Source organism: Salvelinus fontinalis, chromosome 17, assembly GCF_029448725.1.
Source record: "Salvelinus fontinalis isolate EN_2023a chromosome 17, ASM2944872v1, whole genome shotgun sequence".
NCBI classification, from domain to species: Eukaryota; Metazoa; Chordata; class Actinopteri; order Salmoniformes; family Salmonidae; genus Salvelinus; species Salvelinus fontinalis.
Window position 1 is genome coordinate 40298939 of NC_074681.1, and position 144179 is coordinate 40443117.

Sequence of the window (144179 nt, forward strand, 5' to 3'; positions counted from 1 at the left end):
TTTTTTTTTTACACGAAAATGATCATAATCCATTGGATAATTTGTGAATGTTCACTTATATTTTTAGCTTATTTTTCACATTTTATTGGTCACATACACATGGTTATCAGATGTTATTGTGAGTGAAGCGAAATGCCTGTGCTTCTAGTTAGACAGTTGAAAGAGATTTGCGTCAGTTCAAATCTGGTATCAGGACAAAATGTGATTCAGAGTCACCGAATATACTTTAAGTATTTTAATTAAACTCATGCGATAAATGGTAAATGCAATTTCCGTATATACAGGTTCGCTGTATCACCGCGCAGCATAAAACAGGGAACTGTGGAATGTACTCAAATAGCAGTTCTTATACTATAACAAATTTAGTTCCAACTCGTCCGTTGGCCTATCATAGTAGAGGCTGAGCGCGGTTTAAACTTTGCTCGGCCTAATCTGGCACTCGGACTTGTCCAAGTCCCTTAGTGCTCTCCTCTGTCCACATCTGGTTGTTGGGTAGATTAGAGCCGTCTTGTGTCTCCCCCGATTCTACACTCAAACAGTCCCTTATTTGGTATTGATCAGTGCCCTAACCTCCCTGGTTGGCCTAGAGATATGCACCCCTCCCCTCTCCAGATTGACCACAGCTTTTATGGCCTGTCACTCTATGTTGGTCAGTCTTTACACATCTACACACACACATCTGTATTGTTTGTTTGTGTGTGTAACAAAACAATATTCATCTTCAAACAATATGCTAGCGGGCTATAGTGCATAAACATAAATCCTAACACAGTGCAGTAATGTCTAACAATTCCACCACACCTACCTAATACACACATCTATGTAAAGGGATGGAATAAGAATATATACATATAAATACATGGATGAGCGATGACCGAGCGGCAAAGGCAAGATGCAATAGATGGTATAAAATAAATAGTATATACATATGGGATGAGTAATGCAAGATATGTAAACGTTATTAAAGTGGCATTATAAAAGTGACCAGTGATCTATTTATTAAAGTGGCCAATGATTTCAAGTCTGTATGTAGGCAGCAGCCTCTCTGTGTTAGTGACGGCTGTTTAACAGTCTGATGGCCTTGAGATAGAAGCTATTTTTCAGTCTCTCTTCAGCCTCCTGAGGTTGAATCGGCGCTGTTGCGACTTCTTCACCACACTGTCTGTGTGGGTGGACCTTTTCAGTTTGTCTGTGATGTGTACGCCCAGGAATTAAAACGGTCCACCTTCTCTATTCCTGTTCTGTTGATGTGGATAGGGGAGTGCGCCCTCTGCTGTTTCCTGAAGTCCACGATCATCTCCTTTGTTTTGTTGACGTTGAGTGAGAGGTTGTTTTCCTGACACCACACTCCGAGTGCCCTCACCTCCTGCCTATAGGCTGTCTCGTCGTTGTTGGTGATCAAGCCCACTACTGCTGTGTCGTCTGCAAACTTGATGATTGAGTTGGAGGCGAGCATGGCCACGCATTCGTGGGTGAACATTTTATAAATGGTATAAATTGCGTGATATAATAGAGAGACATGAGTAAAAGAGACTTGAAGTAGTGTCTCCTCCTGTCTATCATGAATTGATCTATATTTTAAAGGATCTCTTACAATTCTGCGCTGATTTGCATCATTCTGCTACACTCACTGTCCTCTTCCAGTGGTTGGCATGCTAGTTTCAAGTGTCCTTTCACTAGGGTTTGAGTCCCAGCCATACAGGGATGGAACTCATACATTACATGGCTACTTTGCAGCCCATGTGAAAGTGACCCTTCACATGTGGCTTGTCTTCACAAGTGGCTTGTCCTTTCTATACTGAAATAGCAAATTCTCACACTGGCCTTGTTCGAATACCCATACTTGCGTCCTAAAAATTAGGCAACAGCTGATTAATTAGGTGCAGTGTATTCGGAACGTATTCAGACCCCTTCCCTTTTTCCACATTTTGTTACGTTACAGCCTTGTTCTAAAATGGATTAAATAAATAAATGTCCTCATCAATCTACACACAATACCCCATAATGACAAAGCGAAAACAGGTTTTTAGATATTTTTTACAAATGTATTAAAAATAAAAAACAGAAATACCTTATTTCCATAAGTATTCAGACCATTTGCTACGAAATTGAGCTCAGGTGCATCCTGTTTCCATTGATCGTCCTTGATGTTTCTACAACTTGATTGGAGTCCACCCGTGGTAAATTCAATTGATTGGACATGATTTGGAAAGACACACATCTGTCTATATAAGGTCCCACAGTTGACAATGTTAGAGCAAAAACCAAGCCATGAGGTCGAAGGCATTATCCGTAGAGCTCCGAGACAGGACTGTGTCGATGCACAAATCTGGGGAAGGGTACCAAAAAATGTGTGCAGCATTGAAGGTCCCCGAGAACACAGTGGCCTCCATCATTCTTAAATGGAAGAAGTTTGTAACTACCAAGACTCTTCCTAGAGCTGGCTGCCTGGCCAAACTGAGCAATTGGGGGAGAAGGGCCTTGGTCAGGGAGGTGGCCAAGAACCCGATGGCCACTCTGACAGAGCTCCAGAATTCCTCTGTGGAGATAGGAGAACCTTCCAGAAGGACAACCATCTCTGCAGCACTACACCAATCAGGCCTTTATGGTAGAGTGGCCAGACGATAGCCACTCCTCAGTAAAGGGCATATGACAGCCCGCTTGGAGTTTGCCAAAAGGCCCCTAAATGACTCTCAGACCATGAGAAACAAGATTCTCTGGCCTGAATGCCAAGCATCATGTCTGGAGGAAACCTGGCACTATCTATATGGTGAAGCATGGTGGTGGCAGCATCATGCTGTGGGGATGTTTTTTAGCGGCAGGGACTGTGAGACTAGTCAGGATCGAAGGAAAGATGAACGGAGCAAAGTACAGAGAGATCCTTGATGAAAACCTGCTCCAGAGCGCTCAGGACCACAGACTGGGGCGAAGGATCACCTTCCAACAGGACAACAACCCTAAGCACACAGCTAAGACAAGAGTGGGTTCGGGACAAGTCTCTGATTGTCCTTGAGTGGCCCAGCCAGAGCCCAGACTTGAACCCGATCAAACATCTCTGGAGAGACCTGAAAATAGCTGTGCAGCGATGCTCCTCATCCAACCAGACAGAGTTTGAGAGGATCTGCAGAGATGAATGGGAGAAACTCCCCAAATACAGGTGTGCCAAGCTTGTAGCGTCAAACCCAAGAAGACTCAAGGCTGTAATCGCTGCCAAAGATGCTTCAACAAAGTACCGAGTAATAGGTCTGAATACTTATGTACATTTAATATATGTGTATATATATTTTTATACATTTGCAAACATTTATAAAACCTGTTTTTGCTTTGTAATTCTGTGGTATTGTGTGTGTAGATTGATGAGGGGGAAAGAACAATTTAATCAATTTTAGAATAAGGCTGTAAGGTAACAAAATGTGGAAAAGTGAAGGGGTCCGAATACTTTCCGAATACGCTGTACATCAAAAGCTGCAAAGTTATGTGCACCGACACAAAACATCCACATCAAATTCATTATTTTTCTTGGTCAAATAACATGAAAAACAACCATTTTTTGTGCAGTATTATATTACCATCCTTACAAACCACTTAATGTAAATGCACATTACTGTATTGTACAAATGCTGGTCATCTAGGTTTGGTACCTGTAGACTTTCCATCATCATTACGAAAAACAGTGCAAGGTACAGTAATGTAGTACATTGTGACATCATGTGGTGATGTGGCTCAGTTGGTAGAGCATGGTGCTTGCAACACTAGGGTTATGGGTTTGATTCCCACACGGGACCAGAATGAAAAAGTATGAAAATGTATGTAATCACTACTGTCAGTTGCTCTGGATAAGAACATCTACTAAAATGTAAAAGGAAGGAATAGACCATTTCAGTTTACACATAGAAATAAGTTGCATTTGCAAAGTATTTCAAGAAACTGGAAAACATATCAAGCAAGTATTATTATATTCCACAAGTACTATCAGATTATCTTTTTTTTTTTTTTTACAGATAATTATCAGACTCAAGTTACAAATGCTGGTAAACACTCAAATACACTTTGGTTTTTCACCAAAGTAGTGCACTGGGCATTTACTAGTCCTGTATTAGTGGACCCCGCAGTGGCGAAAAAAATCCCAGCACCCCCACTGTCACGAACGTCGTAGTGAGGAGACCAAAGTGCAGCGTGATGTGAATACATATTTTTAATAGAAGACGACTGAACTCGAAGAACACAAAAAAACAACTAACAAAACGACCGTGAACACTATAAACAATGAGTGCAGACATGCAACTTCACATAGACAATAACCCACAAACGAAAACTGGAAAATGGCAACCTAAATAGGATCCCCAATCAGAGACAACGATAAACAGCTGCCTCTGATTGGGAACCAATCCAGGCCACCATAGACCTACTGTCACGATCATCGTAATGAGGCAGAGTGGACCAAGGAGCAGCGTGATAGAAAGACATCTTCTTTATTATGAAGACGAAACAAACGAACAAAAACAACAAACAGACGACCGTGAAGCTATTCAAACAAATAGTGCTGACACTAAACACTACACACAGACAATTACCCACAAAAGCCTACTGCCTATGGCTGCCTTAAATATGGCTCCCAATCAGAGACAATGAATGACAGCTGTCTCTGAGAACCATTCAGGCAACCATAGACTTACCTAGACACCTACACTCAACACAAACCCATACACTCTACCAAAACCCCCTATACCATACAACCACCCCAGAGGAGACAACTATACACAAACATCCCCCCTGTCACACCCTGACCTAACCAAAATATTACAGAAAACAAAGATAACTAAGGCCAGGGCGTGACACCTACATATGTCTAGACTAGACACACAAACCTAGACATACAAAACCCTAGACAAGACAAAAACAACACATACCACCCTAGTCACACCCTGACCTAACCAAAATAATAAAGAAAAGAAAGAATACTAAGGTCAGGGCGTGACACCCACCCTCAAACTACTTTTTGCACTGCACTTTTTTTAAACCAGAAAATTATCACGATCCATTGGGTAATTTGTCATTTTCAATGATTAGCAGTGTTTTGAGCTAGTATGTATTAAAATAGATATGTCATTTTTATTTACGATATATTCATTAACAGATTGCATCAAGATTAAGGGTTTTGACCACTCAGAAAGTTTTGCTTCACTCCCGCATACCCCATGGCGGGCTTAGGGATTTGCAGGCACCTGCATAGAGGCCAGTCTAAGCAGATTTAAGTAAAAACTATAACTCGGCCACTCAGGAACATTCCCTGTCTTTTAGGTTAGCAAATCCAGTGTACATTTGACTTTGTATCTGGGGTTATTGTCCTGCTGAAAGGTGAATTCCTCTCATAGTGTTTGGTGTAAAGCATACTGAAGCAGGTTTTCCTCTAGGATTTTATTTGTGCGTAGCTCCCGTTTCTTTTCATTTTGAAAAACTCCCTTTTCAGCCACACCCATGCTTGAAAATAAGGAGGCAGTTACTCAGTGATGTGTTGGATTTCCCAAAAATAAATGGCTTTGCATTTAGGCCAAAAACTATTAATTTTCCATGTTTTTTTGCAGTATTACTTTAGTGCCTTTTTGCATACAATGTTTTTTATTCTGTATATTTTTATTCTTCATTTGGTCATTATTATGGAGTCACTACAAGGGTGTTGATCCATCCTCAGTTTTCTCCCATCACAGCCATTTAACTCTGTACTTGTTTTAAAGCCTCCAGTGATGACCATAGAGAGGCTTTTATTCTCTATTTTGGTTAGGCCAGGGTGTGACTAGGGTGGGCATTCTAGTTTCTTTATTTCTATGTTTTGTATTTCTATGTTTTGGCCGGGTATGGTTCTCAATCAGGGACAGCTGTCTATCGTTGTCTCTGATTGGGAATCATACTTGGGCAGCCTTTTTTCCTTTGGTGTTTGTGGGTAGTTATCTTTGTTAGTGGCACTATAGCCCTGTTAAGCTTCACCTTTGTTTCTTGTTTTGTTGGCGACATTAAAATAAAAGGATAATGTACGCTCACCATGCTGCACCTTGGTCTCCTTCCGACGACGGCCGTGACATAAAGTAAATAGATGTTTCGCCAAAATTATTTAATTACTCCTGTCTAAATAAAGTAATTCAAAACATTTCACCAAGGAGCATAACATAGACACAGAGTATCATTACCTTCTTTTAAAAATATAACTGGATTGTTTCGAATCACAAGTGTGTAGACCCATGCCTATTTACAAAGCCCGCAATTTGGGAAGAGCTCTGGAGTGGGCAAACGCTGTGTGGAGAGAGGAAGACGCGGCGTTGGACCACTTCCCGGCTCCGGTGCGGGACGTAGACCCCTCCGCTTTGGTAACGGCCCTGGTGCTTAGACTTTCACTGGAGGAGACGGGCCGCAGATCATCGCCGGAGGAACCGGACCACCGATCATCGCTAGAGGCTCCGGACTGGGGACCGTCGCCACAGGCCCCGGACCTGGGACCGTCGCAGGAGGCTCCGGACCGGGGACCGTCGCCGGAGAACCCGGACCGGGACCGTCGCCGGAGGCCCCGGACCGGGGACCGTCGCCGGAGGCTCCGGACTGGGGACCGTCGCTGGAGGCTTCGTGCCATGACTCCTCACTGGAGGCTTCGTGCCATGCATCACCACTGGAGGTTTCGTGCCATGGATCAGGCTTCGTGTCCTGGCTGGATGGTTACCCTAGCCTGCGGGGCGCTGGTACAGGACACACTGGGCTGTGGAATGCGTACCGGCGACACAGTACGTGTAACCGCAAAGCATGGTGCCTGAAGGGTCACATGCTCCTCAAAGCGACTGTCTTGCTCCAGACTCCAACCCCTCCAAACTCTTTTGTCCCTCTCCACTGCCAACCACTCCCTGCTCAAACGGTCCAAGAATTCCTCCTCGGTCTCGGACTCACCCCTCAGCACCGACGCCATCTGCCCCCCCCCCCAAATTGTTTTTATTGGGGCTGCCTCTCGGGTTTCCGTCCTGTCCTCTCCTCCTGACCACGCTGCTTGGTCAGTTTGTGGTGGGTAGTTCTGTCACGGCTGTTGTAAGAAGAGGACCAAGGTGCAGCGTGGTGAGCGTACATGTTCTTTAATTAAGAAAAGACGCCGAACAAAACAATACACACTACAAAACAAAACCGTGAAGCTTAAGGCTAAGTGTCATAAAGAAAGTCAACTACCCACAAAGACAGGTGGGAAAAAGGACTGCCTAAGTATGGTTCCCAATCAGAGACAACGATAGACAGCTGTCTCTGATTGAGAACCATACCCGGCCAAAACATAGAACCACAAAACATAGAAATCAAAACATAGAATGCCCACCCCAGGGTGTGACATACATTCAGTAATCTTGCTCTGATTTGTCATCCTAAGGTTTCCAGAGATAAAATGTAGCACAGTTTTGTTTGATAAAATCTATTTTTATATTCAAATGTAGGAACTAGGTTCTACAGTTTGAACCCCTGCTGTCTCTGGCTCCACCCACCATCTAGATGTGTGAAAGTTAGTGTATAAGCTAATGATCCATCATGTATGACATTCCTGGGAGTGTGTAAACTTAAATTTTGTATTGCCATATTATTTTTGTATGTTCTCTATAGTTATGTACTTGAAAATGTATCAATTGACCAATTCGGCACATTTTGGCAGACTTGATACAAAATATTGTTCATTATTGCAATACTTCACTGGATCAATCTGAAACTTTGCACACACACTGCTCCCATCTATTGGCCAAAATCTAAATGGCAAAATTATATTATGGCCTGTCTCTTGCGTTTCAAAGATGATGAACAAATGATAAAATAAATAAAATAGAAAACATTTTTTTTGTTTGTAGGTGTTACGTCCGTCGTTAAATGAAGACCCAAGGTGGGCGCACATTTCTTTTTATTTTTTAATGTTCCACCAAAAACAATAAACAACTCAACGAACGTAAAGCTAGGAGTGCAACACATACAACACACAAAGACAAGATCCCACAACTGAAGGTGGGAAAAAGGGCTGCCTAAGTATGATCCCCAATCAGAGACAACGATAGACATCTGCCTCTGATTGGGAACCATACTTGGCCAACAAAGAAATATAAACATAGATTTCCCACCCTAGTCACACCCTGACCTACCAAATAGAGAGTTAAAAGGATCTCTAGGTCAGGTCGTGACAGTATGATCTTTTACCAGATCTAATGTGTTATATTCTCCTACATTCGTTTCACATTTCCACAAACTTCAAAGTGTTTCCTTTCAAATGGTATCAATAATATGCATATCCTTGCTTCAGGTCCTGAGCTACAGGCAGTTAGATTTGGGTATGTCATTTTAGGCAAAAATTGGGAAAAAAGGGTACGATCCTTAAGAGGTTTTAAGACAAAGACACATTCCTTTGTTGAACATTGGAAAGGGAAAGGGGGATACCTAGTGGAAAGGGAGATGCTGAATTTTCTTGTCCTTGATTTACAACAGGGTGTGAGCTGCCAACCCCCACCAGTCGTCCCCCCCCCCCCCTATTTGGATCCTCACAGGACAGTCATGACAGTGGTGTGACCACTATTTGCATCATGCAGCACGACACATCTCCTTATAGTTGATCAGGCTGTTGATTGTGGCCTGTGGAATGATGTCCCACTCCTCTTCAATGGCTGTGCGAAGTTGCTGGAAATTAGCAGGAACTGGAACACGCTGTTGTAAACGTCGATCCAGAGCATCCCATACATGCTCAATGGGTGACATGTCTAGTGAGTATGCAAGCCATGGAAGAACTGGGATATTTTCAGGTTCCAGGAATTGTGTACAGATCCTTGCGAGATGGGGTCGTTCATTATCATGCTGAAACATGAGGTAATGGCGGTGGATGAATGGCACGACTATAGGCCATCGATAAAATGCAATTGTGTTCATTGTCCATAGATTATATAGCATATCATAACCCCACCGCTACCATGGGGCACTCTACTCAAGTGTGCCAGCTAGAACCTTCAGTCAGAACGTCTGGGTCTGCTCTAGTCTCCCTCCCCAATGAGACTCTCGTCCCAGACGGCTTACTTCGCATGTGAGACTAGATCACTTCTATCAGGTAAAGCATAAAACAAAATTGTAATTAACTTGTAAATAAATAATCATATCAGTCATGGGAACCTGGGACCTGATAAACCGGACAATTACATCCAACAAGAGTCGAAGGACAGGGGGATACACTAGCTAGAACCTTCTCATCGGAGATCTGGTAGGACAACATTATTGTGCTTGTCCACCTACAGTATTGTAGCACCCCCACCTCCCATCTGTCCTAGCTTAAACATTGACCAATATAAAGAGGGGTTCCTGCAAATGCAGGCCGCAATTGCACCCTTCTCGTTTTCTCTCATTCACCCCTGTGCATTCTAATTCCAGCGTGTACATGCTCGTACACTTGCGTAAAAAAACCACCAGCTTTTCGTTTAAATTGGTCTTAACAGTCGAATCACTGCTAAAGACCATTGTCGCATCTGTGCTTGTTGCGTTTCCCTGTGCTTGTGCCACTGATGCACTCATGAGCTGGCTGCTCCTTCTAATCTAAATAGTTGGTAATCAAAACATTGGCAGCATGTGCAGCAGCAGTGATGATTCTGTTGTTGTGTTTTACATGTAAAAGTTAAATGGGTGTATTTATGTGGTTGTTCAAATGCACAGATGCACTTTATAGATATTCCCTAAGCAACAACCAATGATTTGAAAACTTGGCATAAAAATGAATGTAGCAGTCCATATTGCCCCTTTAAGGACATTTTAAACAAGGTCCTGCACAGTCATCCTATTTCCCAAGTAAAAATAGCTTTTTAATGACCAAAACATGAACCATAATATTTTTGGGCTATTAAAATGCTCAGAATTTAAGAAATGTAGAATTTCCTCTCATCTCTAACTTTCAGGAAACCTGAAAGAACAGGCTGAGTGGGCGGGGAGTTTATATATGACAGCTCTTTGAAACACCCTTGTGTCTGTTGCCAGGTAACAAGGAAAACAATGGATCACATGCCGTTCCAAGCCTAAATAGTATGCCTAATCCCATTTTCTCTGCAAAATGCTGTCATGGTCAACAGACCTGATATCAGACAAACAGCAGCAATACACAATTGCATTTCTTTTGTTTTGTAACTACACTGAAAAAAATATAAAACGCAACATTGTTTGTCCCATGTTTCAAGAGTTGAAATAAAAAGATCCCATAAATGTTCCATACGCACAAAAAGCGTATTCCTCTCAAATGATGTGTACAAATTTGTTGACATGTTAATGTTAGTTTCTCTAACGTAAACTGCCTCCAACGTTGTTTTAGAGAATTTGGCAGTACGTACAACCGGCCTCACAACCGCAGACCACGTACATGCCAGCCCAGGACCTCAACATCCGGCTTCTTCACCTGCAGGATCGTCTGAGACCAGCCACCCGGAGAGCTGGTGAAACTGTGGGTTTGCACAACCAAATCATTTCTGTGGGATTATGACTGAACACCTCTAAGTCATAATCCCCCCTAAACGTAACGATACCCCACCCACACATACAATTATCTGGAAGGTTCCTCAGTCGAGCAGTGAATTTCAAACACAAATTGGTAGATGGGTAAAAAAATAAGCAGACATTGAATTAACTTACACTTTGGATGGTGTATCAATACACCCAGTCACTACAAAGACACAGACGTCCTTCCTAACTCAGTTGCTGGAGAGTAAGGAAACCGCTCAAGGATTTCACCAGTAGGCCAATGGTGACTTTCAAACAATTACAGAGTTTAATGGCTGCGAGTGATAGGAGAAAACTGAGGATGTATCAATAACATTGTAGTTACTCCACAATACTAACCTAATTGACAGAGTGAAAAGAAGGAAGCCTGAACAGAATATAAATATTCCAAAACATGCATCATGTTTGCAACCACTCACTATATTGCAAAAAAATCTCCTGAATACAAAGTGTTATGTTTGCGGCAAATCCAATACAACACATTATTGAGCACCACTCTCCATATTTTCAAGAATAGGGGTGGCTGCATCATGTTATGGATATCAAATCAAATTTCAAATCAAATCAGATGTATTAATAAAGCCCTTTTTCATCAGCAGATGTCACAAAGTGCTATGCAGAAACCCAGCCTAAAACCCCAAACAGCAAGCAATGCAGATGTAGAAGCACGGTGGCTAGGAAAAACTCCATACAAAGGTAGGAACCTAGGAAGACACCTAGAGAGGAACCAGGCTCTGAAGGATGACCAGTCTTCTTCTGGCTGTGCCGGGTGGAGATTATAAGAGTGCATGGCCAATAAGGCCTGATTGTTCTTAAAGATGTTCAAACGTTCATAGATGACCAGCAGAGGCAAATAATCACAGTGGTTATAGAGGGTGCAACAGCTCAGTACCTCAGGAGTAAACGTCAGTTGGCTTTTCATAGCCGAGCATTCAGAGGTCGAGACAGCAGGTGCATTAGAGAGAGAGAGAGTCGAAAACAGCAGGTCTGGGACAAGGTAGCACGTCCGGTGACCAGATAAGACAGGAGAATTACACCAGATAAACAGACTGACCCTAGCCCCCGGGCACATAGACTATTGCAGCATAGATACTGGAGGCTGAGACGGGGGGGTCGGGGGACACTGTGGCCCCGTCCGACGATACCCCCGGACAGGGCCAAACAGGCAGGAAATAACCCCACCCACTTTGCCAAAGCACAGCCCCCCCACCACTAGGGGGATATCAACAGACCACAAACTTCCTACCTTGAGACAATGCCGAGTACCAACTATGAACAGGTTTCATTGAAATATCGAATTAGATGATAAACATGATTTTCACGGTTCATGACTTTTAACTTATTTTTAGCAACCAGAGAAATATGTCTTAATCTGGTTGTAATCTAACCAGAAAACAACCAAAATATGCGGTGTATCCACTTACGTCTTGATCTCACCATGAAAAAGACATCTTTACCTGGTTATAACCAACTTCACAGCCAGATAACCGGGTTACAACCAGAAAATGACAGCAATAAGAGTTCACGTGTCATATGTTTACCGCTTGGTTACTTGTGCAGGTTAGAAAAGCCCCACATACAGCATTAGAAGAATCAGACCGTAATTCAAATCATTGCATATAATGGAATTTCTGCACTGGGTTTCAGAAGTGAGTTTCAAAGACTTTAAAATGACGGTTCAAAAGCTCTGCAGAAAGTCTGGTGGGGCTAATGCATATAAAACAAACACTGAGAACAAACGGAAAACTGCCTCTACTGACGTAGGAATTACATTTTTATCTGATTTTCCCCCTCAGTCCAGGTGTTCTTGAGATCAGACTCAATAACCCCCAGCCAACCATAACTGCCCAGCATTTACTACAAAGTGTATTGGACAGCAATAAACAAACAAACTGTCGGTGTGAATAGCCAATCCACTATAAACGTGGGACCTTGAACATGTGAAGAGAAATGTTTTCTTTAGCTTTCGCCCAACATCTTTCCTCCCTGCCCTGGCCTCTCTCTCTATAACGTGTAAAATCAAACACAAATCTGACCCAATTAGGACTCTGCTCTCAAGCAATGTATAGGGCCGGGAAGCCATAGGAGAAGAACATAATTTTTGTCCAGGACATTGAGTATCCTTTTGAGTCGAAACGGCAGAAAAGGAGGCCAACTGCGTACGCGTTAAAATGAAAAAGACACCTCGAGGAGTTCGGAAATCGATGTTTATAACACAGTCAAATCTGTGTACTTTTTATTGCAAATGCACATCTTGCGAGTGATTCTTCTTGGGAAAGTATTTGTACTTTGTGTTTATTTATGTACAAGTACTTCACTCAGCAAACCTTTAAAATCCTTAAGAGTGTATTTGACACACAGTAATATAATAAAACATCCCCATCAAAATCTGTCAATTTAAGCTAGAGAAAGATCTGGTTTTGGCATGGGCTGCGTCTCAATCCACCGCATCCGTGTTAGAGCTGTCGCTCTCCTCATCCTCAGAAGAGGTGAGGAGAGAAGGATCTTCGGACCAAAATGCGGAGTTAGGGAAATAAGCCATTTTTATTACACATACGACGTAGACTAAACAAAACAAAACACTTTCAAAACTACAAAATAAGAAAACGACGTACGACGGAACCTGAACATAAACTTACATGGACAAACGTAAACTTACGAACAGGAACGAACATCAAAACGAACGAACAGCAAAACAGCTCCAAATGTGAAAAAAACATCGACAACACGATAGACATCACAGGAGACAATCACCCACAAACACACAGTGAATAATGCCCTACCTAAATATGACTCTTGATTAGAGGAAAATGCAAACCACCTGCCTCTAATCAAGAGCCATACCAGGCAAACCAAAACCAACATAGAAACGAATAACATAGACTGCCCACCCAAAACACATGCCCTGACCATAAACACATAAAAACAACATAAAACAGGTCAGGACTGTTACAGTACCCCCCCCTCAAGATGCGCACGCCGGGCGCACAAGCACAAAGTCCAGGGGAGGGTCCGGGTGGGCAGTTGACCACGGTGGTGGTTCCGGCTCAGGACGCTGTCCCCATACCACCATAGTCACTCCCCTCTTCTTTCTACCCCTTCTAATGCCCACCCTAACACTACCTTCCCCTAAATAAACAGCTAGCACCAGGACAAGGGGCAGCACCGGGACAAGGGGTAGCACCGGGACAAGGGGCAGCACCGGGACAAGGGGCAGCACCGGGACAAGGGGCAGCACCGGGATAAGGGGCAGCACCGGGACAAGGGGCAGCACCGGGACAAGGGGCAGCACCGGGACAAGGGGCAGCACCGGGACAAGGGGCAGCACCGGGACAAGGGGCAGCACCGGGACAAGGGGCAGCACCGGGACAAGGGGCAACACCGGGACAAGGGGCAACACCGGGACAAGGGGCAGATCCCGGCTGAAGGACTCTGGCAGGTCCTGTTTGGACGGCTCTGGCAGGTCCATGCTGGCTGACGGCTCTCTACGCTCATGGCAGGCTGACGGCTCTTGACGCTCATGGCAGGCTGACGGCTCTCGATGCTCATGGCAGGCTGACGGCTCTCGACGCTCATGGCGCTCTGACGGCTCTCGACGCTCATGGCGCTCTGACGGCTCTGGCTGCTCATGGCGCTCTGACGGCTCTGGCTGCTCATGGCTCACTGACGGCTCTGGCAGATCCTGTCTGGTTGGCGGCTCTGGCAGATCCTGTCTGGTTGGCGGCTCTGGCAGATCCTGTCTGGTTGGCGGCTCTGGCAGATCCTGTCTGGTTGGCGGCTCTGGCAGATCCTGTCTGGCTGACGGCTCTAGCGGCTCCTGTCTGGCTGACGGCTCTAGCGGCTCCTGTCTGGCGGATGGCTCTGTAGGCTCATGGCAGACGGGCGGCTTTGCAGGCTCATGGCAGACGGGCGGCTTTGCAGGCTCATGGCAGACGGATGGCTCAGACGGCGCTGGGGAGACGGATGGCTCAGATGGCGCTGGAGAGACGGATGGCTCAGATGGCGCTGGGGAGACGGATGGCTCAGATGGCGCTGGGGAGACGGATGGCTCAGATGGCGCTGGGGAGACGGATGGCTCAGATGGCGCTGGGGAGACGGATGGCTCAGATGGCGCTGGGGAGACGGATAGCTCTGTAGGGAGGAGAAGGAGAGACAGCCTGGTGCGTGGTCTAGGCACCGGCTGCGCTGGAGAGGAGGAAACAGCAGGAGAGAGAACCCGGAGAGACAGCCTGGTACGGGGGGCTGCCACCGGAGGACTGGTACATGGAGGTGGCACCGGATATACCGGACCGTGAAGGAGGACACGTGCTCTTGAGCACCGAGCCTCCCCAACCCTACCAGGTTGAATGAACCCCGTAGCCCTGCCAGTGCGGCGAGGTGGAATAGCCCGCACTGGGCTATGCAGGCGAACCGGGGACACCACCTGTAAGGCTGGTGCCATGTACACCGGCCCGAGGAGACGTACTGGAGACCAGCTACGTTGAGCCGGCTTCATGGCACCCGGCTCGATGCCCAACCTAGCCCTCCCAGTGCGGCAAGGTGGAATAGCCCGCACTGGGCTAAGCACGCGTACTGGGGACACCGTGCGCTTTACCGCATAACACGGTGTCTTACCAGTACGACGCCTTCTACCTCCACGGTAAGCACGGGGAGTTGGCTCGGGTATCCTACCCGGCTTTGCCACACTCCTCGTGTGCCCCCCCCCAAGAAATTTTTGGGTCTTACTCACGGGCTCCCAACCGCGTCGTCGCGCTGCCTCCTCATACCAGCGCTCCTGGGCTGTGGCTGCCCTCTTCTCCTCCTTAGGACGGCGATATTCCCCTGGTTGAGCCCAAGGTCCTCTACCGTCCAATATCTCCTCCCAAGTCCAGAAATCCTTATTGCTCCCTCGAGCATTCCCATACCGCTTGGTCTCTGTATTTTGGTGGGTGATTCTGTTAGAGCTGTCGCTCTCCTCATCCTCAGAAGAGGTGAGGAGAGAAGGATCTTCGGACCAAAATGCGGAGTTAGGGAAATAAGCCATTTTTATTACACATACGACGTAGACTAAACAAAACAAAACACTTTCAAAACTACAAAATAAGAAAACGACGTACGACGGAACCTGAACATAAACTTACATGGACAAACGTAAACTTACGAACAGGAACGAACATCAAAACGAACGAACAGCAAAACAGCTCCAAATGTGAAAAAACCATCGACAACACGATAGACATCACAGGAGACAATCACCCACAAACACACAGTGAATAATGCCCTACCTAAATATGACTCTTGATTAGAGGAAAATGCAAACCACCTGCCTCTAATCAAGAGCCATACCAGGCAAACCAAAACCAACATAGAAACGAATAACATAGACTGCCCACCCAAAACACATGCCCTGACCATAAACACATAAAAACAACATAAAACAGGTCAGGACTGTTACAATCCGCCTAAATCGACTTTCCGCATCTGTGGTGGAAGGTGGCCGAGCTACAGTGTTTGTCAGATCATGAGACATCCCAAAAATTGGTCTTCTCACTCTATGGAAAGGGGAGACTCACAAACACAATGGTGTTCTCCGTTTTGCTCTATGACCCCAACAAGTGTCACAGGACTCATCGGAAGGTAACCCATAGAAACAAAGGGAAGTATGGAGGTAGTTTTGTGTCAACAAAAATAAGGGGTTAAATACAAATATTTCCTGAGCATTCTTATATCCCCTAGACATAGAACAGACACTTGAAAAGCTTTTTCCTTGTGATACATTGTTTTACTTTTATGAATGTGTTATTCGATGCGTTTCTATGGCCTTTAGTAGCAAAGGCCAAATTCAATATTTTATAAAAAGAATAGTTTAATTTATTTTTTTATACCTATAGGGGTCCTAAAATCCTAAATCAAATAGCTAAATGACCCATGGTATGTGTCACGTTCTGACCTTTATTTCCTTTGTTTTGTCTTTATTTAGTATGGTCAGGGCGTGAGTTGGGGTGGGCAGTCTATGTTTGTATTTCTATGTTTTCCTATTTCTGTGTTTGGCCTGATATGGTTCTCAATCAGAGGCAAGTGTTTAGTGTTGTCTCTGATTGGGAACCATATTTAGGTAGCCTGTTTTGTGTTGGGTTTTGTGGGTAGTTGTCTTCAGTCTTTGTGTGTCTGCACCAGATAGAACTGTTTCGGTTTTCACTTTGTTGTTTTTGTATTTTGAGTTGTTCACTTCATTAAATAAGATGAACAATTACCACGCTGCGCATTGGTCCTCTGATCCTTCAAACTTCTCCTCAGATGAGGAGGAAGACGACAGCCATTACAGTATGACCATCTTAAAACAATTCCATATGTTAGCTTAGTACCACCCCAACGGCTTAGACTTTTAGAGGTTAATCAATCACACCCTTTCCCTTTTTCACCTCTCTCGGAGTAGTGTTTCCTATTCTTAAGCCCATGCTGAGACTTCATGGGAAGCATATGGAGCTTTAGCTATTTGTTAGATGGAACGATAATGAAACAGAATAATAGGAAAATGGAAAGAATACTAGGCAATGTTTCTCCATTATAATGTACTTTACCTATTTTATGCAAGTTAATTAAATGTACAATTTTTATGACCTAAAAAAAGCCTGTGGATTTGGCCTTGAATATGGACTATTCAGCATATAAGTGAGGTGCCCAATATTCCAGGCTATTTTGGCCTAAAATGCAATCCCCTGCGCTCCCTAGTGGCGCAGCGGTCTAAGACACTGTATCTCAGTGCTAGTGGCATCACTACAGACCCTGGATCGAGTCCAGGCTGTATAACAACCGGCCGTGATTGGCTCAGTGCCTTCTGGGGTTGGCCAGGGTACACCGTCATTGTAAAATAAGAATTTGTTCTTAACTGACTTGCCTAGTTAAATAAAGGTAAAAAATATATATTAAAAAAGTGCACTTAGTTCACAGAACCACGGTTACAAGAGTAACCTATGATATTCACTATTAGCAGTTGTGACAAACAAATTTCCTATAAATTTGGTTCTAACTTTTGAATGCTTGGAGCTATCATGACGCCATTCCATTCCTGAAAGCTAAGACTCTCAGGAACAAGAGCGTGTCTTTTGTTTCGTTGTACGACGCTCACAAGCTGTGCAGGACACAGTATACGCGCTGTGACAAAACACATTTCTCAAGCAATGCAGCTCTTCTTTTCCACACACACACACACACACACACACACACACACACACACACACACACACACACACACACACACACACACACACACACACACACACACACACACTTATTACCAGATGATCCCAATAACTGTCTGAGGCATTTTTTTTAATGGTTTAATCTTTTGTATAATCTTGGTTAACCAAGAACTAAAATCTCACATCATTTGGTCAAATGCTCAATTCAGTTCAGGGGGAAGTGTATTAGAAAAATAGATATTCCAATTTGCAAAGTCTCCATCCTCGTAAAAGGAAACTGTCATCCAAAGCCCCCTCCCCTTTCCAATACTTTCACCAGTGTTTATCATTCATCGAAGCAGTTTAAGCACTGCCTTCGCCACAATCCTCATACATCCAAATAACTAGTTATGAAAACCCAGACCCGGAACTAGAACTTCTCATTATCTGGGGGGGCAGGTAGCCTAGTGGTTAGAGCATTGGGCCAGTAACCGAAAGGTTGCTAGATTGAATCCCAGAGCTGACAATGTACAAATCTGTCGTTCTGCCCCTCAGCAAGGCAGTTAATGCACTGTTCCTAGGCTGTCATTGTAAACAATAATGTTTTCTAAACTGACTTGCCTAGTTAAAAAATACAAAAATCTCACACATCCCAAAACATGCCGACAGATCTACCAGTTATGTTTAGTCTGTCCACGAGAGATTATTATAAAGTGTAATATTGGGATGTAAACTCAAACACATTTCATTTCAATTCAATATCTAACATTGTACGCAACAGTTCAGCCTAGAGTTACCTGTCAGAAAGTGTGTTTACAGTACCACCTTGTGGTTAGGCAGGGGAAGTTACGTTATTTCCATTTGCCTACCGGTACCTTCTAGCTTCTGCACCCAGGCGTACGTAGGAGATGATGATCCTTTTGGCTAAAGAAAGAATTGAAGAACTAAAGTTTATTTCTTGATTTTTCGATTCATGTCACTTCAAGAGTTTGTGTTGTGTGTGTGTGTGACTCGATTAGAACACACGCGTTTTAAAAGATCGATCAAGTTTATTTGGATGGCTTTTTGCAGGGAGGTATGAACCTAAGTAAAGTACTACAGTACTTGGCTTTGTAGAAAATATATTGATGTAAAACAGCTAGAGAAAGATAAATATTGCGGCATATTTCCACTTGATAATTATACCGCACGGCATTAGATAAGAACAGAACAAGTGTCGGAAATCTAAAGGCCGCCTACCCATAGACAATGTAAACTCATGTCGGACTTCTTCTGCAGGGTCAAGAAGAACATGCCCCAATGCCGTGACTAATCATTTATATTTACTCTAGAATACTTTTATGGGACGCTGTTTTGAAGACACCGTGCCTGCATCTTGGCACTCGTTTTTGCCAAATGTATTATATTACAGACACCTTAATGCATTCTTTTAAAATATATTATGTGAGCGTAAAAAAAAAACATGTTCATAGATTTTTTGAGATGACTAATGTTACTGTCCCCACTACAACATTAACATATTTAAATACACGTAATTCTGTCCTTGAAACATGTCATTTAAATACTGTAGAATAACATTCATTCCCATGGAGGACTGCTAATACTGGGGAGTGCCAATTATGGCCGACCCGTTGCTTCAAAGGCTCGCAATGGCCAATGCATAGTATCAGCAATGCATTATATATACAGTACATCGTTGGCCGTGACCGCGTCGTTATCTAGCTTGCAAGCAAGCATGATTCATGCCGCGTTTAGATGCTAGTCGGAACAAGGAAACTCGGAAATGTCCGACTTGTTGATTCGTTGAACGCCGGCACGTGTATAACTACAACAAGTTAGCATGTCGGAAATGTCAGTTTCGCCTAGCTCGTGAACTCCGCATTAGTCGCCGTTTTTTTTTTTTTTTTTGGTGTGGTGAGGTTGTTGGACCGTAACGTTACTCGCTAGAGAGTTTGACACATTGACAGAGGTGGACAACCTGTACATTTTCTATCAACAATTCAAGTCACACATTTTTTGACGTCTACATTCATGGACACTGGCAGTGCGAGCGCATTTCATCAAGCCTGCGAGTCAAACGTCATAAAGGGAGGTGGCTATTTCACCTACTCTGAATGGAGAATTTATCAATCGATGCTCTGCTCTGTCACTCCACCAAGGGGTTTTTCATTTCTTCGGTAAACAGGAACCCCCAATTCCCCTTTCTCTTTTTAGGCAAAGGACAAGCCTTTCAAATAGTAACTTTTTCTAGGCTCACAATAATTATGGAGCAGCACCACATGGGCTCTGTGAACCTTTGTAGTGTCACGAGCACTCTACCGGTGATCCACTATCAAAAGCTGACGGACTTGCATTACCTGAGCAAAGGTGGGTTCGGAAGCGTGTTCAAGGCACAGCATTCCGATTGGCGGGCCACCGTTGCCATCAAGTGCCTGAAATTGGATTCTCCTGTTGGCGAAAGGTATTTTTGTTCAAATCATTCTACCAGATTAAGTAGGACTATGCCATTAGGTTTTATCTGGCTCATTGCCTACTCAAATTAGATGTTGATTGATGTATCCAGAGGCCCCTGTGATTGCCTTATAGAATGCTGCTGCTGTCTAAATTTTGGACTGACAATGACGCTATGTCAACAATCAGTAACAGCAACTGAGTGGTAGAAACCTTGATTTCTTCTCATGCATGCCCCTATGAATGGGAGACAGTGAAATAAATATTTTTTATGTCACTCGAATGTACTTTCTCTATATACATGAGAAAGCAATAGGAATGTTAATCCAAGTGCCATCATGACACCATGACAGTAAATGCCAAAAGGTTATCTAATCATGACTGTGTTTGCAGGGAGAGGAATTGCCTGCTGAAGGAGGCGGAAATGCTCCACAAGGCCAGATTCAACTACATCATCCAGATCTTTGGCGTGTGCAATGAGCCTGAGTTCTTCTGCATCGTCACAGAGTACATGAGCAATGGCTCTCTGGATCAGCTGCTTCACAAGGTAGGCCTACATACACTTAGTAAGAACAGTGTATAAACAAGGGAGCCGGGACTGAGTCTCTTGCCATATCAATCTATGGGGTGGAATTTGTTCTCCAACCGTTTCAAACAGTTCTAGTCTGAGTTCCACACTATCATTTTCAATGAAGAAGCAGCCACTGAAGCAGCCAGCAGCATACCACCCTGCATCCCACTGCTGGCTTGCTTCTGAAGCTAAGCAGGGTTGGTCCTGGTCCATCCCTGGATGGGAGGCCAGATGCTGCTGGAAGTGGTGTTGGAGGGCCAGTAGGAGGCACTCTTTTCTCAGGTCTAAAAAAAGATCCCAATGCCCCAGGGCATTGATTGGGGACACTGCCCTTTGTAGTGTGCCGTCTTTTGGATGGGATGTTAAACGGGTGTCCTGATTCTCTGTGGTCACTAAAGATCCCATGGCACGTATCGTAAGAGTTAACCCCGGTGTCCTGGCTAAATTCCCAACCTGTCCCTCCCGTTTAACTATTCCCCAGGTTGTTGCTGTAAATGAGAATGTGTTCTCAGTCAACTTACCTGGTAAAATCAACATTTTAAACTGACAATTCAGGCTTTGGTATCAGATTACTGCTATGCTCCTACTAGGACGGGAAATGCAAGTGCTGCAATGTTGGCACAATGCTATGTAAACACAAACCTCCGCTGCAGAGCTAAAGCTCCTCTGAGGTTGTGCATAGGCTGCTCTTTAGCCGTAATCAGGATATTTTTGACTAACCTTTTCTTGGCAATACTTTCTTCCTTCTCAATACAGAAGAAACCTGTCCGTTATAAGAGGCTGTGGTACTCCAAAAACCTGTGATTATTGTATATTGTGGCGACACGTCATTCAGGATAGGTGGGGCCATCTGTTTTGAGCCCCACATTTTTTGCAACCCCCCCCCCCCCCAAAACAAATAAATAAATATATATATATATATATATACTACCGTTCAAAAGTTTGGGGTCACTTAGAAATGTCCTTGTTTTTGAAAGAAAAGCACATTTTTGGTCCTTTAAAATAACATCAAATTGATCAGAAATACAATGTAGATATTGTTAATTAATTTTGTAAATTACTATTGTAGCTTGAAACGGTATATTTTTTAAATGGAATATCTACATAGGCGTACAGAGGCCCATTATCAGCAACCATCACTCCTGTGTTCCAATAGCACGTTGTGTTAGCTAATCCAAGTTAATTATTTTAAAAGGCTAATTGATCATTAGAAAACCCTTTTGCAATTATGTTAGCAAAGCTGTAAACTGTTGTGCTGATTTTAAAGAAGCAATAAAACTGGCCTTTAGACTAGTTGAGTATCTGGAGCATCAGCATTTGTGGGTTTGATTACAGGCTCAAAATGGCCAGAAACAATTAACTTTCTTCTGAAACTCGTCAGTCTATTCTTGTTCTGAGAAATAAAGGCCATTCCATGCAAGAAATTGCCAAGAAACTGAAGATCTTGTACAACGCTGTGTACTACTCCCTTCACAGAACAGAGTAAATTGGATCTAACCAGAACAGAAAGAGGAGTGGGAGGCCCCGGTGCACAATATTGTATATTGTGGCGACCCATCATTCAGGGTAGGTGGGGCCATCTGTTTTGAGCCCCACATTTTTTTGCAAGAGGACAAGTACATTAGAGTGTCTAGTTTGAGAAACAGACACCTCACAAATCCTCAACTGGCAGCTTCATTAAATAGTACCCCCAAAACACCAGTCTCAAGGTCAACAATGAAGAGGCCACTCCGGGATGCTGGCCTTCGAGGCAGAGTTCTTCTGTCCAGGGTCTGTGTTCTTTTGCCCATCTTATCTTTTCTTTTTATTGGCCAGTCTGAGATATGGCTTTTTCTTTGCAATTCTGCCTAGAAGACCAGCATCCCGGAGTCAACCTCTTCACTGTAGAATCAAAGCCAATGACGAATTTTTGAACCAATACATTCTGCTTCACTTTCTCTTCCTCACCCTACTATTTCCACTCTGCCTTCTGTGTAGACTTTTTTTCACATTTACTCTTTCCCCTTCTCTCCTCCCACACTCTGTAGAATAACCTTTACCCCCTGCTGGCCTGGTCGTTGAGGCTGCGTGTCCTGTACGAGATAGCTCTGGGGGTGAACTTTCTACACAACATGACCCCACCCCTCCTGCACCACGACCTCAAGACACAGAACATTCTGCTGGATGGAGAGTTTCATATCAAGGTGTGTGTGTGTGTGTGTGTGTGTGTGTGTGTGTGTGTGTGTGTGTGTGTGTGTGTGTGTGTGTGTGTGTGTGTGTGTGTGTGTGTGTGTGTGTGTGTCAACCTCAGTCTTACTAAGCTTGGACTCACATTATAAAGTCTTCTGAATCCCTGTTTGCGAAGGCAATTTGTTACATTTTAAATTACATTTAGTATGACAGTTGTCTTCATGGTTTCAATTAGTGATGCACCGACATTACATTTTTGGCCGATACCGATATCCAATATTTTCCTTGCCAAAAAAACTGATAACTGTTATTTTAAATTTTTGCAGCCTTTTAAGCATTCTAGTACAGTTAAATAGTTAACACACACACATGGACACAGCGGTCTAAGGCACTGCATCTCCGTGCAAGAGGTGTCACTACAGTCCCTAGTTTGAATCTAGGCTGTATCACATCCGGCCGTGATTGGGAATCCCATAGGGCAGCGCACAATTGGCCCAGTGTCGTCCGGGTTTGGCCCTGGGTAGGCCGTCATTGTAAATTAGAATTTGTTCTTAACTTCTTATGGCTGGGGGCAGTATTGAGTAGCTTGGATGAATAAGGTGCCCAGTGTAAACTGCCTGCTACTCAGTCCCAGTTGCTAATATATGCATATTATTAGTATATTTGGATAGAAAACACTCTCACGTTTCTAAAACTGTTTGAATCATGTCTGTGAGTATAACATAACTCATATGGCAGGCAAAAACCTGAGAAAAATCCAACCAGGAAGTGGGAAATCTGAGGTTGGTAGATTTTTTAAAACTCATTCCCTATTGAAGATACAGTGGGATATTGGTCATGTTGCACTTCCTAAGGCTTCCACTAGATGTCAACCGTCTTTAGAAACTTGTTTGAGGCTTCTACTGTAAAGGAGGGGCTCATAAGGCCTCAGTCAGGTCTGGCAGAGTGCCACAAACTCGTGAAGCTCGTTCACGTGAGAGGTAGCTCCCGTTCCAATGCTTTTCTACATTATTGAAGATTTATGTTGAAAACATCCTAAAGATTGATTCTATACATTGTTTGACATGTTTCTACGGACTGTAACGGAACTTTTTGACATTTTGTCTGCTCCTAGTGAACGCGCTTCATGACTTTGGATTTGTTTACAAAACGCACTAACAAAAGTAGCTATTTGGACATAAATGATGGAGATTATCGAACAAAACAAACATTTATTGTGGAACTGGGATTCCTGGGAGTGCATTCTGATGAAGATCATCAAAGGTAAGTGAATATTTATCATGTTATTTCTGACTTCTGTTGACTGTACAATATGGCGGATATCTTTTTGTCTTGTTGGGTCTCTGAGCGCCGTACTCAGATTATTGCATGGTTTGCTTTTTCCGTGGCCCAGATTTAATTTGGTTGTGTACCAACTCCACTTTCCAATGCCACTGACAAATACCCTAGGCCAGTGGTCTCCAACAGGTCGATCGCGAGCTTCCAGTAGCTTGCAGCCCCCTCCGGTATGAGTAGCTTGCCAAACAATTCTGAAAGTGAATATATTTTTTACATGTTCCACCGTAACTGTCATATTAATCTCACAAGTATCAGACACCTCAAGCTCCCGGGCTACTATTCAATCAAATTCACGTTGACATTGTTGCAGCCCTAGGTAGTCACAATTGGCTTAAAAGTCAAACGTAACACAATATCTGACCATTCATTTCTAGTAATATTGCCCCTGTACCATGCTGACCACACCGCATGCGCCGCGTGTGCATTTACACATACATGTTATTCAATCATTGCACCCACACTGCTCGCGCGCGTCAACGACCGTCTGCGTAGCCAGGCGCTACAATAGAAATTTCTTCTATTTGTGACACATGACGCGTTGCAAGTCCTGCCTCTCCCATCTCCTTGTTGGTTTTTAGGAGCATACAGTATACCCATGTGCCATCTCCTCATTGGTTTTTAGGAGCATACAGTATGATTTTAAAGATGAACTGAGGTCCACACTCCAGACCAGTTGGTAGGGGTAATGCACCTTAAAGTTGGTTGCCAACCACCATATAAAGTCCAAAGAAGAAGAAAAAGCCTGAAGGAGGAGAGTTTATTAGAAACAAACTTTTACCTTTTTATCTGTGGATTAATTGTCAGAGTAGATATAAACTCTGTTTATATCCCAGGACAAATTAGCTAGCAACAGCAAGCTAGCTAGCTAAATTGCCATAAATGTTTAATGCCTTTCGACCTGTCCCCAAAATAATATAGTTGGTTCAGAGTTTGTTTTGATATTTCAACCTGCGTGTCCTGATCGTGTCTGGTGTGGGTGGACAAAATCAACATGCGCGCAATCGCACGCACGCGAGTCAGCATGTAAGTCTGTGTGGTGCGCGTGTTTTGTCTATTATTCACGTTGTGTAGCCAGTTAGCGACAATGATGATTGTCTTCTGGGTAGACAGAAAGACTTAATCTCCTCAATGAAATGTTTACCTGGGCTTTTGTTTGCAAACTCTGTCATGACATATGCAGCAGGAAAAAACATTACTATACCAGCACATTCCTCTCTCGCAAAATGCGCAATTAAAGGGGTATTACACTCAAATCAAAATGTTATTCTTCCAGGCCTCAAAAATGGTCTTTTGATGTGATTTAAGCATTACATAGGCTCAGAATATTGAATTTCATTGTTTCTCAATAGACAATTGTAATTTTGAGAGGGAAAAGCGAAAAATACTAAGTAGCTCGCAACATTTTAAAAGTAGATCTCATTCTAGAAAATGTTGGAGACCCCTAACGTAGACCTACATATTTGGCTAGTCTGATTGTCAGTGACTTTTTGGAAGTCCAGGCTTGTGTTCTGTAGGGAGAAAACGTTGAGCGAAACGGGGAGGTACTACTTGGACTACATGTCCAATAAGAACATTGATTTTCACTTTTCGCTGTTTGTTTACGTGTGCCCTACTGCACACGACCCAGCTCTCCAACAGCTTGTTGTCATTGTTGTCTACACCCCAACCTGAGTACTCTTCTGCCACATCTGGTCTCTTGGCCCATCCACCCCTACAGGAGGGCAGCTCCCACTCAGCCCCGTCCAAGCTCTCCTCTGTCCTGGCATCCCAATGTTATAACCAGTTTCCACCCTGATGCTAGAACAGCAGAGTCCCTGCCCATCTTCTGGAAACGTCTGAAACCCTTCAAAGAGTATCTTTAAATAAGACATCGATCTTACACTTGTCTTTTCCTACCAGTACTGACTTTGTTGACAACATCTTTGAGGAAACGTGTACCTAGGGCTACGACTCTGATACGTGGTTGTCTCACCTAGCTATCTTAAGATGAATGCACTAACTGTAAGTCTCTCTGGGTAGGAGCATCTGCTAAATGACTCAAATGTAATGTACATGTCTGTCCAGATAGCAGACTTTGGCATGTCTAAGTGGCACCAGCTGTCGATCAGTAAAGGCTCGGGATCCAAGCCACCTGAGATGGGGGGCACCATCATCTACATGCCCCCAGAGGAGTACGAACCCTCCAAGAGCCGCTCTACCGTCGTCAAACACGACATCTACAGGTGAGCCTAAAGGCTAAACAGCCAACCAGAACCAGGTTGTGAGTTATAGCTATGTTGCCAGTTCTGTTTGTGCTTTATAGAGCATCTCTGGCATGACAATGAAAAACTGAGCACTAGGCTAAAGTACGAAGTGATATGACATCCGGGCTACCGAGGAAGAATATTAACATTTCTTCAGACCACTGTCTTAAAGGTGCCTTCATGATTCAATGTGTAATATAAAACCTAGATCCCAGATCTAGATCTACTCAATTATTTTTTTATTTTTTTTTGCACTAATAATGACTGACAATAACCAAAGCCTATGTGAGTGAAACACAATTTGAAATGTGGGTGAAATTTGAATAGAAAAGATGTTTCTCTGGAAGTTGAGCAGTCTTTCTGTGGTGATCCACCACTTTACAACACAACCACAACATTCTCAGCATATCTTTTTAAAGGGAGAGGAGCAGAAGTGTGTCAGCCAGCTAGGGATTTTTGACATAACTTTTTAAGAGAAGTCTCTGTACTTCAAGGCACATCTATTACTTAGCCTACGGTAAATCTTCAAGGCACGTCTATTACTTAGCCTACGGTAAATCTTCAAGGCACGTCTATTACTTAGCCTACGGTAAATCTTCAAGGCATGTCTATTACTTAGCCTACGGTAAATCGGACCACATTCCTCAAGGAGCAAACAGTGAGGTGCTTTGTGTTAAGCTCCAATTTCAATTTCATCTCAGTAATTGACTATAAGGAGCATGCCCTTTTCTAGATGAACACCCCCTTAAATGAATCCTTTGTTAGAGCGAACATGTCAAAAAGGAAATGTAGAGAACAGATATGACACTAGCCTTTCAACTTCCCCTAACCTCTGATTTACATTCACTGAGGCTTTTGGGACATGAACAGCTGTCATTTTGACTGAGTCATTTTGTCACTGGAAAATGTGTTGGTGTAAGACTGAGGAAATAAAATTTGTGACTTCCTCCCTTTTAAGGGAAATGCCAACTCATCTGACATAATGGTTTTTTTTGTCCCCAGAGGCTGCTATTCTAACTGTGGGCCAAATAAGACTGTTTTTCGTGAGGTTCCTGTTTTTCTTTATGTTCCTGTTTTTAGTTACGCTATCATTATGTGGGAGGTGCTGTCCAGGCGGATACCATTTGAAGGTAATTCATTGTGCAGATGCTTTCTTTACTGTTCGAATGCATTGCATTTGCCAACATTAGTTCTGTATAAGAATCATGGATGTTAATGACCTCACTTTTGTGGAAGCATATACTGTAGCTTCATTCAAAATGAATTTTGTCAGCTTTATGCTTCCATACATATAGATTAGCCACATGACCTCACTGTGTTTGTGGTCAGTGACGTATACCAAACTCATGAGTTGACGTTTCTGGTCCTCTGCATGCTCGAAAAAAAGGAAAAACAAAGACCAAATATAGTTGGTGGCAGTGGTGGGATTTCCATCCTCAAGTGATATTAAATCTTCATTCGGAACTAAAACACTGAGTGAGAATTGGTGTGTTTTCTGTACAGAGGTGACCAACCCCATGCAGGTCATGTTCAGCGTACTGCGTGGGATACGTCCCGACATAGGCCTGGACTACCTGCCAGGGGACATCCCCAGCAGGGAGTCACTCATCAACCTCATGATCTGCGGCTGGACCGCCAACCCTGACGAACGGCCCTGCTTTCTCAGTAAGAGACATAATAATAATAATATATTTATTTTATATAGCGTTTTTCATTACAAGTAGAAACTCAGTCACATATCCCTGTGGCGCTAGGCTAGGCTATGCTAGTCAGCGTTTCTGATGAGAATGATCCCAAATCCGGGATGGGTGGTCCGTAGAGGTTAAATCAAATAAGGGAATTCTTGGGCAATAGTCTTCCACAACTTCAGATGCAGTTTGGAAAAGTAGTATCTTGATGGGAGAGAGCATTGATGGTGCAGCAGGGAGGTAGAGATCATCTGACAGACAGGCCCCAGAGGTCTTCATCGGGCACCTCGTCGTCTTCGACGTTCACAGCTCTTCCTTTGTAGTTAGGCTGGATCGTCCACCACAAGAAGTGTAGCACCCACCTGGGTGATGCTTCGGCGGCAGTAAGACCACCACACCTCGGCAGTAGTCCGGAGAAGCCCCCTATGAGGCGAGCCTCTCCATCCCCTCACACCCAGTCCACTTCCCTCCAGGAACCTGGGCAGGCCAACAAGCTGATGCTGCTGATCGGTGTTGCTGCATCGTTCAAATCATATTTTAGCTTGCAAGCGCTAACCTTTGACCTCAATTAATTTGTAAGAGCCATGACCTCCAACTCATTACCTTAACATAGGATGAAGTTGCCCCTAGACACAGATCTCAGATCAGTTTGGTGCTTTCCTTACCCAAATGGTTAGTTAAGGTTCTGTCTGATTCTGGATCTGCCACTGTCACCTTACCTTGTTACTTGGAGCTGAAACCTTCCTTGGTCAACATGTCTAATGCAATGTTTCAATGTATTATCAATGTATTATCTATGTAGGTGTTGCAAGTATACATTTGACCCTGAAAGCTACAGAGCCATAACCACCTCTCCCTGTCTTGTGTAGTGTGTGTGATAGAGCTGGAGCCAATGCTGAGGAGGTTTGATGAAATCGACATCCTGGAGGCCGTGCTGGAGGTCAAGAAGTCAAAGGTCAGTCAGTGCGAGACTGCACAGGACACAGGTCACGAGGAAAACAGTTTGGCAGTGCAAATACGCTTGCCAATATACATACAGAGTTCCAAGTCATTCAGTATGACTCAAGTAACACTGTATGTGTGTATTGCGAAAGGTTTTCGTTGCACAAAATTTGATGACATCAGACCTGACCGGGGTTTGCAGCGTCGTGATTCGTGATATGGCTTGAAATAGATGACTCGACAAATGACGAACAGAGAGACAAATGGATGACTTGACGTTTAGGTAGAAATAATCCGTCACCACTTTTACTTTATTCTTCAACATTAGAGGTGGAAGAAAATGCACACAGTGATTTGCATCTGTTTGTGGCATCATATATCATATTCTCTCTCTTTCTCATCCCCCTCTCTCTCTAGCTGATGAGGAGGGCGGGCTGTTACTCTGCCACACCCGTGGCGGGTGAGAAGGGGAGGGAGGAGAAGTCTTTAAACATTCTGAAGGACAACCCCAGTCCCTGGCAAGTGAGTACATTGACCTTTAAAACGGCACCATTCACAGGGATAATGTTCTGTCACTGCAATGGATTTCCGTCATATAGATTCTGGAGAGGTCGTTTTTGAGAACGGTGTAGATCAATAAAAATCTCTTGGAGGGGGGGGGGGGCTGGTTTGGTTTGGAGATGACACAGCTTAATGCAGACAGAATACAAATGTATTCTCAAATATTCGATTTTCTCAGTTATGAAGTGTGCACAGAACTGACATGCATGAGTGTTGCTGAAACTCCAATGTTCAGGTGAAGGGAATTAAATAGTTTATAATGTACTTCACAGCAGCGCTCAACTCAGACAGCTGTATGTAGCGAACTCTAGCTGCTGGATAAGTAATTCAAAGCCTCTACTTTATCACTCAGGATATATCTTTCCAGTGCTACTATTTTTGCCATGTAACATTGTTAAAAGAACAGACAACACCATAGTAGAATAGTTTACCTAGTCGGCTTGAGGTTGTGTGTTTTATGCGAGATACATATTCCTCTCGAGGCGCGTTCAAGTTGTGAGAGCCATAGGAGGGAAACTTATTCTGAAAGCAGTCAATGCACTACAAAGCACCCCCACACCTCCTCCTCCATGCTTCACGGTGGGAAACACACATGCAGAGATCATCCGTTCACCTACTCTGCGTCTCACAAAGACACGGCGATTGGAACCAAAAATCGCAAATTTGGACTCATCAGAGCAAAGGACAGATTTCCACCGGTCTAATGTCCATTGCTTGTGTTTCTTGGCCCAAGCTTCTTATTGGTGTCCTTTAGTAGTGTTTTTTTTTGCAGCAGTTTGACCATGAAGGCCTGATTTCAAGCAGTCTCCTCTGAACAGTTGATGTTGAGATGTCTGTTACTTGAACTCTGAGGTGCCGTTAAAGCTACTGAACTTATCCTCTGCAGCAGAGGTAACTCTATGTCACGGCCGTTGTAAGGAGGAGACCAAGGCACAGCGTGGTAAGCGTACATTCTTCTTTATTATAAAAACGAACACTGAACAAACGAACAAAATAACAAAACAAACCGTGAAGCTAATATGAGTAGTGCAGACAGACAACTAAACATAGAACAAGATCCCACAACAGAACGTGGGAAACAGGGCTGCCTAAATATGATCCCCAATCAGAGACAACGATAAACAGCTGTCTCTGATTGGGAACCATAACAGGCCAACATAGAAATACAAAACCCCTAGACCTACAACAACCCTAGACATACAAAACCCTAGACATATAACACTAGAGTACCCACCCTAGTCACACCCTGACCTAACCGAAATATATAGACAACAGAGATATCAAAGGTCAGGGCGTGACACTCTAGGTCTTCCTTTCCTGTGGCGGTCCTCATGAGAGCCAGTTTCATCATAGCGCTTGATGGTTTTTGTGACTGCACTTGAAGAGACTTTCAAAGTTCTCGAAATTTTCCGAATTGACTGACCTTCATGTCTTAAAGTAATGATGGACTGTCGTGTCTCTTTGCTTATTTGAGCTTTTCTTGCCATAATATGGACTTAGCCCTATTTGGTAAAAGACCATCTTCTGTATACCCCCATACCTTGTCACAACACAACTGATTGCCTCTAACGCATTAAGAAGGAAAGAAATTCCACAAATTAACTTTTAACAAGGCACACCTGTTAATTGAAATGCATTCCAGGTGACTACCTCATGGAAGCTGGTTGAGAGAATGCCAAGAGTGTGCAAAGCTGTCATGAAGGCAAAGGGTGGCTACTTTGAAGAATCTCAAATATAAAATATATTTTGATTTGTTTAACACTTTTTTTGGTTACTACATGATTCCATATGTGTTACGATGTAGAAAATAGTAAAAATAAAGAAAAAACCTGTAATGAGTAGCTTTTGACGGGTACTGTGTATATTATACTGAACAAAAATATTAAACGCAACAATTTAAACGATTTTACAGAGTTTACATTTTATATTAGGAAATCAGTCAATTGAATTAAATTCATATGGCCCTAATCTATGAATTTCACATGGCTAGGCAGGGGTGTTGGTTCCGTGTGGCTCAGTTGGTAGAGCATGGCACTTGCAACAACAGGGTTGTGGGTTTGATTCCCACACGGGACCAGTATGAAAATGTAGGCACTCGCTACTGTACATCGCTCTGGAAATGGGCATCTTGTAAATGACAACAAAAAACAAAAAAAATGAGTGGTCCTTGGAGGGCATGAGTGGCCTTTTATTGTCCCTAGCACAATGTGCACCTGTGTAATGATCATGGCGTTTAATCAGCTTCTTGATTTGCCACACCTATCAGGTGGATGGATTATCTTGGCAAAGGCGAAATGCTCACTAATAGGGATGTAAAATACATTTCTGCACAAAATTTGAGAGAAAGAAGCTAATTTTAGCAAATGTATACAAATATAAAATCTGAAATACCTTATTTACATAAGTATTCAGAACCTTTGCTATGAGACTCGAAATTGAGTTCAGGTGCATCTTGTGGTAAATTCAATTGATTGAACATGATTTGGAAAGACACACACCTGTCTATATGAGGTCCCACAGTTGACAGTGCATGTCAGAGCCAAAGCCAAGGCATGAGATCAAAGGAATTGTCCGTAGAGCTGCGAGACAGGATTCTGTCGAGGCACAGATCTGGTGAAGGGTTCCAAAAAATGTCTTCAGCATTGAAGGTTCCCAAGAACACAGTGGCCTCCATCATTCTAAAAAAGAAGAAGTTTGGAACCACCAAGACTCTTCCTAGAGCTGGCCACCCGGCCAAACTGAGCAATCACGGGAGCAGGGCCTTGGTCAGGGAGGTGACCAAGAACCCGTTGGTCACTCTGACAGAGCTCCAGAGTTCCTTTGTGGAGATGGGAGAACCTTCCAGAAAGACAACCATCTCTGCAGATCCCACCAATCAGGCATTTATGGTAGTGTGGCCAGACGGAAGCCACTCTTCAGTAAAAGGCACATGACTGCCCGCTTGGTGTTTGCCAAAAGGCACCTAAAGACTCTCAGACCAAGATTCTCTGGTCTGATGAAACCAAGCCTGAATGCCAAGCGTCACGCCTGGAGGAAACATGGCATCATCCCTAAAGCATGGTGGTGACAGCATCATGCTGTGATGATGTTTTTCAGTGGCAGGGACTGGGAGACTAGTCAGGATAGAGGGAAAGATGAAATTAGCAAAGTACAGAGAGATCCTTGATGAAAACCTGCTCAGCACCTCAGACTGGGGTGAAGGTTCACCTTCCAATAGTACCACAACCCTAAGCACAGAGCCAAGACAACGCTGGAGTTTCTTTGGGACATGTCTCTGAATGTCCTTGAGTGGGCCAGCCAGAGCCGGGACTTGAACCCGATCGAACATCTGGAGAGACCTGAAAATAGCTGTGCAGCGACGCTCCACATCCAAACTGACAGAGCTTGAGAGGATCTGCAGAGAAGAATGGGAGAAACTCAACATACAGGTGTGCCAAGGTTGTAGTGTCATACCCAAGAAGAGTCGAGGCTGTAATCGCTGCCAACGGTGCTTCAACAAAGTACTGAGTAAAGCGTCTGATGTAAATGTAAATATGTAAATGTGATATTTCCATTTTTAATACATTTGCACACAAAAAAAACAATTTCATCCATTTTAGAATAAGGCTGTAATGTAACAAAATGTACTAAATGGCACTAAATCAAACTTTCAATGCACTTCAAATTAAGTTTGATTTGATATATTCATATTCTTCAACTTCATTTTTTTGATGGAAATGTGAATCCAACATATTAATAACTTGCAGATAAAATGTGAAATCAACTAACATCCTTCATATACAAGACAATATCAAAAGATAAAAGTGTATTATAAATATAATGAATTTGGCATCCTATTTATAAGGCTAATAGTAACTACTTCTAAACTCCCAAAGATCCAGTCAACCATGGATGAATGACAGTATACCTAGCTACTCGATAAAATGATGGTGTCCTTTGTTGGACAAATCCGATGTCAATGTAGCCTACATAAACCCAAACTCACTCTGAATTTACATACAGCTTGTGTAAGAAAAGTGTGTTACTTTCAACTAGTCAATGCTATTTAGGTAGAATACGCAAATGAATATGGAAGCTGATCAATGTCAGAATGTGTTGACATGATAACTGAAACATACACAGCTTGTTTGTTACCAAAGCTAATCAGGTTTTTATAGCGGTAGGCATCTGTATGGTACACTCCTGGATGGTAGACCAATTCTAACTTAAGTGCATTACCCCTCATAACAGGAGTCACTGTTCAGGCAGGAGTCGTTGGACTGTGCCTTCTCCTTATATTTCAAGATACATATTTATTTAGGTTGATGGCATGACGTTGAAACAATGACATTGATTTCAACATTCCATTGCACTATCAACATTGAAACAAGGCCAAATAGCATGTGTCTAAATCAAATCTTAAATTCAACATAATTTCAACCAATAATACAAGCATTTCGAACACCTGCTCTTTCCATGACATAGATTGACAAGGTGAATCCAGGTGAAACCTATGATTCCTTATTGATGTCACTTGTTAAATCCACTTCAATCAGTGTAGATGAAGGGGCGGAGACAGGATAAAAAATAATTTTTAAGCCTTGAGACAATTCAGAAATGGATTGTGTATGTGTGCCATTCAGAGGGTGAATAGGCAAGACAAAATATTTAAGTGCCTTTGAACGGGACATGGTAGTAGGTGCCAGACTCACCGGTTTGAGTGTGTCAAGAACTACAACGCTGCTGGTTTTTCACGCTCAACAGTTTCCCGTGTGTATCAAGAATGGTCCACCATCAAAAGGACATCCAGACAACTTGACACAACTGTGAGCATTTGAGTCAACTTGGGCCAGCATCCCTATGGAACGCTTTCAACACCTTGTAGAGTCAATGCCAAAACCAATTGAGTCTGTTCTGAGGTCAAAAGAGGGAACAACTCAATATTAGGAAGGTGTAGTAGATTGGAGTGGTAACCAGATTTTCATACCGTCCTTCTCTCACTGCCATAGGGAAGCTCTGGCTCTGGGTCTTGCTCCTCCCAGGACACGGACATCTTCCGACCGAGCTCCCTCACTAGCACCAATGCCCCACCTTTTAAAGGTAAGCCTACCTCCTTTCCTGTACTGTGATTGACAGCTGCAAATGACTGCTGAAGAGTTTCCTGAGTACCAGTCTGTTGCTGAGTTGTATACTCTTTTGAAAAGACTTTGAATAGATACATCTTTCCTCAAGTTAATGAGGAGAATATCCTCCTCTTCTTCCCTGGAGGAGCCTCCTCTGATTGATGCCCATCTCTCCTCATCTCCCATTCCCCCCCAACCCCTCTTTCTCATCCCTCCTAGAAGTATCCCCCACGTCGTTCATGTCCCACAACCTGGAGCCCCTCAGAAAGCAGACCCCAGAGGACTACAACCTCAACGACTACCCCCAGAGTGCCAGGCCCCTGAATAACCTCAATATTCCCCTCAAACCAGGCCTGCCTGAGACGGAGTGTGTGACGCACCTGGACAACCTCACCCTGAAGTCACAGCCATACCAACCACAGCTAGGTAATAGAAGTTCACAACCAAATTACAACATGACTAACATTACGCCCTCCTAGTCTCACTACCTACAGTGCCTACAGAAAGTATTCATATCCCTTGAGTTATTCACCATTTTGTTGTTACAGCCTGAGTCCAAAGTGGATTAAATAGATTTAATCCACAATACCCCATAATGACAACGTGAAAACAACATGTCTTTCAACATTTTTGCAAATTTATTGAAACTAAAATACTGATATCTCGCTAACATAAGTATTCACACCCCTGAGTCAATACTTTGTAGAAAATCTTAATCAAAGATTTACCTTTTTTTGTTGCATACACATTTTGTAGATGTTATTGCGGGTGTAGCGAAATGCTTGTGTTTCTAGCTCCAACAGTACAGTAATATCTAACAATTCAGAACAACACACACAAATCTAAAAGTAGAAGACTGGAATTAAGAAATACACTGAACAAAAATATAAACGCAACATGTAAAGTGTTGGTCCCATGTTTCATGAGCTTAAATAAAAAATCTACGCACAAAAAGCTTATTTCTTTCAAATGTTGTGCACATATTTGTTTATATCCCTATCAGTGAGCATTTCCATCCACTTGACAGGTGTGATATATCAAGAAGCTGATTAAATCGCATGATCATTACACAGGTGCACCTTGTGCTGGGGACAATAAAATTACACTTTAATTTGTGTAGTTTCGTCACACAACACAATGCCACAGATGTCTCAAGTTTTGAGGGAGCATGCAATTGGCATGCAGGAATTGGCATAACTGCAGGAATGTCCACCAGAGCTGTTTCCAGAGAATAGAATTTTCTGCCTCCAACGTCGTTTTAGAGAATTTGGCAGTACTTCCTACCGGCCTCACAACCACAGACCACATGTAACCACGCCAGCCCAGGACCTCCACATCCGGCTTCTTCACCTGTGGGATCATCTGAGGAGGGTGGGTGGGTGCTGAGGAGAATTTCTGTCTGTAATAAAAGCCTTTTGTGAAGAAAATAATTCTGATTGGCTGGGAGGGCATAGGCCCACCCACTAGGGAGCCAGGCCCACCCATGGCTGCACCCCTTCACAGTCACGTAAAATCCATAGAATAGAGCCTAATGCATTTATTTCAATTGACTGATTTCCTTCTATGAAGTGTAATTGTAATTGTTGCATGTTGCGTTTATATTTTTGTTCAGTATATATGTATGTAAACTCATCAAAAAAAGAAACGTCCTCTGTCAACTGCGTTTATTTTCAGCAAACTTAACATCTGTAAATATTTGTATGAACATAACAAGATTCAACAACTGAGACATAAACTAAACAAGTTCCACAGACATGTGACTAACATAAATGTTATAATGTGTCCCTGAACAAAGGGCGGGGGGGGTCAAAATCAAAAGTAACAGTCAGTATCTGGTGTGGCCACCAGCTGCATTAAGTACTGCAGTGCATCTCCTCCTCATGGACTGTACCAGATTTGCCAGTTCTTGCTGTGAGATGTTACCCCACTCTTCCACCAACTCACCTGCAAGTTCCCAGACATTTCTGGGGGGAATGGCCCTAGCCCTCACCCTCCGATCCAACGGGTCCCAGACGTGCTCAATGGGATTGAGATCCGGGCTCTTTGCTGGCCATGGCCACATTTCTTGCAGGAAATCACGCACAGAACGAGCAGTATGGCTGGTGGCATTGTCATGCTGGAGGGTGATGTCAGGATGAGCCTGCAGGAAGGGTACCACATGAGGAAGGAGGATGTCTTCCCTGTAATGCACAGCGTTGAGATTGCCTGCAATGACAACAAGCTCAGTCCGATGATGCTGTGACACACCGCCCCAGACCATGACGGACCCTCCACCTCCAAACCGATCCTGCTCCAGATTACAGGCCTCGGTGTAATGCTCATTCCTTCGACGATAAACGCGAATCCGACCATCACCCCTGGTGAGACATCTGTGAATCGTCAGTGAAGAGCTCTTTTTGTCAGTACTGTCTGGTCCAGCAACTGTGGGTTTGTGCCCATAGGTGAGGTTGTTGCCGGTGATGTCTGGTGAGGACCTGCCTTACAACAGGCCTACAAGCCCTCAGTCCAGCCTCTCTCAGCCTATTGCGGACAGTCTGAGAACTGCTGGAGGGATTGGGCGCTCCTGGTGTAACTCGGGCAGTTGTTGTTGCCCTCCTGTACCTGTCCCGCAGGTGTGACGTTCGGCCGTACCGATCCTGTGCAGATGTTGTTAGACGTGGTCTGCCACTGCGAGGACGATCAGCTGTCCATCTTGTCTCCCTGTAGCACTGTCTTAGGCGTCTCACAGTACGGACATTGCAATTTATTGCCCTGGCCACATCTGCAGTCCTCATTCCTCCTTGCAGCATGCCTAAAGCACGTTCACGCAGATGAGCAGTGACCCTGGGCATCTTTCTTTTGGTGTTTTTCAGAGTCAGTAGAAAGGCCTCTTTAGTGTCTTAAGTTTTCATAACTGTGATTGCCTACGGTCTATAAGCTGTTAGTGCCTTAAAGACCGTTCCACAGGTGCATGTTCATTAATTGTTTATGGTTCATTGAACAAGCATGAGAAACAGTGTTTCTACCCTTTACAATGAAGATCTGTGAAGTTATTTGTATTTTTACAAATTATCTTTGAAAGACAGGGTCCTGAAAAAGGGCTGTTTCTTTTTTTGATGAATTTATGTACAGTGCATTCAGAAATGTTTCAGACCCCTTGAGTTTTTCCACGTTTTGTTACGTTACAGCCTTATTCTAAAATGTATTAAATCAATCTGCACACGATACCCCAAAATGACAAAGCATAAAAAAAGAAATTTTTGCAAATGTATTAAAAATAAATAACTGAAATATCACATTTACATAAGTATTCTGACCCTTTAATCAGTACTTTGTTAAAACACCTTTGGCAGCGATTACAGCCTCAAATCATGTGACGCTACAAGCTTGATACACCTGTATTTGGGAAGTTTCTCCCATTTCTTCTATGCAGATCCTCTCAAGCTCAGGTTGGATGGGGAGTGTCACTGCAAAGCTATTTCCAGGTCACTCCAGGTATGTTAGATTGGGTTCAAGTCCGGGCTCTGGACCGCTCAAGAACATTGAGACTTGTCCAGAAGCCACTCCTGCATTGACTTGGCTATGTGCTTAGGGTTGTGGTCCTGTTGGAAGGTGAACCTTCAACCCAGTCTGAGGTCCTGAGCACTCTGGAAAAGGTTTTCATCAAGGATTTCTCTGTACTTTGCTCCGTTCATCTTTCCCTCGATCATGACTAGTCTCCAAGTCCCTACCGTGACCATTGGGTTCTTGGTCACCTCCCTGACCAAGGCCCTTTTCCCCAGATTGCTCAGTTTGGCCGACCAACCAGATCTAGGAAAACTCTTGGTGGTTCCTAACTTCTTCCATTTCAGAATGATGGAGGTTCTTGGGGACTGAGTTCTGAGTTCTTGGGGACCTTAAATGCTGCACACATTTTTTGGTATCCTTCCCCAGATCTGTGCCTTGACACAATCCTGTCTCTGAGCTTTAAAGACAATTTCTTCAACCTCATGGCTCGATTTTTGCTCTTGCAGGCAATGTCAACTGTGGGACCTTTTTATATAGACAGGTGTGTGCCTTTCCAAATCATGTCCAATCAATTGAATTTACCACAGTTGGACTCCAATCAAGTTGTAGAAACATCTCAAGAATGATCAATGGAAACAGGATCCACCTGAGCTCAATTTTGAGTCTCATCGCAAAGGATCGGAATACTTATGTAAATCAGGTATTTCTGTACATTATACATTTGCAAAAAATATATATTTTTTTGCTTTGTCATTATGGGGTATTGTGTGTAGATTGAGGGGGGGAAAATATGTAATCAATTTTAGAATACTTTCCGAATGCACTTGTATTGACCTCGCCTTCTGGATGGTAGCGGGGTGAACAGGCCATGGCTCGGGTGGTTGATGTCCTTGATGATCTTTTTGGCCTTCCTGTGACATTGGCCTTCATGTGCTGTAGATGTCCTGGAGGGCAGGCAGTGTGCCCCCGGTGATTCGTTGGGCAGACTGCACCACCCTCTGGTGAGCCCTGCAGTTGCGGGTGGTGCAGTTGCTGTATCAGGCGGTGATACAGCCCAACAGGATGCTCTCAATGATGCAGCTGTAAAGGTTTGTGAGGATCTTAGAGGCCAAGCCACATTTTTCTCTGCCTCCTGAGATTGAAGAGGCGCTATTCCGCCTTTTCACCACATTCTGTTTGGGTGGACCATTTCAGATTGTCAGTGATGTGTACGCAGAGGAACTTGAAGCTTTTCACCTTCTCTACTGCGGCCCCGTCGATGTGGATAGGGGCGTGCTCCCTCTGCTGTCTCCTGAAGTCCATGATCAGTTCCTTCATTTTGTTGATGTTTCAGGGGGAGGATATTTTCTTTGCTCCGCCGCCAGGGCCCTCACCCTCTCCCTGTAGGCTGTCTTGTCATTGTTGGTAATCAGGCCTACTACTGTTGTGTCGTCTGCAAACTTGATGATTGAGTTGGAGGCCTGTGTGGTCATGCAGTCATGGGTGAACAGAGAGTACAGGAGGGGGCTGAGCACGCACCCTTGTGGGGCCCGTGTGTTGAGAATCAGCGACGTGGAGGTGTTGTTTCCTACCTTCACCACCTAGGGGTGGCCCGTCAGGAAGTCCAGGACCCAGTTGCACAGGGTGGGATTTAGCACCTTTGGCAGCGATTACAGCTGTGAGTTTTTCTGGGTAAGTCTCTAAGAGCTTTCCACACCTGGATTGTGCAACGTTTACCCATTATTCTTCAAGCTCTGATAAATTGGTTGTTGATCATTGCCAAACAACCATGTTCAGTTCTTGCCGTAGATTTAATTCAAACCTGTAACTCGCCCACTCAGGAACATTCACTGTCTACTTGGTAATCAACGACAGTGTAGATTTGGCCTTGTGTTTTAGGTTATTGTCCTGATGAAAGGTGAATTAATCTTCCAGTGTCTGGTGGAAAGCAGACTGAACCAGGTTTTCCTCTAGGATTTTGCCTGTGTTTTGCCTGTGTTTTTCATTTATTTTTGTTATCCTGAAAAAAATCCCCAGTCCTTAACGATTACAAGGATACCCATAACATGATGCAGCCATCACTGTGCTTGAAAATGTATATGGAGAGTGGTACTCAGTAATGTGTTGTATTGGATTTGCCCCAAACATAGCACTTTAAATTCAGGACAAAAATAAAATTGCTTTGCCACATTTTTTGCAGTATTACATTAGTGCCTTGTTGCAAACAGGATGCATGTTTTGGAATATTTGTATTCTGTACAGGCTTCCTTTTCACTCTGTCAATTAAGTTAGAATTGTGAAGTAAATACAATGTTGCTGATCCATTCTCCAATCACAGCCATTATACTGTAACTGACTTCAAATCACCATTGGCTTCATGGTGAAATCACTGCGCGATTTCCTTCCTCTCTGGCAACTGAGTTAGGAAGGACGCCTGAATCTTTGTAGAGACTCGGTGTTTTGATACACCATCCAAAGTGTAATTAATAACTTCACCATGATCAAAGGGATATTCAGTGTCTGCTTTGTTATTTTTTTACCCCTCTACCAATAGGTAACTTTCCTGGTCTTTGTGGTTGAATCTGTGCTTGAAATTCACTACTCAACTGAGGGACCTTACAGATAATTGTGTGTGAGGTACAGAGATTGGGTAGTCATTCAAGTCATGTTAATAACTATTACTGAACACGAGTGAGTCCATGCAACTTATTATGTGATTTGTTAAGCACATTAGGCTCCCGAGTGGCACAGCGGTTTAAGGCACTGCATCTCAGTGCTAGATGCGTCACTACAGACCCTGGTTCGATCCATGGTTAGATCCCGGGCTGTATTCCAACCGGCAGTGATCGGGAGTTCCATAGGGCGGCGCACAATTGGCCCAACGTTGTGCGGGTTAGGAGAGGGTTTGGTCAGGTTAGGCTGTCATTGTAAAATAAGAATTTGTTCTTAACTGACTTGCCTAGTAAAATAAAGGTTACATTTTTAAAAAGCTAATGTTTACTCCAGAACGTATTTATGCATGCCATAACAAAGGGATTGAATACTTATTGACTCAAGAAATTTAAGCATTTCATTTATTTTGTAAAAATGTAAAACGAAATTCCAATTTGACATTATGGGGTATTGTGTGTAGATCTGTGACACAATATCTAAATTGTCGAATAAGTCTTGGTGTGAATACTTTCTTTAGGCACTGTATATTACCTCTCATATAATACCTACTTTGCCCCCACCTTCCCCAGGTTTCATCCTGCCATCGAACCCCCTCGGCCCCAGGCTGGGCCCCATGGCCTGCTGGATCACGGCACGGCGCGAGGAAATTGTCTCCAAGATGACAGAGGCCTGCCTGAACCAGAGCCTGGACGCCCTGCTTGCGTGCTCGCTCCTGATGCGTGAGGACTACGAGCTGGTGGTGAACCGGGCCACGCACACTGCCAAGGTCCGCCAGCTCCTTGACACCTGCCACCGTCACAGCGAGGACTTCTGCTGCGTGGTGGTCCGCAAACTCAAGGACAACAAGCAACTGGGCCTGCAGTCATACGCCCCAGAGCTCAGCTCCCTTGTGGCCACGCCAAACACCAGCGCACCCCCACTCTCGGTCTCCTACAACAACCCAAGGAATTACCAGGACAGAACTAGTCCAGAGAAGACCAGAGACCAGGAAGACTATAAACTGTAAAAGACTTAGCTCATTGAGCTACTGTAGATGGTGGAAAAATACCCTACTGTCTTTTAGTCGTGGGTCATTTTCATTGGGTAACAAATGGAAGAAAAACTAACTTAAACGGGAATGTACACCCTGATGGTTTTCCTTAGCACAATTTGTTTTTAAACTTTTTGCTACAGTGTGCCCTAATGAATATGACCCTGGGTTTTGACTGTGAACTTTGACCTTAGTGAGGGATGGTAAAGCCCAGCTGTGTCTCACATTGCTCATGATGGTACCTACTTTCCTGCCCACTCATACAGAGCAATACTGTATGTTGCTACTGTTCATCAAACTGTTGAGCAAAAAACGACCTTTTGAAAAACAAAACCAATCTTCACAAAAATTCCCGTTCTCTAAAAAGCAGAGGATGGGTTGGGATTAACAATCAAAATCCCTTAGTATTTAATCCAGGCTTTGAATAATTTATATTATGGATTGTATGTCTTTTGTCTGGTAAATAATTTGGTTCTCTCAAAACATTCCCTTTGTTCTGAGTGATTGGGGTACAGGCCCTGAGTTTGAGTTCTGCTTCTATGCATCTTTCTGTTCTTTCCCCTCGGCACTGTTTTATCCAGAGAAATATATCCAGACAGACTGTGACATCATACTCACCTACAGTATGGCTCTGCTTTTACTCTTATTTTGAGTGGACAGTTTAGACTCATCTGTAGCTCTCCAGGTCCGATAAGACACTCGACTGGAGTTCTGCCGTGTTGAGGTTAATGTAGTCTCACAACTGGATCAACCCCCATTCCCTTTTGTTTGTCAAAAGAATTGCACTTATAGAATTGTATTTTGGGTATTTCTTTACCACTGCCTTTCCAAGCCATTTTTTTTATTTCTCTTATAGACTGTGCACTTTCTGTTCATAGGAGCTTTAGTTGACATAGGATGGGCCAAAGCTGTTGAGGCCTTATCATTTATATAATATGTACATCCCCATACCATTTATTTAGAATGTAGTCAGTGGATTAATCCTTGACGTTTGTCTTGGCACGTTTACATATGGGGACAGACGAATGACACTGAATGAAGAAAATAAGATAAGGTAATTAATGTAGATCAGAATTTACCAGGCAATTTACATGTAACTGCCAAAATAAAGGAAACACTTTAGTAAATGAGGGATACAAAGTATATTGAAATAAGGTGCTTCCGCACAGGTGTGGTTCCTGAGTTAATTAAGCAATTGACATCCCATCATGCTTAGGGAAATGTAAAAAAAAAAGTGCAGTTGTCCATTATTTTTGGCTACCATGGCTAGAAGATGGCACAGTGACTTTGAAGGGACTACTCCATAGCACAGTGACTTTTAAAGAGGGGTCTCAAAGGAGCATAGGGATTTTAAAGTGTGTGTGTGTGTTTTGAATATTTATGGTAGATTCTGGAGTGGCGCCTGAGAGTGTTTTCCACCATCAACAACGCACCCTATTATGGAATTTCTCATGGAAGAATGGTGTCGCATCCCTCCAATAGAATTCCGGACACTTGTAGAATCTATGCCAATGTGCATTGGAGCTGATCTGGCAGCTCGCAGTGGCCCGATGCCCTATTAAGACACTTTATGTTGGTGTTGCCTTTATTTTGGTAGATCTATCTGTATCTATTTTGGTACTCTCCTTGGCTCTGATGGTCTATATTATGGGCTTTTGTATTATGGGTTTTTGTATACATGTTTTTTCTATAAAGGAGGTCATGGCCCATTGCTTGTTACAGTGTCTGTTTGCGATACATGTTTTGGTACCAACGAGTGAAGGGCTAGAGCAAGCTTGCCAATTGCTATGCAAAATATAAACTCAGCAAAAAAAAGAAATGTCCCTTTTTCAGGACCCTGTCTTTCAAATATAATTCGTAAGGGCAATAAATTGCAATGTGCGTACTGTGAGAGGCCTAAGACAGCGCTGCAGGGAGACAGAATGGACAGCTGATTGTCCTTGCAGTGGCAGACCACGTGTAACAACACCTGCACAGAATCGGGACATCCGAACATCACACCTGCGGGACAGGTACAAGATGGCAACAACATCTGCCCGAGTTACACCAGGAACGCACAATCCCTCCATCAGTGCTCAGACTGTTCGCAATAGGCTGAGAGAGGCTGGACTGAGGGCTTGTAGGCCTGTTGTAAGGCAGGTCCTCACCAGACATCACCGGCAACGTCGCCTATTGGCACAAGCCCACCGTCGCTGGACCAGACAGGACTGGCAAAAAGTGCTCTTCACTGACGAGTCGCAGGTTTGTCTCACCAGGGGTGATGGTCGGATTCGGGTTTATTGTCGAAGGAATGAGCGTTACACCGAGGCCTGTACTCTGTAACAGGATCGATTCGGAGGTGGTGGGTCCATCATGGTCTGGGGCGGTGTGTCACAGCATCATCGGACTGAGCTTGTTGTCATTGCAGGCAATCTCAACACTGTACATTATAGGGAACACATCCTTTATACTAATGGAATATATACTGTATAAACCGTAACAGTGATTACACTGTAAAGTCACAGTCTAATGTAACTATCTGCTCTAGGTAGGCAGTCATTTATAGCCTTGAGGCTGTCGTCGAAAGGGCCAACTACACTGAACAAAAATATAAATGCAACATGCAACATTTTCAAAGATTTTATTCAGTTACAGTTCATTTAAGGAAATCAGTCAATTAAATTCATTAGGCCCTAATCAATGGATTTCACATGACTGGGAATACAGATATGCATCTATTGGTCACAGATAAGTAGGGGCGTGGATCAGAAAACACGTCAGTATCTGGTCTGACCTCCATTTGCCTCATGCAGCGCGACACATCTCCTTTTCATAGAGTTGATCAGGCTGATGATTGTGGCCTTTGGAATATTGTCTGGAACTGGAACACGCTATCATACACCTCGATCCAGAGCATTCCAAACATGCTCAATGGGTGACATGTCTGGTGAGTATGCAGGCCATGGAAGAACTGGGACATTTTCAACTTCCAGGACCGTGCATTATCATGCTGAAATGAGGTGATGGCGGCAGATGAATGGCACGACAATGGGCCTGAGGCTCTCGTCACGGTATCTCTGTGCATTTAAATTGCCATCGATAAAATGCAATTGTGTTTGTTGACTGTAGCTTATGCCTGCCCATACCATAAACCCACTGCCAACATGGGGCACAATGTTCACGACATTGACATCAGCAAACCGCTCACCAACACGATGCCATACACACCATCTGCCCAGTACATTTGAAATCGGGATTCATCCATGAAGAGCACACTTCTCCAGTGTGCCAGTGGACATCGAAGGCGAGCATTTGCCCACTAAAGTTGGTTAGGACGCCGAACTGCAGTCAGGTCAAGACCCTGGTGAGAATAACGAGCATGCAAATGAGCTTCCCTGAGACGGTTTCTGACAATTTGTGCAGAAGTTCTTCAGTTGTCCGTGTGGCTGGTCTCAGACGATCCTGCAGGTAAAGAAGCTGGATGAGGATGTCCTGGGCTGGCATTGTTACACATCGTCTACGGTTGTGAGGCCGGTTGGACGTACTGCCAAATTCTCTAAAACAACTTTGGAGGAGGCTTATGTTAACATTAAAATCTCTGGCAATATCTCTGGTGGACATTTCTGCAGTCACCATGCCAATTGCGCGCTCCCTCAACTTGAGACAGCTGTGGCATTGTGTTGTGTGAGACAACTGCACATTTTCTTTATATGCCACACCTGTCGGGTGGATGGATTATCTTGGCATAGGAGAAATGCTCACTAACAGGGATGTAAACAAATTTGTGCACAACATTTGAGACAAATAGGCTTTTTGTGCCTATGTGTCACGCCCTGATCTGTTTCACCTGTGCTTATCTCCACCCCCCTCCATGTGTTGCCCATATTCCCTACTTATCCCCTGGGTATTTATACCTCTGTTGTCCGTCTGTTTGTGCCAGTTTGTTTTGTTTGTGGAAGTCAACCAGCGTTAGCTGTCTACAATGCACACTCTCGCCTGTAGAGGCCTCAGCAGGGTCCCTGTTCCATCTGCTTCAACCTCTGCTAAAACATACTCAGAAGTGACAAAACACACTACAGTTAAGTTTATCAATTTCCTGACAAAACTATTCATTTCCCGTGGTTATCTCACTCACCAGCCTCTCTTTCTTCCTTAGTTTCTGTTTCTCTCTGTCAGTGATGTGTGCATGCATTGACTCCATATAGGGAACTAATGCAGAGATGTGTTGTTTCTAGAGGCCTTATCATCACTGCACTTCCTTAAATGGGTGCTGAAGGCACTGTGGCTAAGTATAAAGACCTCGGGTCCGTGCCTGACATTTGTGACCCTCCAGAATTGAGGAGCACTGGGTGAGGTTAATCTAAGTGTTCTTACCTATTTTGTATTTGTGCTGTTGTAGATTTAACAAGGCACATTGTTTGCCCCCATGATAAGGGTGCTGTTGTAGATTTAACAAGGCACATTGTTTGCCCCCATGATAAGGGTGCTGTTTGTAAGTTTGTTTTCAGCGTTTGTTGAATTGGAACATGTGCTGTGCCAATAGTCTGTGGTGTAGGGCGGCAACTGGCGAGCCAAAGCCAGCCAGGAGAGAAACTCTTCCACAATACTCTGGACTTTTACTGCCATGTCATTGATACTGTGCCTTATCCAATGTATTATTTTCCACAATTGTTTTCCCACATGATATTTGCCCAAAACTCCAGATTTGATCAAATTAGATTGTAATTCGATTTATATTAGCCTTAATATATTGTGGGGCAAAATGTTGTATAACTACAACTCTCATTGGATATGTGTTTCTCATTTTTTATTCCACTATTCTATTTATCTTTAGTCTAACTCTTGCATTGTTCAAAACCATTATTTGTCTGTTATGTTAGAAAAGTGTCTGAAGAAATCATTACTTTACATGGAATGCCTTCAAGCAGCCATCAACATTGGTGTATTCCTGGACAGTCTTGTTTTCTCCATGTCTATTTATGTACTTTTTTCACATCTACCATCAACAATCTATCAAAGATCCTGCATACATAATATGTATGTACACTCCACTACATATTTATTTGGACAGTATAGCCATTTTTTATTTTTTATTTGTCTCTATACGCATTTTGGATTTGAGATAAAATGTTTCATATTCGTACAGAATGTCACCTTTTATTTGAGGGTATTTTCATACATATCTGTTTCATACATATCTGTTTAACCGTTTAGAAATGAAAGCACTTGATGTATCTAGCCCGCCCCATTTGAAGTTTCTATAAGTGTTTTCTTTCTGTAAGTATTTGGACAAATTAGTATATTCAAGTTGTCAAAAGTTTAGCATTTGGTCCTGTATTCCTAGCTCACAATGACTACATTAAGCTTGTGGCTAAACAAACTTGTTGGATATATTTGCAGTTTGTTTTGGCTGTGTTTCGGGTTTATGTTTTGCCCAATGGGAACTGAATTATGAATAATGTATTGTCATTCTGGTGTCACTTTTATTGTAAGTAAGAATATAATATTTTCTGAACACTTCTACATAAAACAAATTTGCATTGTCATTTCATAAAATGTCCATAATATATATATAGCGTTAGCAGTGGAATGATAGTGTTTCACAGTATTACTTACCTGCCAGTGTTGTGATTGGCTTTGATATTCGCCTATTGATTTATCCTGTCTCAGCGGCATCTGGGAAATCTGCTCTGAGTTTGTGGCTGCGTTATCTAGTGGAAATCGATGAATTCCTGGTTGCTAAAAATCTACACTGTTCGTTCAATTTCAGTTTGTGTAAAAAAACAAGCACTGAATAATGTATCGAATCATTGTACCATCTACATTTCTGTAGATATCTTTTCAATAAAACCACTACATAGCTGTAAAAACGATTTAAATCTGGTGGACCAAAACCGCTGTTTGAAGGTGGTGGTAGAAACCAGGAAATTAAAGAGCTATTTCCACTAGATAACACAGCCACAAAGTCAGAAGAGCTTTCTCTAGTTTATCAGATGCTGCTTTGGTGGGAGAAATCAGTAGGCGAATATCACAGCCCATCAACAACACTGGCGGACAGTAATACCAATACACCAAGATAGACCATAGCTTGTCGTTATCAATGGGAACAAATGAGTCATAGCGAGCAGAACAAGCAAGGAAGTGGGCGGAACAAGCCCGCGCTAGCGATATCCTATTGGTGCGTTCTAGTTACGTCTGCGTATTTCCGTTAGTGAACGCCTACTCTGAAGTGCGCGTGTGCAATAACTAATTTCGCCTTTGCACTCCTAAACAGCGCTATTTAAAAAAAACTTTTGCAAAGAGTAAAGTCTACTAAACTTAGTCCGTTCTTTTCATAATAGATTTTAGTTTTCGGAACAGAAAACTATACTGAGATCAAATGTTTAATTGATGAGAATATTTGCAGAATGTCGGCCAAAATCCATCACATTCCATCTTATCCCACTGCCCGCCAGTGGGCTTCCTCTCACTACCATATTTGGTCGTGGAAACGCCAACCAGATGCTACACATTTATACATCCAGTGAAATATCTGTCTCATTGTTCTATCTGTGGTAATAATGTCAGGGTTCGTACGGTCATGAAAATCATGGCAAGGTCATTGAATTTTAAATTGGTGTTTTTCAGGCCTGGAAAATTTTGGGGAAATAATCAAATCCCAAAAGTTTTGGTAAAGTAATGGGGATTTATTTTAATGTAATTCATTTTGGCACAGTTTTTAAATATTTTGTCAATCAAATAAAAATCTACATACCAGCCAGGATCGGAATGACACTTTAGCCTGTCTGTGTTTGCGCGTACACGAGTGGGCCGTTGGTCAAGGAGAGACAATCGGGTATTGCATCAGCAGGTTGGCCTATATACCCCATAAAATATGATAGAGAACAGACTAATAACTAGGTAGCCAATTCAAAACATATATTGTAACCTCTAGTTATCTGTTTAGCTATTATTAATACGTATTGATGTTTTCGTCTTGTCCCAAAAAACGTACCACCGACACTCGCGAATAAGACGATACAAAGTTGATTCATTTAATAAACGATAACGTTACATACAAAGTTGATTAATTCTTGTTTTTACGAAACGAAAGATTCACTTCGAGTTTGAATTAGTTGTGATTCGGTTCAGTCAGCCTGCAAACACTTCTAAGGCAGCTAAGATAAACATGACTAAACTAAAAAAATGTGTGCGCTTGCTTCAGCTGGAAAAAAAATATTTGTAGCCAACCAGAGCCATTTGAACTTTGATATACACTGAATGTACAGACATGAATAATTTGTTGCACCCCCCCCCCCCCCCCCTTTTGCCCTCAGAACAGCCTCAATTCGTCGGGGCATGGATTTAATGTATCGAAAGCGTTCCACAGGGATGCTGGCCCATGTTGACTTCAATGCTTCCCACAGTTGTGTCAAGTTGGCTGGATGTCCTTTTGGTGGTGGACCATTCTTGATACACATGGGAAACTGTTGAACATGGAAAAACCCAGCTGCGTTGCAGTTCCTGACACAAGCTGGTGTGCCTGGCACCTACTACTGTACCTCGTGCAATGGCACTTATATCTTTTGTCTTGCCCATTCACCCTCTGAATGGCACACATACACAATCCATGTCTCAATTGTTTCAAGGCTCAAAAATCCTTCTTTAACTTGCCTCCTCCCCTTCATATACACCGATTGAAGTGGATTTAACAAGTGACATCAACAAGGGATCATGGCTTTCACGAGGATTCACCTGGTCAGTCTTTGTCATGGAGCAGATGTCCTTAATGTTTTGTACACTCGGTGTATTAAATTAGTAAGTTATTTCAAAAGTCATGAAATGTTGTAATGTTGCAATGTTGTACATCAAGGGTGGCCAACCATCCTCCAGGAGAGCTAATGGGTGTGCGGGCTTTTATTCCACATTTTAGAAATGAGCTGCTCAACTGGACCTTGATAAAATCGCTCTGATGTGTTTGAGCCGGGCTTGATCAAAAGCCTTCACACCCATTAGCTTTGCGGGGGTTTAAGTGCCTTGCACAACCACAGGAGATGTACCATGGGATCAGATAGCAGCCTCCCAGTGTCAATACCACATTTCACTTACTTCGTTAAACGTACGTAGAGGCGCCGCTAATGGTTGGTCATGGAAATATTGTTAGAAGTCATGGAAAAGTCTGAAAATTCCATCTGTCAAAATGTGTCTAAAACCTGTACTGTGAAACACTATGATTCCGCTGTTAGCGCCAGATCTAGTATATTATGGACATTTTCTGAAATTACAATGCAAAAATTTAAAGAAATCCTATTTGTAGCAACTTTCATATGGATGCATATGGATAAACATGAATCGTCAATAATGCTGAGTGAGAAAGTTACAGAGGAACAAAGACCATAGCCCCCCCCCCCCCCCCCAAATGCTAACCTCTCACCATTACCAATAACATGGGAGGTTAGCATTTTTTGGGGGGAGGGGGGTATGATCATTGTTCCTCTGTAACTTTCTCACTCATCATTCATGATTATCCAATACATTACTTACTATTCATTTCTATTGGTCACATCATAATCTGCAACACAACCAAAACAAATGCACCCAACAAGTTCCTAGTGTCCTAGGAATATGGGACCAAATATACTTTTGACTACATTTAAAACACTATAAGTGAATTTGTAGAAATACTTATTAGCCCTTAAAATGGGGGGGGGGGGGGGGGACTCGATACACAGAGTGCGTATACTGTATTTCTAAACACTAAAACAGAGTTGGAGTCATTGCAGCTCAAGGTGGCACAACAAGCTGTGTAGTGTTAAGGCAAAAACCAAAACGTGCACCCCTTGGGGTCCCGAGAACCGAGTTTGGGAAACGCTGCCCTATGTAGTCAGTCATACAAGAAAATAGAATATCAAGTGTGTCATCTTATAAGACCTTCCAGAACCAGCCTATGGTTCTACTGTATGCCTCTTTCCTTCATTACCCCCACCATACTACTGTTCAGACATGGTATCATGACTTCCTGTGTACAGTCAATGTATAATGTTTCCCTTATATTAGAGGCCGTGTTTGTTTGGGACTGCCATGTTGCGAAAACTAAATGGTCGGGGGCCAAACTGTGATAGATTTCATCATTCAAGTCTCGGCCTAGTCTTTACAGTACAGGAATGTGGAGCTACAAAATAATTCAAGGACACTTGAGTGGGATCAATGATGGGACTTGACTCCACAATAATATCCAAGTAAACATTTTGGTTTGGTTTTACTCGGCCCAGTGAACTGCATCCCACGTCTATCTGGACTCCCTCAGGGCAAGAAGAGTGGGGGTGGGCTCTCTTTCGGAGTACCGACATTCTCCCGAAATAGCAGGAGAGAGGGCGTCATCGCTGGAAAAACAGCCGTTGCACTGGGATTGCAACACTGACTGTCCTGTTGCTACCTCTCAACTGTGTGAGCTCCTCCAGTTATCTTTGAGTCAGGAAACTCATCTTGTGGGGATATGACTGGTCGACGTTTGAGCATTCAGCCTTAGAAGAGGAAAATCCCTGATTCTCTGTTGTGACCCTTGTTCTCTTGTAGACAACAGGTAGGTGGTGCAGTAAATGTATATATGTGTTACTATCTTTTATCACTAGATCATTGGGTTTCTCGATTTTGTTTTCTACCCGTGACTTGAACTCATTGTGTAGACGACCATGGTAGAGGAGACTTACTTGTGACCAGAACATTGTGTCCATTTGTACAATTACAATTGCATAGAATGTATATTTGACCATGCTGAAAGTCTAAGAGAGCAGGTGCTCTGGCTCTCCTTTAGAGGACATGGCAGGAGAATTGTTTCGGTTTTAGTATCAGGGAGCCCCTTAGGCCAATCCAAACTTAGATACTTCACCCCAAAATCGAACAAAACTAAAGTGAAAGATTGGCACCGTTTTTTAAATGTAATTGGTTTTGGAATTAACTGAGGGTGGGCACTGTCAAATATTTTAATCGGAATACATTTGATTAACTTGACCTTTAACCTCCTGTTTTTCTCAGCTCCTCATTAAGGCAGAATGAGAGAGAAGCTGGCTGCCATGTCGCGATCGCTATGCCCCAGCTCGCAGGCCGAGTCCAGCGACGACCTAAAGACACCGAATGGCGGCAAAGAAAAGATGCAAATGAAGCGCGAGATTTCCCTCCCCAATGGCATCTGCCTCATCGTGGGGAACATGATTGGCTCTGGAATCTTTGTCTCGCCTAAAGGCGTCCTCATGCACAGCGGCTCCTATGGGCTATCGCTAGTTATCTGGGCTCTCGGCGGCATCTTTTCCGTTTTCGGAGCACTGTGCTATGCAGAGCTGGGAACCACGATCACCAAATCGGGCGCTAGTTACGCCTACATCCTGGAGTCGTTTGGCGGTTTCCTAGCTTTTATCAGGCTGTGGACGTCCATCCTGCTCATTGAGCCGGCCAGCCAGGCGGTCATCTCGCTGACCTTCGCCAACTATCTAGTGGAGGCGTGGTACCCCACCTGCCAGCCCCCCTACGATGCCATCCGCCTCATTGCTGCCGCCTGCATCTGTAAGGGACCTGCCTCTGTTTGTTTTTACCACTAACATTAAGTTACAAATGAAGACTTTATGGACCAGTTTCCCAGACAAAGATTTAACCTAGTCCTGGACTAAAAAGCTATTTGTCCGTGTCCCAGAAATTGTCTCTTTGGGTTTTATCAATTTCTATTGGGGATCACTAGGGTCTAGTAACAATGACTATTTTAGGGAAAGACTCAAAACATTTCCAGAATTGTTCTTTGAGAGGCTTCTGGTAGAGGTGTGTCTATTCATGTCTGTCTAAACATGTGATTGTGAAGAATAGAATTGACTTTGCTCTATTTCTGGAATGAAGGGTGCTTTGGAAAGTAATTTTTTTGTGTGTAATGGTACTACTGTATGTGGCTTTACTGGAATAAGGGCCATATTCAGATAAACCACGCTCTTTAGTCACGCAAACACATCCTCAACTGAATGCCCAGTCAGAGCATTAAAATTACCCTGCACCCACTTTGCTTTGTGCGGCTCCTCTTGGCCATCTGAAACTGGCACTGAGCTGGTATTTAGGTTAGAGAGCAGCAATGCCATGATTCAGCCACACTGTCCAGACTAGAGTTTCCCTCAGCCCAGAGACATCTGCCACTAATGCAAGAGAGGCTGACAGCTAGCATGAATCAGCTACGATCTCTGTCTGTGGTTCATTAACCTAGTAATTACAGTGCTTGTCTGTGTAAAACAGGCCCCATTTAATGGTTCTCTCCTGGTCAGGACACATAATTAGGAAAACTCTGGGCCCTAGATTGTTTTGACTGAAGTTTGGTTTCTCATCGCAAGCACACGCGCACACACACACACACACACACATGTTTGACTCATCATTATGGAGTGAGAGAGACACACACTTTCCCTTAAACAGGCCATTATTTTTTATCTGCCAGTAGTGTACCATCTCCGTTCCATCAGTTTCATGGCAGTGAAGGGAAGTGAGGTGCTTGCCTTTCCCTCTGCTTCAGTTACCATTGGTTTCAGTTACACAAACAGTACAGATTGTTCTGTGACAGAGATCAACTATTTTGGGATTTGGAAGGGGTAACTCAGGAGCACACTGATATTACAAAAAAAACAATGTTCTACTTTTCTTCTGCTTTGTCCTTTTTTTCTCCTCTACTTTGCATCTGTTTCCTACAAAATATAATCTCTCACCCACCCCACCCCTCTCTCCCTCTCTTCGCCAGGCATGCTTATCTTTGTAAACTGTGCCTATGTTAAGTGGGGAACCATGGTCCAGGATCTGTTCACCTACGCCAAGCTCATGTCACTCATCCTCATCATCATTATAGGTATCATGAAGATAGCCAAAGGTAGGAGAGATTGTGATGTGGAGGGGATATGGGCGGAAGATTCACTTTTATTTGTTTGCTGATTGTAGACTTCCTCCATGCCGTTTTTAAAATTGTTTGCTAGCTTGTTATTTAGCAACGTCCACTATAATCTGGCTAACATTTTCGGAGAATGTAGCACTGCTAGCGGAATGGCTGTTTCTGTTAGCAGCCATTTTAAAGCACAGGGAAAGTGAGGGAGGGCACCACTTTTTGTGGAAGGGAGAGCCCCTTCCCCATGCTTTTGAATGCATTGCTATCAGAAACGATCCCTTTTCACTAGCATAGCTACATTCTCCGAAACGATACCCTAGGGAATTCGACAATACGATGAGTAACATCCCTTTAAAGGGGAAATCTGCAGTACAAACAATAGCAAAGCATACACCCAGCCACATTTTTGGTAAAAACTGAGGGATGATGCTGAATAAATGTAACCACGCTCAAATTCATAGACAAAGCTCTGGTTACGAGGACTGACTATCCATGATATCAAAAGTATACTTTTGAGGCTATTTAGTGTTTGTTTACAATTATAGTATTTACAAACAATGGAGTAAAATAAGCTTTATATTTTTGAACTAAGCTCATGAGGCATTTAGAAGATACTGTATATAAGGAATCACTGGGCATATTGTATATCGTTAATTAAAAAATCCCCAAAATGAATCACCAATCTCAGATTGCCCCTTTGAATGTTCAGAGTGACAAGGGGGGAAAAAAGATATGCAATAGAAGGGATTAATGCTACATATCTCTTTCTCTCTGCCCCGTCTCCCTATTTCACCCTCCTGCCTATAGGAGAAACCCAGAACTTTCAGAATCCGTTTGAGGGTTCCTCCACAGAGCCTGGCCCTATAGCTCTGGCCCTCTACTCTGCTCTGTTCTCCTACTCTGGCTGGGACACACTCAACTTTGTCACAGAGGAGATCCAGAACCCAGAGAGGTAATCTCCCCATTTTCACATTATTTTATAAAGGGGCCATACATTCTGATGGCAAGTCTTACAAGGCATTATACATGCATGATTTTTATTCATATTTTTTTTGTTGATCAGATCTGTCTTAGCCCAGAGAGTGGTGGATTTGTTAGCAGGCATTATACACCCAACAAAGGATACATCTCCTCTCTTCCACTCTCATAGCCTTCGCCCATTATAAACGCAAACATATTTCAGACTGTACTGTGTATCACTATACTCGTGCCTGGTTTAATTCGAGTTCAGCCCATATTCAGAGTAGCTGTGTCAGTAGTGTCATCCCCAATCAGCCATGCCCCCTTCACCCAACAATTTCTGCCCTTAGAGCAAAGACAACATCACCATTCATGATTGGACAGTATATTTGGATGGTGATGCGATGATTACGCACCAGGGGTAAAATGGGAGCCATGCTCAAGGCCTAATTTGGCATGGTGGCGAAGAAAGGACAAGGTCTTGAATAGAGACAAATGTTAAAGAGCATTGGGTTTATTTATACTTGTGTCTATTGTACAAGAGTCCGAAAAATGTTGTTCAGGGAACCTTTTATAATGGTGATGATATTTTCTTATTGATGATAGATTCTTTTGGTAACAAACAATCACCAGTTTTTCCAAACATTTTTATATAAATATTTGTGTATAAGAAGTATTGAAAATGGCCTCATCCACTAAATTAAAATGATGGATTTGTTTCGCTGACCTATTGACCTCTTTAATTGCTATAGGAACCTGCCTCTGGCCATTGCCATCTCCATGCCCATTGTGACCATCATCTACCTGCTGACCAATGTGGCCTATTACGTGGCTCTGGACATGCCCTCTCTACTAGCCAGTGACGCTGTCGCCGTGGTGAGAACCCCCTGACCCACATGCTAAAAATAGGGTCAAATATGGGGCTGTTAAGATCATGTGAGCTGTCTCTGTGTCCGTGTTCTGTGTTGTTAGACAGTACTATAGTACAATATAACAGATACACCAAGATAACCATTGAATAACTTCAGGAAATGTAGGTATTTTACTAGAAGACACGATGTTGCATGCAACATAAGTGATAGCACTGTGAATTCTACGGTGTATTTTAAATATAATAATTATATACCTTTGATAATTTACTGAGCAAAGATATAAATGCAACATGCAACATTTTCAAAAATATCAGTCAATTGAAATTAATTCATTAGGCCCTAATCTTTTGATTTCACATGACTTGGAATACAGATATGCATCTGTTGGTCACAAATACCTTTTAAAAAAAATGGGTCTCAGGATCTCATCACGGTATCTCTGTGCATTCAAGTTGCCATTGATTAAAAGCCATTGTGTTCGTTGTCCGTAGCTTATGCCTGCCCATACAATAACCCCAACGCCACCATGGAGCACTCTGTTCACAACGTTGACATCAGCAAATTGCTCGCCCACACGACGCCATACACGTGGCCTGCGGTTGTGAGGCCTGTTGGACGTACTGCTGAAATCTCTAAAACGAGAGGTCTGCTGGGTGCAAACTTGAACGTTGTGAAAATTCTGTGCAACTTCCAGCGTGCGTTTACTGTGAACACTAAGGTATTACCCGCTTTAAGTTACAGTTTCAGACAGTGGTCAAGTAGGCTTTACAAAATAAAATGCATTATTATTCCCATACCATTATTCCAGAGAATCAGACAAATTATGCTACCCTCTGCTTATTGGCTACTTAGATTATACAAGCCTGTCTCAAAATACAACACTGCCCCTTTAAGACCAAGTATAGAGGGAACATTGGTTGGATGCGGCTTATGGTAGAGAAATAAACATTCAATTTTCTGGCAACAGCTCTGGTGGACATTCCTGCATTCACCATACCAATTGCACGCGCCAAAGCATTGTGCTGTGTGACAAAACCGAACATTTTAGAGTTACCCTTTATTGTCCCCAGTACAAGGTGCACCTGTGTAGTGATCATGCTGCTTAATCAGTTTATTGATGTGCCACACCTGTCAGGTGGATGGATTATATTGTCAAATTAGAAATGCTCCGTAACAGGGATGTAAAAAATTTGCACAAAATTTGAGAGGAATAATCTTTTTGTGCATATGGACATTTCTGGGAACTTTTATTTCAGCTCATGAAACATGGAAGCAACATTTTACATGTGTTTATTTTTGTTCAGTGTATTTTACTGAACCCATCTCATCTAATCCCACAGACTTTTGGAAATGCGGTCCTGGGACCGTTCAAATGGATCATTCCCATTTCCGTGGCCATGTCCTGCTATGGAGGACTCAACGCCTCCATAATCGCTGCCTCCAGGTACTGACCACATTTTTCTGGAGATTAAAGGGATAGTTCACTTTTTGAAGCTTTAGCTTTCTTTCTTTTTTTACATGCATCTAAGGTGTTGCTGTTTCATCAAAACTTGTTTAAGTTTGTTAGATGGTTATTCAGCAACCAATGTCAACAATCACCCAGCTAGCATAATTGGAGCATGTAGCATGATAGTGAAAACGTATTGAACTAGTTAGTGGTCATTGAAAGCCAGAGCTTTATCCCTTCAATGACTGGCAATGGACGTTATCTGAGATATTTGAATGTCCTACATTTAACCTGTGGTTAGACCACCTCCGATATTACAATCAAGTTTTACGTCCGAAGCGCTGAAACATTCCATTGTGGCCGCTGAATGCCCTGTCCAGGTTGTTCTTCGTGGGGGCGAGAGAGGGACACCTTCCAAACAGTCTGAGTATGATCCAGGCGGAGCGCTACACACCTGTCCCCGCCCTCATATTCAACGTGAGTGACATCACATCTCCATAGAGCATAATGCTCTCTTTTTGATAACTTATTGTATAGTGTATCTCTCAGGTCACAAGTGTGGGCCATCTAAAGCAACCCAAAAGGAATCTGTGATCTATCTTTTGAGAAACACTAGTCTATGGTGCATTCAGATCAGACCCACAGTGGAATGTCACTCATCCCTGGGTTGTGTGTTCTTGCAGGGGTTGATGGGCTTGATCTTTCTGTGCGTGGAGGACGTGTTCCAGCTCATCAACTACTTCAGCTTCAGCTACTGGCTCTACGTGGGCCTGTCTGTGGCCGGCCTCATCTACCTGCGCTTCACTCAGCCAGACAGACACAGACCTGTTAAGGTAATGTTAGAAAGATTGGTGTCTGAATTTGAGTCTGTGTGTTTGATTGGCTTGTCTCACTCGCTCACACACATACAGACGAGAGAGAGGGATGCCAATGGATGAGTAAACTTGCATCTGCATAGTTGTGTATCATCACCATAGCTTGACCTGCTGTATCCTGGCTAACCACTGGCTCCTCTCCACAGCTCTCCCTGTTCTTTCCCTTCGTTTACTGCCTGTGCAGTCTGTTCCTGGTCATCGTCCCTCTGTACGGCGATACCATTAACTCCCTCATAGGGATCGGCATCGCCCTGTCTGGAGTGCCTGTCTACTACGTGGCCATATACCTGCCTGAAGACAGGAGGCCCAAGTTTATATCCAGACTAAATGGTAAGGATCAGAGCTGTAGACACACAGACACAGGACTCGTTTCCCAGAGCCATTTTAAGACTACTTCAGGACTTGAAAGCATGCTAAATGGAAATGTTTTTTTGAACGTGCTTTTTAGTCCAGGAGTTTGTCAAACCGTCCCCCATTTTTGCAGAAAATTACTAACAGATTCATATGCATTATAGCTAGAAAGTAACTGTCTTGGAAGTTTTGCGATCTTGAATTCTAATTCTGCCATTTCATGTCTGAACAGATATGATTTCAATTTGTGTGTAGCAGAATGGCGTGTCCACACATTTTCATGTGTTGCGGATTCATATGTTTAAGAATGAAAAGTTGAAAGTGTGACCGAAAAATCTAAAGATGGGGTATCTTTTTGAAGCATCTTAGTAAAGGGTGCTAAGTTGGAAGTCTGTAGGAACGCCTAAGTTTATTGGGTGGCTGATTAACAAAGAGTGCCACTGTAGGCAAGAGACAGATATACAGTGAGTGTACAAAATATTAGGAACACCTTCCTAATAGTGAGTTGCATCCCTTTTTCCTCTCAGAACAGCCTCAATACCTCGGGGCATGGACTCTACAAGGTGTCGGAAGCGTTCCACAGGGATGCTGGCCGATGTTGACTCCAATGCTTCCAACAGTTGTGTCAAGTTGGCTGGATGTCTTTTGGGTGGTGGACCATTCTTGATACAAACTGTTGAGCGTGAAAAACCCTGCAGCATCTGGCACCTACTACCATACCCCGTTCAAAGGCACTTAAATATTTTGTCTTGCCTATTCACCCTCTGAATGGCACACATACACAGTCCATGTCTCAATTGTCTCAAGCTTAGAAATCCTTCTTTAACCTGCTTCCTCCCCTTCATCTACACTGATTGAAGTGGATTTAACAGGTGACATCAATAAGGGATTATAGCTTTAATCACCTGGATTCACCTGGTCAGTCTATGTCATGGAAAGAGTAGGTGTCCTTAATGTTTTGTACACTCAGTGTATTTACTATTGATGGTGACAGGAAGGATAAATTACTCCTTTTGGGGTTTTCAGAAGGTTATCAGCACTGTAGCAACCACAGCTCTGTCTGTTACAAATTGATTGTTGTGCATCCTATCCATGTTGACCAGTGAACAACAAGTCCTCTGAGTGTAATTTGATTAGACTGTTTTTAGACTCAGTGGTTTGTTTTTGGCTCTGGATCTGGGGACTAGGAGTATATCATTAAATGTGGTTCAGGGAAATGCCATGTTTATGTCACACTCTGTCCCTGAGCTTTGCTTATCAAGCCCCAATGTGACTTAGTAGTCTGGTGTATCACATTAAAGAAACCACATATATCAAAATGTATTTTGGCTTTTCCAACAAACTCTGCCTGACCTCTTGTTTACATTTCTCTCTGTCTCTCTCCCCTCTCCTTGCCAGCCTGGGTCACCAAATACACCCAGATCATGTTGTACTGCTGTCTGACTGAACTTGATGTGGAACCAGAGAAGCTAGGAGACAGCAAAACTCAGTGAGGAGGCCTGGTGGCACCCCTCTCCTGGCCCATGCCACGCATGATGCACATGCCTGGAACACGAGACCTGACTGAGCCATGCGTGGACAAAGGCTGCACTGAAGGGTTGGCTGGTGGGGGCTCGATGCTTGCCCAAGTACCACATTGCATTCTCAAAGGCTTTCCATGTCTTGAGGACAAAAAGAGGAGCTGGTACTTGATCATGTGCGAAGAAACTGATAACTGTGGGATTATAATTTTTTTGGTGAACATTATATTTTCCTATAAGAGCATGACTGCTCATTGTGTAATATGCTCATGGTAATGTAATGTAATGTGCTTACCCATGCTCTTCTTCAAGTGTTTATACCTTAATGTTCCTCCAAGAGGTTTGCCTAGTTATTTCTTTGGATAGCACTTACAGTACATGTCCTACAGTTCTGACAGTCAACAGTCTTTGGCTTGTCTTTTTGTGCTGAGTCACTGAGTCACTTTGTGCTGAGTCACTAAGTGGGGGTCTGACAATGTTATGACTTACAAAACATGGCCGAATGGACCAATCGGTATGCTGTAAATTACATACAGTAGAACTAATCACATAACGTATGTATTAATTACAATATGAGCTCTCAAACAGGGATTTTATTATTAAAGTGTTTGGTTTTTAATTGCTCAATGATTATATTTCAATGCGCTAGTACCTAAAACTGTTGTGGCCTACCATTTTATTTAGCTAGGCTTGGGCTCCAATGCAACCCATTTTTATCTCAATATCAAATCATTTCTGGGTAACAATTAAATACCTTACTGTGACTGTTTTTCAAATAAAATGGACAAAAAGAAACAAATAGCTTCTTAGCAAAGAGTAATTTCTCAAGCAAGAATTTTGCTAGGACTATCTGTGAGTGGTCTGAGTGGGGAGGGGAAAACTGAAAACTAGTCGTTATTGATAGAGGTTTGGAACTCTTTCTTATTGGTCTGTTAACCAGTTTACCACGTGGTGATGTCACCGGGCAGACCAATACGCCATCCCACCAAATCAGGCTGAAATTTCAGGCAGTCTTTTTAAACAGCTTTTTACACTAAAATGGCATTATCATAATTTTCACTATTTCACAGTATTATTCCAACTTCATAGTGCAGACATGTAAACAAAACACAGGAAATCACATTTTTGATAACACTAGGCCTTTAAAGCTCTGAGTTACTCAGGGTCAATAGCACTGTATATCACTTTTATAGTGGCCTGAATCGTGTTATATTTGATGTTTTCATGAAGCTAGAGACTTAAAGTAGTCGTCAGGGCTATTTGCAAAGTATAATTTTCAAATCGTTTGGATGTTAGGCAATCTGGCACACGTGGACCACTGTCACAACTTTTTTCTCTGTTTCCTCAGCCCACCTTCTCCCTTTACCAACCTTATCCTATCCCTCTCTCCTTTACTCCATTTCTTTTCCCTTCATTATTTTTCTCTGTCTCTCTCTTCCTCGTTCTTGGGAGATGTTACAACACCTGATTAGGGTGTAGTTATGGCTTTTGACATTTTGATAAAGATTTGATTGATCCTTACCCAAAAGGTGTTCCATTTTACGTTCTTGAGCATATGAGTTAAAGCTGTGATTAGTCAAATCATGTGTTGTTTCCTTGTTACCATAATTGTCTAGTATGAATTAAATATTAAATATCTATTTTCATATCTCGCATACCTCTAAAGCCTTTTCATTTCCAAGGCTCATGTTATGTCAAGAGTTGACCTGCTTTTAAACTGCTGTCTAATCAAAACATCTAATTATAGCATTTCACATCTTTAAATAATATGGTAGCTCCACTCCTAATCCTGAAAGGCATCATCCTCACACAGTGCACCCCCCAGGGAGTGGAGAGACCTTGAGCTTGTAGTAGATTGTATAACAGGTGGCAGACAATGTATGACAGGAAGACTTGTGAACTGTATTGTCATTGTTTTTGAGAGGGACATTTATGACGAAATGTGAGGTATATAGACCAATGTACAGGAAATGATAGGGAGAATGTTCCTGTAAATAAACATTTGACTATTGTAGACTGGGCCTCTGTCTGTTTTTATTTATATCAGTATCTTACAAATCCTTATATAGCAGACTGAATCATTTAATTTAATTGGTTAACCCTTTCACACGTACCATCACACGGGTGTGATCGTTCTACAGTGGTTCCTGAAGCTACGATCACACCCGTGTGATTAGAACACTCTTTTAGAACGCTCGTTTAGAACGGCTAGTTTCGAATGAAGCAACAATCAGCGTTTGAGCTGGCCACACTTTTTTCAGAAACTATTTATACAAACACAGTCCTTACAAAGTTATGTCCAGAATGTGGGCAGTTTATTTTTTGATTCAATGTTCAGATATTCACAGAAGTATATATAGCATAACACAATCATCATAACCGGAAAAATGTAGGCTACATTTGTCCTAGCACTAACTGAGAAAAGATTGACCCAACAAGCAGTCATATTTTCTAACTCGGCTGACAAACTACAATTAGCTAATAACAATTACTATGTATAATTAATCACATCACGGGTGAGCTCACCATTGATCGAAATAATTAGGTAAAGCACTTTTTAGAAATCGAAAGTAATCCGACGATTAGTTTCAGCGCGCAGCCATGCATTTTTTCCTCACAGAAACAGAAGATAAGACAATATGAGTTTGGTCTGTTTATAGTATGCATGTTGAAGGGGTGTGTCATCTACCGTCGTTCACATCCCACCATTCAGTTCCGGAAGTCCTCAAAATGAGTGAACTCTTACTCACCTCATTTTGTTATAACATCTTTGGTCAAACAGACGATTACGTGAACCCAGAATGCATTGAATGTCAACAAACATGGCTACACAGCTGGAATTAGCTTAGCTCATCATAATCAGTACAACCTTCAAAAAAGCATTTTACACACATAATATGTGCCCATTACAATCTGTGCAAGAATCGGAATGCATGATTTGAAAACATGTGAATAAAACCGTAAATACACAAATAATTGCCACACAAAACATTTTCTGATAGTGGTTTATTGATACAAGTGGCGCGTGCCGGCATTCAACCACGTACCCTCTCACTCTAAAGTTTAGAGTCTAAACCATTCAGTTTTGTTGTTTATGTATGTAGCTAGTGAGCTAAGCTGAAGCATTATCAATGTCTTTCAAAAGGAGACAACAAACAAATGAGAAAATTCTGGAGATTCTTTAAAATTCTGACAATGAGTCTGAGTACGAAAGTCAGGAATCAGATTCTGACAGTGAGGAGCTGCCCCCCAACCTTGTAGCCATTGAGAACCCTGAATCTGCATTTCCCTTGTCCACTGACGAAGTCCCAGGTGCCTTTGAAGATGCTGGTGGTGATGGAGGCATACCTACGCCTCTTTGTGTCCGAAGATCCCCAGCGTGCTAGATCATGATTTACAAAGTAAAGATAGCTAACAACATACAATACTTGATTTCCCCCAAAATATAATACCGGTATTAGACGTTTCAAACTAAGCTAAAACGGGTTAACAACCTTTAGTTTCTGGAGCTCCACAACTTCAGCCATCTTGCTTTGTTGTAGTGGTAGGTCATTCGCGAACGAACGACTCTCTTTGAACGGCTCTTTTTTAATGACCGTCGGGAACCGAATTGCAGCTGTGAAAGAGCCCTTAATTTGTCTTCCTGATTTGCATAGCCTACTGTTATTGCTTTTTGAGCCCCAGAATCCAGACATCGATTATCTGCTGACAAATTATAAAAATATTCACTGAAGATGGTAATTGCTCAGTGCAGGAACAATCTAGTGAGGAGCCTCAGTCTAGTTCGCGCTCATTTTTTCAGTGCATTACATTTCTTTCTCAATTTGTTTTTGCAGGCCATCTAATAATCTGGTCAGGTAAAAATGTATTTGAACTCAAATTTCACGATCTGGTAGGCAACCTTTTACGATTTAAATTATATATTGACAATTTTATCATAGTTTTAGGTCAATTCCTAAGAACTACTGAACGAAAAGCCCGTTGGGAGCTAAATGAAATGATACGTGTCACCGAAAAGACTCGGGAATGCCCGTTACGACTTGGATAATTAAATGTGGAATCTGTTTCATCCATCAGAAATCGACCCGTCTGCCTCTTCAGTAAAATCCCAACCGCTTTGAGTTGGTACATTGCTATCATAAATCTTTTTTTGTTTTTGTGTGTAAATTCGGTGTATCTTTAGTAATTTGCTTTGACACAATGAAATGTATAGCCCAGTTTTTCATGTAAAATATGTTTATTGATAGGCCTAAATCGTTCATTATATACATTGATCCTTACTTTTTTTATCCAACAGATTTAGAAGGGAAAAATAAACAATGTGACTCCAATACATGCGGTATAATCAATGGAATTTCGGATATGCCAATGCGTTGCGTCACAGATGGTAGAGTATTCTCTCTACATTATGATGCATATGTATGACAAATAGTCCTGTTCAGAGGCATTTTGCTCTTTCCTGTCATGCTGTGCAATGGAGAACGACGTTTTTAAAAGCTGTCAGGTAAACACTTTTGCTTTCACCTTTGCATTTTGCTAAACTTGTAAACAATTGTCTAGCCTAAGTATTGTGTAATTGAAAAGGTAAAATAGACGATTGTGTACTCCCAATAATATGAAGTCTGAACATAAACAGTAGGACTATGTGAATCAAGCCTAATTGTCATCAAAGTTTACAAGTCCCATGCTCTGAACTGAGCTACAAAGGACTACAAAGTGAACTATTCTTGTGTGATGAGTAACCTTGCCAGAAATGTGTGTTATCTGTCTGAGCTAATGCCTAGATTTAAGCTCAGTGGGCTAACACAGTCTTGTGACATGCAGATTGACCTCAGTTCAAACCCAGTCAGTCTCATGGTTGATGCTAGGCGGTATCCTTGGGACATCCTATGGATCTGACCCCTGGCAACAACCCTCTGGCCAACACACACAGTGAGGGAGTTCTATTACGCTGGCCCGGGTTGAACCAGGCAATGGCCAGTCACATCATTGGGTGAAAGCAGGGAGGAAGGAGCACCCTTCTCAATAAAACAGTAATCTGCGCCAGTCGGTCATGTTGTCAACACGGCAGCATGGTGCATCTTCCAGAAACACATCTCTTTTGCATAAAATAGATGTTTGAATTTTCAAACTAGTTTTCATTGGGAAGGCAGATAAAGCGTTTTTATCAAAGCAATCACTTTTGCATGTGAAAACACATAATCCTACTCATCACTCAATGAGCTTATAATTACGTCACTTTTGTTTTGAGCCGACTTCGCCTTCGGCCAGAGCGGGGCACCTGGCTCACCCCCGGGAGGCGGTGCAGTTCCAAAACGAATGCAATCACTTTTCACCCAGTTCAAACTCCTCCCACCGAGGTAACCCAGGCCGCATAAACTAATCCCCTCAGTTTTGTGATGTGGATATGATCTGGGTTCAATCACAGTCAGTCTCATTGGTGCCATTGGACCTTGATCGCACAGTTGATGTCTATCAGCTACTGGGGTGTTGTGAGAGGAGGGGTGAAGTGTAGCGGTGGTTCCGTGAACAGAATAACCTTGCCTAATACTTGAGCTAGAGCCTAGGCATTCGCTCAGCAGTGGGCTAACAGTCTTGTGGCATGCAGAGGACTCCAGTTCAAACTCAGACACAGTGGCGTGTATTCATAGATGCCAAGGGAAGCCAGGATTTCCCAAATATTTGACCAATAAAAATAGAAAATAATTTATCTTTTTGTCTCTGTGTTATCATAATTATCCGTAAATTCGCAAGTGGCTGAATCTGATTGATTTGTATATTTTTTTGGCCAATCAGCATTGAGCTGAGCTCAACTGTGGGTTGTCCTGGTCCAGCAAAATGCCCCCCAAGGGAGGCCGATTTGGCTTCACACCAATCAAATCACATCCTGAGCAAAACGTCATCATTGTCAGAAAAAGGTGTTGATTTCTAGTCTTCTTGTGTTGATGTCTTGCAGTAGCTAGTTTGCTAAATCGGCCCTTTCCTGAGGCATGGATGGAGATGGGGATTTGGACTTGAGGTGATGGAGATAGGGATTTGGACTTGAGGTTTTGACTTAATTCTCTGTACAGGCCAATGATTATAACGGCAATTCTGATCTAACCATAAATTCATGCCACTGGCCTGAGACGATTGAAGTTCAATATGTAGTCTAGTAGACTCACATTAACTAGCTAGCTAACATAATTGGTTCATTGTTGCCAAATGCGAGGAAGTTAGGACAGCACAAATTTTAGTTAGGTAGCCTATGAAAAAAAACTAAAAGCGTGGGTTTGAATCTTGAAGCATGGATTCCGATTGGTCAGAACAGCATTGAATAGATCTTAGCACGGATACTTCCTGTTTGAGTTTCTGCCTATAGGAAGGGAGGACCAAAATGGAGTCGTGATCAGATTTGCCGAAGGAAGGGCGGGGGAGGGCCTTCTAGGCATTTCGAAAAGTTGAGTAGCAGTGGTCCAATGTTTTACCAGCGCGACTACTACAGTCAATGTATTGGTAGAACTTTGATAGCGTTTTCCTCAAATTTGCTTTGTTAAAATCCCCAGCTACAATAAATGCGGCCTTAGGATATGTGGTTTCCAGTTGGCATAAAGTCCAGTGTTGTTCTTTGAGGGCTGTCGTGGTATCTGCTTGAGGAGGAATATTGACCACAGTCAATGTGTTGGTAGAACTTCAGTAACGTTTTCCTCATTTGCTTTGTTAAAATCCACAGCTACAATAAATGCGACCTCAGGATCTGTGGTTTCCAGTTTGAATAAAGTCAAGTGTAGTTTTTTCAGGGCCATTGTAGTATCGGCTTGAGGGGGAATATACACGGCTGTGACTATAACCAAAGAAAATTCTCTTGGGAGGTAATATGGTCAGCATTTCATTGTGAGGTATTCTAGGTCGGGTGAACAAAAGGACTTGAGTTTCTGTATGTTATATCAATCACACCATGAGTGGTTAATCATGAAACATACACCCCCGCCTTTCTTCTTTCCGGAGAGTTATTTATTCCTGTCTGCGCGATGTACTGAGAACCCAGATGGCTGTATGGACGGGGACAGTATATCCCGAGAGAGCCATGTTTCCGTGAAACAGAGTATGTCACAATGCCTGATGTCTCTCTGGAAGGAGATCCTCGCCCTGAGCTCGTCTACTTTATTATCCAGAGACTGAACATTAGCAAGTAATATACTCTGAAGCGGTGGATGGTGTGCACGCCTCCACAGTCGGACTAGAGGTCCAGTCCAAATACCTCTTCTCCGCCGGCAGTGTTTTGGAGCAGCCTCTGGAATAAGTTAAATTGCCCTGGGGGGTATGAACAAAGGATCCAATTCCGAAAAGTGAGGTACCGCCGTTCTGATATCCAAAAGTTCTTTCCGGCTGTATCTAAACATTTTCTGGGCTAATAATGTAACAAATAACACACACAAAAAAAATACTGCAAAGTTGCTTAGGAGCTAGAAGCAGAGCTGCCATATCTGTCGGCGCCATCTGTTCTGTTCTTAGGACACTGTTGTTCAGAGGAGCTAGCCAACAACACAGCTAACACAATAACTTCAAACTGAAGCTGGAAAGACTGCAAACTACCTGCACTAAGTTTAATTTGATCTTTTTTGACTTGACATTTCTTTGTATATATCCATAAAAATCATGCCAGCTGATTTGTGATTTTGACTGGCTGAGAAATGCTGTCTGCCTCTCTCTCTCGTCCCAAAACCCGACCCCTACACGTTCATTACTATGGGACAGTTGGAGATCAAATTTGAATATTGAAACAATGTTGCAAATGTCGGAGAGACAGACAGCAAGGTTTATACAAATCTCTGCTGTTGAAAACTCACTGTTAGTATAAAATAATTGTTAAATAATGTCTAGATGCTTTTTATAGTGGAGATCAAGTTTTAACTTCCCTGCCTGGACTGACAAGACAGTGGATTACGCAGTCAGATGGAACAGAGTAAATAGGCATTTTAACATCATAGATTTAGCTGGTGGTAACTTGTCGAATAGACACCGGCTGGAATTAGCTTTAAACCAATCAGCATTCAGGATTAGATTCAGCCGTTGTATAAAGAGCAAATATCACAACATAGGTTGTAATATGGCTTTTTTACTGTCTTGGCTTTGTCGTGGAAAATCGTATTACAAATATAACACTTACAAGAACTTGTGAATTCAATAAAGGCTTTTAATACAAAATATCAGAAGCCGTGTCAGTCCGCGGAAAAGACCAACTTCCATAAGCACTGGCTCTGTTCTTATAGACATACATCAAATGAGTCCATCCCACATGCAAATTAAGTTCCTTCCCTTAGTCCATCTGCCACCATTATCTTTCAGTTTAAGCTTCCTGCTTGTTCACGCCCAATAACGCCCATATCTGCTTTCAGTTAGGTTATAATGGTGGCAGGACCCCTTCTTGTCCTAAAAATAATATATGTCCATCTATCCTATGGGCCTATGTCTTTGGCCTTCGTACTTATGTTTAGCTTGGTGTGCTCTTTGGTATGTTTGCCCTTATTAGGATCAGCAGACTATGTGTCCCTCTAACATTAGTGTGTCCAGCTGTCCTATGCGCCTATGTGTCGCCTTCTCCTCCTGTGGTCTGATGTACACATTTATATCTGTTCCTATATGTACCATCTACTCCCACAGCTTCCCCAGTGATTTTACACATGCACCGCTATTGGTCAGACACAGGTCACATAATTAGAATCTCTGTGGCAACAGTAACCTGGGCCCAGATCTGTTTGTGCTCTTGTCAACTTCATTGCTCTTATAGCTAAGCCAAAAATCATATTTGGCATGACAGTGAGTGGCAGGGAGTTGATATAAAAAACAAATGGACTGGCACTCAGGCTATGGCAACAGTAGTTCATTGGGCGTCAACCAATGATGACATATCAGGCTCGCCGCCATGTCATAATGGTCGGATGAACTATCACAGGTGAGTTTGTAAGAAATACATTATTGCTATGTTGCTGTTTTCAGGAGAACACCTCAAAGCCCCTGTGTCAGATACCCTCGCGACCAGAGAAGCAAACTTGTCCACTGAAAGGGAAGCCTCCTCAGATCATGATAGAAACAAAGCCGTCAGTGAGCAGCAGATTGCCTGCCATGACAAAGCTTCCGGTCCTACCTGGGGTCGCCTTTAAATTTCATAGAGCCAGCCTGGGTAAAAAGGTAAGCAGAACATATATTTAACAGGATACAGTATAACATTTTTAAAAAGAACATGCATACAATAGAATGGTGCAGTAGAATAGAAGAAGGGTCCAGCAGAATGGTGCAGTAGAATAGAAGAAGGGTCCAGTAGAATAGAAGGGTCCAGTAGAATGTTTATTTTTTTTGTTTATATCCTTGTTCCTTCAGTTGTATCAGCCTACATCTGATTTCAACCTCAGTGACCCAAACTGTCACATTATGAGGCCGACGTACAACAGTTTGCATGACCCAAACCTCAATGAATACTACCATCAGAAGGAAATGCATGAGAAGTTAAAGAAGCGAAACTTCATCACTAAAGAGGACAACGTAAGTTTGAAGTTAATATTATTGTTTCTGAACAGTGTAGTAGAAGACTGTAAGCTTTACCGATAGTTAACTCCAGGAGTATTATAGCAAGAAACATTTTGATTCTCTCTTCTCAAGGTTGTATGCTCATTAAAGGAGTATAACACATACAAACGTTACCTGGATACGGTCAAGACTGACCATCATAAAACGTACAGCAAAAAGTTGGTATGTGGGCAGTATGACTGCGTTCTTAAATGTGAACTTCTGTGAAGATCACACATGTTATTTTCACGAGAAAATGTGAAATGATCATTCATCACTCTAAAAACAATGTAACATGTATTTTATTAGGTAGATAAGTGTTTAAAATGTACAAAAATTGTATTTATCCTATTTAAGAAGGAACAGATACTGAGAATGGTTCAGTTGCAAGAGGAAGGCCATATACCTAAGGACGTTACCCTGGAAGATATGATAGAGTACTTACTGAATAAAGGAGCACAGAACCTGAAGCATCTGCAGTCAACCATTGGTTCCAGGTAGGAAAGAAGTGCATGAGGTAATAAAGTAGAGTTATATAGGCCTACTCTGTGTTGGCAATGTCATGACTCATCTGTTTAATGTATTGATAGGGACAGGGGACAGAAATATGGCCTGCAAACTGCGTTGTATGACCAAGAGAGAAAGTTTAAAGAGGATTGGGTTTCTAAGGAGCGATCCAGGCTGAAACTCATTGAAAAGGATGTGAGGCACGATTTGAACAAGGCCAAGTATATGAAAAAGGCCAAAGAAAAGCGCATCAGAAAGGTACAAATGTCACACTTTCATCATACTTCACAAAACTACCCACAATTATTTTCAAGTTTGAATAAATCATGAAAATGAACAAATAATCTTACCTCAACTTTTGTGGATGCTAAGTTGCTATTTTTGGACTCTATGTTCTTCACAGAAAATGTGCATTATGGAACAAAAACAGTCTATTCAGTTGAGGGTAATGGAAGAGGAATTGAAAAACCTCCAGGAGTTTGAGAGGTTGAGAGAGGCCTCTATCAAACCAAATAAGCTGCTGGAAGAAATATTTGAAAAACCAGGTAAGATTTCATTTGAATTCATCACACAGTTAAGCAATGTTTAAATGACTATGCCAAATGCAACCTACAAGGAGCAGTTGAATGTGTTGTGCTGTATATCATATCGTATTTTTTATTTAAAAAAAAAAAAAAATTATATTATAGCATCTGCTCAGCCTGCTCTCAAACATGCTCACTCCAAAACTGTAAAGAAAACAGTTTCTCTGTCAGGTAAGAACATTTCCTTACTAAAGAACCACAATTTCATTACGAAATGTCTTTCAGAGTATCTTCATAGCCAGTGAATGCTAAATTAAATTTAAAAAAATTTAAATGTGTGTGTGTTATTAATAGGGAAATCTAAGGACAAGCCAGCCATGCTACAGAGGAGACCAAGCCTTGCACCACGCCAGAGGAGACCATGCCTGGATGGTCTGGCACCGCTGAAGGGTTTCCAAGAACCTGTTTTTAGGATCTTCAAAGCCATCAAGGGACAAAGCATCCCAGACAGAGCTCAGCTGAAATCTGTCATCCTCGACCACTTAGGCTCCAAGCTTGTCAGGAAGCAGCTGGCGGAGTCAATCAGGGATGAGGTCAAACTGACGATTCCAGGGTCTACACCAGCGGCACAAAGGGCTCTGAGTGCCAGAATCGCTTACGATGTGTTGAAGTGCGTCTCTCGAGCGGCCAATCCTAGCAATGAACCTGCCTGCAGACTCTGTGGGGGAAACACAATCAAACCCAATGCTCAAGCAGATGATCCAGAACCAGAGGGGCGGATGGCCAACGGAGAAGACATAAACACCTATGTGACAACGTTGATCACTGACGTTCTGGAGGAAGTCCAGGAGCAGGTTATCGTAATGATCCGAGAAGACTCCCCTACCCAATTCAGAGTTGTCTCTGCAAAGGCCAGCCAAACAGCCATTGATGTGGTAAGCAATGTTTTGGAAGACATTAGACACTTATTAAATGAGGAAAACATTGAAGAGCTTGCACTAGACTGTGATGGTGAAGAAGGCACCTCAGGTATAACAAACATTCAGCCACCTGCATTGACTGCATTAAAAAAGGCAGACCCCGAGAACCGCCGAGATTCCTGTTCAAAACTAGAAGGTGTCGCCTGTGACCTTATTAGCACTGCATATGACAGCATCCTATTCGAGCTGGCTTTTCCTGAGCTTCAGGGTGAAAGAGATGAAAAAGCTCCTTCCCTGACTCTGGAAATACTTCCCTCGGAGCCAGTGATCTCATCTTTATCCAACTCTCCCAGTTGTGGAATGGTGTTTTCATCTGACACTTCAGAGGTTGCAGAGAACAACAGTGAGACAAGCAGCTCCGAGGCCTCCGCAGCTGCATCAACCTCATCCCAGGAGACGGATACCACAACCACTGTGGAATGCAAAGAAGAAAGAGTAGAGAATGGTAACACCAGTGAAACAGACAACGTCCTTTCTGTCTCCTCAGTCAATACTGAAGAAGTTGTTTCAAAGCCTATTCTCTTGCACAAGGTGAAGAAAAAAAATGCAGCCACCAGAAGCGCTTCTCTTCCCAACCTGTATGGACTTGTTGTGGATGCAGTTATGGACCACTTCAGCACAGAACCCTTCAAAGACAATCTGTCCCAATCAGTGAAGAATGAGGTGAGACGCACCCTTTCTATGCCTGAATGTGGATTGTTGAACCTTCAAATTGATAATTACTTTGAGAGGAAAATGCTAGAGGATATGCTGAAGGAAGTATCCCGACAGTGCGGAGGAACAAGCTCTAGCACCGTGGCTGGAGAGGATACAGATGAAGAAGAGAGCTACAGACTAGAATCTGCTGCAGCACAACTGATACAGAAGGTTTTCCAGGAGGTCAAGACAAATTTTGTTGTCAAGATCAAGAATGGTTCTCCCAAGAGATGTCTATCCCCAGAAGTAAGTCAATATATTAATGTTGTATGTACTGTGTAATGTTGTATGCAACATTTATATGTGCTGTGTGATGCCGTGACACTTTTCCTACAAGGGAGGTCATGTACACTGAGTATACTAAGCATTAGGAACACCTTCCTAATCTAATATTGAGTGGTGTCGAAAGCTTTCCACAGGGATGGTGGCCCATGTTGACTCCAATGCTTCCCACAGTTGTGTCAAGTTGGCTGGATGTCCATTGGGTTGTGGACTATTCTTGGAAATGTTGAGCGTGAAAAACCTAGGAACGTTGCAGTTCTTGACACAAGCTGGTGTGCCTGGCACCTACTACTATACCCCGTTCAAAGGCAATTCAATGTTTTGTCTTGCCCATTCACCATTTAATTGGCACACATGGTCCCAGTGCTTAGAAATCCTTCTTTAACCTGTCTCCTCCCCTTCATCTACACTGATTTGAAGTGGATTTAACAAGTGACATCAATAAGGGATCATAGCTTTCACCTGGATTCACCTGGTCAGTCTGTCATAGAAAGCAGGTGTTCTTAATGTATTTGTGTTGATGTTTTATCTGTGTATATGGTGATCTGATTGATTGTTGATATGATTGTTGATGGGGATGCTTCTATTTGCAACACCAAGATAAGTTCCTAGTATCATTTGTTCAGTGGTGGAAAAAGTACCCAATTGTCATATTTGAGTAAAAGTGAAGATACCTTAATAGAAAATGACTCAACTAAAAATGAGTCACCCAGTAAGATAATACTTAAGTAAAAGTCTAAAAGTATTTGGTTTTAAATATATCTAAGAATCAAAAGTAAAAGTACAGTATAAATCATTTCAAATTCCTTATATTAAGCAAACCAGACAGCACCATTTTTTTGTAATTTTAAATTACAGATAGCCAGGAGCACACTCCAACACTTACAAATGAAGCATGTGTATTTAGAGAGTCTGCCAGGGATGTTCTCTTGATAAATGTGTGAATTGGACTATTTTCCTGTCCTGCTAAGCATTCAAAATGTAATGAGTACTTTTGGATGACAGGGAAAATGTATGGAGTAAAAAGTACTTTATTTTCATGAGGAATGTTGTGAAGTAGAAGTAAAAGTTGTCAAAAATATATAAATAGTGAAGTACAGATACCCAAATAAACTACTGAAGTAGTACTTTAAAGTATTTTTACTTAAGTACTTTACACCACTGCATTTGTTGCATGGCGATAAATTATTCTGATTCTATCTCCAAAGGTAAGCCGAACAGCCATCAATGCTGTGAGCAGTCTTCTGGGTGACATGGAGACAACTGTGATGGCCAGTGTTCCATGTTCTTGTACTACTTCCAGAGCAGATATGGAAGGAATGCTCTCTGAGGCAACAGGCGAGCACCCAGCGAAATCAATGGCCTCTGCAAAAGTTGAGTTGATCGCTGATGATTTAGTGGAAGATGCCATCGATATGTGCAGTGAAATGATTTTAGACGACCAGCCACTAGCCCTACTACATGACGATCCTGAAGAAGCTACATCAAATGTTGTTGTTCCTGGACCAATTCAGAGCAGCCTGTCTGGATTTGATGAACGCCACACAAAATCACAGGTCCTTGCAGTAAAGATTGAAGACCATGAAGTAAAGCCAATTTTGATCCAAGACACAGCGCTCATATCTCCAGGTGAGAAGAATACGGATGAAAAAAGAGTCATTAGAGTAAGTTATGTCTTTAACTCATCCCCTAGAAGGAAAGCTCACCGGGCCACCAGAAGCACCTCTTTCCCTAACCTCTATGTCACCCTTGTGGATGGAGTTCTGGACCAAATTAGCACAGAACCTTTCAAAGAAACCCTGGCCCAATCTGTGAGGAATGAGGTAAGACATTCTGTCTCTTTGCCTCAATTTGGATCGGTGAACCTCAAAAGCGAGGACTGCTCAGAGAAAGAAATGATTGAGGATATGTTGAAAAGTGTATCCAGAAAACGCAGTAAAGACCAGGCCTGTCAGCTGACCGGGAAAGCCAGTGAGACCATGAATGCCAACGTAGATGCCATTTCACTTACCCCCAAACTACAGTCTACTGCCAAAGACCAAATCATCAAAGTTCTGGAGCAGGTCAACACTAAAATAATCAATATGATTAGACAAGATTCTCCCAACAGGACGATTTCCCCCAAGGTAAGCCAGACTGCCATCAATGCTGTCAGCAACATTTTGGGTGCTATGGGAACCTCTCTCAAGGCAAGCAACACACCATTTGTTCCTAATGTGGCTGGACTCCAGCCTGACCTAGATGATGTAGCATCTTACTCAACTGAAGCTTTTGAGGGATATCCAGGGACCTGGATGTCATCCCTGAAGATCAAATATATTGCCTCAGGCCTCATGGACACTGTCTGTGATGACCTACTGGATGAGGATGGTTTCCTCAGACGGAGCGCTGGTGCAATATCCTCACAGGAAGACCTTGATCTTCAGAAGGTAATTACTTCAAAACCAGCATCCCCAGTCAATTGCATGCCCATCAAAGGATACCTGTCAATGTCCTACCTTGATGCTTTGAAGAATCCTGAAGACATTGAAAATGCTACTCACCTCAGTAGAAGCATTGACTCTCTCTCCGTAATTGGTGTGCCTACTTCAACCTCAAAGGAAGTTTCAAACGGCACAGAATTGAAACTGACACAGTTGCAAAAGGATGTCTCTGCATCATCCTCACTTTATGCCATGAGCAACTGTCGGAGCTCATTGGAGTTTCCCTCCAGTCGATCTGATATCCCTATTGACAAAGAGGCCCGAAGGATTTCCTCCACAGACGAAGAAGACAGTCTGTCCAAATCCCTCCTGACCTCTTCCAAATCAGTCTTCAATGTCTCTGGCCTCGTCCCTACTCCTCCAGAGGGAAAGCCAAAGGTGAGGCTGCCACGGCGCCCAGTGCTTCGCCTTAGGAAGGTTCCAGAGGAGCCCCCCAAAAAGATGCATATTTCCACAGTTTGCAGGGATGCTTTTCATTTCCCAACTGAGTCAATGCGATCGACCAGTCCATCATCATTCGAGGGAGAATTCTCAACTCCAGTGTCCCAGAGGCCAAGGTAATACTGTCTTTCTCATAGTCCTAATCTGAAAAGCTTTTTAATACCTAGCCCACTGTTGATATTTAAACAGCCTTGATTCTAAATGTTTTTATTTTTGTAGAGCTTTCGTAGAGCTTTGAGAACTCTGTTATGAAAAGCGCTGCACAAATGAAATGTATTTTTTATTCATTAAGAGCGGTGGACAGCTCAGACAAGGAGTCTATCTTTAATATAGACTCATCCAAAAGACTCGTCACAGAGATAATGCTGTCTGTTCGGGAGGACGTTGTTGACGCAAAGCAGAGAGAGTTGGCCGCACATCTGGCTGCGCTGTCGTCTGACAATGAGATGCTCAGCACTTTGGCTCAGAGTGGGACACCCCGCGCCGATTCATGAACTTCCTCCAACACCTCTCCTCACAGTGAGAGTGATAACTGACTCGGACATACATGGTAGAAGCATTGGCTTACATTGTTTTGAATCACATCGAGCTATTAAAGAATGCATTTATTTTCTAAAAAAGACAAAAGCATTTATTTACAATGTGTAGTTTTTCTTAGATGTAAGTGTTAAGTTAGGAATATTAAATAGACAATTAGGAGAGAGTAATTAAATATCTTTGCTCTGAATGGTGACATTGTTTAAAGAACATGAGAACTTAATTCTCCTAACAAGAACCCTCTGTGGAAAGGGTTCTACATGGAACCCATAAGGGTTATCCTATGGGGACAGCCGCATAACCCCTTTGGAACCCTTTTTTCTAAGAGTGTAGGCCAGTGACACAAAATCTCAATTTAATCCATTTAGAATTCTGTAACACAACAAAATGTGGAAAAGGTCGAGGGGTGTGAATACTCTCTGAAGGCACTGTATGCATTAATTGCCTGGGTAAGGAAGATGCCCAAGAGGCACTCAAGGACCATGAGTCATGTGAGCACTGCAAACTGCTGACGAGGGCAGGTCTGAAGAGGACACTTAAACAAGCTTTGTTCTTGGTTGTCCCTCTCGCCTCCGAGCCAAGAGCAACAGCTGAGGCTCAGCTTCCTGCAACCGAGCCCAGTTGGTGCGATGCCATGGATAGCCTCGACTCAATCCCCTCACTGTCTGATGATGTAGTGTCAGGGGAAGCCGAGTTAGGGGATGAGGAGGATTAATCTCACAGATTTCCTCAAGATAGCTCAGGAGATGGTGGCCGACAACCCTGTTCTCCCGCCCTCTCAGGCCCGCAGGCCTGACGGCGCAGAGAGCAGTGGAGCTGCCCCTGCTCCATTGGAGTTTTGGCTCCTTCATGTCTGCAAGCGGGCCGCGGCACAACTCAGGACCTATTAAGGGGCCTATACAATGGGAAGAGACTCAAGTTCCATACAGCCCGATAAAAGAACTGCTCCCCGCAGTACCAGCTTGCCTCAGGGAAGCTAAGAGCTTGTGGGATAAACCCCTCACTAGCAAGATTCTCACTAGCAAGACTCACTCCCTGGGAAGAAGTAGCGCTTTACTGCCTCCGTTTTTTAGAAGACATAGAAGGCATCAGCCAAAGCAATCAGATCTCTCAATGTGACGTCTTTATTGTTGGCAAACTCTGGCCCTATACGATTGGGAGGAGATCTATATGATTAAAGACCTGAACTTCCATGACACCCGTAGTGCCATTCAAGACTGTGGTCGTACCATGAGAAAGGCGGTGGAAGGAGAAAGGTTAGTTGAGCTTATCCAGCTTAACGGAAAAAAGAAAAATTGGACCTCCTGGATGCCCCAATGACACCCAAGGAGTTGTTCAGGTCCACTGTCGCTGCCATGTGGCAGAAGTGTGACATGCGCCCAGTGGTGGAAAAAGTTCCCAATTGTCATACTTGAGTAACAGTACATATACCTTAATAGAGAGTTACTCAAGTAAAAGTGAAAGTCACCCAGTAAAATACTACTTGAGTAAAAGTCTAAAAGTATTTGGTTGTAAATATACTTAAGTATCAAAACTAAATGGAATTGGTCAAATATATTTAAGAACCAAAAGTAAAAGTAAAAATATAAAATATTTAAAATTCCTTATATTAAGCAAAGCAGATGGCACAATTTTCTTGTTTTTAAAATGTACGGATAGCCAGGGGTACACTCCAATGCTCAGACATCATTTACAAATAATGCATTTGTATTTAGTGAGTCTGCCAGACCAGAGGCAGTAGGGATGACCATGTGTTCTCTTGATAACAGAGTGAATTGGAAAATTTTCCTGTCCTGTTAATTAAGTACTCAACATGTAATGAGTACTTTTGGGTGTCAGGGAAAATGTACGGTGTAAAAAGTACATTATTATTACTTAAGTACTTTACACCAATTCATGCGCCAGAAAGAAGGCGAAGCCTTCAACTTCTGCCTGCCCCGCAGACCCGTTGGTTCCTGCATCTCTCCCCAGACTCACAGCTGGGCCTTCCACACCTTCAGAGAAGTGCTAAGAATTTATTAAATAATTATTATAACAATATAATAATATTAATCTCATCCGTTTTTTGTTGGAAAGGAAAGGGTTAACACGGAAGAGAGAAAAAAGATCCAATCAGGATTTTTCTTTGCTGGTCTCTGGTGAGATACATCTAGCTAGCTAAGTCAGCCCTTGGCTAGGCCATCAGAAGCTAGATAAAGGCATCTGCCATTCAACTGTACTAGGGCAACATTTTGGAGAGACAGTGGAATCAACCAATCACATTTTGACTTAATGGATATTCACCAGAATAAGAACCTCAATATTTATTGGAAAGGAGCATCAAGCTCATCACCTTGCACTTTTATTACCCCTTGAAGTTCATCCATTTCAAAAAAAATCTGTAGCCTAATAAACTGCATGCTTTCCCGAGTCGTAGTGGGAGGATCACACAACATATCATTGTGTGACTCCAAGTTTACATTGATGTGATGGTATTATAGAAATATTTGCATATAAAGGCCTTTCCATCGCCATTTCTCACATAGTTAATTTTACCTACACAAAAAGTTTCCATCAGGCCTGTCGTGACATTTTTTTATCTGACATGTACTTTACTCTCATAAAAAGGTGGATGGAAACCTGGTTACTGAGGCACTACACAGCTGTTACCTAATGCTGCACCCACTATTCATTTAAAATCGGCTGTAAAAAGAGACGCGCGCTTCATGATAGGCTTAAAATCCTTTCATGGAATTGGATGCTAAGACTTATCTGTTCTTTGTTTTCAAGATTTTATATCCAATAAATTAATTACTATATGACAAAAGATGCAGTGTTTGGAATTTGTGATCATTTTGATTAAGGTGACATTACAAAACTTGTTAAACAACATGACATTTCCTGATAGTGAGAATGAACATGATGGCTATGGCTATATGCAGGTGTCTATACATGGGGTTGAGTTGTGTGGTGTCGCATTGTTGCTATACAAAATGCGGCTTGGCTGGGAAAACTTCAAGAGCGACTGCCCATAAAAAAAAGAAAAATCCCTTTGAAAACGGCCTATGAAAAGGATGTTGCAAATACGGTCCATTTCTGCTGTACTGTATTATTAGCAATCACCTTCAGTTTCATATTGTGGATGTGTTGAGTACCAGTTTTGTTCAATTTAATGACATATTGCAAAATTGTTTCTTACTAATTATTTGTGGACTTTACCAATGTCATTGTACTTCCATGCCACCGTAAGTTAATGTAATATAGATGAAACAGTCACATTAGCCTCCAAGGTGCAACCCATGTCTAGGGTACAAATACATATTGGCTGCAGCTACGGTGATACTAGCTAACTCATGTCTGACGACAACATTGTAATAACTAGCAGCAACAACACCAAACCAACCCAGGGCCATAGCGAAACAGTTGGTTGCATAGTATAACAGCGTCACCACCCTCAATCGAATCTGGAGCCAGTCAGTCTACATCAGTAAAGTCAAATCAAATGTATTTATATAGCCCTTCTTACATCAGCTGATATCTCAAAGTGCTGTACAGAAACCCAGCCTAAAACCCCAAACAGCAAGCAATGCAGGTGTAGAAGCACGGTGGCTAGGAAAAACTCCCTCGACAACTCACGGTGGCTAGGAACCAGGCTATGAGGGGTGGCCAGTCCTCTTCTGGCTGTGCCGGGTGGAGATTATAACAGAACATGGCCAAGATGTTCAAATATTCATAAATGACCAGCATGGTCAAATAATAATAATCACAGTAGTTGTCGAGGGTGCAACAAGTCAGCACCTCAGTAGTAAATGTCAGTTGGCTTTTCATAGCCGAGCATTGAGAGGTCGAGACAGCAAGTGCAGTAGAGAGAGAGAGAGAGAGGGCGAGAAAGGGTCAAACAGCAGGTCCAGGATAAGGTAGCAGGTCCGGTGAACAGGTCAGGGTTCCATAACTGCAAGCAGAAACTGGACATTGTTTGACAAGGTAGCACATCCGGTGATTGATTACCTTTTAGGTTTTTATTTTCCACTCCCTATCCCTACATAAATAGGGTAAAGGAAACATTCTCTTTTTTATGTGCATAACTGACTATTTTATCATATATTCAATTAAAACAAATGCTCATATCTTTGAGTTACTGTACTTACTTTCTTTTTGCATATAAGCAATGTAAATTCTACGGGGAAACCCCTAAAAAATCTTGTGTTATTGTAACATTGTATATTATATTTATTGTATTTCATATTGCATTGTCGTCTAACTCAAAGTTGCATGAAAAAGAATCAAATCAAATAACTCAGGTGAGTGTTTTGTTGAAAAAGGTGTACTGTACTCGTGGTCATATTGCAAATAAACTTGCAGCCTTGAATCACTCCCATTTTGTGGTGCTGAATTAATCCAAAATTAATATAGAACTGTTGTTTCCGATCAACAAATATGTTAGAATTAATGTTGTTGTATTGTACTGGAATACATGACAGCAAACTATACTTTAACGGGTTCAAATAAGAAAAACTATTCTAATAGGATTCTGACTGGGGGGCCAAGACTATTGGATCCAATAGGATTACTTTGGATTTCCAATAGGAAAAGGGTAATCCAATAGGATTCTGATAGAGGTGACAAAAATCCTATATGATTGTCAGAATCCTATAGGATTCTATTGGAAAAATCACTATTCCTATAGGATTTTTTGACTAGGGTCATATAATTGTATTGTTATATAGAGGCAATTCCATTTCGGATGCTTCCCAATCTACATAAAAGGCTACTGAGAGATTCTGGCATTTAAGCCCTTGTTCTAATATCCAGAATCAGATGAACTTATGGACACCATTTTTATGTCTCTGCGAGCTCTATGAAGGATTTTGGCGGTAGTTTTCATGTGCTAATGCTAACTAGCATTAGCACAATGACTGGAAGTCTACAGATACGGTAGCAATACTACTGGAATCCACAAGTTCATTTTTCTCTGGGTCAGTAGAACAAGGGCTTGAATGCCAGAATCTCGCAGTATCCCTTTAAATACTATCGGGAATTCCTCTTGCCTTGGTCTGCAAATGCGATTAAAGATGTGCATTAGCCTTTTATAAAGGCCATATGAGCAGCTGCCAGGAGTGTTGTTAGTAAAAGCATTCAAGTTTCATTAAAAAATGTATTTTGCTGTGTCGTGTAGGTAGTAAGCCATGCATGATACAAATATACTGAGCTGTCCATGGTGCTGAAGTTAGAGATCAATGTACCGGTAATGCAGAAGCCTACTGATCGCCAGCAGGCCACATCAACTCGTGGCACGTGGCCATGGGTACATGCAGGGCCTTCAGAAATATTCACACCCCATTACCTTTTCCACATTTTGTTGTATTACAGATTCATTTAGAATGGATTAAATTGAGATGTTGTGTCACTGGCCTACATACAATACCCCATAATGTTGAAGTGGAATGATGTTTTTAGACATTTTACAAATGAATAAAACATTTAAAGCTGAAATGTCAAAAAGCATTCAACCCCTTTGTCATGGCAACCGTACATAACTTCAGGAGTCAAAATGTGCTTAACAAGTCACATAGTAAGTTGTATGGACTCACTGTGTGCAATAATAGTGTTCAACATGATTTTTGAATGACTACTTCATCGCCAAGAAACAGAAAAGAGCTAAGCACAGGCAAAATCCTAAAAAAAACATAGTTCAGTCTGCTTTCCAACAGACACTAGGAAACAAATTCACCTTTCAGCAGGACAATAACCTAAAAAAACAAGGACCAATATACACTGGACATTGAATGTTCCTGAGTGGCGTAGTTACAGTTTTGACTTAAATTGGCTTGAAAATCTATGGCAAGACTCGAAAATGGCTGTTTAGCCATGATCAACAATCAACTTGACAGAGCGTGAAGAATTGTTAAAAGAATAATGTAAAACATATTGTACAATCCAGGTGTACTCTAAGAGACTTACCCAGAAAGACTCACAGTTGCCATAGTGAAGACATCAACACTAGGAAATAACACATATGGAATCATGTAGTAACCAAAAAAGTGTTAAACAAATCAAAATATATTTTGAGAGTAAAACATAAAGAAAAACCCTTGAAAGAGTAGGTGTGTCCAAACTTTTGACTGGTACGGTATATGGCTGACTTGCTTAAATAAACATGGTTTCTACTGACTCCTTGTGGATTTGTGTACAGTAACTCGTTAAGAACCGCATTCTCCGTATTATGAATTATGAATGCCGACATGAGTTTTGACACATAGCTCTAAATATATGCAAGTGCAAGCCAACAAGCTGCTATGAGGTAGGCCTTCCTTCAGCACTTTCAAAATGGATACCGACAGAAATTCAGGTAGATGTTAGGTCAGATAAATTCAGCAAGATGTTGACGCCTTAACTTTACTCTTCTTTAAGTCACCACAAGCACACAGAGAGAGAGAGAGATGCGGTTAGCCTACCATTTGAAGTATTTTATTAGGCCTATTGTGGTCTAAAAAAAAGGAAAACACAATCATGAAGATCCACTTTTATAGACAATATACCGATGCACAGACAGCGCATTGCACAAACAAAACAACCCTCCAAATATCAACTGGAATCACATGGGTCTATTACTGAACTTTTTGTTGAAAACAAAATATTTGAATGGGAAGAGACTGTCACTGGGAAACATGGTTACAAACCCAACAACATTATATAGTATCCCCTCCTAGCGGAGAAAAGCACATGAGCTAATTATAATACACAAAGTAAGCAAAACATAATGCATAATTCCAACATTGCTTAAAATTATTAGATACTAATGAGATAGACCTATATAAGAAATATAGCAATTGAGACGTACAAACTATGGCATAAGGGAACGATGAGTGGATAAGAGGCAAGCCGTAATTTCGATTTAGACATTAATGATGAGCAAGCCAAAACAGATGTAGTTGATATGCCTATTTGTCCAACAATTTTGAAATGGTCAGAGACAGCATTCAGAACATCAGCCGTTCTTACAGTATTTTCCCTGTATACCAAGTCAGAACTGTAGGATAAATAACGGGGGCATGTAAGGAGACAATGAAAGCTCTTACAATATTCGATGATGACATTTCTCTAAAACAGGCTAATCAGTCCACCAAGTCAGAACACTAGGCTAAATTCTGAGAGGGAAAGGGTGTGACTTAGGGTGACACACATGGGCTACTAACAGCTTACTACACAACATACAGGTGGCAATGCAGTCCTTCTTGTGGGCAAACTTTGTCATCAAACTTTGTCATCAAACTCTGGCATTCTCTGGATTAATGGTGCTTTCAAGACAACTGGGAACGCTGAAAGGTTCACGACGTTAGTGACCTTCAGGTCGGAAAGTCGGAGCTCTAGAAAGAGGCCCAAGTTCCCGACTTGCACTTCCGAGTCGAATGGCTCGTAAAAGCTACTTTCAAAAGCTACTGGCTGAAATTATACAAACCTCTGTAGCATCACTTTTTTTTAAATTACTGAAACAGAATAAAAAATCATATAAAATTCAGTAAGTAGTATAATAGTTCAAATCTGCATACTGTATAAGTTGCAGCACATGATGTACCATAAAAACGTTAACCTGTTATGCATTGAATCATAATCCATCAAACCTTCTGGACAGTTTTCACAGTCAGTTGAAAGTCCAGATCAGGTTGCTGCGCACCAATGATGTCATAGAGCTAGAAGAGAGAATATTTGACGTAATCTTAAACTCATCTGATCCATATCTTATTCCAACAGAAATAATATTATTATAATAAATAACTAATATTCAGTGGAACTATATATAAACTATATACATACTGTACATTGCTACCAGGGAAATACACTGAACAAAATATAAACGCAACCTGTACAGTGTTAGTCCCATGCTTCATGAGCTGAAATAAAAGTTCCCCGAAATTTTCCAAACGCACAAAAAGATTATTTTTCTTACATTTTGTGCAAAATTATGTTTATATCCCTGTTAGTGAGCATTTCTCCTTTGCCAAGATAATTCATCCACCTGACTGGTTTGGCATATTACAAAGCTGATTAAACAGCATGATCATTACACAGGTGCACCTTGTCCTGGGGACAATAAAAGGCCACTCTCAAATGGGCAGTTTTGTCACACAACGCCACAGAAGTCTCAAGTTTTGAGGGAGTGTGTAAATGGCGTGCTTATTGCAAGAATGTCCACCAGAGATGTTTCAAGAGAAGTTAATGTTAATTTCTCTAGCATAAGCTGCCTCCAATGTCCTTTTAGAGAATTTGGCAGTACATCCAACCAGCCTCACAACCGCAGACCACGTGTATGGCGTCCTGTTGGCGAGCGGTTTGCTGATATCAACATAGTGAACAGAGTGCCCCATGGGGGCGGTGGGGTTATGGTATGGGCAGGCATAAGCTACAGACAACGAACACAATTGCATTTTATAGATGGCAATTTGAATGCACAAAAATACCATGATGAGATCCTGTGGCCTATTGTGAGGTCCATTTTTTTTTTAAGGTATCTGTGACCAACAGATGCATATCTGTATTCCCAGTCATGTGAAAACCAGAGATTAGGGCCTAGTGAATTTATTTCAATTGACAGATTTCCTCATATGAACTGTAACAGTAAAATCAATGAAATTGATGCATGTTGCGTTTATATTTTTGTTCAGCAGATGCATCACTGTTAGGGTTGAGTTTTTTAAAATTTTTAAATCAAGCAGACCACCATGATTGCATAAGGAAACATTACCTGACTCAAGACTGGATCAACTGTCGTCTCATTTAGCTCCTGATAAGAAGTGACAACTGTTCGAAGAATTGCAAATCCTATTCGGGTAAGAGTATTAGATTCATTCAGTATTTAAAGACAATTATTAAAGTATCATAATTAAATGTATGTACTTCATGCTTATATACCCACCACTTGTCGCTGCTTCAGTACCAAAAGGTGGGTCCACATATGGAGTTGGAGGTGTTGTTACCTGTATTGTGCTGTTCACTTGTCCCATTGAAGGTGTTGGAGCTTATGGGGAAAATATTGACGTGAAATTATATCTCATTAGCCTGAATTCCAGACCTGTTTTATGCTAACTTTTCACTCCTTGTACTCAGTGTCATTATGGAAAACATTACAAAAATTACAAAGAGTGGAATGTTAGCCCTAACAGACTGGTACCCAGTCTAGTATCTCATATCTACTGTATGACCACAACCAGCAATAAAAAAAGGTTTTCCACAGTAGTCATCACACTTCTCTACTTTCTTCTATAATTTTAAATACCACACACAAAATGATCCAGATTCAATGATCTGATCTATTTTTTACCTTTATTTAACTAGGCAAGTTTTTTGGTACCCTTCTCCAGATCTGTGCCTCGGCACAATCCTGTCTTGGAGCTCTAAGGACAAGTCCTTCGACCTCATGGCTTGGTTTTTGCTCTGACATGCACTGTCACTTGTGGGACCTTTTTATAGAGACAGTTGTGTGCCTTGCCAAATTATTATTATTATTTTTTTAACTAGGCAGGTCAGTTAAGACTTTTACCTTGTCACCTCGGGGATTCAATCTTGTAACCTTTCGGTTACTAGTCCAACGCTCTAACCACCTGCAGTCCCATTGTATTGTTCTATAATTTTCCACCCATAATAAATAAGTTAGGCTTACTCATGATGCTGACTACTCATGACTGGAAGACACACTGACTATTCCATGTCTTCACTGATGTCTGGGTTTGGTCATACTTTAGCAATCATTGTCCTCAGGACTAAAGGTCTCACACACCTTATTTTGATCATAAACACGAAAAAAATATTAAATGGATAACTTACCAAAGGTTTGCCCTGCAGACAATGCAAAACATCCACCACAAAATAATAGGAACAGCATTATGTTGTTTCAGGTGACAGAACACAGACTGTGCTCTGGTGTGACAAGATTCAGTTCAGCGAGTCCGTCTGACAATCTTTGTGAGGCACGAGGAAGTGGTTGCCTCTTTTCTTTGTGGAAGAGGCGTTTTGAAGGCGTTTTGCCAGCATTTTGAACAATGCCCAGGTTTTCAAAGAAATCATTTGTGGCACAAGTGATTTGAGCCAAAAGGTCAGGCAGCCTCTTCTTGAACCCATTTGAATAGCTATGAGGAAGTTGTTTCATATATCAGACATACCGTTTTATTTTTTGGGCATTTTACCGCCTTTTTCTCCCCAATTTCGATCTTATCGCTGCAACTCCCCAAAAGCGCTCGGGAGGCGAAGGTTGAGTCATGCGTCCTCCGAAACATGACCCGCCAAACCGCGCTTCTTAACACCCGCCCACTCAAACCGGAAGCCAGCTGCACCAATGTGTCAGAGGAAACACCGCCCAACTGACGACAGAGGTCAGCCTGCAGGCGCCCGGCCCACACAAGGAGTTGCTAGAGCTTGATGAGACAAGTAAATCCCCCCCAGCCAAACCCTCCCCTAACCCAGATAATGCTGGGCCAATTGCGCGCCGCCCTATGGGACTCCCAATCATGGCTGGTTGTGATACAGCCCGAGATCGAACCCAGGTCTGTAGTGACGCCTCAAGCATTGCGATGCAGTGCCTTACACCACTGCACCATTCGGGAGCCCCTTAACCCATTTTATATCAAGACCTCAAACAGTATGTTTTAAACAAATTACATTTATGTATCAATTAATTTATCATTCTGACAAGCAGCCATAGATAATAATTTAATATTGGGATATATCCAGAAACATACTCCATCACTCTTGAATGGGAGTTTGGAACCACCAAGACTCTTCCTAGAGCTGGCCGCCCGGCCAGAACCTTCCAGAAAGTTAACCATCTTTGCAGCACTCCACCAATTAGGCCTTAATGGTAGAGTGACCAGATGGAAGCCACTCCTCAGTATAAGGCACATGACAGCCTGCTTGGAGTTTGCCAAAAGGCACCTAAAGATTCTCAGACAATGAGAAACAAGATTCTCTGGTGTGATGAAACCAAGATTCAACTCTTTGGCCTGAATGCCAAGCGTCACGTCTGGAGGAAACCTGGCACCATCCCTATGGTGAAGCATGGTGGCGGCAGCATCATGCTGTGGGGATGTTTTCAGCATTATCATGCTGAAACATGAGGTGATGGCGGTGGATGAATGGCACGACAATGGATCTCAGGATCTTTTCATGGTATCTCTGTGCATTCAAATTGACATCGATAAAATGCAATTGTGTTTGTTGTCCGTAGCTTATGCCTGCCAATACCATAATACCAATGCCACCATGTGGCACTCTGTTCTCAACGTTGACATCAGCAAACCGTTCGGCAATTTGAATGATATGTTACAAATTCCAAATCGTACAATATTTTACAAATTTGTAAGTGCTTAAGAATCATTCAATCTCTTTAATAAAGGACACATGCCATGGTTATCACTCCCACCATGCCACTGAGATATAACTGTGCCTTGAGATATACAACACAAAACTTTATGAATGGCATTGTAGCTTCTTAAGTAGCATGTTAAAGCAGAATTGTTATAGCACATGACATGAGTGGTTATGTAGCCTGTGTTATAGAGGCAGATGACATAAGGGCACATTACAACAAAGTTGCCTGTCATCGATAGCAATCATTATCACTGCCTACGACAGACATAACGTCTTATGTAACTGTTATAAAGGTTTTATTATGAATGCATACATAAGGAGGACTACGGTAAAGTGTTACCCAATATTTCATGTTTTGCAATTCATGGTTTGTTTTCTATCATTGAATAATGGTAACACACTTGTTATCATGCTGGGAAACCAGTTCTTTGTTCATCTGCGTGAACGTGCCTTAGGCATGCTGCAAGGAGGCATGAGGACTGCAGATGTGGCCAGGGCAATACATTGCCATGTCCGTACTGTGAGACGCCTAAGACAGCGCTACAGGGAGACAGGATGGACAGATGATTGTCCTCACTGTGGCAGACCACGTGTAACAACCCCTGCACAGGATCGGTACATCTGAACATCACACCTGCGGGACAGGTACAGGATTGGCAACAACAACTGCCCAAGTTACACCAGGAACGCACAATCCCTCCATCAGTGCTCAGACTGTCCGCAATAGGCTGCGATAGGCTGGACTGAGGCAGGTCCTCACCAGACATCACCGGCAACAACATCACCTATGGGCACAAACCCACCGTCACTGGACCAGACAGGACTGGCAAAAAGTGCTCTTCACTGACGAGTCGCGGTTTTGTCTCACCAGGGGGGATGGTCGGATTCGCGTTTATCGTCGAAGGAATGAGCGTTACACCGAGGCCTGTACCCTGGAGCAGGATCGATTTGGAGGTGGAGGGTCCGTCATGGTCTGGGGCGGTGTGTCACAGCATCATCGGACTGAGCTTGTTGTCATTGCAGGCTCATCCTCATGTGGTACCCTTCCTGCAGGCTCATCCTGCCATGACTCTCCAGCATGACAATGCCACCAGCCATACTGCTCGTTCTGTGCGTGATTTCCTGCAAGACAGGAATGTCAGTGTTCTGCCATGGCCAGCGAAGAGCCCAAATCTCAATCCCATTGTGCAGGTCTGGGTCCTGTTGGATCGGAGGGTGAGGGCTAGGGCCATTCCCCCCCAGAAATGTCCGGGAACTTGAAGGTGCCTTGGTGGAAGAGTGGGGTAACATCTCACAGCAAGAACTGGCAAATCTGATGCAGTACATGAGGAGGAGATGCACTGCAGTACTTAATGCAGCTGGTGGCCACACCAGATACTGACTGTTACTTTTGATTTTGACCCCCCCCCCCCTTTGTTCAGGGACACATTATTTCATTTCTGTTAGTCACATGCCTGTGGAACTTGTTCAGTTTATGTCTGTTGTTGAATCTTGTTATGTTCATACAAATATTTACACATGTTAAGTTTGCTGAAAATAAACGCAGTTGACAGTGAGAGGACGTTTCTTTTCTTGTTGAGTTTGTGAAAACGGCGCATTTCTATGTTTTGTAGTTAAAAAGTTCTACCCGATGACATCATCAAAGGTTTAGAAAAAGCACTATGAGAATCGAGGTGATGTAGGGCGCAAGAAAATACTCTTCCTCTGGCTAGAAACGTGTACTTCTAATTAGAGGTCGACCGATTATGATTTTTCAATGCCGATACCGATACCGATTATTGGAGGACAAAAAAGGCCGATGCCGATTAATCAGCCGATTTATATATATATATATTTAAAGTTAAATACACTGCTCAAAAATATAAAGGGAACACTAAAATAACACATCCTAGATCTGAATGAACTATTCCTGTTAAATACTTTTTTCTTTACATAGTTGAATGTGCTGACAACAAAATCACACTCAATGGAAATCGGATGGTCTCCTGAGGGATCTCCTCCCAGACCTGGACTAAAGCATCCGCCAACTCCTGGACAGTCTGTGGTGCAACGTGGCGTTGGTGGATGGAGCGAGACATGATGTCCCAGATGTGCTCAATTGGATTCAGGTCTGGGGAACGGGCGGGCCAGTCCATAGCATCAATGCCTTCCTCTTGCAGGAACTGCTGACACACTCCAGCCACATGAGGTCTAGCATTGTCTTGCATTAGGAGGAACCCAGGGCCAACCGCACCAGCATATGGTCTCACAAGGGGTCTGAGGATCTCATCTCGGTACCTTATGGCAGTCAGGCTACCTCTGGCGAGCACATAAAGGGCTGGGCGGCCCCCCAAAGAAATGCCACCCCACACCATGACTGACCCACCGCCAAACCAGTCATGCTGGAGGATGTTGCAGGCAGCAGAACGTTCTCCACGGCGTCTCCAGACTCTGTCACGCCGGTCACATGTGCTCAGTGTGAACCTGCTTTCATCTGTGAAGAGCACAGGGCGCCAGTGGCGAATTTGCCAATCTTGGTGTTCTCTGGCAAATGCCAAACGTCCTGCACGGTGTTGGGCTGTAAGCACAACCCCCACATGTGGACGTCGGGCCCTCATACCACCCTCATGGAGTCTGTTTCTGACCGTTTGAGCAGACACATGCACATTTGTGGCCTGCTGGAGGTCATTTTGCAGGGCTCTGGCAGTGCTCCTCCTTGCACAAAGGCGGAGGTAGCGGTCCTGCTGCTGGGTTGTTGCCCTCCTACGGCCTTCTCCACGTCTCCTGATGTACTGGCCTGTCTCCTGGTAGCGCCTCCATGCTCTGGACACTACGCTGACAGACACAGCAAACCTTCTTGCCACAGCTCGCATTGATGTGCCATCTTGGATGAGCTGCACTACCTGAGCCACTTGTGTGGGTTGTAGACTCCATCGCATGCTACAACTAGAGTGAGAGCACCGCCAGCATTCAAAAGTGACCAAAACATCAGCCAGGAAGCATAGGAACTGAGAAGTGGTCTGTGATCAACACCTGCAGAATCACTCCTTTATTGGGGGTGTCTTGCTAATTGCCTATAATTTCCACCTTTTGTCTATTCCATTTGCACAACAGCATGTGAAATGTATTGTCAATCAGTGTTGCTTCCTAAGTGGACAGTTTGATTTCACAGAAGTGTGATTGACTTGGAGTTACATTGTGTTGTTTAAGTGTTCCCTTTATTTTTTTGAGCAGTGCACTTTTGGGGGGGGAAGCCTGGCTTCCCTTGGCATCCATGAATGCACGCCACTGCTCGTTGATGAGAGGTCGAAGGAGAATGGCAAGAATCATGCAAGCTAACAGGTGGACCACAAACAGGTAAATAATTGAACAGTACAAGTGGTGTGCAGAACAGTATCTCAGAACGCACTTGTCGGTCATTGTCATGGATGGGCTATTGCCGCAGACTACCACATCTGGTTCTACTCCTATCAGCTAAGAACAAAAGCGTCTCCAGTGGGCACGCGATCACCAACACTTGAGTGGAAAAACAGCACCTAGTCCGACTAATCCCTGACCCTGTTGCGTCATGCTGATGGCAGAACCAGGATTTGGCGTAAAGAGCAGAGTCCATGGACGCATCCTACCTGGTGTCAACGGAATATAATCACTCATTTGTAGAACGCAAATTGACAGCAAGAAGCCCAAACAGATGTAATATTTGACTAAAACAATTTCAAACCTTTCTTACATTTCTTTGTATACAATCACATCTCGCTCTACGAGTGGGAATATTTTGGAACAGAAAAATAAATAACCCCGCCCCCCCCACAAATTGGAAGAATGGTACATCCTTCCAGCTTATGCCAGACAAGTTCATATGAAATGAATATGAAACTTTTGGGCATAAACTTTTGCATAGAAAAATGACAGACAAGTGTGCATCATCAACACACAAAGACCCTTGGACACATTAAAGAGATACCAAATTGAAACATTTTATTACCTTATACATGTGTATTGAAAAGCATTATGCTTAAAACCAAAAAAAATATTACAATCAATGTTTTTGTACTGGTCAGTCACACAAATGTCTCATAAAACAAAATTCATAGCAGGAATGCACACAAAGTATTAAAATTCTATTTCATATTTAAAGAATGACATTCCCTCACGGACCCTTGTATTTAGAATACGATACAATTGTATTTGTCTTTTCGGGGTGTTGGTTTGCTTCACGCGAACCTTGACCGCGTCAACTAAACACTGGGACAGGAACTGTAAGGTCCAGGATGGCGACTCCTCTCCAGGAGGCTAGAGTCGACACAAAAAAGCCCCATACTAAAGATAAAAGCCCAAACCACCACAAGACGACCGACGAGGAGACATGCCTTTTATATAGTCTTTGTGTAAAACATCTCAGTCCTGAGGGTTGGAAAAGGCAACATAGATCTCAGCTCAGTGCAGTCCCCTGTGCTCCGTTTCACCGCCTTGGTTGTGTTTTTTGTATAAACAAACGTATGGACGTTCCGACTTTGGGAACCTAGACTGCTGTGCTTTTGGTACCGATGTGCGGCCGCGCAAACTCCACAAAATCATCAATGAGGACTGGCCACGCTCCTTGGAGAGAAGAGACATAAATGACAGAAAAACAATGAAATGTCTCTATTAGACCCATGAGGTAGAACATTGACTAGGCAATATTCTCGCTAATGTTTCATGCTTAAAATGAAACTTGCTTTATCTTAAAAATGGAAGCACAAAAGATGCTGCGTTAAGAAAGAAAACATAACCTTTAATATCTAGTGGTTTTTGGAAGAGGCAACAAGTGGGCTGGCTCCATATTGTTCTATTCACAACTGATTCCATTGTCATGCACCTGACCTGAGGCAATGGATAGCTATAGTTTAGTAAAAAAAACACAAACCTTCCTCGTCATAATTGGACATGTCATCAGTTATCATTGTGCTGAAGTCTAACAAGAGGTTCCAGGTGTCCTTAGGGATTGATCGTTTATGGTGCTCCTGCAGGGGAAGTACAGGAAAACATCTAAATGAGCATCAAGAGAAACAACTAACCTCCATTTATCGTCCTACATGTTTATTGAAGCCTTCAACTGAAGCAAACCCAACATTCAATTTCCCCTCTGGGGACCAATAAAGTGTATTCAATTAAGTGAAAATAAATAACTTACCACTAAAAATGTATTCCACAGGTCCAGGAATTTGAATCTTCCAGCCAGTACTAAATTCCAATACGCAATTGCCATTTCTAAGTCTAGAAAATGCACAACAATGAGCACATGTCTGAGAGAAATCCAAGTCCAAGGAGCAGAGTAGACTATGAAAATAGATCAGGAAAGTCAAAATTGATTGCTTACCCAAACCTTTCTGGCCAGGATTCTTTGCAAAGTTAAATGTAAATTGGTAAAAGTCCTTAAATTTCCCTTGGTCCTTTAACTCTTGCTCCATTTTTGGTAGTTGGGCTTTTAGTTTCTCTATACTGTCACACCTGAGGAGAATAAAATAAGCTTTAGCACCAATTACAAGTTTAAGTGTTAGCCTACCTGTGGAGAAAGAGCTTAGCCTACATTCTGTTACACAACTAAATGGCTGATAGAGGAAATTGTCATCCATCATCACCATAGTTACATGATGAAACCAGGTAACACAAAAACATGTCACTTAGAGTCAGTCAAATTGGACACATTAATAAAGTGAAACCTATCTCTTGCAAAGCCAGTCCTCACCCTTGTTCTGCCATCCCGTCCATGAACTCCTGTCTGGAGAACTCGCACTGTGTTGCTGCCCGGAACTTCCAGGCAATGAGGAGCACACTAATACTGGCCGGGTCCAGGCCCAAGTCGTCACAGAACTGCTGGATGCCATCTATACCGATCTTGTTGTCATCTTGTGGGTCTAAGTAAAGGATAAAGGGGGTGGGTTCAATTAATACTTTCGTCACTGTGACCAACAGCAGTTTTTATTTTTACAGTCAGTAATACTGCTGTTGTTTTTACTGTCTTAAAACCTTGACAACCTTGAGTTATGACACTTACCTCTGTATCTGTTGTAGAGCTGTTCTAACTTTTTCTTGTCTAATGCTCCTTTTAGATTCGAATGGTAGAGGTCTGGATTTTGAAAAAAGTTGTCTGTGGCGACATCTAGTTTCCAGTCATTCTGTGACAGACAGGTCAATGCAGTCTTCTCATTCGATTGTGTGAAGATCATGAACTGTCGAACTTTATCCTTCTGTGAAGACTTCAGCTTGTTCTGTGTAAAGAGACATTTTCAGGACAAAGAATATGGAGTACGCAGGTTAAAAAGGCACAACCTGTAGCTTTCATTCTGACAATGTTTTGTCAAAACTAAAAACCATTCATTTTAACTCCTGTGCATTTTCCAAATGACACCCTGAAGTATAGCTCTACTCAGGCTCAGAATTGTGAGAACTTTCAAAACTGTATAGCCTTAGGTAGCAATGCCATTCCTGGCAGCAGTCTGCAAAACTAACAGTACATGCATCCATTGCACACTTCTTCTGATGGTATCTTGTCAATAAACACAACCTTGAATGCATGTTGTAATAGCTTGCTTATAGCCATGGGGGTCCTTTTGAAATGTTATTTAGTTGTGTTATGACTTTCCTCTAGGTATCTACTCAACATAACGTAAAACTGCTTAGTCGACTATGCATGCGAGGTTTGGGTGCAGAAAATTGTTACCATGACATACAGAGCACAACAATTAAGTTATTGTACCATTCACACATTCTAATCCAGTATGCACTACTTAGCCAAGGCGTTTATAGACAAAACAAACAGGCCTACTCAAAGCTATGATACGCGACGGCGCATACATGTTCATTTCAACGAAAAGCTAGCGGAGATTGGCCGGGTTCTTTAGCAAAGTTAGATTGCTAAATTGACTGTCTAGTATCTGTTGTTGGCTATAGCGGTCTGACAACCTAGCTATGCTGCATTATTGACACGCTAGCTAGCCTGGTTGTTCAATGACAATGAACCGAAATCCAGCCGAGTTGCTAAAAAACTAGCTAGCTAACAGTAACAGCTAGCTAACGTTAGCAGTGTTTATGATGAAAAACAAAGGTAACAGATAACCGTTTACGCAAGTTTGTTTAAATTTAGTGTTAATGTGATAAACTAAGGAGGGGATAACTACAAATAGACATTAAAACGAAATAAACAGAACATATTCCTCACCATGTTTGTAATTGCCCGACTCCCGTTTTCCCACCGCTGTGAAGCAGGCAAGAATAACTAGCTAAACTCTTCCGGGTCACGGATTTTTGCAATCTTTCAGAATAATGGTGTGTTCGTAAATTCACTTTGGAATGCCTGAGTGAGATCTGGGCGCTCATATATTCAGAGGTTTCGCTCTCGGAGCGTACACTGGACCCTCTGGCCGAGGAGTAGGGGTGATCCGAGCGTTCTGACCTCACAACCGCAGTCAAGCACCCAAGCTAAAGTTGGCTAGCTAGCTAGAAACTTACAGACACAAATGAGAGAACTCACTCTGACCATTTTACTCGATTTAGCATACTTAACGCGCATGTAACTGTGCTGCTGGCAACAGTTTAATGACGTTTTTTTCCCGCGACGTTTTGTTACACTGGTCATATTGAGCGTTCGTAACTCCATCAGTTTTTCTGCGCTCTGGCACACTCAGACGAGAGCGCTCTGAAATCGGAGTAGATACCCAGAGGAAATTTACGAACGCACCCTAAGAAATATATATATTTTTTAGAAAGAGTCCCGTCCTGTTAACTTTGTAAATTAATTATTATGGAAAATGGGGACCTTTGTCGATATATTTTACAATAGTTATCATACAAATCATGATTTTTTTTTTTTCTATAAAATGTTTTTTTTCTTCAAAACTATTAATTATCAACACATGTTTTGTGTGTGCAATCTTATAATTTATTGGACTGTACGCAATTTTCTGTACGTTGTGTCGCAGTGAAATGGTGGACCATTCTACTCGGGAGTGTTTCTACACTCCTAATCATTGTGCACAGTGGAAACCCGTCATTCAAATCAGCTTTTGCAGTAACGATTTTTTCGCGGCACAAATCATTCTTCATTGACAGCATGGCCAATGTTGAATGTTTATCATTTAAACTAGGAAAAGAGAACCTTAATCTTAGACCTGGGACAACACAGCCACTCCAGTGAATAGCAGGCTAATGTTTTGAGCTCCACATTTTTAGCAATGGGGGGGCTTGCCTGTTTTGCATGCTATTTTGGAATTAATACGTGTCACATATCAGTTTGCAATAATGTAAAAAATATATATATATATCACTGAGTTAATAAAGCCGCATACAAACATGGTCTCTTTTTTGTTTTATTGAGTAACGCAGCTCCAAAATGCAGGTGTTTCAGCCTAGCTCAGTGCTTTCTGTGGTGGTGGGGCAAGCCAGCAGAAAATATGAAGCGTTGCGCTGTGATTGGCTCAGTGTTTTGTCACTCATGGGAACACTATGTCACCGCCAAGTCTAAGGGTAGAGCTCGAAAATTCAAACACCTTGGGTGCTGCCATAGAGTTACATTAGAAGCCCTCAAGGCCAGGTACTACAGACAGATCTACCTATCAATTTAGCATTTTGTTGGTATTTTGGTCCATTAACATTCGTATTTTCAAAAGGTAAAATGAACAATTTCCAAAACTTTAGGAAAATTTATATGTCTTTATGTAACGGATGTGAAATGGCTAGCTAGTTAGCGGGTGCGCGCTAGTAGCATTTCAATCAGTTACGTCACTTTCTCTGAGACTTAAGTAGTGTTGCCCCTTGCTTTGCAAGGGCCGTGGCCTTTGTGGAGCGATGGGTAACGACCGTGCTTCGTGGGTGACTGTTGTCGATGTGTGCAGAGGGTCCCTGGTTCGCGCCCGGGGCGAGGGGACGGTTTAAAGTTATACTGTTACATTGGTGCCGTGACCCGGATCACTGGTTGCTGCGGAAAAAGGAGGAGGTTGAAAGGGGGGTGAGTGTAACGGATGTGAAATGGCTAGCTAGTTAGCGGGTGCGCGCTAGTAGCATTTCAATCAGTTACGTCACTTGCTCTGAGACTTAAGTAGTGTTGCCCCTTGCTTTGCAAGGGCCGTGGCTTTTGTGGAGCGATGGGTAACGCTGCTTCGTGGGTGACTGTTGTCGATGTGTGCAGAGGGTCCCTGGTTCGCGCCCGGGTCGGGGCGAGGGGACGGTTTAAAGTTATACTGTTACATTTAGTTTGTCATACTACCGTCATATACATTTTAATGACTTTTAACCACTTTAAAATGGAAATGCAGTACCTTCAGAAAGTATTTACACCCCATTGATCTTTTCCACATATTATTGTGTTACAGCCTGAATTTTAAAATGTATTAAATTTAGATTTTTTGTCACTGGCCTACACACAATACCCCATAATATCAAAGTGGAATTATATTTACAAATGAATAAAAAATGAAAAGCTGTAATGTTTTGAGTCAATAAGTATTCAAACCCCTTGTTATGGCAAGCCTAAATCAGTTCAGGAATAACAATTTGCTTAACAATTCACACTCTGTGTGCAATAATAGTGTTTATCATGATTTTTGAATGACTACCTCATTTCTGTACCCCACAGTACATTTCAAACACAGATTCAACCACAAAGACCAGGGAGTTTTTCCAATGCCTTGCAAAGAAGGGCACCTAGACTCCGTCTCATGCTACCACTAGAGTGAGAGCACCGCCAGCATTCAAAAGTGACCAACACATCAGCCAGGAAGCATAGGAACTAAGAAGTGGTCTGTGGTCACTACCTGCAGAATCACTCCTTTTTTGGGGGTGTCTTGCTAATTGCCTATAATTTCCACCTTTTGTTTATTCCATTTGCACAACAGCATGTGAAATTTATTGTCAATCAGTGTTGCTTCCTAAGTGGACAGTTTGATTTCACAGAAGTGTGATTGACTTGGAGTTACATTGTGTTGTTTAAGTGTTCCCTTTATTTTTTTGAGCAGTGTATATATTTTTAAATTTCTCAGGATTTTGCTAACATAGATAGAATGTTCCCCTAACTAATGGAAAAAATTGACACTCAAACAGGTGAACATTACAAAAACGTTCTATCTCCCTAGAATTGTGAGCTGGGTTTGCACCAGCAGGTTTTACACAAGTGAAATACTGTATTTAGCTATCAAAGGCAAGACTTTGTAGTTGGGGTTTTAGTTGTGAGATTGATAATGACATACATTTCTGGGAGGCAAGTCATTGAATTGAATGCTTTACTTTACACATGTATACAACATGTATGCATTTTTTTCATGGGCCTGGGCTGGGAAGGTTATAAATCTAGTTAGAAAATAATCCAAAACATTCCAAATGTATGAGTGGTAAAACAGGGCGTTACTATACATGTGAAATGAGGAACAGAGGAGACTGTGTGAGGTTAGAAATTATTTCATAAAGTTGATATGTTGTCTTCGCAAAGGTGCATGCACCATTTTGAGTAAATTTTCCATAGAATTTAGCATGCCATAAATTTTGACATGATGAGAACGCCGTAGTAATCCAAACACATGCAATTTATGCTGCAATATCCTTCCGCTATAAAATATAGTCTACATATTTGTTGTTTTCGCTTTGTAGAACGCTGCTTCAAAGTATTAACACATAAAACATAAATATTAGTGTATTAAAAATATTGTCTTTGTGTGGAGAATGACTTGTCTGTCCCGAAAAATGACCAGATTGACACTTTACATAGCAGTGAAAATAGTCCGGCCATATAAAACCGCTTGTCCTCCTCGCTGTAGATCTCTTCCAGTCGCATGTTGAAGTTTGAACTGATCATGTCTAGCGATTCTCCTGATTACAACAGGTAAAGCCTTTGTTTCCTGGCGTCACATTAAAATGACATGCATTTTCCATTCATCTTGTAGCAATTCGTTGGAAACTAGCTAGCTAGGTGGTTTACAACGCCGGACACCATTGGCATTAGCTTGTTAGCTAAATGTTAGTTAACGTTAGCTAGCCACGTTAGTGCTCTGTCAAGATGGTAGTTCACGTCCGCCTCATGTTTAGCTGATGCAAAGAATATGCAGAAAAATATAGAATGTTATCTAGACACAATTTTGACATGCCTACAGTCAGTAAATGTGATGTTTACCACTAAAACCAGCTAGATAACGTCAGATGGTGTCATCCACGGCCTAGTTCCAGCCTAGGTTGACCTAAGTTTCAGCCAGACTGGAGTAACCAATGTATGGCTTTGATTCCAGCTAGTTTGCCTAAATGATCTAGGTAGTTGGCTGACGTTAGCTAGTCAGCTTGCAAACATTGCCACGCACTGAGTTGGCCGCAGGAATAGACGGGGGGACTGTTTGTTAAGCCTACGAAATTTAATAAGATCATCAGCCCCAACGAATATTAGTTAGCTAACGTTACATAACTTTTGCCCCATCGGGATGTTGACACGTGCGAGACAAACCAACCAAGTCGGTGACGTTGTGACACCACAGGTTTTACTCAATAAGCAACACTAGCTAAATGTAATTTAGGTTTTTATGACTTGGTGTGGGATGATGGCATACCATCTTTCGAAACTGACCCTGGAATTTCAACTTTGTATTTTACCCGTCACACTTTCATGTTAAACTTGGCTGATGTGGATTTTCCTGTAATTTATTCACCAACCCTCTCACAATAACCATATTCAGGTTAATCTGATTGTTTTGGTTGCTCTGTTTGTCTTACTCTGCCCCTTATTTTCCCCAATAGCTCAAGAGATCGTGAGCATGACGCAGGGCCAGAGGGGATGGAGCCTGATGGTGTCATCGAGGTACGTTTTCAACTCGCTCCTTGCTAAATCCAAATGAGTTTGGTTAAAATAAATGCTGGATCTCAGATTATTGGTGTAATCTGTCCATGATTGCATTGGTCTGAAAGTTGACCTGACTCCTTGCACACCACTTGTTATAAAGGGGATTTCAGTTCCCTTCTGTAACAAGGGTTGAGTGAAATGATGGCATTTCATCTTTCGGGACAGACCTGATAATGGTGACTACTTTTTATACTGATCACTCAACCTCAAGCATAGGCCTGCAGTTGACTCACTGTAATCAACTACTTTTGTTGTCTTTATAATTTGTACACTGTAAACTAAATACTAATGTCATTGTGCAGAGCAACTGGAATGAGATTACAGACAACTTTGATGACATGGCCCTGAAGGAGACACTCCTTAGGGGTATTTATGCGTATGGTTTTGAGAAGCCATCGGCCATTCAACAGAGGGCAATCATTCCTTGTATCAAAGGTATGTAAATCAAGGGTTTGTTTATACCAATGAATGAAAGTTATATCACCTCTTATTTGTTGAAATGAAGGCATACCATCTTCCGGGACTGCAGTGGGAAACTACTTTTTAGTCATACTGATCACTCAAGTGAATGAGGGCTTAATTTGCATTCTGATCATGAAACCCCTTTGCTCTCACCCCCACCCAGGCTACGATGTCATTGCCCAAGCCCAGTCAGGCACTGGCAAGACTGCCACGTTTGCCATCTCTATTTTGCAGCAGCTGGACATGGAGCAGAAAGAGACCCAGGCTTTGGTACTAGCCCCCACCAGGGAGCTGGCACAGCAGGTATGCTGTACCTGAGGTCAGGATAAACTTAAGTGTGTATCAGACCAAGGCGGCATATTAAGTCTCAAACAAAGGTATTTATATTTTCCCCACTTCCTTCCTTCATGCAAAATCAACAAATTGGACTAAAGGAGGTGACGGATCTCTTAGGATCGGTGTAGTCTCTGTCCATGGCTGCATTGCTCTGAAAGTTGACCTGACTCCTTGCACACCACTTGTCATGGGGGGGTTTCAGTTCCCTTCTGTAACGAGGGTTGAGTGAAATGATGGCATTTCATCTTTCGGGACAGACCTGATAATGGTGACACATTTTTATACTGATCACTCAAGAAACCCTCAAGTCAATATAATGCATTGACGCCAAGAGTAAATCACCATTAAACATTTTGACTCGTTTCAGATCCAGAAGGTGATTCTGGCTCTGGGAGACTACATGGGGGCGGCCTGCCACGCCTGCATTGGGGGCACCAACGTCCGCAACGAGATGCAGAAGCTGACGGCCGAGGCCCCCCACATAGTGGTTGGGACTCCAGGCCGGGTGTTTGACATGCTTAACAGGAGATACCTGTGTAAGTACTCATCAGTGTAAGTATCTGCCATCTGACCACCTCATTTCTCTCGTCCATTGATATTCTTTAGAGGCCTTCCTAGCTTGTTGATCACAATACATGTGCTAAATTGCAGTCTTGTCTACTATATTATAGCTCCAAAATGCATCAAGATGTTTGTCCTGGACGAAGCTGATGAGATGCTGAGTCGCGGTTTTAAGGATCAGATCTATGAGATCTTTCAGAAACTGAGCACAAACATTCAAGTAGGTCTCTTCATATACACACACGGAACACATATATATTTATATACATACACACACATGTAAAGTGTTGGTTTCATGAGCTGAAATGAAATATCCCAGAAAATGACCATACTAAAAGCTTATGTCTCAAATTTGGTGCACAAATTTGTTTACGTCCCTGTTAGTGAGCATTTCTCCTTTGCCAAGATCATCCATCCATCTGACAGGTGCGGCATATCAAGAAGCTGATTAACAGGGATGCGAACTAGTCAACTTTCAGCGAAATGTACCGTCTTGAATCCAAAATAGGTAACCTACGTGATCTGTGTAGATCAGATGAAAAAAGGCTCAGCCAATTGTTCACGTAACCGAATCCAACACGTGACTGAAGAGACGACCAACTTGCTATGTTACAGCATCAGCGTGCGCTCTGGAAAGACGGCGGCGAGTGGAAAGGCAGTTTGCCAGTTAGAGCAGCGCGTCCCCTGAATGATAACGTAGAGGTAGGTGAGAAGCCTGACCACGGGGGTGGGAAGGTGGTGAAGTTTACTGCATGAGCTGTAACCGGAAAACACTGGCATTTGGAAAGTTTGAGGTGAGGGAACAAGTGTGGAACAAGAATTGTTAGCTTTGTTACGTAGCTTGCTAGCTGGATTGAATTCTCCATTAGTTAGCCAGAGAAATGTTGACCAACTTAGCTGATCAAATAATTGACTTTATGATGTGAAAATTAGCTGGCTAAAGTTAGACCGTTAGCTAATGTAAGTCATCTAACCAATTCGCTATAGTATTAAGTGGTATATGACTCCTTGCCGTTCCTCAAGTTGTTAGTTGCTTACTGGGCCCTGGAAATCTGTGTGAAATGTTAGTTTATCTATGAACTAATGTTTCCTTTTACGGTATGTGGTTAATTTTCAGAATGAAGAATTAGGTCAGAAATGAGGCGTTGGTTGCTAAACAAGTGTATTCAGGAATCAAGTGTAGCTGGAGCTGGGCCTGGCTTAAGCTGGATGCCACTAAAGGTGAAAGGAACACCACACACTTTCCCTTTTGTTCACTTTTTCAATACAGTGGATAAAAAGGGGTATGACAACAAAGGGTCTCATGCTCTGCTGGCACATTGTAGAACCGATTTCCACAGGCAAAGTGTACAATGTAATAATGTGCAGTGTAGCCCAAAGAGCTTGCTTTTGTTGTTTAACTTGACAGTAACACGTGTGAGTAAGGGGGATTATTACATTTTTATTCAGTGAACGTTATTTTTGCATACATGTAGCCTTGTGCACTTGATTGACATTTCCTGTAGTTGGCACTATAATAGAGCAAAAATAGAATGCCTGTTTCTGACTGTCTCGGATGATACCGCAGGCCACTGGCACGCTGGAGAAGTGTGCTCTTCACAGATGAGTGTTTCAACAGTACAGAGCACACTATGCTGTCGTGTGGGCAAGTTGTTTGCTGAAGTTAACATTGTGACGCGTGGCCCATGGGTTATGGTATGGGCAGGAATAAGCTGTGAGTACATTAGCATTTTATCAATGGAAATTTGAAAGCAGAGACAGTGACGTGATCCTGAGGCCCATTGTCGTGCCATTTAATCCGCTGCCATAACCTCATGTGTCAGCACGATAATGCACGGCCCCATGCCGGAAGGATCTGTACACAATTCCTGGAAGCTGAACATTTCCCAGTTCCATGGTCTGCATACTCACCAGACATGTCACCCATCAATAATATTATTGATGCTCTGGATCGATGTTATTCAGCAACTTCCCACAGCCATTTAAGAAAAGTGGTAAATATTCCACAGGCAACAGTCAACAGCCTGATCAACTCTATGCGAAGATGTGTTGCGCTGTATGAGGCAAATGGCAGTAATCTATGAATTTTGCAACTGGGCAGGGGCGGAGCCATAGGCCCACCTGCTTATTAGCCTTGCCCAGCCTCTTGGAAGCCAGGCCCAGTCAATCAGAATTGGTTTTTCCCCACAAGGGTGTTTAGTACAGACAGATACTCCTCAGTTTCATCAGCTGTCCGGGTGGCTGGTCTCAGACGATCCCACAGGTGACTAAGCTGGATGTGGAGTACCTGGGCAGGCGCGGTTACACGTGGCCTGCGGTTGTGAGGCCGTTTGGCTGTACTGCCAAATTCTCAAACTGTTCGAGGTGCCTTAATGTTAATTTATCTACCATAATCTCAGACAACAGCTCTGGTGAACATTCCTGCAGTTTGCATGCCAATTGCACACTCCCTCAACTTGAGACATCTGTGGCATTGTCAACTGCACATTTTATTGTACCCAGCACAGGGTGCATCTGTGTAATGAGCATGCTGTTTAATCAGCTTCTTGAAATGCTACACGTGGATGGGTTATCTTGGCAAAGAAGTGCTCACTAAAAGGGATGTAAACAAATATATACACAATTTTTGGTTTGGCTTATTTCTGGTGTCTTACTCAGCTCATGAAACATGGGACCAACACTTTACATGTTGCATTTAAAAAATATTTTTGTATAGTAACTCAGTAAAATGTTGTGCAAGTATACACAACTATTTTGCGTTCTTTGCTGAAGAGCATAGGAGCTGAACCTGTGACCTTATATTCACAAGGCAATCATATGAGGTTGTTTTCCCCTAGTCACCCCACTTCCACATAAAGAAACTGGTTAGCTTGGTTTCTGCAATAATGCGTGGAAGGACAGCACTTTGCGCTGTACTGGAAATGCGTCGTGGTCTAGCCTCGTTCTTAATATTCGTTAACGTCCGTCTCGAGGCCCAGTGCAACAATGAATCAGCAACTTCGGATGACGCGTGCATTTCTCCAGTTCACAGGGCAAGAAGTGTTTCTCCGCTATCTCCACAGGTGGTCCTCCTCTCTGCTACCATGCCTGCGGATGTCCTGGAGGTGACCAAGAAGTTCATGCGAGAGCCAATTCGCATCCTGGTGAAGAAGGAGGAGCTTACCCTAGAGGGTATCAAGCAGTTCTACATCAATGTAGAGCGCGAGGTGGGTTGTGTTCACCAACGCCATGGCTCCACATTTATTCAGTTGTAAATATTGAGTTCCTGTAGTCCAACCAAGTGTATATAGAATTTCCCTTTTAAAGCACCCTGCTAAAATTGTGGGGGTGAAGCCTCTGGGCTTGACCCTTGCGGGCATGTGAGCGTGAGTACACCAAGGAAGAAAAGTGAAGGCAGTGTCGTAAATGAGACTCGGGTGGACAGCTTACTGTCCGGTGTCTTATGTCTAAAGTTTCTGTGCTACAATCTAATGTTCCATTTAGAAATAATTTGTCATAAGGCTAGCCAGGCCTGCTCAGTAAAATGAGTTGTACCCTTCCTGTTTCTTCCAGGAGTGGAAGTTGGACACGCTGTGTGACCTGTACGAGACTCTGACAATCACTCAGGCAGTCATCTTCCTCAACACCAGGAGGAAGGTTGACTGGCTGACAGAAAAGATGCACGCAAGGGACTTCACAGTCTCTGCTCTTGTAAGACCACTAGAAGCATTGCTACGAGAGTTATAATGGAGCTCAAATGCTGTCGTATTGGGCAGTTGTATTATAAAGTTCAGGTTGAATGAATGTGTTTTAAACGCTTTTTTTTTTTTTTTTTTTTTTAGCATGGAGACATGGATCAGAAGGAGAGGGATGTGATCATGAGGGAGTTCAGGTCTGGCTCCAGCAGAGTGCTCATCACTACTGACTTACTGGTGAGGCTAGAATATCACTGATCTGTCATTAGTGATGATTTAACATGGGTACATGTTGCGTTATCCCAAAAATGCAACCCCAAAGGTTTTTCTCTGCGATGGCCCTTTTATGGCTTAGCACTAACACCTTTTGGGAGATGAAAGGTCTGTTCTCCACCACGGGTTTCTCTCGCTTTAGGAATCTGTTACTTAATGTCAGACTACATTTAAAATCAAATGTGCTTTTGATTTTCATGTCGGTGCCTCAACTTTGCTTCCTTTTAACTAGTGTTTGTTATTCCAGGCTCGAGGAATTGATGTGCAGCAGGTTTCCCTTGTCATTAACTATGACCTTCCTACAAACCGAGAGAATTATATTCACCGGTATGTAGTCTGAAATAGATGACTTGTGGTATGACTGAGTCTTTAATGTAATTGCAAAGTTTGCTCCTGGACCTGACATTTGTTCCCCCTGATTTCTACAGAATTGGTCGCGGTGGCCGTTTTGGCCGAAAAGGCGTGGCTATTAACTTTGTGACGGAAGAGGACAAGCGTATCCTTCGGGATATCGAGACGTTTTACAATACGACAGTTGATGAGATGCCTTTGAACGTGGCTGACCTGATTTGAACCAGTGGTTTGAGAATTTAATTTTTAGCGCGGTGCTAGCGGTCATACACTTGCATTGTGCTTACATTATTGTTCGAGGTAAACTTCTCTCAATGCTATGCCTGACTCAGACTTTGGATATTTGTAGAATAAGGCGACGTCGATGGTCTCTCGTGGACAGTTGTAGATTCTAACCTTAGAGTTTGTTGGTCAGAGCTACAAAAGCCTTGGCGGCAGGTAACATTATGGTTCTCATCAGTTTATTTCAGTGTTCAACTAAGGTTTGTGTAGTAGATGTGCTTCACCGTTTAGTGATCTACTTGTGGACAAAACGGTATAAGTGCTGTATTAAGTCTGCCAATTATGTTACGCTATCATATGTTCTGTGTAATTGCAATTCTGTACTTTGTTATAGATTTGACCCTCGATTTTATGCAATGTGTTAATTTAAGTGTATTCTATTTTATCACTTTGTCCAAGTCCTTGGTTTTCCCATATTTTGCTCACATGCAGTATACCTCTTAGTTTTCCAGAACTCAACGTTTTGAGTGTAGCTATTTTCCCTGAAACTATGAATGTATTAATAAAATGTACTTGCTGTACTAAATTGTACAATGCGTTGTAATTTATTAATGTTTAAATAGTTGGTGAATTACCTACTTCTCAAACCTCTCCCTGGGGACCTCGGGCATTTATCTATACCAGAGCTAGCTCACCGGAGTTTTAGCTTGTCAACTGATATCCACCCTTTAGATATAAACAGGTGTGCTATTTCAGGGCTACAATCAGGGAGGAAGGCTTGAGTGTTGTCAGTTTCCCCTAGCAAACAGCTGATTTGAAAGTGGAGCAGACTGCTTTTGGCAAATTTCCTGTTCCAATAAAGCCCGGAAGGATGAGATTCGGTTGACCGTTTTGTGTGGAGTAGAGCACCTTGTGCATTTCAGGTAAAAAGAAACCTCAATGTTCATATCCTTGGCAACGCAGATGCTCATTGACGCCCGCAAGCAGTGTGGGTGCAATAATTGAATAACATTTCTACATTTATTTTGCAGCGTACGCGACGCGAGTGGTGTAGACAGGGTATTATAGGAACGTACTCACCGGCCAAGCACACACTGTCGTGGATGCAAGGTCCGATCACTTCTGACACCAATGTAATGAAACAAGCAGGGAGCAGGTCTCGAACCATCGACCTTCTAGCCCGAAGTCCAGTGCGCTATCGACTGCCCCAAAAGCATGCTCGTGCGGCAGTCGATATCCGTGCTTATAAACCCAGGGTCGTTACAATATTCAAATCAAATGTATTTATATAGCCCTTCGTACATTAGCTGATATCTCAAAGTACTGTACAGAAACCCAGCCTAAAACCCCAAACGGCAAGCAATGCAGGTGTAGAAGAACGGTGGCTATGAAAAATTCCCTAGAAAGGCCAAAACCTAGGAAGAAACCTAGAGAGGAACCAGGCTATGAGGGGTGGCCAGTCCTCTTCTGGCTGTGCCGGGTGGAGATTATAACAGAACATGGCCAAGATGTTTAAATGTTCATAAATTACCAGCATGGTCAAATAATAATCACAGTAGTTAACGAGGGTGCAGCAAGTCAGCACCTCAGGAGTAAATGTCAGTTGGCTTTTTTAGCACGTCCGGTGAACAGGTCAGGGTTCCATAGCCGCAGGCAGAACAGTTGAAACTGGAGCAGCAGCAAGGCCAGGTGGACTGGGGACAGCAAGGAGTCATCATGCCAGGTAGTCCTGACAAATGGTCCTAGGGCTCAGGTCCTCCGAAAGAGAGGAGAGAATTAGAGAGCATACTTAAATTCACACAGGACACTGGACAAGACAGGAGAAGTCCTCCAGATATAAAACTGACCCTAGCCCCCCGACACATTAACTACTGCAGCATAAAGCATGCTTTATATAGCATTTTAACATAAAACACAATATACATATTTGTCCAGCCGTTGATGCTTGCAGATGTGCATAATATACCGCGACCCTAAACCAAAAAGTACAGTATTCACTCCAAATAATAACAGAAACGGTACACGCGAAGCGGCGCAATTGAAGTTGAATTCACCAATGCGAGTGCATCAGGCTGTAATTTCACAAAGTAAATGACTAAACTTTTGACTAATTTAGACTCGCGTGTGTCTTCTAATTTGACCGCGGGCCTTGTTTGACACGTGCGCTAGCCTATTACATACGTTAGGACTGACTTGTGACCATTGCCCTTGCTAGTTTGATTGTACTCCACTAGCAGTTAATAAATGTCAATAATTGTATTGACATTTCCAACCTTAGTTAAAATGTTTTTCATGTTCACGTCAGATCAGCATCTTCTGCTGTGCCATACAGGACTGAGGCCTTTCTCCGTAGCTCAATATTGCCACCCAGTGGATCAAAGCCAGCATATATTGTGGAGAACCTTTTGTGTGTCCTATTACACCAATCAAGGACAACCACTTGAGTATTAGGATATTGTTGCAGAAGGCTGCTAGTGGAGTTGCCAGCTAATGATTTCCAAAATTGTCTCTTGGTGAACAAATGGTTTCTCTTATTTGACTAAGTGACTAGTAGTCAATGGATAACTATTGAGTACTTGCAGACTTACAGGTGCCATACTTTAGTAGCATTACATATGGGAGCATAGACACATCTGTATGTCACAACACAGAAATGGCCTACATGGACTGTTTACTCAGAGATTATGGATATACTCGGACTGGTCTCAAATCTGGGACATACTCGAATTCAGGACACTCAAGTTAGAATGATATGGTACGTTAGATATGGTTATATAAGACAGAAGGTTCATTAAGGCAAAAACAAAAAGAGGGTGGTTGATCGGGCGTATAACGTGAACATCTAGCAATCCAAAAGTTGCATGTACAAATGTTGTCACTGACAATTTGAGCTATTTAGCAACTTTGAAACTACTTGGCATGTTAGCTAACCCTCACCCTAATCATTTTTTTAACCTAAATCCTAACCTTAACCCCTAGCCTAGCTGACGTTAGCCACAACAAATTGGCATTCGTAGCATACACCTCTTGCAAATTAGTAACATATTGTACGAATTGCAATTCGTAACATATCACACGAAATAGATGATGGACATCGACAAACTAACACATATCATACAAATCAATTATCCATATCTCTGCGTATGTGTATAGGTCTGAGGCAGGCAGGCAGGTTAGTTATAATTATAGTCTGCCTCAGGGGCACTGAGCAGCTCAGTGAATGCGTAATTGGCTATGATATGTGCATTTAATTTTAGCCCATCAACTCTTTTCTTTGACTCCCACGTTCACAGAAGTCAATGCAATTATACTGTCAGGGTCGCTTCGGGAGGGAGGAGAAAAATCTATTAACTCATATTGGATATTCAGATGACTTCAGAGTGTCTGATCCTGCTTGGCCCGGTTTTCCTGCAGTGAAGCCAGTCTTCCAATGGACTGGAGGACTGGAAAGAAACATGGAAATACAAGTTGATTATTGTAAAGCTACAATCTTAAAGCGATAACCAACTAAAAGGATTATGTTTGGGTAGTTTATGTTTGGGATGTTACAATAGCAACCCAAGGGCAAAATGAAAGTTAAAGCTAAATATGCAGTATAGTGGCTATGAATCGTTGGAGGTAGGTTATTGGACCCTGTTTTGGGCTCCTCTTTTAACCATTTGAGTGAATTATTCTCTGTGGCGTTGCCTTGGAAACAGGCCCGCTGTTTGGAGAGTGGCTAATCTCAAAGATATCCCTACGCACCTCTTTCAGCACGAGTCGTGGGCCATCAGGCATAGAAAACACACAAATTAGGAAAAAGGCCCAAGAGAAAATGGATGCGAGGGATATACACTATATATACAAAAGTATGTGGACACCCCTTCAAATTAGTGGATTTGGCTATTTCAGCCACACTCATTTCTGACAGGTGTATAAAATCAAGCACACGGCCATGCAATCTTTTTAGACAAACATTGGCAGGAGAATAGCCCGTACTGAAGAGCTCAGTGACTTTCAACGTGCCACCTTTCCAACAAGTCAGTTTCTCAAATTTCTGCCATGCTAGAACGGCCCTGTCAACTGTAAGTGCTGCTATTGTGAAGTGAAAACATCTAGGAGCAACAACGACTCAGCCCCGAAGTGGTAGGTCACACAAGCTCACAGAACTGGACCGCCAAGTGCTGAAGTTAGCAGTGCGTAAAAATCGTCTGTCCTCGGTTGCAACACTCACTACTGAGTTCCAAACGGCCTCTGGAAGCAACGTCGGCACAAGTACAATTTTTACGCACTCGGCGGTCCCGTTCTGTGAGCTTGTGTGGCATAACACACGACAACCGGGGCAGCTCAAGCAGGGCAGAAAGGATGAACTGACTTGTTGGAAAGATGGCATCCTATGACTGTGCCACTTTGGAAGTCACTGAGCTCTTCAGTAAGGCCATTCTCCTGACAATGTTTGTTCCTGGAGATTGCATGGCTGTGTGATCGATTTTTATACACCTGTCAGCAACGGGTGTGGCTGAAATAGCCGAATCCACTAATTTGAAGGGGTGTGCAAATACTTTTGTAAATATAGTGTATATAAGGGTTACATTTTTATTTATTTATTATTTTTGTACAATTCAACCACTTATCTTACTCAAGCCACATACAGTGGGGCAAAAACGTATTTAGTCAGCCACCAATTGTGCAAGTTTTCCCACTTAAAAAGATGAGAGAGGCCTGTAATTTTCATCATAGGTACACTTCAACTATGACAGACAAAATGAGAAAATAAAATCCTGAAAATCACATTGTAGGATTTTTTATGAATTTATTTGCAAATTATGGTGGAAAATAAGTATTTGGTCACCTACAAACAAGCAAGATTTCTGGCTCTCACAGACCTGTAACTTCTTCTTTAAGAGGCTCCTCTGTCCTCCACTCGTTACCTGTATTAATGGCACCTGTTTGAACTTGTTATCAGTATAAAAGACACCTGTCCACAACCTCAAACAGTCACACTCCAAACTCCACTATGGCCAAGACCAAAGAGCTGTCAAAGGACACCAGAAACAAAATTGTAGACCTGCACCAGGCTGGGAAGACTGAATCTGCAATAGGTAAGCAGCTTGGTTTGAAGAAATCAACTGTGGGAGCAATTATTAGGAAATGGAAGACATACAAGACCACTGATAATCTCCCTCGATCTGGGTCTCCATGCAAGATCTCACCCCGTGGGGTCAAAATGATCACAAGAACGGTGAGCAAAAATCCCAGAACCACACGGGGGGACCTAGTGAATGACCTGCAGAGAGCTGGGACCAAAGTAACAAAGCCTACCATCAGTAACACACTACGCCGCCAGGGACTCAAATCCTGCAGTGCCAGACGTGTCCCCCTGCTTAAGCCAGTACATGTCCAGGCCCGTCTGAAGTTTGCTAGAGAGCTTTTGGATGATCCAGAAGAAGATTGGGAGAATGTCATATGGTCAGATGAAACCAAAATAGAACTTTTTGGTAAAAACTCAACTCGTCGTGTTTGGAGGACGAAGAATGCTGAGTTGCATCCAAAGAACACCATACCTACTGTGAAGCATGGGGGTGGAAACATCATGCTTTGGGGCTGTTTTTCCGCAAAGGGACCAGGACTACTGATCCGTGTAAAGGAAAGAATGAATGGGGCCATGTATCGTGAGATTTTGAGTGAAAACCTCCTTCCATCAGCAAGGGCATTGAAGATGAAACGTGGCTGGGTCTTTCAGCATGACAATGATCCCAAACACACCGCCCGGGCAACGAAAGAGTGGCTTCGTAAGAAGCATTTCAAGGTCCTGGAGTGGCCTAGCCAGTCTCCAGATCTCAACCCCATAGAAAATCTTTGGAGGGAGTTGAAAGTCCGTGTTGCCCAGCAACAGCCCCAAAACATCACTGCTCTAGAGGAGATCTGCATGGAGGAATGGGCCAAAATACCAGCAACAGTGTGTGAAAACTTTGAAGACTTACAGAATACGTTTGACCTCTGTCATTGACAACAAAGGGTATATAACAAAGTATTGAGATAAACTTTTGTTGAGATAAATATTTATTTTTCACCATACTTTGCAAATAAATTCATTAAAAATCCTACAACGTGATTTTCTGGATTTTTTTTCCTCATTTTGTCTGTCATAGTTGAAGTGTACCTATGATGAAATTTTTAAGTGGGAGAACTTGCACAATTGGTGGCTGACTAAATACTTTTTTGCCCCACTATCAGAAATGCACTCACTCAAAACGATTGTCAATTGTTATTGTGGAGACCGAAAAAGCCCAGTTTTAATGTCTTACATCAACAGCAATAGAGCTCCAGTTTTTAGGCTACTGTCACTGAGGACCTGAAATTGTCCCTTCACGCAACAGCGCCTCTTCAACCTCAGCAGGCTGAAGAAATTTGGCTTGGCCCCTAAAACTCTCACGAACTTCTACATATGCACCATTGAGAGTATTCTGTCGGGCTGTATCATTGCCTGGTATGGCAACTGCATCGCCCGCAACCGCAGGGCTCCCCAGAGGATGGTCAGCCAAACGCACCATCGGGGGCACACTGCCTGCCCTCCAAGACATGGACAGCGCCCGGTGTCAAAGGAAGGCCAAAGGAAGACCAAGAGCATCATCAAGGACCTCAACCACCCGAGCCACCCCGTTTCTATCTAGAAGGCAGAGACAGTACAGATGCATCAAAGCTGGGACCGAGAGACTGATAAACAGCTTGTGTCTCCAGGCCCTCTGACTGTTAAACAGTCATCACTAGCCGGCCTATGCCCGGTACCCTGCCCTGAGCCTTAGACACTGTCACTAGCCGGCTGCCACCCGGTACTCTACCCTGCACCTTAGAGACTGCTGCCCTATGTACATAAAGTCATTGAACATTGCTCACTTTAGTAAAGTTTACATACTGTGTTACCCACTTTATGTGTATATACTATATTCTAGTCATGGCTCATCCTATATAACTACTGATGTACACAAGTTTTCTATACACACTCCATTCACATACAGTACATATACATTGAGTGTACAAAACATTAAGAACACCTGCTCTTTCCATGACATAGACTGACCAGGTGAAAGCTATGATCTCCCTTATTGATGTCAATCAGTGTAGATGAAGGGGAGGGGACAGGTTAACAGGATTTTTAAGCCTGGAGACAATTGAAACATGTAATGTGTGCCATCGAGAGGCTAAATGGGCAAGACAAAATATTTAAGTGCCTTTGAACAGGGTATGGTAGTAAGTGCCAGGCGCATCGGTTTGTGTCAAGAACTGCAACGCTGCTGGGTTTTTCACGCTCATCAGTTTCCCGTGTGTATCAAGAATGGTCCACCACCCAAAGGACATCCAGCCAACTTGACACAGCTGTGGGAAGCATTGGAATCAACATGGGCCAGCATCCCTGTGGAACACTTTCAACACTTTGTAGAGCCCAAGCCCCGACAAATTGAGGCAATTCTGAGGGCATATATATTAGGAAGGTGGTCCTAATGCTTGGTATACTCAGTGTATATTTATTTATATTCTGGACTCTGATATTGCTCGTTCTGATATGTCTTAATTTGGTGTTATTTTTTAAACTTTTGGATTGTATGTGTATTGTTATTGTATTGCTAGATATTGCTGCACTGTTGGAGCTAAAAACATAAGCATTTTGCTGCACCTGCGATAAGATCTGCCAAACTGTGTATGTGACCAATAAACATTGATTTGATTTGACATCCTCGAAAAACTCCCACTGCCTGAAACAAAAGTGAAATTATGTCAACAGCCATCAGACAGAATGTCCACAGCAACACAACCCAGAGCTGTGTGATGAGGCTTGTGTGTCACTCTCATCTCACCCACTCCCCCACCCACTCTCCTCTGCTCAACATGCAGTGCTATGGAGAACTGAAAACCCATGAAAGGGGTTGGAGCTGTTCTGTTTTTTCCAAGGTGAATTAGTTACGAAATTAGTCTTTACAGGGCCGTCTCTAGCCTAAGCAAGATTTGGTTGTGGCCCCACCATGCGGGTCATTTTTTTTAGTGGCCCCCCTCTTGACGGCGAAGATACGTTTTCTGCAGTTCTATACATTTTCCATGGGGTGGAGAAAAATGTTAGCTATTTTATTACAAATGTCATGCAATTCTACTAACTTTGCTATGGGGCAGAGAGACATTTTGCAGTTTTAAAGCAAATTTCCTGCAATTCTACCCATTTTGCCATGACATGCCATGTGAATGATATCTGAATGAGAGTGACTAATGGTACAGACACACTGAAAAATCTGACTGCCGATAGGTACTTATGAGGCCATTACTTCTCTTGATAGAACAAAAGACGTCCCTGCTGTGTACCGACCTGCTACCGACGAACCTGCTGTTTCTACTGTACAAAAACAATGCTTGTTAGTGGCTGAGAATTTGAACCAATTAGAAAGCACGAACCTCCACGTGGGGAGCCGACAGATGGTTAGTGTCAACAATAGCTTACTACATATTCTAAGCTAGCTAGCAACAACATTAGCCACAGAAGGGACAAGCAAAACAAACTGCTCCCACCTTGTGGCGTGGAGTATTTAAACGAAGCAAATCAGAGGTAAAACTTTTCTGTATGAGGAACAATAAGTTAACTGCCGACACTCTGGGCAGAAGTGCTAAGTACCCATCAGCAGTCAGATTTCTCAGTGTGTCTGACACTTAACAAAATCAATGGGGAACCCCTGGAGGTCATGGCCCCTGGGCACGTGCCCTGTGTGCACGGTCGGTATTCGGCCATGATTACTGCAGGTTTAGATAACTGGCAAGACTAATTTACCAATCAAAAAATTGGTAGCTGACATGGCTAATTGAGTGACTGTCAGTGACTGACAAAATAAGAGAAAAACTGCTGATGAACAACCAAATTTAAATTTCAACAGGAAGTTGAGACCCAGTCTGAGTTCCCCCGCCCCCCCCCCCCCCCTCCCCCCCAAGAAAAAATAACTAAAAAGAGTTTATCCCTGGAGCTGGCCCTGAGTCTGTATCACATTTCAGTCTACCTGGAAGCCCATTGTTTGTTTCCTGTTGACTTTGCGACAGGTTGAACAGGCTGCCTATATGCTTTGGCTTGGGTTTCCAAATGAAATACAAAGAAATTGCTTGAAAGCAGCTGTCTATTTCACCTGCATCCTCATGTAATTTACAGAACAATTCATTAATAATAAGCGATCAGCTGACATTCATAATACTTTGAATCTGCAGGTGGAATTTTGCACCTCGTAACATAAACACTTTTGGCACTCACACATGATAGCCTATACAGTGTGTGTCAGTGTCACTATTCACCACTAATAACTCACACATAGGCTACACATTAATGTACTGCTACACCCCAGACAGCTTACACCTTACGACTGCAGAGTTTGTAAGACTTCATTAACCTCAGTTTCAAATGATTGCTTGCAGTTTCATACTGACGGCCAACCATACGGACTATTAAGTTATAATAAAGTTATAAACAGTCTCTTCTCGTTAACCATTAGCTAACCTTACCGGGAAACGACAGACATTGAGCCAATTGTGTTCATGCGCAGTTAGTTTTAAACCGCATAATCAACAGAATTCAAGGCCAGGGAAAAATTCTCTCAATCAGTTTAATGGAAGGAGATGGGGGAGTGGGAGAAGAAATTCACTTAGAATCCCATGTTTCAACATTATGTCTGGACAGTATCTCCTTGGGAAACATCTGTTGTTCATCACATTCAGTCTCTGCCCTCCCAGAGAGGTGGGACTATTCAATACATCGTAAAGCTAGCAAGAACTGGACCACTGCCGGCCATATAGATAGACGGTCACTGTAAAACCATATAGATAGACGATTAATGTAAAACCCACATTTACAGCAATCGATATGACTCATGCGTTTCTCCCTCCATCAACACCCCCCCCCCCCCCTCCCCTTCCCTCCTCAGTCTTTTCAAATAATGGGAGTGATGAAAGCAAAATGATCCCGCACTCCGTTTTGGACCCAACACAGTAAGCATGTTTACAGTACTACAACAAGGCTGCCTTGCAGGGGTAGGTGTTGAAGTAGGGTCTGCACAGAAGGGTGAGTTTCACTGCCGTGCAGTACAACCTCCCAAAAAGTCCCGATGTGACCCTTTTGACCTCCGGGTTTGTGGCGGCTTTCCATAGTTCATAAATGTCGGCCACATGGCCGTGCGATGTCATCATCTTGTCGTAGATGCACAAGTGGTAGGGCGCCTTGCCTTCCCCTGAGAAGTACACATGTTCCTGTGGCGACACGCCCATGGCATTGGCACAGATGCCCATGAAGACATCGTCAATGTACAGCGAGGCATTGAGCGTCAATGAGGCCTCGTAGATTTTGTCCGCCACGTCTCTTGAGACGACGTAACCGGCCCCTGCCGTGTAGTCCGGGTATGACGCCCAAGGGTACATCTCTTGCGGGACGTAGTACTTGCTTTCCTTCTGGCGGATCGGTGGCGCGCCTCTGTGCACGTGACCGATCCAGAAGTCCGTCACGCCCTTCCTGTCCATGTCCTGCAGGTAGAGCACCAGGTTGGGCATGTGCACGAAGATGTCGTTGTCAGCCGTCATGAGGAAGCGGGCATGCGGGCAGTAGAAATGAGCCCAGCGGAACTGTAGCAGAAGCTTGAGGGTGAGGTTGTGGAACGTGTCCACAAAGTCCTGCTGGACCAAGTCGCCATGCCTGCGGTCCTCATCGACAAGGTTGTCCTGGATGCCTCCGCTCCTCCTCCTCCACGTCTGGGCAGTCTCATGCAGCTTGGGAAGGCCCAGCACAAACATCACCTTCACCGTCACCCCCAGGTCTTGGCGAATGTAGGTCTCGTTGCCCCACGTCGACCGTATGGCTCGCCGTCTCTCGAAGTTCTCCGGGGAGGACTTGATGAGCAGAAGCAGTAAAATGTCCTTCTCTCCTGAGCACTTGTACGGGTGGTTGAGTAGGTAGCGGTGGTTACTGAACATGTGGGCCTCCTGTCGTGGGATGGTGAAGCTCTTGTTGATGAAAGTGTAGCTGTTGACCAGGTAGCGGTAAGAGTAGGAGTTGATGTGGCTCACCACACCACTGTCCAGCTGCTCCCAGCATACCATCACCACCGACAGCACCAGACACGTGGTCATCAACTGCACGCACTGGCACTTGCGGATCCGCCGGAAATTCACAAACATCCTGGAAAATGTATTCTGGAACCTTCCGGTGTTCTTCCTCTGTCAGGTCAGAGTGGTGATGGCAACAGTGGTATGCGTGTCTTTGTGTGTGAAAGAGCAGCTGCAGAGGTGGTTGTTCCTGTGACTCTTCGCAGAGCAGTGTGTGTGTTCCATCCTAGTTTTCCCACCTGGAGCAGGAGGCATGGGTGTTTCGGGGAGATTCACAGGAGGGCCTCCCGGAAAGCATCTCCTCTGTCTGGCGAGTCACTCACACTCCTGTTGTTATTGATTCCCACACAGCCGTCCTCATAGTGGCTCAGACTCATCCAGCATCCCCAGGTTGCCGACCATCGCTCTGAAATGGAACAGAGAATGCACGTTTTACTCTGTGTTGACAATTAAGTGCAGTAAAGTTTTCCTTAGAGTAATCCAGACAAACAGATCAATCAACGAGTCTGAAACGGAATATTACAGTTATGAGGGGGTCTGGTTGTTCTTAAACATTTGGTAACATTTTCCATTAGGCTGTTCTGCTGTGTATTTACTCTGTAATTAATCTAGAAACGACACTGTTTCAACTTCTCAATACAATGTTAGTTAATGCAACGTTATCACTAGAGTAATAACAAAATTACTACACAGGTACAAGAGCAACTTCATCTAAAGACTTAACATTTTTAATGTAAAGTGTTAGCTACCAAACAGTTGCTATATTTACTCATAGTTAGCATAGCTTTTGCTTCTATAACATAAGGTTACTTGCATAACCCCGGTTCGCTGATATTATGAGTGAGACATCTCAGTAGAGAGATTCCCCAGAATCTTATAAGAGTCTTGAAGAACCAATCATGCACGTCTGTCGGAGACCGCCAGGTCGAGTGGCAAATGAGGGAGCCCCTCCCCTCACACTAAAGAGCCACTCGCCTGGTTTGTGATCATTATCGAGCATGCCGAACTTCCTCACACTCTTGCAAGTAGGGGGATGTGGTGAGATGTCTCACTCATAATATCAGAGAACCGGGATTACGCAAGTAACCTTAAGTTCTCTTTCAATTATTTGTTTTGACATCTCACTAGAGGGATATGGCCCACTCCCGTATTGCACATGCTCTCCGAAGCCAGGTATTTCCAACGTATCAACACTCAGAGGTCCCGACACTGAGGACAGTATGCGCCAATGAAGGTGCAGTGACATCTAGTCGGTAGAACCTCATAAAAGTATGAGGGAATGCCCAACAAGCCGCTTGGCAAATCTCCTGTAAGGAGATGCCCTTGATCAGTGCCCAAGAGGTAGTTATACCTCTGGTGGAGTGAGCCCTTGGGCCCTCCAGAGGCTGTAACCCCTTGCTAGTATAGGCCAATATAATAGCTTCCACAATACAATGTGACAATCGTTGATGAGAAAGGGGCCTCCCCTTGCAGAAAGGTGCCCAGGACACAAAGTGTTGGTCGCTCTTGGGCAAAGCTCTTGTCATATCCAAGTATATGTGCAACTCGCATACTGGACACAAACAACGTAGCCCGCTCCTCTTCCATAGAAGGGAACGGCGGGGAGTGGAACGCCACAAGCTCCAAGGCGAGACAATTTAAATTGGCACTAACATAAGGCATGGTTGGGTAACAAGGTAATCTCCCCAGGCAAACTGTAGACACTAATGGTGAACTGACAGTGCATGTACTCACTCACTTTGTCGAGGTAAGGGCGACCAGTAACATGGTCTTAAAGGAGATATTTAATCTCCATGATTTCCAGTGACTCAGAAGGCTGCTGTGAAATAGCCCCAAGCACAATAGAAAAATCCCATGACGGGACTAAAGGCTTGGGAACTGGACGTAACAGGAAACGACATAACGGGGTCTCTTGTCGAAGCCTATATGACAGGCCAAGACAGCAGCTAGAGAGAGACCTTACAACCCCTGTTGGTCTAAGCCCTTACATCGCAATATCTAAAATGTATAATTTAGCCATTTGATTTTGAATTTTAGGACCCCTGTAGGTATAATATATATATATATATATATATATTGAATTTGGCCTTTACTGCTATAGCCCATAGAAATGCATTGAATAACACATTTGTAAATAGCAAAACAGACAGTCTAAAAAATAAATCATTAGGAACAAGGTTTTGAAGCGTTTGAAATTCAGAACCATGTTTGATCACATTATTCAGGGCACATTTTAAACCCTACGCACTTTTTGTCATTTTTACAGCCCGGTACTGGGTTACCTTCAGAAGACCCCGGAAGCATGTGCAAAACAGCCGACACCTTTGTGTTCGTGAGATATTGCTGAGATATTAGTTTGTAGCTTCAACGGTTCGTTCTGGACAGTTGGTTTTGTGAGAAGACCTCTTAAAAATGAGGACGTCCGCGACAGAGTTTAGACGACTGCCGCAAAGCTTGTGGATGTCGTAGAGCCAAACAACCGACAGTGTCGCGTTCGTGAGAGTCACATTTTTTTAAGGTGGTGACTTATTAGTTTTACATACAATTTCATGATGATTTTCCTTGTCCAGATCTTCTCGTGTAGAAAAAGGCAGCTTTCACAAGACCGATCTTATGGAATAGGCACAAACTTTATATCTACGAATGCTTGGCCGTATCTTTCCCAGATCTGTTTCACCACTTGGGGGAGAAGTCTCCAGTCCCCTAGATTGGGATTCCCTCTGGAAAATAAGTCCGCACCTATGTTCGGTACGACATGAGCCGCTCGTAGGGTAAGTGTGCGCTGCTCCACAGGATAATCCTGACGGATAGTCTGTTTTAACACAGGGAGCGAGTGCCACTCTGGCGGTTGATGTAAGCCACTACAGTCGCATTGGCCGTTCTGATCAAGACGTGACAATTCCAAAGGGAGGGTTGAAAGTGTTGTGGAGTCTAAACAATTTTTATTGCATTTCCTTCGTGAACTGTGCCCCAGCCCTTGAGTGATGCATCTGTCTTCACCGCTATCTTCCCCAGGGGAGTGCCAGGAACAAAGATCAAGGTTTTTTTCCAGTGACAGAGAGCTGAAAGACATGTGGAAGTTACCTTTATCTGGCAAATTGAGCTGAAGCCTTGTACACAGATTTGGGAAGTCTCTCATCCTCAGTAGATCCAATAGGTACTACTGAGATGGTGGATGCCATCAACCCCAGCACTTGGAGGCAAATCTTGAACACACGTTGTGGAACAGGGAGAGGCACTGTCAAAGGGACATGATGCGGTCTTCCAAGAGAGAATCCAGCATTAAGCCTAGTTATTCTATTCTCTGTGATAGCACCAAACAGCTATTTTTCTGAATGATCTGGAAACCTAGCTCAGAGAGGTGGGTTACAAGGGAAGTTGTGTCTTGTTCCGCTTGTTCCCGTGTTGGGGAGCAAAGCAGGTAATTGTCTATGTCGGTGGAGACTCAGACCCTTGTTTCTCAACGGTGTGAGAGCTACCTCTACACACTTTCTGAACGTTCAGGAAGTTAGTGCTAGCCTCAGAAACCTGTAGGTTCACCGAGGTAAACCAGTCGCCTGGACGAATAGAGACAGCACGTTGAACGCACACATGTAGAATCTTAATTTGATCACTCTTTTTTCTTTTTTCTTATTATTTATTTTTGTACCCTTTTTTTCATCCCAATTTTTGTGGTATCCAATTGGTAGTTACTCAAACTCAGGCTTTAAAAAGGCTCCTAAAGTTTGTAATTTCCACTAACTAAAAATGTATCAACTCCTACAAAAAACATTTCCATTAATTTTAATCCACAGAATATTTTCCTGCTGAGCAAACTGGCTCAAATTAAGATCGTACCTCTGTAAGCAGACGGAATGTGAATTTCGTCAAATAGCTGTCGAGGACACATAGGTCCAGAATGGAGCAAAACCCTCCCCATTTCTTGGGAAGCAGGAAGTACCGGGAAGTAGAAGCCGAGGTGGCTCTCTGCTATCGCCCTGATTGGCCCTTTGCTTAATAAAGAGAAGATTTCCTGCTTTATTATTTGTGCCAAGTCGCCAGTTGCTACTGATTACAAAATTCAGTTGAAAACTAGTGGTCTCAGAGAGAATTGTAGTCTGCACCCCTTCGTAACTGTGGATCAGACTCAGACGCAGGGCTGGACTTCACATGCTCACCAGTTCCCTGCCGGAGCGCCGATGGAGCGAGTCCTTTTCATTGTATTTTTGCTTTGTGTGCTTAGCATCTCGCCTGGATACAGCAGAGTTTTTTGTTTAAAAGAGCAGTGTTGACACACTGGAACAAGGGAAAGTGCTTGGTGGCAACTGACAATTAGTCTTCCTGCCCCAGCTGCTAGAACTAGAGCCGGGGGAGCGCCATGGCACAGAGGGCACTCGGGGGTATAGTGAATTCCCTCCGTCTTTCTTGAGAGCTAATGCATGAGTATGTCTCTGCACAAAGGGAAGGGTTTTAGGAGCAGAGATGTCTCTCCCTCATAGGGGAGGTGCCCCTTTGCAGCAGGGGAATCAAATGGGAGGGACCTCGATGCGGCTGCAGCGAAATGTCGTTTTCCCCACTGTCGGCCCTTATTTGGAGATATTTGGCTTCCCGCGGAACGCCCTGGTTTCAGTGAATTTCCCTGAAGTGAAGCCTTGGCTTGTGGCTACCCGGCATACCCCTTCACAATTCTCTAGGGCAGGGAGAAGTTTAAGCCTTCTGCCGCATTGCAGCGACAGCCGGACCATGCGGCAGAAGCGTCAAGGAAATCGGCTTTCTGCTTCTCCAACAGGCTGGACAGATTGAGCCACACAGCTTTCTCTCATGGTACGCTGCCTGATTACAGACATCAATGAGAGAATACAGTGTATATGTCATCCGCCATCGATGCCCCTCTAAGGGCGGAAGAGGGCCTAGCGGCTTTTGCCTCCTCGTCCTCTTCCTCATCCGCTGCCTGGAAGAGGTTGGTCATACCCTCACCAAGCCCTGGAAAAGTGAGTGAAGGTCCTCAGGGTAGCCATACTTGATGTCGGCCCATGAGGGCTGGGTCTTCCTGCTCAAGTTAAGAGTAGGAGACAAACCACATTGGGCTGCTGTGTGCACTCTATGGCGGTGGGTGTTAGAAAATGGATGCATGGCCGGAGGTCGTGGAACGCTGCTTCCACGTGAGATGTCGAAACGAATAATTGAAAGAGAACCTTTGGCGGATGGCAATGCTTTTTGAGCTAATCAGAGTAATTGAGTGTCATAATGATGAATTGTGGGGCCTTTTGGTCATACAGGCACACAGAGGCATGTTTCACTGGCCAATGTCCAAGCCACTGTGTATGTTGAGGTAATAAATATTACCTGCCAGGGCTTTGAAGGATTATTAATCACTGGAGTGGTTAATATGCAGAGTGATAGTTCACACAAATTACAAAATGACACATTGGTCTCCTTACCCTGTAAGCAGTCTATGTACAAGGTATGACAGCAATCCATGCTTTGGTTTAGTTTCCCTGGCAGTGGCTGTCACTGTTACCAAATGCTAAAAGTCATGGGACTGATATTAGCATTTTCTGAGCATGATGTTCAAATCATCTATAAGTGACTTTGGTGAGCTTCACAATCAATTTTAGATACTTTCAGAAGATTTGGACATGATGTGCGTAAAAATACAAATATCGTTCCCATGTAATATATACAGTATACTATATTATATACAGTATACTATATATCACAGGAGGTTGGTGGCATCTTATTTGTGGAGGACGGGCTCATGGTAATGGCTGGAGCGGAATCAGTGGAATGGCATCAAATATATCAAACACATGGGCTCCGGTCCAAACACTTAAAGACACACCCTCGTCCACTTACCCTCGCCTTATGCCCTTGGGGGAATCCCCGTCGCCATCTTGGAGGGTGGTCCAAATGATTAGCCAAGCAAGGGAAGTTTGCAAAGTAAGCCCCTCAGCCCTCATTTTTCAGCTTTGCGAGTATACAGTAATGTTCACTCTGAGGCCTGGAACTCCCCATAATTCAATTCGCGACAATTATACATCCACTAAGAAAAGTCAGCGAAAACTTAAAATCAGCATACAAGTGTAAGTAAAAACGAATGCAAATAAGTTAGAAATTGTGCTACCAATGCACGTGACGGCACAAACACGTCTGGTAAAAAAGTAAATGTTTTTGTTTGGTTAGCTTTTGGAAATTGTAGAAATAAAACATTTTCCTTCTTCAGAAGTTCCAGCTAGGCAGGCTAACATTAGCTAGCTAATTAATTTGCTAGCTATCATACAGTAGGTGTAAATTAATAACAATATATAAGTAGACATGCAATCATAATTGACTGTAGCGCATATACAGCAACCACAAGCTACCGGTGGCTGAAAACACAATCATCGCGGGATGAACGAGTGACAAATTTCAGCCTGAGAATGGTCCATTTAAAAATCATTCCTTCCTCCCTCGCTCTGCAAGTGTATACTCATCAGACGTCATGATACGTCATCAGAAGTGTCCACTTAATTTGAGGGCATAGGGTGTGCATAGGGTGTGGACCGCAGCCATGGTTTGATATGTTTAATATTTCCACTAGTTTTGTTCTGGCCATTACTATGAATCGTCCACCCCTCAGCAGCCTTCTATGCTATTTTTATACCTGTTTGAAATCTATAGGCTTGTCATTCAAACTGAAGCAGTTTCATACCATATGAAGAAGTACTTCTGTTTTGTTCCTCTTCTCTGACTTCCTGCTGTGTGTTTGTGTAACATTAGCTGAGAAGTCAAACGTGTGGCCGGTGAATGATAAAAGCCAGCACAGCCAAATGTGGCACTGGGGGTTCTCCCATAATGGAGGGGTTTAAGATGTGGACCCACCAAAACCGCTGAGAGCCGTGGAAAGTGTACGGCACACAATGGAGGGCATCAGAATAGCTCTGGGAGCACAATGAGAGCGTGGATGAGAATAGGCTGTTCCGCCCGTTTGGCCTGGGTAAAAACCAGGGGGGATCATGGATGGGCTTGGGAATCCAGGCAAACCACCGGGCTGTCGCGCCTCGAGAGCTTTTTAAACATCATTAGCCTGCCTCTTCCTAATGGGGTCACTCACTCAGAATCTCTCTCTTTCTATCCTTCTCTCTTCATAATTCTCTCTCTCTCTCTGCCTGAGAAATATGTCAGCCTTCTAATAAATGTGAGATGAGGCAATGTGGATTTGTCGAACCTCAAAAAAACGTTCAGAAACCCTCATGTATTAATGAGAATGTTGACTGTTTGTGTGTTACAGTAAAGTCCATGCCTGGATGAGTCAGTGTTTAGATGCAATGAACTGTTTAGACAGTGTTTCGAGTGTTTAGACAATGGCTCAAGAAAACGTTTTTGTGTTCTTTCACTACCACCTCTGTGAACTTTGATATGTTTAACCAGCTTTTTGAATGAGAAAGGTGTCTGCAAATGTTCTAGTTGAGCTAAATCTGGAGTTTATCGGAATGGAAGTTCAAGCACACCACTCCACTCACAACAGCTTACAGTAGAAAGGCCAACTCCCTAGAAAGGCCAAAACCTAGGAAGAAACCTAGAGAGGAACCAGGCTATGAGGGGTGGCCAGTCCTCTTCTGGCTGTGCCGGGAATAGCAGTCAATGTTGTGTTACTACGATGTATTGCGCTCCATGTCATTGTGTGTGTACAGGTGTCTTTGACAGAAGACATATTGAGTATACAGCCCAGGGACTTAGGTACTCTGTTAAAAAGATAAGGTTTTTTATTGGTTTTCCTGAAGATGGTGTCATGGCCTCACAATCTAACAAAGACAAAGGTGTGCCTCGCCTCAAGTCTCATTAGTGACATCTGCCAGTAAAACTTGTTCAACAGGTTTTGTTTGGCAGCTGTTGGAAGTCAAACTTGATTTCCCTCATAGGTGTGTGTGTGGTTTGTAATATGTGGTATGTCCTTACCTTTACTAAGCTACTTCCTTTCTACCAATGTTTAACCTTTCAAGTAAATGCAACACTTTGATTTGTTGCGCAGATAGATCCTGCTCACTCAAACATGTTATTCAGGAAATATCAGTATTGCCTTGGTTTTGATGTTAAAGGTCCAATGCGGCTGTTTTTATCTCAATATCAAATCATTTCTCAATAACAAGGAAGTGCCTTTCTGTGATTGTTTTCAATTAAAATGGTTAGAAAGAAACAGCTTCTTTGTCACGCCCTGGCCTTATTATTCTTTGTTTTCTTGATTATTTTAGTTAGGTCAGGGTGTGACATGGGGAATGTTTATGTTTTGTTGGTGTTGGGTGTTTATATGGTAAAGGGGTTATGGGTTGTTGTATAGTATATGGGTTTGTGTGTAGTACAGGTGTCTAGTGTTTTCTATGTATGTTTAGTTGTCTAGGAGAGTCTATGGTGGCCTGAATGAGTTCCCAATTAGAGACAGCTGATTTCGGTTGTCTCTGATTGGGAGCCTTATTTAGGGTAGCCATAGGCTCTCATTAGTTGTGGGTAATTGTCTATGTAAGAACGTTTGTAGCCTGTTATGTTTGTGCACAACGTTTGTAGCTTCACGGTCGTTTTGTTGTTTTGTTAGTTTGTAAAGTGTTTTTGTGTCGTGTTCATCTTCGTTGGTGTTAATAAAAGAAGATGGCTTATTTTCCAACTGCTGCATTTTGGTCCGTCAATCCACCACACGATCGTGACAGAATTACCCACCATAGGACCAAGCGGCATGGAAGGCGGCAACAGGACCTACCACCAAAGGATTTCTGGACATGGGAGGAGATACTGGATGGTAAGGGGCCGTGGGATCAACCTGGAGAATATCGCCTCCCTCGTGAAGAGCTGGAGGCAGCGAAAGCCGAGAGGAGGCGATATGAGGAGGCAGCTCGGAGACAAGGCTGGAAGCCCGTGAGTACAACCCAAAAATTTCTTGGGGGGGGCCTTAAAGGGAGTGTGGCGAAGTCAGGTAGGAAACCTGCGACTACTCCCTGTACTTACCGTGGAGAGCGAGAGTACGGGCAGACACCGTGTTACGCAGTAGAGCGCACGGTGTCTCCTGTACGCGTGCATAGCCCGGTTCGGTACATTGCAGCTCCACGTATCGGCCGGGCTAGACTGAGCGTTGAGCCATATGTCATGAAGCCGGCCCAACGCATCTGGTCACCAGTGCGTCTCCTCGGGCCGGCGTACATGGCACCAGCCTTACGCATGGTGTCCCCGGTTCGCCTACATAGGCCGGTGCGGGTTATTCCACCTCCCCGCACTGGTCAGGCGACGGGGAGCATAGAACCAGGTAAGGTTGGGCAGGCTCGGCGTTCAAGGGAGCCAGTACGCCTGCACGGTCCGGTATTTCCGGCGCCACCTCCCCGCCCCAATCCAGTACCACCAGTGCCTCCTCCACGCACTAGCTATATGGTGCGTGTCTCCAGCCCTTTACCACCAGTGTCTAAACCACGCACCAAGCCTCCTGTGTGTCCCCAGAGTCCTGTGCGTCCTGTTGCTGCTCCCCGCACTAGCCCTGAGATGCGTGTCCCCAGCCCGGTGCCACCAGTCCCGGCACCACGCACCAGGCCTACAGTGCGCCTCAGCCGGCAGGAGTCTGCCGTCTGCACTGCAATGACTGAACTGCCCGTCTGCCAAGCGCCATTTGAGCCATCCGTCTCCCCAGCGCCATCTGAGCCATCCGTCTCCCCAGCGCCATCTGAGCCATCCGTCTGCAATGAGCCTGCAAAGCCGCCCGTCTGCCATGAGCCTGCAAAGCCGCCCGTCTGCCATGAGCCCACTGAGCCGTCCGCCAGACAGGAGCCGCTAGAGCCGCCAGCCAGACAGGAGCCGCTAGAGCCGTCCGTCAGACAGGATCTGCCAGAGCTGCCAACCAGACAGGATCTGCCAGAGCCGCCAACCAGACAGGATCTGCCAGAGCCGCCAACCAGACAGGAGCAGCCAGATCAGTCAGCCAGCCATGAGCAGCCAGATCCGTCAGCTAGCCATGAGCAGCCAGATCCGTCAGCTAGCCATGAGCAGCCAGATCCGTCAGCTAGCCATGAGCAGCCAGATCCGTCAGCTAGCCATGAGCAGCCAGATCCGTCAGCTAGCCATGAGCAGCCAGATCCGTCAGCTAGCCATGAGCAGCCAGATCCGTCAGCTAGCCATGAGCAGCCAGATCCGTCAGCTAGCCATGAGCAGCCAGATCCGTCAGCTAGCCATGAGCAGCCAGATCCGTCAGCTAGCCATGAGCAGCCAGATCCGTCAGCCAGCCATGAGCAGCCAGATCCGTCAGCCAGCCATGAGCAGCCAGATCCGTCAGCCAGCCATGAGCAGCCAGATCAGTTAGCCAGCCATGAGCAGCCAGATCCGTTAGCCAGCCATGAGCAGCCAGATCTGTCAGCCAGCCATGGGCCGTCCCTCAGTCCGGAGCTGCAGTCCCTCAGTCCGGAGCTGCCATTCCTCAGTCCGGAGCTGCCATTCCTCAGTCCGGAGCTGCCCCTTACCCTGGAGCTGCCCCTTACCCTGGTGCTGCCGCTTACCCTGGTGCTGCCCCTTACCCTGGTGCTGCCCCTTACCCTGGTGCTGCCCCTTACCCTGGTACTGCCCCTTATCCTGGTACTGCCCCTGACCCTGGTACTGGTTCTTAGTCCGGAGCTGTCCCTTAGTCCGGAACTCCCCCTGAATGCAATGGGGTTAATGTGGAGGGGGGTCGTTTGGAGGAGGCCTAGGAGGTGGTTAGGTACTGTGGTGACGTGGGGACTACGACCAGAGCCGGAGCCGCCACCGTGGAGGGGAGCCCACCCAGACCCTCCCCTAGACTGTGTATGGTGCGCCCGGAGTTCGCGCCTCAAGGGGGGGGTTATGTCACGCCCTGGCCTTATTATTCTTTGTTTTCTTGATTATTTTAGTTAGGTCAGGGTGTGACATGGGGAATGTTTATGTTTTGTTGGTGTTGGGTGTTTATATGGTAAAGGGGTTATGGGTTGTTGTATAGTATATGGGTTTGTGTGTAGTACAGGTGTCTAGTGTTTTCTATGTATGTTTAGTTGTCTAGGAGAGTCTATGGTGGCCTGAATGAGTTCCCAATTAGAGACAGCTGATTTCGGTTGTCTCTGATTGGGAGCCTTATTTAGGGTAGCCATAGGCTCTCATTAGTTGTGGGTAATTGTCTATGTAAGAACGTTTGTAGCCTGTTATGTTTGTGCACAACGTTTGTAGCTTCACGGTCGTTTTGTTGTTTTGTTAGTTTGTAAAGTGTTTTTGTGTCGTGTTCATCTTCGTTGGTGTTAATAAAAGAAGATGGCTTATTTTCCAACTGCTGCATTTTGGTCCGTCAATCCACCACACGATCGTGACATTCTTAGCAAAGACCAATTTCTCAGTCAAGAATTTAGCTAGCACTGTCTGTGAGTGGTCTGAGTGGGGAATACTGAAAACTAGCTGTTATTGGCAGAGAGGTCTTTCTTATTGGTCTATTAACTACTTTACAGGCAGGCCAAAGGTCCATCCCACCAAAACAGGCAGACATTTCAGGCGATCTTTTTAAACAGCTCTTACGCTAAAAGGGCATTATCATAATTGTCACAGTATTATTCCAACCTCACATTGCGGAAATAGAGTGTACAAAACATTAGGAACACAGGTGAATCCAGGTAAAAGCTATGATCCCGTATTGATGTCACCTGTTAAATCCACTTCAATCAGTGTAGATGAAGTGGAGGAGACCGGTTGAAGGAGGATTTTTTAAGTCTTGAGACATGGATTGTGTATATGTGCCATTCAGAGAGTGAATGGGAAGATAAAAGATTTAAGTGCCTTTGAACGGAGGATGGCAGACAGGTGCACCGGTTTGAGTGTGTCAAACTGCAATGCTGCTGGGTCTTTCACAACAGTTTCCTGTGTGTATCAACAACTTGACACAACTGTGGGAAGCATTGGAGTCAACATGGGCCAGCAAGGTACCGGTAAATATCAACAAAGCTAACTGTGTTACTAAATTGCCTCGGCATGTGACCTGTCATAAAGAGACATCACTATGCCGGGCTGACAGGTGCTCCACATCCACTGGCAACGGTGTTAATATCAATTCAATTGGTCACCTTGTCTTCAACACTGGATAAAATATTCCTGCAATGTGATACACTCTTAGACAGCACTAAAAGGCAAAAAAAACGAAAACACTGAAGCTAATTATTTAGTTGCTCCCATGACAACCAACTTCAAATCAACTTGTTTAACATTAACATTTCTTACTCCATCTTGGGTGAAATAAAATGAAACTGACATAGTTTGGCCTCGGTACAATCCTCAGTATACATCCTGAAACAGATTCTGCTAATATTTTGATAATATTAGCATGCCTTTAAACCATTCACACACACTGACAAACCTGTACTCAACTATTTGAAATTCTTCATGGAAGCGCAAATTCAAACCCGGTGGGTTCTTTACTCACACAACTAACTCGGTCTAAAACCAGCTTCTGTGAAAGTGAGCCTTTTCTGTCAGCGTCGCTTCAAAGTCACAGGTCTTATAAATAGATCTCACACTTGAAATAATCATTGCTGAGCACACCATGCCACTTACCGCTGAGGGAAAGTATCAATGCTGCTGCTATGTATCCAAGTGACTAGTTGTAAGAAGTAGTCCCAGTAGCCTAACAACCACCTTCTGTTGAGTTCAGTGAATTGGGTTCTCTCGCTCTCTCCCCTCCTGTACAGATTCTCTCCTTGTAATAGCTCTGGATGTTTTTCAATGTACCTCTCCCTGGAGTGATTAGAGTGTATTCACACACACACACACACACACACTCCACTTTCAGGAGCAGCGGCAGCAGCTGCCAGTTAAGCTGTGTGTTAGTGAATGAGCCTCACTCTGTCCAGAGCGTGTGAATACTCTGCTTGTGATTATCTGTTGCCTTGGTTGCTACTACCTCCTGCTCATTTCCCTCACACATTTTGTGAGGGCGCGGCAGAGGAGGTGAGGGCGGAAGAAGCGCAGATGAGGGAGCAAAAGAGTGCCTTCACCTCCACAGCCCACCCACACATTTACAAGCACAGGTTTTCCCTTGACAATTATACATCTATAAACAAACAGAACGGCAACTTTAGTTCCAGATCATTAATACATTTCAACACATACCGTAATACTCATCTCAGATAGAGAAAGGAAAGACAAAGGAAATGATCTGTGTCATGTACTGTATCTATTACCATATGAGGCTGGGTTGAGATTGTCACGTCTTTCCAACAAAACACTATACCCATCTACAAATAACATTATACCCATCTACAAATAACATTATACACATCTACATATAACACTATACACATCTACAAATAACATTATACCCATCTACAAATAACATTATACACATCTACAAATAACATTATACCCATCTACAAATAACATTATACACATCTACAAATAACATTATACACATCTACAAATAACATTATACCCATCTACATATAACATTATACACATCTACAAATAACATTATACCCATCTACAAATAACACTATACACATCTACAAATAACATTATACACATCTACAAATAACATTATACACATCTACATATAACATTATACACATCTACAAATAACATTATACCCATCTACAAATAACATTATACACATCTACAAATAACATTATACCCATCTACATATAACATTATACACATCTACAAATAACATTATACCCATCTACAAATAACACTATACACATCTACAAATAACATTATACACATCTACAAATAACATTATACCCATCTACATATAACGTTATACACATCTATGTTAAACATTGTACACATCTACATATAACATGATACTCATCTACATATAACGTTATACTCATCTACATATAACGTTATACTCATCTACATATAACATTATACACATCTACGTTAAACATTATACTCATCAACATATAACGTTATACTCATCTACATAAAACGTTATACTCATCTACATATGACATTATACACATCTACGTTAAACATTATACACATCTACATATGATATGATACTCATCTACATATAACATGATACTCATCTACATATAACATGATACTCATCTACAGTGGCTTGCGAAAATATTTACCCCCCTTGGCATTTTTCCTCTATTGTTGCCTTACAACCTGGAATTAAAATAAATTTTGGGGGGGTTTGTATCATTTCATTTACGCAACATGCCCACCACTTTGAAGATGCAAAATATTCTTTATTGTGTAACAATAAAAATAAGACAAAAAAAACAGAAAACTTGAGCATGCATAACTATTCAGCCCCCAAAGTCAATACTTTGTAGAGCCACCTTTTGTAGCAATTACAGCTGCAAGTCTCTTGGGGTATGGCACATCTAGCCACTGGGATTTTTGCCCATTCTTCAAGGCGAAACTGCTCCAGCTCCTTCAAGTTGGATGGGTTCCGCTGGTGTACAGTAATCTTTAAGTCTTACCACAGATTCTCAATTGGATTGAGGTCTGGGCTTTGACTAGGCCATTCCAAGACATTTAAATGTTTCCGCTTAAACCACTCGAGTGTTACTTTAGCAGTATGCTTAGGGTCATTGTCCTGCTGGAAGGTGACCCTCTGTCCCAATCTCAAATCTCTGGAAGACTGAAACAGGTTTCCCTCAAGAATTTCCCTGTATTTAGCGCCATCCATCATTCCTTCAATTCTGACCAGTTTCCCAGTCCCTGCCGATGAAAAACATCTCCACAGCATGATGCTGCCACCACCATGCTTCACTGTGGAAGTGGTGTTCTCGGGGTGATGAGAGGTGTTGGGTTTGCGCCAGACATAGCGTTTTCCTTGTTGGCCAAAAAGCTAAATTTTAGTCTTATCTGACCAGAGTACCTTCTTCCATATGTTTGGGGAGTCTCCCACATGCCTTTTGGCGAACACCAAACGTGTTTGCTTATTTTTTTCTTTAAGCAAGGGCTTTTTTCTGGCCACTCTTCCGTAAAGCCGAACTTTGTGGAGTGTATGGTTTAAAGTGGTCCTATGGACAGATATTCCAATCTACGCTGTGGAGCTTTGCAGCTCCTTCCGTGTTATCTTTGGTCTCTTTGTTGCCTCTGATTAATGCCCTCCTTGCCTGGTCTGTGAATTTTGGTGGGCGGCCATCTCTTGGCAGGTTTGTTGTGGTGCCATATTCTTTCCATTTATTAATAATGGATTTAATGGTGCTCCGTGGGATGTTCAAAGATTTTGATATTTTATTATAACCCAACCCTGATCTGTATTTCTCCACAACTTTGTCCCTGACCTGTTTGGAGAGCTCCTTGGTCTTCATGGTGCCGCTTGCTTAGTGGTGCCCCTTGTTTAGTGGTGTTGCAGACTCTGGGGCCTTTCAGAACAGGTGTAATATACTAGATCATGTGACACTTAGATTGCACACAGGTGGACTTTATTTAACTAATTATGTGACTTCTGAAGGTAATTTGTTGCACCAGATCTTATTTAGGGGCTTCATAGCAAAGGAGGTGAAAACATATGCACGGAACACTTTTCCGTTTTTATTTTTTATTTTTTAAACAAGTTCTTTTTTAAATTTCACTTCACCGATTTGGACTATTTTGTGTATGTCCATTATATGAAATCCAAATAAAAATCCATTTAAATTAGAGGTTGTAATGCAACAAAATAGAAAAAATGCCAAAGGGGGAGAATACTTTCGCAAGCCTCTGTACATATAACATTATACTCATCTAATAATAATGAAAGTAAAGACAAGCAAATAAGTCTGGTTGCACAGCCAATTGGCAAACAAACTGTAAATTCAGAAATCATGTGACTAAACAAAAAGAAGATGAAACTGTACTTTGGAACAACGATCGATGATATAACGGATGATCGTAAAAAGATTTGAAGTACCCTAAATAAAATGTTGTCCAAAAAGGCAAACTCAGCTTCATCCTTCATAGAATCAGATGTTTCATTCATTATTCATTTATCAGATGGCTCATTATACTAAGATAACATGGAAATGTTTTAAGATGGTCATACCATGGATCATGTAGCGATTAGATTTTGAATTTTAGAACCCCTTTAGGTATAAAAATATATATTTCATAAAATATTGAATTTGGCCTTTACTACTACAGCCCACAGAAACGCATTGAATAACACATTCATAAATTGCAAAAAATAAAATAAATCATAAGGATTAAGGTTTTTAAGTGTCTGTCCTACATCTAGAAGATATAAGGAAGCTCAGGAAATATTTTACTTTTTTTGGACACATACAGTTGAAGTCGGAGGTTTACATACACCTTAGCCAAATCATTTAAAAACAGTTTTTCACAATTCCTGACATTTAGTCCTTGTAAAAAAATCCCTGTTTTAGGTCAGTTAGGATCACCACTTTATTTTAAGAATATGAAATGTCAGAATAATAGTAGAAAGAATTATTTATTTCAGCTTTTATTTCTTTCATCTCATTCCCAGTGGGTCAGAAGTTTACATACACTCAATTAGTATTTAGTAGCATTGCCTTTAAATTGTTTAAATTGGGTTAAACGTCTTGGGTAGCCGTCCACAAGCTTCCCACAATAAGTTGGGTGAATTTTGGCCCATTCCTCCTGACAGAGCTGGTGTAACTGAGTCAGGTTTGTAGGCCTCCTTGCTTGCACATGCTTTTTCAGTTCTAACCACAAATTTTCTATGGGATTGAGGTCAGGGCTTGTGATGGCCAATCCAATACCTTGACTTTGTTGGCCTTGAGACATTTTGCACAACTTTGGAAGTATGCTTGAGGTCATTGTCCATTTGGAAGACCCATTTGCGACCAAGCTTTAACTTCCTGACTGATGTCTTGAGATGTTGCTTCAATATATCCACACAATTTTCCTACCTCATGATGCCATCTATTTTGTGAAGTGCACCAGTCCTTCCTGCAGCAAAGCACCCCCACAACATGATGCTGCCACCCCCGTGCTTCATGGTTGAGATGGTGGTCTTTGGCTGGCAAGTCTCCCCATTTTTCCTCCAAACATAACGATGGTCGTTATGGACAAAAAGTTCTGTTTTTGTTTCATTAAACCAGAGGACATTTCTCCAAAAAGTACAGTCTTTGTCCCCATGTGCAGTTGCAAACCGTAGTCTGGCTTTTTTATGGCAGCTTTGGAGCAGTGGCTTCTTCCTTGCTGAGCAGCCTTTCAGGTTATGTCGATATAGGACTTGTTTTACTGTGGATATAGATACTTTTGTACCTGTTTCCTCCAGCATCTTCACAAGGGTATTTGCTGTTGTTCTGGGATTGATTTGCACTTTTCACACCAAAGTACGTTCATCTCTAGGAGACAGAACGCGTCTCCTTCCTGAGCAGTATGACAGCTGCGTGGTCCCATGGTGTTTATACTTGCGTACTCTTGCTTGTACAGATGAACGTGGTACCTTCAGGCATTTGGAAATTGTTCCCAAGGATGAACCAGACTTGTGGAGGTCTACAATTTATTTTCTGAGGTCTTGGCTGATTTCTTTTGATTTCCCCATGATGTCAAGCAAAGAGGCACTGAGTTTGAAGGTAGGCCTTGAAATACATCCACAAGTACACCTCCAACTGACTCAAATGAAGTCAATTAGCCTATCAGAAGCTTCTAAAGCCATGACATCCTCTTCTGGCATTTTTCAAGCTGTTTAAAGGCACAGTCAACTTAGTGTATGTAAACTTCTGACCCACTGGAATTGTGATACAGTGAATTATAAGTGAAATAATTTGTATTTTTTTGAAAAAATGTGGAAAAATGACTTGTGTCCTGCACCAAGTAGATGTCCTAACCGACTTGCCAAAAACTATAGTTTGTTAACAAGAAATTTGTGGAGTGGTTTAAAAATGAGTTTTAATGACTCCAACCTAAGTGTATGTAAATTTCCGACTTCAACTGTATTTAACCCCTTATTTTTGTTGGCACAAAACTAACTCCATACTTCCATTTATTTGTAGGGGTATCCTACACCATCTTGTTCATGGGAGTCTCATCTTTCCATAGAGTAGGCCAAACTGTTCAGAGGCTACAGATGTTTTTGGGAGAAGATCGATATTCGAGATGTCTCGTGGTCTGACAAACAGCACTGTAGCACTGCCACTTTCCACCGCATATGCGGAAGAGCGACATAGACGGATGTGATGAATTGAGACGCAGCTTGGTCTTTTACTGTTTTCTATTTTTACTAATGATTTGAGTAGCTAGCCTTGAGTAAAGCCTTGCTACCACAGAAAGTTAATTCACTGAGACCCTAAACAAAGAGCTGCAGTCAGGTTTAGAATGGGTGGATAGTAATAAGCTAGCCCTAAATATACACTGCTCAAAAAAATAAAGGGAACACTTAAACAACACAATGTAACTCCAAGTCAATCATACTTCTGTGAAATCAAACTGTCCACTTAGGAAGCAACACTGATTGACAATAAATTTCACATGCTGTTGTGCAAATGGAATAGACAAAAGGTGGAAATTATAGGCAATTAGCAAGACACCCCCAATAAAGGAGTGATTCTGCAGGTGGTGACCACAGACCACTTCTCAGTTCCTATGCTTCCTGGCTGATGTTTTGGTCACTTTTGAATGCTGGCGGGGCTCTCACTCTAGTGGTAGCATGAGACGGAGTCTACAACCCACACAAGTGGCTCAGGTAGTGCAGCTCATCCAGGATGGCACATCAATGCGAGCTGTGGCAAGAAGGTTTGCTGTGTCTGTCAGCGTAGTGTCCAGAGCATGGAGGCACTACCAGGAGACAGGCCAGTACATCAGGAGACGTGGAGGAGGCCGTAGGAGGGCAACAACCCAGCAGCAGGACCGCTAACTCCGCCTTTGTGCAAGGAGGAGCACTGCCAGAGCCCTGCAAAATTACCTCCAGCAGGCCACAAATGTGCATGTGTATAAAAACAAAAACCATTTTATTTGGGACAAATCACTTGCATAACCCTAAACCTCATCTAAATCTTGTAATGAATAATGTGGCAATTGAGCAAGTTGAGGAGACTAAACTGCTTGATGTAACCCTAGATTGTAAATTGACATGGTCCAAACATATTGATGCAACAGTTGCTAAGATGGGGTGTGAGGGAAAAATTCTGTATTCACCTTATTTGATTTCCCAGTATTTACTTTATAAAATCTCTAGTAATCGATTATACACACATAGAATTGATCTTTTTTTTTCATGTCTTCACAGAATCAATATATAACAATAATGAATCACTCCAATTCCAACGACTCCTCATCCATACACTCCCAGCGGAACCCAAAAACGTTAGTTTCTCGGACGCTGCCCTATGGGAATAATTCTCAATGGTTCTCTAGTCTTCCAGAAATTATAGAATAACATCTAGCGCTTAATAATATTCTATGATGGGCAGTGTTGAACGGAACCCCAAGATAACGCTGCGTATCTTACTATCCAAATGTAAGATGAACACTCATTTCTAGACTCACAAAACTCTCATTCACAAAATACTTTTCCCAAAACATACTTCCCTCAGACTCTCTCGTATCACATTCACAGAAAGCACAAACAAAAAACGCAGAGGGGAATGAGATAGACAAGGAAAACTGGTTAGCCTGTTTTTAGATTTGAAAACCCTGTCTATATAAACAGGGAACCCCATACCATTATCAAAATATTGCCTAATTAGTGGTCCCACAACGGGGTATTGTATCCACACTGGGATAACGCCTACTGCGGTTACTACGGAATAGATTATTTTATGTCTATCCAAATGTGCAAAACAACCAACAGAGTACCCATGTCTGCTATCAAATTGCGTAACACGTCCCCAAATATCCAACCTTACCTCATATTTACTAAGTATCAGGAATAACAAAACACTTACAATAACACCTAACAATAGTAACCCAAAACACATTGTCACGACTTCCGCCGAAGTCGGTTCCTCTCCTTGTTCGGGCGGCGTTCGCCGGTCGACGTCACCGTTCTTCTAGCCATCGCCGATCCACCTTTCATTTCCCATTTGTTTTGTCTTGTTTTCCCACACACCTGGTTTACATTCCCTCATTACGTGACGTGTATATAACTCTCTGTTCCCCCCATGTCTGTGTGTGGAATTGTTTGTGGTAAAGTGTATGTGCACTTCAGACTGGTTTGCTCCGGGTTATTTCAACCCATATTTTGTTGTTCTGGGAGCCGTTGGTTTTGCCTCATTAAACTGCTCCGGTTATTACCCAGTTCTGCTCTCCTGCTCCTGACTTCCCTGCAGCCAGTTACGCACCTCTTACACACATAACTGACACAACACGTTATAATTAGACTTTGACAGGGCCAGTGTCCTTTCAGGTGTCACCGGGCGCAGGTCCCTCGTCTAATGAAACTCCGCCAGGACTAGTGCCCCCGCAGGGTGTCACCAGGCTCTGGTCCCTCGTTCCCACAAACCTCACCATTCTACTGCGATCAAATCAGTACCACGGATTGGACTTTGGTTGCCCGCAACTGGCTAATTAACAATCATGCACAAGGATACTTCACTTAAGAACACTCTTATCAACTCAACTCAGTCCTGCTAGTTACCTCAGCTGTGGCCCTCTTAAGGAAGACCTCGCTCTGAGCGTACCCTCAAACAGGGGCCTTCGTTTAAAAAACAACAACATGTATTTATAATTTCATCACTTTTTGATAGATTGTCCAAGCCTAGCTCTCTCAGTACTCTGTCCGAGATCTGGTATCCACCCGTGCCCGCTACCTCTCAGATCATAGGCGGGTCCAGCTGCTCAATAATAAAAATGATGTGGTGTACCCTGAGATCCTAATTTCTGATCCCCTGTGCACAGTTTACCCAGATCTTCAGGAGCGGTCAACAGGTGAAGTTGCAGTTCCCATCCTCGTCGCCAACAATGTTGTGGAAATTCAGTACTGGGAGAGACTTGGTCTTGGTAATTTCTTCAAACAATCATCTTTATTTAATATTGAATCATTATTGCAATAATGAGACCGTCAGCCCACCAGTCTTGACTGACTGTTAGGCTGAGAGTCTAGCCTTTACAGACGATGCACAGTTTTTATATAGCCGATACCAAGATTGCTTAGTCAGTCACTTCAAACCTTCCCATAAGCCACCTTGGTTATCTACACAGGATGGTATTTTACCTAGTTTCCCAGATGCCAGGAAGATGAGACAATGATGCATTGTTCTTAACCTCTCTTGGGCACGTGAGACGGTAGCGTCCCACCTTTTCAACAGCCAGTTAAACTGCTGGGCGCCAAATTCAAATACAGAAATACTCATTATAAAAATTCAGAAAACAAAACATATTTTACAGAGGTTTAAAGATTAACTTCTTTTGAATCCAACCACTGTGTCAGATTTTAAAAATGCTTTACGGCGAAAGCATACCTTACGATTATTTGAGAACAGAGCCCACTAGACAATTCATTACAAACAGTAACCAGCCAAGTAGAACAGTTACACACGTCAGAAATAGAGATAAAATGAATCCCTTACCTTTGATGATCGTCATATGGTTGCACTCAGCAGACATTCATTTACTCAATAAATATTCCTTTTGTTCGATAAAGTCTCTTTATACCCAAAAACCTCTGTTTTGTTTGCGTGTTTTCTTCAGTAATCCACAGGCTCAAACGCAGTCAAAACAGGAAGACAAAAAAATCCCCAAAATTGTAAAAATTGTATTCGTAAGGTTCATAGAAACATGTCCAACGATGTTTATATTCAAACCTCAGGTTGTTTTTAGCCTAAATAATTGATAATATTTCAACCGGACAATAACTTACTTCGTCAATTTAAAAGGTAAACAAGACGCACTCTCTCGGTCGCGCACATGAAAAGGCTCTGTGACACTTTAGGGTCCACTCATTTCGACTGCTCTTACTTCTTAATTTTTCATAATACAAGCCTGAAACTATTTCTAAAGACTTTTGACATCTAGTGGAAGGCATAGGAACTGCAATTTGAGTCCTAAGTCAATGGATACTGTAATGGCATTGAATAGAAAACTACAAAACCAAAAAAAAAAACTACTTCCTGAATGGATTCTTCTCTGGTTTTTGCATGCCAAATCAGTTATGTTATACTCACAGACACTATTTTAACCGTTTTGGAAACTTTAGAGTGTTTTCTATCCAAATCTACCAGTTATATGCATATCATATCTTCTGGGCCCGAGAAGCAGGCAGTTGAATTTGGGCATGCAGTTCATCCAAAATTCCGAATGCTGCCCCCTACCCTATAGAAGTTAACTCTTCCAGGCTCTCTCTATCTTGAGTCACACACACCACCACATCTTGTCTATAGAATGCTAGCTTGTAGGTTTTTATCATCAACACAAATCAATTGTCAGCTTCAAGCTATCTCTAGTAGAACCCATGTCCTCAACACCCAGACTCATATGGCAGGCAAAAACCTGAGAAAAAATCTATAAAAATCTATACTATTCCCTATTGAAGATACAGTGGGATATGGGTCATGTTGCACATCCTAAGGCTTCCACTAGATGTCAACAGTCTTTAGAACCTTGTCTGATGCTTCTACTGTGAAGTGAGGCCGAATGAGAGGGGAATGAGTCAGAGGTCTGGCAGAATGCTTTGAGCTCGTGACGCTCGTTCACGTGAGAGCGAGCTCTGTTCCATGGCTTTTCTACAGACAAAGGAATTCTCCGGTTGGAACATTATTGAAGATTTATGTTAAAAACATCCTAAAGATTGATTCTATACTTCATTTGACACGTTTCTACGGACTGTAATATGACTTTTCGTCTGAACCTTTGCCTGGACTTGCCCGCGCGTCATGAGTTTAGATTGTGTACTGAACGCGAGAACAACAAGGAGGAATTTGGACATAAATTATGGACTTTATGGAACAAATCAAACATTTATTGTGGAACAGGGATTCCTGGGAGTGCATTCTGATGAAGATCATCAAAGGTAAGTGAATATTTATAATGCTATTTCTGACTTATGTTGACTCCAACATGGCGGGTATCTTCTTCAAGGTACTCAGATTATTGCATGGTTTGATTTTTACGTAAAGTTTTTTTTAAATCTGACACAGCGGTTGCATTAAGGAGAAGTATATCTTTAAATCTGTGAATAGCACTTGTATCTTTTATTCATGTTTATTATGAGTATTTCTGTGATTTGATGTGGCTCTGTGCAAATTCACGGGATGTTTTGGAGGCAAAGCCTGAGGTTTTTGGATATAAATTTGAACTTGATCGAACAAAACATACATGTATTGTGTAACATGTTGTCCCGGCAGTGTCATCTGATGAAGAATATCAAAGGTTAGCGATTCATTTGATCAATATTTCTCCTTTTTGTGACACCTCTCTTTGGTTGGAAAATTGCTGTATGCTTTCTGTGACTAGTTGCTGACCTAACATAATGATATGTTCTGCTTTCGCTGAAGAGCTTCTTTGAAATCGGACACTGTGGTTGGATTAACGAGAATTTTATCTTTAAAATGGTGTCTAATACTTGTATGTTTGAGAAAATGTAATTATGAGATTTCTGTTGATTGAATTTGAATTGAATTGGCTGTTGGCGAGCGGTTCCACTAGCGGAACAGGGATAACCAATCCTAGACAGGTTGAATAAAGTTTAAATAAATGAAATAAACTCAGCAAAAAAATAAACATTCCCTTTTCAGGACCCTATCTTTCAAAAATAATTTGTAAAAATCCATTGTAAAGGGTTTAAACAATGTTTCCCATGCTTGTTCAATGAACCGTAAACAATTAATGAACATGCACCTGTGGAACGGTCGTTAAGACACTAACAGCTTACATACGGTAGGCAATTAAGGTCACAGTTATGAAATATAGAACACTAAAGAGGCCTTTCTACTGACTGTGAAAAACACCTAAAGAAAGATGCCCAGGGTCCCTGCTCATCTGCGTGAACGTGCCTTAGGCATGCTGCAGGGAGGTATGAGGACTGCAGATGTGGCCAGGGCAAAAAATTGCAATGTCCGTACTGTGAGACGCCTAAGACAGTGCTACAGGGAGACAAGGCGGACAGCTGATCGTCCTTACAGTGGCAGACCACGTGTAACAACACCTGCACAGGATCGGTACATCCGAACATCACACCTGCGGGACAGGTACAGGAGGGCAACAACAACTGCCCGAGTTACACCAGGAACGGACAATCCCTCCATCAGTGCTCAGACTGTCCACAATAGGCTGAGAGAGGCTGGACTGAGGGCTTGTAGGCCTGTTGTAAGGCAGGTCCTCACCAGACATCACCGGCAGCAACGTTGCCTATGGGCACAAACCCACCATCGCTGGACCAGACGGGACTGGCAAAAAGTGCTCTTCACTGACGAATCGCTGTTTTGTCTCACCAGTGGTGATGGTCGGATTTGCGTTTATCGTCGAAGGAATGAGCGTTACACCGAGGCCTGTACTCTGGAGCGGGATCGATTTGGAGGTGGAGGGTCCGTCATGATCTGGGGCGGTGTGTCACAGCATCATCGGACTGAGCTTGTTGTCATTGCAGGCAATCTCAACGCTGTGTGTTACAGGGAAGACATCCTCCTCCCTAATGTGGTACCCTTTCTGCAGGCTCATCCTGACATGACCCTCCAGCATGACATTGCCCCCAGCCATACTGCTCGTTCTGTATGTGATTTCGTGCAACGCAGGAATCTCAGTGTTCTGCCATGGCCAGCGAAGAGCCAGGATCTCAATCCCATTGAGCACGTCTGGGACCTGTTGGATTGGAGGGTGAGGGCTAGTGCCATTCCCCCCAGAAATGTCCAGGAACTTGCAGGTGCCTTGGTGGAGGAGTGGGGTAACATCTCACAGCAAGAACTGACAAATCTGGTTCAGTCCATGAGGAGGAGATGCACTGCAGTATTTAATGCAGCTGGTGGCCACACCAGATACTGACTGTTACTTTTGATTTGGCCCCCCCACCTTTGTTCAGGGACACATTATTCCATTTCTGTTAGTCACATGTCTTTGGAACTTGTTCAGTTTAGGTCTCAGTTGTTGAATCTTGTTATGTTCATACAAATATTTACACATGTTAAGTTTGCTGAAAATAAGCGCAGTTCACAGTGAGAGGACGTTTCTTTTTTTGCTGAGTTTACATCTATTATTGTATGAGGATGGGTACAGACTGTTATGTCTTTCCAACATACAGTGGGGCAAAAAAATATTTAGTCAGCCACCAATTGTGCAAGTTTTCCCACTTAAAAAGATGAGAGAGGCATGTAATTTTTTTGGACAGGTGTCTTTTATACTGATAACAAGTTCAAACAGGTGCCATTAATACAGGTAACGAGTGGAGGACAGAGGAGCCTCTTAAAGAAGAAGTTACAGGTCTGTGAGAGCCAGAAATCTTGCTTGTTTTTAGGTGACCAAATACTTATTTTCCACCATAATTTGCAAATAAATTCAAAAAAAATCCTACAATGTGATTTTCTGGATTTTTTTCCTCTCATTTTGTCTGTCATAGTTGAAGTGTACCTATGATGAAAATTACAGGCCTCTCTCATATTTTTAAGTGGGAGAACTTGCACAATTGGTGGCTGACTAAATACTTTTTTGCCCCACTGTATACTACATACTTTCATTAATTTTTTAATACTGATACTGGGACCTTTAGACAAGTCTTGTGAGGCTTGTGGGTGTCCTAGAGCAAACCTTTCTACAGAGGGGTCATATTAGTGTGTAGCTCTAACTGTTCGGACACTACAGACATTTTTGTCGCAAGACCGATTTTCAGGATGTCTCATGGTCTGACAAACAGCGCTCTAGCTCTTCTACCCTCACAGCAGATGCGGGAGGGCGATATCAGCGGATTGAGACATCAGCGATATCAGCGGATTGCCAGGGTGGCAGATCACATGGGCCCTGTCGCAGCGGTGATAGGCCACGGGGGACCATTTGTTTTTGCCGTTTTTCGACAGCAACGTCTCCCTTTCGGCTTGAGGGGAGGCCATCTCTTCCCCTGGCTCTTCCTCTGGCTCTACCTCTTGGTCTTCCTCCGACGGCGATGCGTCGTCGTCCTCCTCGCGCTCGGGGTTGTATTCCTCCACGTCTTCATCTTCCGACACCTCAGACACCTCCTCCTCCTCGGAATCAGAGTAGTCTTCTTGATGATGGACAGTGGAGAAAATCTGTTCTAGGACCTGCGCCGTGGTGAAACACATGGTCATGGCGGCTTGGGTCCACTCACTGCCACTCACTGAGCAGCCGGGAAGAGCACGCGGCACGGGGGCGACAACGACGACGGCGAGCACGACTTTGTGCGCCGCTGACAATATTAGTATCCTCTTTACGGCCGTTCACCCCTGTTGGGCGGCGACGTGAATCGACGAGGCGCGCGTGTCAACCCCTCCTGTTGAGCCGCCGGCCTCCCCGAGTGCTGGTCACCCCTGTTGGGCCACTGGGCTCCCAGGTAGCACGGGGGTCGTGGGATAGCAACTTCATGAGGCGCTGGCTGGCTGCCCTCTTGCGCACACTGCGGCGGGACATGCCCGGGCATGTGTAGCCGTGCCGTTTACCCCTCCTGTTGCACCGCTGGGTTTACACAGCCTCTCACTGCCTCCCTCTCACCGCGGGGGGAACCCACCGCACACAGTAGACACAATAACACATAGCCCTTGCTAGTGCTGGCTGGCTGGGTCACTCTGACTCCGAGCACAGAGGGGAGCCGTCCAAATGCGGGGCCTGGGTCACTCTGACCCGAGGACGACGGGAACCCAGCACACTGTCCCCTCACCACAGGTGCTACACACACAGTAGACACAGTAACATAACCCTCGCTAGTGCTGACTGGCTGGCTTGCTGGGTCACTCTGACCCCGAGCACAGAGGGGAGCCCTCCAAATGCAGGGCCTGGGTCACTGACCCGAGGACGATGGGCGGGTTAAGGAGCTGAGAATAAAAATGGACTTCTTCAATAGAAATAGGTCCTGCCTCTTGCTAAATAGTAGAAAGCAGATTATTCGATGTCCCTGTCTGTCCTAGCCTATGGTAACATCATCTATATGAACACAGTTGCCACTTCCTTATAGTTGTTAGATGCAGTTTATCATAGAGCATTGCGCTTTCTTACGGGTGACAATTTTAGTACTCATCACTGCATTCCCTACCAGAAGGTTGGTTGGCCCTCTTTGATGTCACGTAGGTTGATACATGCTATGTTTTCATTTATAATGCCCTTTTACCAAAAGTCCCACTGTACCAAACATCTTTACTAAACTTTACACTGACCATAAATATAAACGCAACATGCAACATTTCAAAGATTTTACTTATTTACAGTTCATATAAGCAAATCCGTCAATTGAAGTAAATTCATTAGGCCCTAATCTATGGATTTCACAAGACTGGGAATACAAATATGCATCTGTTGGTCACAGATACCTTTTTTAAAAAGGCAGGGGAGTGGATCAGAAAACCAGTCAGTATCTGGTGTGACCTCCATTTGCCTCATGCAGCGCGACACATCTCCTTCACATAGAGTTGATCAGGCTGTTGATTGTGCCCTGTGGAATGTTATCCCACTCCTCTTCAAAGGCTGTGTGAAGGCCTTAGGATCTCATCACATTATCTCAGTGCATTTAAATTGCCATCGATAAAATGCAATTGTGTTCGTTGTCGGTAGCTTATGCCTGCCCGTACCATAACCCCACCGTCACCATGGGGCAGTCTGTTCACAATATTGACATTAGCAAACTGCTCGCCCACACGACGCTATACATTGCTGTCTGCCATCTGCCTGCTACAGTTGAAACCGTGATTCATCCATGAAGAACACACTTCTCCAGCATGCCAGTGGCCATTGAAGGTGAGCATTTGCCCACTGAAGTCTGTTATGACACCAAACTGCAGTCAGGTCAACACCCCGGTGAGGATGATGAGTACGCAGATGAGCTTCCCTGAGATGGTTTCTGATAGTTTGTGCAAAAATTATTTGGTTGTACAAACCCACAGTTTCATCAGCTGTCCGGGTGGCTAGTCTCTCAGACAATCTCGGATGTGAAGAAGCCGGTTGTGGAGGTCCTGGGCTGGCGTGGTTACACGTGGTCTGCGGTTGTGAGGCTGGTTGGACGTACTCAGCAAATTCTCTAAAACAATGTTGGAGGCGGCTTAAATTTACATGAAATTATCTGACAACAGCGCTGGTGAAAATTCCTGCAGCCAGCATGCCAATTCCACGCTCCCTCAAAACCTGAGACATCTGTGGCATTGTGCTGTGTGACAAATCTACAAATTTTAGAGTGGCCTTTTTATTGTCCCCAGAACGATGTCCAGCTTTATATTGATAATGCTGTTTAATCAGCTTCTTGATAT

The 144179-nt window shown here is 43.0% G+C and overlaps 5 protein-coding genes, 2 long non-coding RNA genes and 4 other non-coding genes across 11 annotated transcripts; 8 read left to right on the forward strand and 3 right to left on the reverse strand.

Annotated features, from left to right (window-relative positions):
• Positions 1-19605: 19605 nt before the first annotated feature.
• ripk2 (receptor-interacting serine-threonine kinase 2) lies at positions 19606-43623 on the forward strand. The gene is made up of 11 exons (XM_055867467.1): positions 19606-20142; positions 20526-20679; positions 22731-22886; positions 26275-26432; positions 27534-27583; positions 27957-28118; positions 29011-29096; positions 29501-29605; positions 34633-34723; positions 34966-35172; positions 41454-43623. Exons 1-11 carry the CDS (start codon positions 19796-19798, stop codon positions 41888-41890), a joined length of 1953 nt encoding a protein of 650 aa, XP_055723442.1. The 5' UTR covers positions 19606-19795; the 3' UTR covers positions 41891-43623.
• Positions 43624-50600: 6977 nt separating this feature from the next.
• On the forward strand, positions 50601-61815 carry LOC129814374 (Y+L amino acid transporter 2). Its single transcript, XM_055867470.1, has 10 exons — positions 50601-51455; positions 51908-52432; positions 53637-53762; positions 54582-54726; positions 55487-55610; positions 56947-57050; positions 57434-57530; positions 57737-57886; positions 58075-58258; positions 59678-61815. The coding sequence occupies exons 2-10, from the start codon at positions 51925-51927 to the stop codon at positions 59770-59772; spliced, it is 1533 nt and encodes a 510-aa protein (XP_055723445.1). The 5' UTR covers positions 50601-51455; positions 51908-51924; the 3' UTR covers positions 59773-61815.
• A 7633-nt stretch (positions 61816-69448) lies between these two features.
• LOC129814605 (uncharacterized) lies at positions 69449-70046 on the forward strand. The gene is made up of 3 exons (XR_008753327.1): positions 69449-69528; positions 69703-69842; positions 69936-70046. It is a non-coding gene; the product is annotated as an uncharacterized LOC129814605 (long non-coding RNA).
• Positions 70047-82233: 12187 nt separating this feature from the next.
• On the reverse strand, positions 82234-86081 carry LOC129814606 (uncharacterized). Its single transcript, XR_008753328.1, has 4 exons — positions 85597-86081; positions 84689-84790; positions 84518-84594; positions 82234-83465 (listed from the first exon to the last, which is right to left on the reverse strand). It is a non-coding gene; the product is annotated as an uncharacterized LOC129814606 (long non-coding RNA).
• Positions 86082-91066: 4985 nt separating this feature from the next.
• Positions 91067-94706, reverse strand: dcun1d1 (DCN1, defective in cullin neddylation 1, domain containing 1 (S. cerevisiae)). Its single transcript, XM_055867471.1, has 7 exons — positions 94316-94706; positions 93152-93365; positions 92843-93011; positions 92474-92604; positions 92288-92370; positions 92021-92117; positions 91067-91713 (listed from the first exon to the last, which is right to left on the reverse strand). Exons 1-7 carry the CDS (start codon positions 94316-94318, stop codon positions 91637-91639), a joined length of 774 nt encoding a protein of 257 aa, XP_055723446.1. The 5' UTR covers positions 94319-94706; the 3' UTR covers positions 91067-91636.
• Positions 94707-97856: 3150 nt separating this feature from the next.
• Positions 97857-105441, forward strand: eif4a2 (eukaryotic translation initiation factor 4A, isoform 2). The gene is made up of 11 exons (XM_055867472.1): positions 97857-97966; positions 98866-98926; positions 99271-99403; positions 99594-99733; positions 100134-100302; positions 100438-100547; positions 103390-103533; positions 103880-104017; positions 104149-104238; positions 104522-104601; positions 104703-105441. Exons 1-11 carry the CDS (start codon positions 97917-97919, stop codon positions 104845-104847), a joined length of 1260 nt encoding a protein of 419 aa, XP_055723447.1. The 5' UTR covers positions 97857-97916; the 3' UTR covers positions 104848-105441.
• LOC129814635 (small nucleolar RNA SNORD2) lies at positions 98660-98730 on the forward strand. Its single transcript, XR_008753345.1, has one exon. It is a non-coding gene; the product is annotated as a small nucleolar RNA SNORD2 (small nucleolar RNA).
• On the forward strand, positions 99100-99170 carry LOC129814634 (small nucleolar RNA SNORD2). Its single transcript, XR_008753344.1, has one exon. It is a non-coding gene; the product is annotated as a small nucleolar RNA SNORD2 (small nucleolar RNA).
• Positions 99990-100060, forward strand: LOC129814633 (small nucleolar RNA SNORD2). Its single transcript, XR_008753343.1, has one exon. It is a non-coding gene; the product is annotated as a small nucleolar RNA SNORD2 (small nucleolar RNA).
• LOC129814632 (small nucleolar RNA SNORA81) lies at positions 103619-103795 on the forward strand. Its single transcript, XR_008753342.1, has one exon. It is a non-coding gene; the product is annotated as a small nucleolar RNA SNORA81 (small nucleolar RNA).
• A 9323-nt stretch (positions 105442-114764) lies between the features above and the next one.
• Positions 114765-128800, reverse strand: b3gnt5b (UDP-GlcNAc:betaGal beta-1,3-N-acetylglucosaminyltransferase 5b). Its single transcript, XM_055867473.1, has 2 exons — positions 128476-128800; positions 114765-116350 (listed from the first exon to the last, which is right to left on the reverse strand). Exon 2 carries the CDS (start codon positions 116014-116016, stop codon positions 114856-114858), a length of 1161 nt encoding a protein of 386 aa, XP_055723448.1. The 5' UTR covers positions 116017-116350; positions 128476-128800; the 3' UTR covers positions 114765-114855.
• Between the last annotated feature and the right edge of the window lie 15379 nt (positions 128801-144179).

What these genes read in the sequence shown, in the direction of transcription:
- ripk2 (XM_055867467.1), top strand. Translation starts at nt 19,796, where the DNA reads ATGGAGAATTTATCAATCGATGCTCTGCTCTGTCACTCCACCAAGGGG. An exon ending in ATGGAGAGTTTCATATCAAG is followed by an intron (nt 22,887 to 26,274) that starts GTGTGTGTGTGT and finishes ATGTCTGTCCAG; the next exon opens with ATAGCAGACTTTGGCATGTC. An exon ending in TGGAGGTCAAGAAGTCAAAG is followed by an intron (nt 29,097 to 29,500) that starts GTCAGTCAGTGC and finishes CTCTCTCTCTAG; the next exon opens with CTGATGAGGAGGGCGGGCTG.
- dcun1d1 (XM_055867471.1), bottom strand. An exon ending in TCCTGGCCAGAAAGGTTTGG is followed by an intron (nt 92,371 to 92,473) that starts GTAAGCAATCAA and finishes TGCATTTTCTAG; the next exon opens with ACTTAGAAATGGCAATTGCG. An exon ending in TGTGGAATACATTTTTAGTG is followed by an intron (nt 92,118 to 92,287) that starts GTAAGTTATTTA and finishes CTTCCCCTGCAG; the next exon opens with GAGCACCATAAACGATCAAT.
- eif4a2 (XM_055867472.1), top strand. Translation starts at nt 97,917, where the DNA reads ATGTTGAAGTTTGAACTGATCATGTCTAGCGATTCTCCTGATTACAAC. An exon ending in GATTCTCCTGATTACAACAG is followed by an intron (nt 97,967 to 98,865) that starts GTAAAGCCTTTG and finishes TTTCCCCAATAG; the next exon opens with CTCAAGAGATCGTGAGCATG. An exon ending in GCTTAACAGGAGATACCTGT is followed by an intron (nt 100,303 to 100,437) that starts GTAAGTACTCAT and finishes ACTATATTATAG; the next exon opens with CTCCAAAATGCATCAAGATG.
- b3gnt5b (XM_055867473.1), bottom strand. Translation starts at nt 116,016, where the DNA reads ATGTTTGTGAATTTCCGGCGGATCCGCAAGTGCCAGTGCGTGCAGTTG.
- LOC129814374 (XM_055867470.1), top strand. Translation starts at nt 51,925, where the DNA reads ATGAGAGAGAAGCTGGCTGCCATGTCGCGATCGCTATGCCCCAGCTCG. An exon ending in TCCATAATCGCTGCCTCCAG is followed by an intron (nt 57,051 to 57,433) that starts GTACTGACCACA and finishes TGCCCTGTCCAG; the next exon opens with GTTGTTCTTCGTGGGGGCGA. An exon ending in TCCCCGCCCTCATATTCAAC is followed by an intron (nt 57,531 to 57,736) that starts GTGAGTGACATC and finishes GTGTTCTTGCAG; the next exon opens with GGGTTGATGGGCTTGATCTT.